The sequence below is a fragment of the Hydra vulgaris genome, chromosome 13 (genome assembly GCF_038396675.1).
Source record: "Hydra vulgaris chromosome 13, alternate assembly HydraT2T_AEP".
In the NCBI taxonomy this organism is placed as follows: domain Eukaryota; kingdom Metazoa; phylum Cnidaria; class Hydrozoa; order Anthoathecata; family Hydridae; genus Hydra; species Hydra vulgaris.
The window spans coordinates 35,616,918-35,761,096 of record NC_088932.1 but is presented as its reverse complement, the minus strand read 5'-3'; the positions used below and the strand labels follow the sequence as shown (position 1 = coordinate 35,761,096).

The 144,179-nt window shown below is 27.0% G+C and overlaps 2 protein-coding genes across 6 annotated transcripts; both read left to right on the top strand.

Annotated features, from left to right (window-relative positions):
* The first annotated feature begins 3,363 nt into the window (after positions 1-3,363).
* Positions 3,364-7,104, top strand: LOC100215248 (uncharacterized). Of its 2 annotated transcripts, XM_065817009.1 has the most exons (4): positions 3,375-3,684; positions 3,922-4,262; positions 5,606-5,806; positions 6,505-7,104. In XM_065817009.1, the coding sequence occupies exons 1-4, from the start codon at positions 3,516-3,518 to the stop codon at positions 6,835-6,837; spliced, it is 1,044 nt and encodes a 347-aa protein (XP_065673081.1). In that variant the 5' UTR covers positions 3,375-3,515; the 3' UTR covers positions 6,838-7,104. The 2 variants fall into 2 exon arrangements, with proteins under 2 accessions (XP_065673082.1, XP_065673081.1); XM_065817010.1 differs by lacking the exon at positions 5,606-5,806 and having other exon boundaries at positions 3,364-3,684.
* Positions 7,105-62,359: 55,255 nt separating this feature from the next.
* LOC100209066 (A-kinase anchor protein 13) lies at positions 62,360-139,243 on the top strand. 4 transcript variants are annotated; one of them, XM_065816719.1, is made up of 46 exons: positions 62,360-62,491; positions 66,147-66,224; positions 73,434-73,471; positions 73,950-74,100; positions 74,221-74,544; positions 74,687-74,870; positions 78,833-78,960; positions 79,322-79,375; positions 80,347-80,391; positions 81,674-81,756; positions 85,703-85,742; positions 85,860-86,945; positions 87,080-87,125; positions 88,038-88,121; positions 95,825-95,863; positions 99,336-99,411; positions 99,560-99,637; positions 99,804-99,860; positions 99,939-99,978; positions 106,082-106,143; positions 114,588-114,703; positions 116,276-116,347; positions 118,530-118,603; positions 118,982-119,001; positions 119,224-119,338; positions 120,902-120,954; positions 121,048-121,141; positions 121,230-121,315; positions 121,420-121,545; positions 123,754-123,871; positions 124,009-124,058; positions 127,080-127,130; positions 128,107-128,269; positions 128,571-128,656; positions 132,540-132,588; positions 132,708-132,795; positions 132,870-132,919; positions 133,081-133,152; positions 135,186-135,259; positions 135,643-135,681; positions 136,922-136,968; positions 137,175-137,203; positions 137,294-137,673; positions 137,872-137,916; positions 138,170-138,204; positions 138,288-139,243. In XM_065816719.1, exons 2-46 carry the CDS (start codon positions 66,161-66,163, stop codon positions 138,598-138,600), a joined length of 5,124 nt encoding a protein of 1,707 aa, XP_065672791.1. In that variant the 5' UTR covers positions 62,360-62,491; positions 66,147-66,160; the 3' UTR covers positions 138,601-139,243. The 4 variants fall into 4 exon arrangements, with proteins under 4 accessions (XP_065672791.1, XP_065672790.1, XP_065672793.1 ...); XM_065816718.1 differs by having other exon boundaries at positions 85,703-85,775; XM_065816721.1 differs by lacking the exons at positions 62,360-62,491; positions 66,147-66,224; positions 73,434-73,471; ... (2 more) ...; positions 74,687-74,870; positions 78,833-78,960 and adding an exon at positions 79,060-79,089.
* Positions 139,244-144,179: the final 4,936 nt, after the last annotated feature.

Below are 144,179 nucleotides of genomic sequence, written 5' to 3'. Positions count from 1 at the left end.
TATATTCATCAATTACAAAGTAAACAAGTTTATGTGGACTACAAGTCTATTATAAAGATGACAACACTAATCTCAGTTTCCTACAAACCCTCTATGACTACATATTAATGATTTCAATATAACTTTTTTTCTCTCTCTTTTAAAGAAATTTATATTTTGAAACAATTCGATAAATTAATATTTATATATTTATGAATTAATTTATAAATTAATATATATATATATATATATATTAATTTATAAATTAATATATAAAAGTTATACTTAATTTATAAATTAATATATATATATATATATATATATATATATATATATATATATATATATATATATATATATATATATATATATAGGTAAAGGTAAAGGTAAAAGTATGTTAAATAAACACCAGTTAACACAATTATATTATTCGTTTAAACATTATCATATAAACTACGTAGATGCAATATGAGGAAGTACTCATAGAACAAAGCTTAAATTTCTTTAAGCTCATCAGAAACACATAGCTTGCGCAATAAGTTCTAAGAATCGCTTTTCTGACATAAAAAAAAAACTTTTTAAAGAAATCATGTTTTAAATGTATATTAACTAAATGTCTTTATTATTTCATGTATAACTGTAGAGAAAATTTGCCACCAAATGTATCGCAAAATCTTTATGATTTGAAACCTAAAGTATAATATAGTTATTAAGAATCTAAATGCTTCTTATTGCGAAAAAGAAAAGACCAGTTCTTTGTTTTATATTAAGGTCTTTATCTCTGGAATAAAAACAGATTTACCAAACTTTGATTTTTCTGTGGTTGCCGATACAATTTACATTTACCGACTTTTTTTTAACAAATAACGTGGTTCGACCAGTTAAGTTTGTGCATTCGTGGCGCAGTGGTTAGAGTTCTAGCTCAACTCAAAGGTTCAACGTCGGCTCTAGCCCAATTGACGTTGGTAAGGAAGGAGGCGTGAACTTTCTAGTTAAATGCTATTCTGCGGTGATAATACCGTAAGGACTTCTGGGAGTAACTCAATAACCATAAAAAAAAAATCTTTATTAACATGCGCATAAAAACGTCAAAACTGTTAGCACACGATGTTTTGCAGCTAACCAGTTTTGCAAATACTGTTGCATGAAAACTCTTGGCTTAAACTTTGCAAGAATTTTTTTTTGGGAAAACTGACATATTCGCTACCCAACTCTCCTAAAAAAAGTTATACTTGTAATCTAACGTTCAACTCCACGCAAAATGGGTTTTGAAAAAATATATTTTTTTAAGTTTAAAAACTAATATATAATACTAAACCTTCATTACGTTTTAAAAATAATGAATTTAGCTGTGGACGCTTCCAAAAACACAATGATTGCACATTGTACTGTTTCCATTCTTTAAATTTTTATGCTTTTCTCTAAAAGACTAGCGAAACTTATCATTTTATAGATTTAATCTATTTTATCTTGTTTTACCGGTAAAATTTTTACGTGGATACACTTCTGATTTAAAAATTTACTGTACCGTGACTAGTTTTACCAACCTAAAAGGGTACCCCGTTAGATAGGAAAAACTAGTCACAATACTGCAATTTTTTAAATCAGAAGTGTATCCACGTAAAAATTAACTAATTTATTTTTTTCCACATGTTTTGAAAGGAGTACTGTTTAGTGGACTTTGATGTATAAATTATTATTATTTTTGTTTGTTTCTATTAAACACGTTTTCATTCCATAAATGCCCCTTCCTACCAAAATTACCTTAATCAGTAACGAGATGCAAGTTTCCTAGTCACTTTAACATTGTCATTTCAATCGGTGCCGGACACGGCGTTTTTTAAGAGTTTTTTTTATTTGTTACATTATTATTTTTACAAATATAAGAACAAAAAATCGCTATTTATTATTTTGATTAGACAGGTCGCGTGAACCCATAAATTTTGTGGTGTGCTGTAGAGATTAAAGAGAGAGCTTTTTTATCTTTATAGTATATCACAAAATTTATTAAAGACTAAGAAAAGAGCTTATTGGATTTATTAGTGACCAAGAAGAGAGTTTCTTGAAATTTAGAGACCAAGAACGAAGCTTTTTGGTCTCTTCAGTATACTGAAAAACAAACAAACAAAAAAGCCTTTTTTAATGTAGTTTTGTTTATCATTTTTTTAAATTATAATTGGGAAGAATCAGACGCTAAAGACCATGATTTTAGTTTTGCCACCATGTTAAAAGTGTATTTTAAGTATATAACTAATGTCTTTGATTGATATTTATTGTTTTTACCTTCTTTTTTTTTATAATCGTATTTTTTTTTAAATAATAAATTGATTTTTTTCTTGACTTCTGCGTTGATTACGATAACAATTCAATCTAAAGCAATTTCTTCACCTATAATTTTAAGGTAAAAGTATCGGCGAAGAAATTGCTAACAGCAACAAGCGCACAAACCATAAAAAGTTATCAAAATCAGCAAAATATTTAAAATTGTCTGTGAGCAAAACATTTTTTTACTTTAATGACCTAATGCTATATAATTTGTGCACTCCGACCAACGCTTCTACTTACGCTTTACTTGCCTGAAGTCTCTCTTTCTTAATGTGAAATGCAATAAAATTTACTGTAAAACGCAGTAACAAACAAAAAAAGTTGAAATATTAATTTTAATAAGCTAATTTTGTTGTTTCTTTTATTATAAAAAGCACAACTAAGTTAGATCACAATGTTTTAAAAGGAAAAAAACAACAGATGTTATATATGTTATAAAACTTTATTTATAAATAATAGAAATAGTCAAAAAAAGATGCCATAATATGGTGACATTATTACTTCCCTCAGGTTTGCAGTAAGTCATGTCATGCTATCCGTTTTGGGCAGGCGGGGTTTTTTAAATGACCTTTTTAAAGTTTCGGTAAAAATCTAATTTAAGACTAAATGGTCAGTAATATTTACTTTTTGTAGAAGACCTCCAACCCTCTAGTCACATCACTGTCACAGTGATTAAAATTAGTAAATTAAAAAAAATTCTCAGTATTTCTTCTAATATTTCTAAGTGAAAAGTAGTAAACAAGTAAAAACAATAAACGTGTATTTCCACATTCTATCGACATCTTTGCAAAGCCGTTGTACTGTGTCTAATAGAGGATATCTTGATTTATTTTTATTTTGCTTTTTAACAGATTTTTTTGTTTTATACCGATTTGGTTGATTTAAATTGTTAAGGTTAACGTTTTTGCGAAACATTTGCAAACAAGAGAGATGACGATGAGACGAGCCGCAGTGTTTAAAATATAAAAACTCGGGACATTTTTTTTAAAACGGAATTTAGTTAATTAATTTATGACGGTACTCACCTGCGTCCTTTGCGTCATAGTTTTGATTAAAGTTAAACCAAAAACCTAAATTAAACAAAAGGATGATTAACTTTACTAAATAACTTTGGCTCCAAGTACTAAGCATATTCAATCTTGTTTTGCAAAAGTTTTATATTAAAGATTTAGAAAGATTAGTTTTTTTAGTGTACGATGAAATGAAGCGGCATGTTGCTTAGGTTGAATATATTTACTTCTTTAATGATTGCAAGTGCTGTTATATTAGTGTTTATGAATTCATTAGTTGAAAGATATGGACGTCGTGTTCAACGAGTTTTAAGACTAGAAATACGAGAACCCTTCGTTTATGAAAGTTTTCAGCTAGAACGACAGACAGGTAGCAGACTAAATCTATTTTTAATCTGCTTTTAAAAATTTGTAGTTTGTTTTCAAAAATTTCAATTACGCGCGGTTGTTTATCACATGACCTTTTGCTTCTTTTTAAAAAAATTATCTTAGTGCACAGTTTAGTTATGAATAATTTATATTCTAGTTTTTTATATTCTAATTTACGATTCAAACAACCCAGTTTGTAAAATATTTGTTTAGCAAAATTATGTACTGCTGTATTTAGATTCGGAAAAAAGTACAATTCCAAAAAAAAAAGTTTTTTCTACTCCAAATTTTTCAAAACTAAAGACTTTTCTACTTTTTATTGGCTATCCTCGTAGTGGATCTACACTTACTGGTTCATTGCTTGACGCCCATCCTAGTGTGATTATTGCTAATGAGTATAACTTACTCAGTAAATGGAAAAATTTTACAGATAAACAAAAAAATAAGTACTACATTTGTAATCAGTTATGGAATAATTCAGTTGCGGAAACGAGACATCAACGTGCAGTCTCAAAAAAGTATTTTTTTCAATATTATGTACCAGGATTATGGCAAGGTCTTTATCAAGACCCAATACAAGTATGTTAATTTTTATAATTACTTAATTAAGTTTAGTGGAAAGCTTTTTTTAAGTTAATTATTCAACTTGGTAAAATTAATAAAAATGTTAATAAAGTTTATAAACTTTCTTAATATTCTTCTTTACTACTTTTGATTTTTCGTCATTATTCTTTTAATTTTTATTTATATAATTGTTTACCAGAAGAAAATATGATAACTTTAAAGAAATTTATTGAATTTAAAATAGAATTTGCATCAAGTAAAATGCTCAGTTATGAAGATGACAATGTTTCAAAACATGTTGAATAAAACAGATTTCGATACAATAATATGTTTTTAATCAAATGGTGCCATATTAATTTAGTTAAAAACAACATGATGTCAAAAAAATTGTGAAAATTTTGTAGTATGCTATTGCTATTCTTTGTTTGTTTTTTTATTTATTACAACAATTATAATGTAAACAAACAACAAAAGAAAATTATTTAATAAAAATACCTAACAGAAAAATTGCTTTAGGTAAGGGGTAAGATATAATTATTTTTATTAAAACAGAATCAGAAGGAATGTTAATAACAAACCTTTAACAACCTGTGAAATATTTAATTATAAAAAAGAATTATCTTTCACTATTGATCTCTCCCGGAACTATATATACAATTGATTGCAAAGTTAGGATCTGCTAAGATTGCCTCTTTTAATTGTGCTTGCCATTTCCTTATTACTGATTCTATTCTCAACTTCTACAAATCTGTTATTCATCCCTGTATGGAGTACTGTTGTCATATTGTGGCTAGTTTTTTTCCTTGCACATCAAAGTTTTGGAACTCACTTCCATCTTTATGTTTTCCTGACTCATAATTTACAGTTTTTAAGTCTGTTGTTAATCATTTTCTTCCTCTTTAACAGTTTGCTTCCTGATAACTCCAAGGAATATATATATATATATATATATATATATATATATATATATATATATATATATATATATATATATATATATATATATATATATATATATATATATATATATATAAATATATATATATATATATATAAATTTATATATTCATACATATATGTATATATATCACCCTTGATTACAATCTACATTCTATATATTAGTGAAATTGTTTCAGAGGAATCATGATCATACAAATCAGTTTATGACACCTTAAACTCTCCACTAAGGCACCTTGTAAATTACAATTCTTTCTCATTTAATATTTTACTATTTTATAGGGATTGGATTGGGTCATTAGGCTTATTAAATTTATTAGGCTACATTATTAGATTATTGTTACATACTTTAGTTATTTTTAAAGATTAATGGTTATAAAAAAGTTATTATTTTTTTAAAGGTTATTGGAGATAAAAAATGTAGTACAACAACAAGAGCATTGGCAAATAATAAAAATTATTATAATGAACTAAAAGCTGCACTAAAAACGCAAATCAAGTTCATACACATAATAAGAAATCCATTTGATAATGTTGCAACAATGATGCTGCGTGCCAGTCACAATGGTTTAAGAATTAAAGTTGAAAAGGAAAAAAAAAAGGTTGCTTAAACTTGAAAATAAGTTTTAATTTTGTTTAAAAACTAATTCTAATGATTTAGAAAATTGAATCTTTAAAAATTATAATTTTTTTTTTATGTGTTTTATACTCATATTATATACTTATATTAAATAAATAAATACTAAAGGGCTGATAGTTAATTCCACTTGGATCTGCACATAAAACTGTCAAATTTTAAACTTCAACTGATAAAGGAATAATAAAAACAACATGAAAATCTTTTTATTTTTATTTTTTTTATTTATTTTGAAATCCTAATAACAATTAAAATAGTGAACAAAGATTCATTATTTACATTTACATATAATTTATAAGTTATTAATTATAATAGATTTATAATAGACAATTTGTTTATAATAATTAAAACTTTTTTTAAAGCCTATTATAAATTTTTGAAGATTTTAAGAAATATAAAGTTTTATTTAATTTTAGGTTACCCAGTGGGCATAAGACGTGTTTAAGAAAAGTACGTCTTGAGCTAACTGGGTATACTGTGTTTAAATATTTTTTAAGTTTTTAATTGTTAAATTTGTTTAAAAAGAAAAAAATTTTAAAAACATAAATTATATGCTTACTGGATAAACACCGTTTAATTGTTTCTTAAGCTTCTTTAAATTATTATATTTGTTTTAAAAGAAAAAAATTTTAACAAATTATATGCTTGAATACCTTTTTTTAGATTTACAATTTGGGGGAGTTAAAAAAACAAACAAGGATTTACTTAAATCTGGTGGATATGAATGTTAAACTACGAAAACAATATACAGGACAGATTTTAGATGTGTATTATGGAAATATTATCATGGATGCGAAGAAGAGTTTGCTTAGAATTTGTGAGTTTTTAGAAATTATATGTGACAATGAGTACCTTGAAAAAGCTTCAAGTATTGTTTTCAAAAATGAAACTTTTACCAGGCGTTATGTATACTGGGATGAGCACATTAAAAGAAAAATTTTGGACAAGATCGAAAATGTTACCTTTTTAAATGGTTTTAAATTTAACGTCTCCTAACCTTAATTACTTTTCATTTTTTCCATTATTATTTACTTACCTTTTATTTTTCCAAAAAACTATTTTTCTCAGCCCATCAATTTGATGTAAAAAAAAAATATTTTAAAAGTGTATAGAACTTTATTTAATAATGCAATACGCAATAGATGTATGTACATAAACACATATATGTAACTAAACAAATGTATGTGTATAAAGACATTGTTTTTAAAATATGTATATTAAGATATAAATATTTATATAATGAGATTTACAGGTGTTTTTAAATATTTTTTGTCTTGTTCTATAAAAACTTTTAAAGCTATTTTAAGCTTTTATTTTTAACTTTTTTTAAAAATTTTTTTTGTTTAATTAAGTTTCAATATTTACTTGATATGAAAATTATTCTTTTGCAAGTTATTTTAGTAAATTAGTTTATTATTTTATTTTTTAATAATTATTTTATATTTAAGATTGATAGGCACAATCGTGCATATAAATCTATCATCTAAAATATTAATTTGAAAATTGATGAAAATAATTTGTTTGCAAAATAATTATACCAAGTCACAAAAAGTATAACATTTACAAACAGTAAATCATGTCAGACTTATAATGCAATGTAATTGTAATTTCTTTTAAGCACAAAAAACGTCAATATAAACGAGACAAACTTTTTAATTAAAACCATTTTATTAATAAAAACAATATATGTTTCGACTACCACTAGACATCTTCAGTTAAAATTAAATATTTAAGCTTTGCATAAAAACCTTTAAAAGTGATAAAAAAGCAAATACGAAACCAATACAGGTTAAAACCAATACAAGTTAGCCATGTCCAAATGACGCTTTCTGTTTTTAATTTATTTTATTCTATTAGCAATTATATTTTTAGTTAAAATAAAGATAATTACATTTTGTCTTGGTTTTTTTAATCTACATTATAGGTATTTAAGCATTATATATATATATATATATATATATACATATATATATATATATATATACATATATATATATATATATATATATATATATATATATATATATATATATATATATATATATATATATATATATATATATATATATATATAATATATATATATATATATATACACTCTTGGGTGCTTAATAAAATCTAATCAACAGGGTGGAGGTGGGGGATTTTAGTAAAAGGGTGGGTGTGAATTTTTTACAGAACACAAATAAAACAATTAGTTCGTGTTCTTTCAAAAAGTGTGGCTTTTGATAAAATGCGCATTTTTTAACAGCTGTTTCATTAAAAATTTCAATAGATTTAATATGCTTATTTAAGTTTTACAATATGGTGAGAAATTAACGAAAATTTGATTTTTGACAAATAGATTTTTTCAAGGTCGACGTTAATTTTTTGTTGATAACAAGTAAAAATTAAACAGGAGGAGAGGGGCTAATAAGCAAAAATATAATATAGGAGTAATTTGTGTAAATGATGACTTTGCGTACACCTTGTCGTGGGATATCGGTCTGGGTTGGGTTTCCTTATATGTATAGTCTATTAGGAAACATCTAACAGTCAAATTTCAACAATAAATAAAATATCTAGTTTTCCTTTTCAATATTATCTCCCTTCAGCTTGTTAGATCTATGAATTAATTTTTAAATGCCATTATAAAAGTATTTATCTTTTTCTTCTTCCTAAGCCAAAATTATACTCCTTCCTTTTTCTTTATGGTCAATGAGTAATATCCCCTCACTATCCCAAAAAACAGTAGTCATCAACTTTTCAGCCGACTCCGACACTCTGAATTTCTTGGCGGTGAAGTCCCTTTTTTTATGCCATTGCACAGTGGGACAGAGCGTGCTAAAATACCAAAAAATCAATGTCGGCATTGCACGGTGAAAATTTGTTATAATGGTGAAGACATGTTCATTAGAGGAAATATCAGTTAAAAAAACATTAAATTTTAGTTTAAGCGTTATTTTATGCGATTATTTACACGTGAATTTGACATGTGTTCCAAAACGCTATTTTGCATTTTTTATTTATCAACTTTTTTACTATTGTTTTAAATTGACTTTATTGTCTTTCATTTTAAAATATATTTTTTTAGTTAACAATGTTTATTTCGCTCAGACTTTTAAAATTAATTTAACGTAAGTGTAATCATTAGTTTTTATGCATCTAAAACAGACAATTTTCGATTTTTTTTTTGCTATTTACCTTTACTATTAGGTATAAAGATAAACTATCATCCAATATTATCCAAATATTTGATTATGTAAATCTCATGCTAAATGTATCTAAATAGTCCAGCATCATAAATATTTTGCTACTTTTTGCAATAAAAAAAGTTATAACAAAACATCGGTCTTCGGTTAATGGTCAGTTGATGAGAAATACTGAACATGTAAAAAAGATGTTTTGTACACAAAAAATACCTACAAAATCTTTCATTACTTTTATAATGTATATGTTCTGTAAATATAAATCTAAAAAAGTTATTTTATAACAAATACATGCATTGAAAAGTAATATTTTTGATGTTTACACTGATAAAAGTTGTCTTGTCCATTAAAAATATTTTGTATTTTTCACCAAAATTTACCTTTTTTATTATTTTATTTTATATTATATAATTACATGTTTATTACTTTATTTATGCGTTTTATATATAAATGTAGCTATTCTAATAAAAAATAAAATAAAAAAATAATTTTGGCACAAAAAACTCGATTTGTCACGCTGCGCATTGCACGGACTCTTGTTTGGACTCAGGTTCAAAGTGACGAACCCATGTTTCATCTCCGGTAACAATCCGCTCTAAAATCTGTGCAGGTTCGTCTCCACACAACTCCAAAAATTGTTTTTTGAGCATCAACATGCTGCTTTTTCTGAAGAGGTGTGAGCATTCTCGGTACCCATCTAGCACTTGCTTTTGTCATGTAGAATTCGTAAAATGGTGGTATCTGATACTCTAACTAATGCAGACAACTGTTTTTTCTTCAAATGAGTGTTCTCCAATACAATTTTTTCAACGATATTTTATATGGTTGCCTCAACTGGCTATCCTGAGCGGGGGTCATCTTTAATTGACACCCGACCACGTTTAAAAAGACCATGGTAAATCATTGATTTACTAGGGCACTGTTTCCCATAAACGGTTTCCCTTTCTTCAAAATGGTCTCAGCGTTCTTTCCTTGCTTGGTAATGAATTTTATCACAGCACGGTGTTCAATTTTCTCCATAGTTTCAATTTTCTTCTTTACAGTTACTCATGACCCTATATAGTTCACTCATGACCGTAGCTCATTTAAGACAATAACTATAAAGTTATGCATAAGCATACATATAAAGTTGATCATGCCCATACTATGACTAGTTCTGCAATACCTTATATATAAAAGGTATATTTATACATAATATTTATATATTTATATACTTTTGTTATTTTATCTGATTCTGCTAACTTCTATTTAATTTATAATGCATCTTTAAAACATCCACTGTTCAGCGCAGCTCTAGTAAAATGCGTAATTATTTTTGCATTAACAAAAAATAAAAATTACAAAAGTACTGTTAAACAATATCAAGTAGTGGTCAGGATTTTGGGATTCTTTGTTTAAGTTAATGTTTCTTTAAACATTTAACATTCAGTCCTACATAAGAACTATTGAAAAATTGGCAATTTTGTGAACCAAACTAATAAGGTTGCTCAACCTCCAGTTGAACATTCAAAGCACCTTACAGTTGGAGAAAATATAAAGCACATTGTTATAATTTTTAAAAAATCAGCAGAGATAGGAATTGCATTTGTTGTGTCTTTGGCTGCATACAGCACGTTTTGTACTTCAATATGTTTGTATAATACGTTTGTACTTGATAATTATTTTTGGTATAAAAATTTACAGCAACAAGTTGTTTCCATTTTTTGAGAGTTTTAAGATAAACCATTAAAGCTTTTAATCAATTAATTAGCTTTTAATTAATTTTTATTACAGTCTTTAGTTCTTAGCAAATCCTTAACAAAAGAAGGTCCTCAAAATTAATTTCTTTCAACAATGTGACAAATGCAGACTAACCGACTAAGTTCCTAAAAAAGCCAACTACTACTTTAAAATTGCCTCTTTGAGGGATGAGTTATCCTACCACCCACCCCCCGTAGAATCGCTGTAATTGCTGCTATTTGTTTTAGCAGTGCGCTATTATCATAAACTTATTTTTTATAAATTTATTCATTTTTATTTACAAAACAGTTTATACTTCAACTAGTTTATAAAAACTAAAGGTTCTGCAACGGCTATGACTATTTGAGTAACCCACGTTAAAATTATTGAAATTTTAAAATGAAAATAAAAAAGATGACTTACTAACGATTTAACAACAAAATATTTAATATATAAATTGATAATATAATATAGAAAGATCTAAAACACAAAACTGTGTTAAATAAGACACTACACTAGGTTCAGATTTTTCAATTTTTTTTTTAGACATAGCAATAGCATAATCGCTAAATAAATTCTATTTGTTTATTGATTTGGTGGTTCATTATCTTATTTTTTAAAAATTAGCATCCTATTCACTCTCGTAAACCTCAGACTATTATACCGAACAATAATTTTTGACTATACAATTGAGACAAATTCGGTGGATTGTTAATTTTAGCCACGTGTGGAATCTTTGAATCATTACCCAAGGGTCTGATACAAATATTGCAAATGCAATATTCGTATGAGACAAATGCCAAAAAAAAATCTTATCGTATCAGTCACAATTGATGAAAGATTTCTTTAAAATAGTTTTGCAATAAACCTCACTTTCACAATGGTTCCTTTAAAATAGTTTTGCAATAAACCTCACTTGTGATGCTGCTTGTTTAACTTTTAATGAAGAACACCTCCCCAGCACCATTTTCACTAACACACAACCATTCAGTTTTATTATATTAACTTTTTATTCCGTCATAATGTAACCTTATATGAAGTATTGGCTTTGTCATTGTAAAAAAACGATTATTTCCTGGCGTTAAATCTAATTCCTGGTGGAAATATGATTTGACATTAATCTCAAAGTTTGTCTCTAAAATTCATCGTCAGTTTCTTTAAATTGTGTTTTACTCTTCTTATGTGTTAATTTTTCTTTTTTTTCTTTTTGAGTATATAATGGGGGCTTTCTTGCGCGTGTAACACGTATTCCTATATTTTTTTAAAATCTTTGACACTGATGTTTTATTGATTGTTTGATTGTTTGATTTTTTAATTGCAAAGATATTACAATGATTGGTGTAACTACATTTGCAAAGTTTGCAAAAAAAAATTTTTTATAAAAAAATGATCACTTGTAGCAGTAAATAACCCACCAAGTATTTTTGGAATTAATAATCAAGGTTCCATTGCCATAGGTTTAGTTGCCTAAAATTATTCATTGATATTTCATTAGTAATTGTTTTACAAAAAGATGCGCCTCTTATCAAGCTGGTATAATTTGCCCCGACCTCTGAAAATATAATTTTATACTAATCATGGTATTAACTATCCTGAGGAGGATGACGACAAGCAGTCAGATGAACTATATGAGTCTGAGTCTGATAACGATAGTAATATGGGCTATATTATTTTTTTCTTTTTTAAAAATCACTTTTTTTTTATATTTTCTGACATTGAAACGCAAAGATAAACATTATCAGCAGTAATATAAATGAAAAATTCGGTTAATAATCAAAAATCATTTTGGGTTTAGATTGGTTTGCTTAGCTCTTCAAAATGCCTTTCTCGAAATTTAGTTACAAATGTATTTTTAGCTACATAATGCAGCCCTCCGAGCTAAGGTCGGTATTCAGCAATGCCGACCTAACTGACAAAATAAAAGCGTTTGAGGTCGACAAAAAATTGCCGAAATCATTTCTATGTTTTATGGCAAGACCTTTGTATCAAATTTTTTTGCCGACTTCTATTTTCCTAATTCCGAGGATTGCATAATGCATGTGTTTAAAGACTGCCTTATTTTTTTAAAAGCTTTTTCTGCAACAGGCGTTGACCTAAACGCAGATAACGTTTCTTGGCTTCGTTTCTTTTTTGTTTTATTTTCTTTTTTTCAATTTTTGTTTTAGGTGCACCAAGAAGACCTCATAGTCTTGTCAGAGAGCACCGCGGAAGAGTATCTAACTTGAAAGTTCAAGCCTTCCTTCTTACCGATAGCGCGAAATATGCACAGAGCTCGATTCGAACCCTTAATTTTTTGCTACTAAAGCAAACGCTCTAACCACTACACCATGCCTGCTTTGAGCAAGTCATTGAAGAACACAAAAAATTCTCTAACACGCCAATCAAAATTCTTTTTCAATATTTGACGCTATTGATAGAAAGTCAAAAGTCAGAAAATGTTGTATCGGGAAATATAAATTTAGAAATTGAATTAATTTGTAATTATTTTTTACTTTATTTAGTGTAGCAAGTTTGGTAAGATTTTATTTATTTTTAAAAACATTAAAAAGTAAAATTTTATTTATCTTTTCATTACCAATACTTGGTGATAAAACTTGCTTTCTTTTATTTGCTCCTTGCAGAATATCAAAAAAAAATTTTTTAAGTTTTGTATGAGAGTGTATTAAAACCTTTTCTTTTTGACGAAATATATAACAAACTAAACTGCCATTAAAAATGGCAACAGTGAAGTGACAAAAACCAACTTATTTAAATTAAATATTCATTTCAACACAAAGCAAGCATGAGTAGAGTTATGATATACTATAAATGTATTACGAAATAACAAATGCTCATGAAAAAAAGCGATTTTACTTTATTTTCTACCATTCTAGTATCTTGGTTTAATAAAGATATTGTTGACCAATTTTGACTTTACACTTTTTTAATAGTAAATTTTCGATTTATTAATAAAAATTATTTCAAGGAATATTTTCAAGAGGAACTCATTTGTAGTCAAATTATTTTAAAAACCGCCATCACGACGACTTGAAATTACTTTGATGTTTACCGCTTGATGAATTTTCAACTGTTTTATTGTTTCCTAATTAAAATAACTTTATTTGAATTGATTTTTGTCGGTTTGTTATGGCTTTTGTTTGTTCTATGGTTAACTTTTTTTAAAATGCAAAATAGAATTAAATTCAGTGCCGGCGTTAAATGTTTGGCGGCTCCTTTTAAAGCATTTATTGCTTAGGTCCAACTAGTTCAAAAAGATTTATAACTGATAGCAAAAGTTCTAAACTGTCTTAAAAAATCCTATATTTCTATTATTTAAAAAAAAAATGGTACTTGATTTTATACCGGAGCTTTCAGTCAAGTTTAGGACCTTTCGCATTGGATTAAATTTAGAATTTTAACGCAAGCTTTGATAATGTGACAATAATTTTATTAATAATTTTAACGTGTCGCACGTGTCGCGCATGCTTTTTAAAAAATAAAAGTAAGATAAGATGCAGTAATAAAAGGTTTCTTTAATTAATTTTAAACCTACACGCACAGTGGTTGATATGGCACTTTTGCAGATATTTGATATTTGATTGTACTTAGAAATAATGTTTTCATGTGGTATGGGAAAATATTAAAGGGTCATAATACATTTTTGAAGCTCAATTTTTGATACCGAATTCCTAAAAAAACACTCTCGATGACAAATTATATTTCTAGGACAGCAAAACAACACACTGTAAAACACACTAAAAAAAGACAGTAATTAAATTTTCTCAGATAATTATAAATGATTGCTTTTAGCCTAATATTTCAAGCTATATTCATTTAAAACACTTCTATGATCATAGTTATGATCACATTATAACTCTATGACGTCAAAAAGGGCGCTATAAAAGGATGCAGAAGGAAAATATTTTAGAATTATTATACAAGGTTATAATAAGTGTTTTAAAGCCAATTTTGAAGAGTTAAAAATATTAACAGGATTATACAAAATGTCTGAGAAAATTATATCTAAAAACAATGTCTGAAAAAAGTATATATGAAAAAATTATATCTATCGTAAATGTCTGAAAAATGTATATCTGAAAAAGACACTAAAAAAGAGAGTCTTTAATTTTTTTTTTAACAATTGCACATTGTCACAATATATGTTTAAAAATATTTTTTTACGCTTTATGAATTAAAAATACTTCCATGATCTTATATATATATATATATATATATATATATATATATATATATATATATATATATATATATATATATATATATATATATATATATATATATATATATATATATATATATATATATATATATATATATATACATGTATGCAGGGCCTTCGAGAGCGCCAATGACGCCAGTGTCAAAAATGGAAAACAGCGCCCCTATTTCAAACCAAAATGTTTAAAGTTTTGTGAACGCAGCCATTATCTATTTCTGATAGAGAACATTTTATTTCTGCGTTACAGTTAATTGTCTGGATTGAGAAACCATTAATCAAATCTAACATGCAAATCAAACTATTAGTTTTAAAACCAATAAGTTAATCAACAAAATCTTAGAGAAAGGTAAATAAGGCGACAAAAATGAATTTTTTAAGCTTTTTTTTGAGCTTAAATATTGATGACATTGTCATAGCTCACCCTTTTAGCTTTATCTTTACTAGCAAAATCTTCTTCAATCAAAATAATTAAAAGGTCAGTAATGACATCCTGACTCTTGGTCAAACGCAGAGAATTTTTAAAAGTCATCCGTTAACTAAAGATTGTTCACCTTTAGCAGCTGACACCGAAATTGTGTTGAAAATGCGAAGCATGATGCAATGTACGGAAAAAGGCGTTTATACTTCTTCTCAAAGATCTTATTGAGTAGCAAGATTGGATTTCCTTGCTTAAAAATTCTTTTGCAGGCATTGTTAAAACGGCAGACTTTTTCAATGAGACCCTCTTTATTCCCATCTCTCAGATGAAACCGTGCAATTTTGCAAGTTTTATTTTGAACGAAAAGATCATCATTACTCAACCAGATGAATGAAAATATAATGCCAACTATCTAAACCAAAAAAAAAGGTTCTTTTGTTTGGCTGTCGTTAAAATGAGCTGCTCTTAATGCCTTATCATAAAAGCGCTTTAGTTTACGCTTACTCTTAATAGCGAGTTTAGTTTCGAAAACTAGCGGTCCAGCTACAATCTCTTCGAAAATTTGTAACCAAGAGCATTTTACAGCAGCTGTCCAATCAAACATAGCTTGTCATTGATGGTATTAGCTTTAGGTTGAAGAAGACAACTAACGTTGTTACCTGTAGTAAGGGTTTTGTACCAAAACGTATTTAGCAATACAAAGTCAAAAGATGTTAATCATTTTTTAAGGCTTTAGCTTGGCTGACCTGCTCACTGATCAGATCCAGGTTTTCCATGCATATTTAAGAGCTGTCAACATTTACTCAGCCCCTTGAAAAGTAGTTTAATTGCATTGGTACGAGAGCTTCATTATGTCATAGAAAGTATATGCAGTGAAATCCCTGTTGCTTTAGTGAGGATCTTCCATCGGGCAGGACTTGCATTAAAAAATAAGTACATAAATTTGACATTTTCAATTAATACTTTGATCTTAATAGTTAATTCAACTACGTTCAACCCAGCCAAATTTAGACTGTGAGCGCTACTGGGAATGTAGAGAGCTTCCAAATAATTTTGCGTTATTAAGGCATATTGGATCCATTATGGTATCTCTGACCGTGGCAGTTTCAAATATGCAAATCTAGACTTGCAATCAAATCAGTGATAAGCTTGGCTATATCGATTCCTTTCTTCTTCTCGAAAGCTTCAAAATACAAAAAATTTTACTTTCATAGAGGAAAAAACGAATAACAAAAATTATCTGCCTAATGTGAGATGTATAGGGGGATAGCATCATCTATGATGTTGAAGTAGATACCATCCTGGATTTTTTCTACAGCTTCACTTTTAATAACACCACCACATTCTCTGATGAACCTATTTCATAACGGCTGAAAGAAGAAAGGGGCACTCATTCCGTAGCCCTCTCGTTTTTGGCGTCTTACATCTTCCAAGTGGAATGCAACGAAAGGGTTGTAACAACTAATAAACTCCATACCAATAAGAAAGTTTCCATTTTTTTTGTGTTGTTTCACCTGAAAAAGAATGTCTGTCTAGTTTTAGAACTTTTGGTGCAATACGCTGGATTGATGCTGCTTTACACAATTTATAAGTCTCCTCAATTGATCTCTAGCTCCTCCGTTCCAACAAAGAAAAGACAGTTCTTCGTTTTTAAGTACTGTTTTTCTGCCCAAAAGAGAGCAATGGAAACAATAGAGACCTTTGGTGATTGAAACTTAAAAAAATCTTTTTACTTTTTACTTATTAGACAAAGTTTGATTAAACACTTTCAAAAAAACGTTCTCTTAAAAAAATCACGGGGAAAATCTTGTTGCTTTGAGGTATGTGAAGTGGTCCCTTTAAAATAACGTCCTATAGTAATCATATGATCGTAGCAGTTTTTTAAATGGATGTGATATTATCCTATTTCTAATATATATTAGAAATAGGATAATATCACATCAGTTTTTTAAATGTATATTATGCTATTTCTAATATATATTAATGGTCTACAAAAAGCTTCTAACTTTTTAGCAACATGAACATTGAACAAGCTAAAATTTCCGAGTGGTTTAGATTAAACAAACATCATTAAATATTGATAAAACTGAATGGATTCTTTTTCATCCTTATGGTAAAAAGCACCAGCTACCTAGCAACTTACCCTTTCTTTTTATCGATAACATAATCATTTAAAAAGTTCTTGTGATAAGATTTTTAGGTGTATATATCGATGAAAATCTTAATTGGAAAAGCCACATTGCTAAATTGTGCAATAAAATTTCAAAGAGTATAGGCATTTTATACAAAATAGAAACGTTCTTGATAAACATACCTTAGTTTAATTATATTACTCGCTAATTTATTGCCATATTAACTATGCAAACATTGCTTGGGGTAGCACTTAAAAAAGTAAACTTAAACCTCTCTATCGGCAACAGAAGCATGTAGCACGCCTTATAAATTTCAAGGACCGTTTTGCTCACGCCAAGCCTTTTTTATAAGATATGAAAGCACTCAATATATATGAGTTAAATGTTTTTAATATTCTTTGTTTTATGTATAAATGCAAGACCCACATATCACCCGTTTCTTTTCGTAACTTGTATTTACAAAGAGACAGAAATAAATATATTTTAAGGAACGATAGTTTAATTCGACAACCACTTTCTCAAACTAATTTTGGAAAATTTTTTATTTCATTTCGCAGACCATTTTTATGGAACAGTATAGTTCAAATACTTCTAAGGATTTTTCTCAAGAATGTAATTTTGATTCTTTTAAATAAAATCTTAACAAACTCATTTTTTCAACTGAAAATATACTAATCTACTTTTAAATTTTTGAAGATCCCTATTTTTATATTAGTATATGTATCACTGCTTGATTCTAGGGGTTTTAGATTGAATTCAAAAGACATGAGGTTTTTCTCCAGATTGTATTAATATGTATATATACGAGCTGGAATGTGTTGAAAATAAAATCGAAAGCGTTCCTTCTTAGTCCAAAATTGATATTTTCTGAAATCCAGGAATTACCGTTTAAAAAACAATATTAATTTTATTATTTAAGCTTGCTTTCATTACAAAAAATCATAGAAAGCCACGCAACATTCCATTTTTTTGTCTTCAAAATGTGGTTTACTTAATATATAATAATACCTTAAATAGTTTCACTAATAAAAATCTTAAAGCGGTTGATGACTTGTTTAGAAGTATTGTAAAAAATTTTACAACTTTTTTATTTTATTTGGTAAAAGTTCTAACTACTTTTTATTACATTTTTAATTAATAAAAATTTATTTATATAATAATAAAAGTAGATAAATATTACATATCAAATGGCTCATCTTTCAAGGAAAAAAAGTCATAATGAGTTCAGAGATTCAGTTTGTTTTTGTTGCTGTAACAAAACAAACAACTACTCTCTTCGCAGTATGCCATCATTGGTGACACTAGTTCGAGACTATGTGCATGAAGGATTCAGTTTTTATATAAATGCATTTCCCACTGGACTTTGTTGCCGTTGCAAAAATGCTCTCTATGCCAAAAAGGTTATTATATTTTATAAATATTTTATTATATTTATTAAATTTTTTCTAAAATATTTCACTAAAAATACAAACAATCTTGTTCACAGCAGGGAAAGCCTGTAAAAATGATAGATGAGGTTCGGAAAAGTGGAAGAGAGTTACTTATAGAGGTTGGAAGGGTTGCTCCAACTGAGAATCAATGCTTATGTCCAATTTGTTGTATGGTATCAGACAAGCGCAGCCACAAGATTTTTAACTTAAGAGATTATATCATTGAGTCAAATGAAAATTTCTGCATTAAAAGATTAAACTCATTCTGTGCAGATTGTTTTCAACTTGTTGGAAAGGGCATTAGGCACTCATGCATGAGAACATCAGGTGTTCAAAATGCTAAGAATCTTATTCTTTCAAAGGATGAAAAGATGTCAGAGAAAATAACCTCAACTATTTTAAAGTTTCTAGTTAAGGATAAAAATTTGTTACAATTATCCACTGGTAGATTTTTATTCATATTCTTATTTATTTATAACGACTTTCTGCAATATTTTATTCTAATTTTTGGAGGATTGCTCCTACCTGTAATAGTAAAACCAAAGCTCCAAATAAATAAAGTAGTCTCTACTGATACATTATTTGATATCAAAAAAAATCATGATCTGCCTGAAAATGTTGTTCGTGATATTCTTAGAGATTTACAAAAAGATCTTGGTCGTCTAGTTGTCTAAATATTTTGTAACATAATTTAAACGGCAGTACATTAATCATTTTTTTCAAAAAAACTAGAATATTTAATATATCTCACTTTGTTTACGGTATGGTATTTCACGATTAGGTGATGAAAAGAATTCAATTGCTACGGTTATGATCGGTCTCATGCTCTAAATAAGTTTTACAGTTACAAAAAAAATGTTTTTTTAAATGGAAAGGAAGATGAACTTGAAAACTCAGTGTTGAAATATGTTGTATACATTGAAGATCTCACCAGAGTTGTTCAAGAAATCTGCTCTCTACGTGGATTAGATCCTATGAAAGCCGTTATTAGAGTTAGATTTGACGGGTTCACTGAAGGTTTAGTAATTTAACCTACTTTATACTACGCAAATAAAAGAAATAAAATTAAAATTATTATTCAATTTTGATTAATTTTCAGATTATAATCAATATTTTCGATGAAAAAAAGTTAGAGGAGCAAAGTAGAACCGAGACTCAGGAGTGAACAAGATGATAACTCTGGCTTTGGCTTGTAATGTCAAAGAGAATAACCATAATCTTGGAATGCGTACTAAATTAATTAATCTAAATCAGCTCAAATTTTTTGTGGTTTCTGACCTAAAGCTCATAAACGTACTTCTTGGCATATCAGTAAGAGATTTTGCTTAATTTTAGTAGCTATTAAAACATTAAATCTCAGAATAATAAAATAATTTATTATAGAGTCATGGTGGAAAACATGCATGTTGTTACTGTACTGGTACAATAAGCTCATCAGGTGACTTAAGAACTTTTGCCTCCTTAAGTTCAGATTACTATCCGTACCATAATGCAGGATATCCTTATAAGACTATGCAATTATTCAATAATGTTATTAACCCATGTTTGCTTGAGGAAGATTTTAGAAAATTCATTCTTGATACCATCCCTCCTTTCGAACTTCACATGTATGAGCATGTTGTGATAAAAATTGTTGACCTTCTTCTAGTAAACGAGGGCCTGAAATCCTTTTTGAACAAAAATACTGTAATGTTGCATGGTTATAATGGTGACGAATTGGATAGACCCAACTGTGGTAAAGTTTTCAAATTATTAGATGAAATGATGCTGGTAACACCAATTCAGTTATACCCCTGCCTTGAAACCCTGCAGAAGTTTAAAACAGGTAACAATTATATATATATATATATATATATATATATATATATATATATATATATATATATATATATTACATATATATATACATATACATATATATATATATATTAGTTTAGAATATATATATATATATATATATATATAATATATATATATATATATTCTAAACTAATATATATATATATATATATGTATATGTATATATATATGTATATATATATATATATATATATACATATATAGATATATACATATATATAAATATATATATATATATATATATATATATATATATATACATATATATATGAATATATATATATATATATATATATATATATATATATATATATATATATATATATATATATATATATATATATATATTCTAAACATATACTTAAAAATTTACAGTTGCAAATAGTTGTTTTGGCATGATGCTAAAACCATCATGTAGTAAAGATATCTTGCAGTTTATTGAATCTGCTGAATATTTAGATTACTATTGTAAAGATGTGTTTGACAAAACATTGTCACTTGGTTGGAAGTTCCATATTATTAAACTTATATATATAATTTTATATATTATATATATAAGTTCCATATTATTAAACTTATATATATAATATATATGATCTTATTGTTTAATTAAAAAAAAAAGTTTTTTATCAATTTTATTTTGCTTTGAGACCTGTAATGTATATAACAGACCCAAAAATAGTAACTCTAGTAGCACATAAGCCGTAAAGTCATCAAATCATAAAGGGTATTATTATATATTAAATTAATCACATTTTAAAGACATAGATAGTGGATGGTCATGATTTCTATGATTTTTTTAATGAGAGAGCTAAAATAATAGAAATGATATTGTTTTTTAAGCACTATTTTCTGGATTTCGGAAAATATCAATTTTGGACTAAGTAGGAACGCTTTCGATTGGATACATATGCATATTAATAGAATCTGAAAAAAACCTCATGTCTTTTGAAATTCAACCTAAAACCCTTAGAATCAAACAGTAGTATATATTTAGTTATATTCTTTTTTATTTATTTTTTTGTTTGTTTTTTTATCAACAAGCAATCATTTAACATGTTTAATTTTAGTGAATTATTTAACATGTTTTAGTTTTTAAGTTTTAGAACTCTTCTATTGTAATATTGTATGTTTATTTTTATTTTAATTTATAATATTATATTACTAACTTTATATACTTTTATTACTAAATTTAAGTTTGTAATAAAAAAAAACTGAACAAAAATAAATAAATAACAAGAATAAAACATTAAAAAATAATAATAATAATAAAAAAAAAAGTATACAAAAATATAAAAATATATATATAAGAAAAAGAAAATAAAAAATAATGAATGTATGCGTATCTGCCAATATATGTATGTTGGCTACGTTTGTAGGTGAACCATCCTTTGGTAGTGGTTTGGCGTTTTTGCCTTCAGAAGCGTTAACGTTAATTTATATATTTGGAAGTGGCTTGACGTTTTTTGTTGTCAGAAGCGTAAACGGAAATTTGGTAATTTGGCTTAACACACAGCGATAACCATCGTATGGACTATCTAGGTACTTTTGCACAACTTTTTGAACAATCTGGAAATGCATTATATTCAGTCTGGAAATGAAATTAAATTATATTGATTATATTCAGTGGTATATAGTAAATAATATATAGCGAAAATTAAGATTCAGTGATTATTTTCGGCAAATTAGATTCAGTGTGCGCAAGTGATTTATCTAGTAAATTATGGACATCATTGTTCGCATGAGTCAGCTGTTCGGAAGACATAGTAATTTGATTGATGCAAGCCGTAAACACCATAACAAAAGAAAATAACCATTTAAAAATAAAAAAAACGTTCTAATATTTTCAATAGCGGTTTCTCTGTGACAAGTCCTGATGTTCTTCTTTGAGTATCCGCGTTCTTTATATTTATTTTTATTATTTATTTCTTAACGATATCTTGACTTGTCAAGTTTTCTTTTTTTTATATATTTTTGTATCTGTATCATAAATATTGTAATACTGGGTCTATTTTAATAAAAATAAGTTTTTCAAAAGTATGTCTTGTTGGGTCTCAAATATAGTGAAGATATAAAAAAATTTCAAAAATAAAAATCATTTAATAAAAAAAAACATGATTTTAAACTTTACTGAATAGCTAAACTTTCTAACTAAAAATGAAAAAGGTGCATTTTTACACAATATTTTTATTCTCTCTCTCTCTCTCTCTCTCTCTCTCTCTCTCTCTCTCTCTCTCTCTCTCTCTCTCCTCTCTCTCTCTCTCTCTCTCTCTCTCTCTCTCTCTTTATATATATATATATATATATATATATATATATATATATATATATATATATATATATATATATATGTATATGTTTTTTATAAAATGATTAATGTTTTTTTTAATTTTTGTATTATTTTGCTTCAATTGAGACCAAAAGCTATCTTTCAAAACCCTCTTTGAAGAAGGCCACTACACGGGAATTTTCTTGACTGAAAACCGCTTTTAAATAAGCTTTTATAAAATTGTAAAATATTGGTTGTTGTTTTCAAAGAAATTTAAATTAAATAATTTATGATGCCTTTAAAATGCTGTGTACCAAACTATTGTTTAAATTATAAGTCTTCCGAATGTAAAATAACTGGTTTCAAATTTCCTCGTGAAGTATATTGAAAAAAGAATTAGTTTATGAGCATACCCCGCTCTCAATGGACTTAAACAAAATATAGTGTTGTTTTTAAATTGCATTGGCCAGATGATGGTGAGTTAACTTTATATTGTGGTAAATTCAGACCGAGGTATAGCTGCTGCTAAGTGGCCTAAAATATTGAAATATTTTTTCTTTTATTGAAATATTAAAAGAAAAAAAAAGCTGCGCTTTGCCAAACCCTCAGTCGATGTAGCAGCACACCCTCTTTTGCAACAGACTATAAGATATTTGATGTATGTACTGAAACCAATAAATATTCCAACTAAACCAATGGAAATTAATTGTGAAAAATGTTGGTTAGGGGCCGTCCATAAAGGACATCATCATTTATAAGGCCTTTTTTTGACCCCCTTCCCTTTGTCACCGATTGTCCTTTTTTCCTATACCCCTCCTCCAAAAAAACGTCATATAATTGAGCCCTCCCCTTCCCCCCTCCATATAAATATCATTCAGAACCTGATTAGGTATTTCCACGTATGTTTTTGTTCTTTTGTCTTTCTAAAACAAAAAAAAATTTAATATTACTTTAGTCTTATCCAACATATTAAATTTAATCAGAATGTATTATGGGAACTTGCCTCACTCATCATCTATCCAAGGATTTTTTAAGTGACCGTCAATTGATATGATTGGGAAAGAGCAGTCCAGTTCGTCTGAAATGGTTGAATCATTCGGAATATGAAGGCTCTCCGTTTTGATTTCTTCCTCATCGAACCATTCAGCAAAGGCCGTGTTCTCTTCTACTGCAACTACGGCCATTAACTCTCTTATGCCCTTGGCGGCAATGCGAACAGGCCTGACTTTCAAAAGAGTAATAACCATTCGGTTAATAACATTAGAATGATAAAGTTGACATTCTTTTTGAGCATGACTTGGGAGGCAAAGTAAAAGTTACAGTGCTTTGCAGATTTTCTGAGACAAATTTGATTGCACAGAGGGACAAAACAGATTGTAAGAAGGAGGTTTGAATGATTTCAATGATCGAGGAATGGTGCTCTGAATATTAGAAGCAATGAGAAAAAATACAGAAGGAAAACGATTCTTGCTGGCGACGTCTAAAATGGATACAGCTTTTAAGCCAACTTTTGACTGGCTGATTGGAATAGGTGGAGGCAGATATCGACCATGAATAACATGGAAGTAAGAGCTCTTTTTCAAAGCGCAACAACCGGGATCTTCACATTTCACAATTTGCGTGAAATATTGACTGGTACGCACATGAGAGGCAAACCAGTCCTGATTCTTTGATAAGAGATGATGGACATCGAGCTCCGTCTTTTTGTCTGGATCGATATACTCGGCCACCGTTGGAAACTGGTCAATCATCAGACCTGAAAAGACCGAGGCACAGCTCTTTCTAGCAAATTCAAAGTTCTGTTTCTCCAAAAGAAGATCCACTGTCCTGCCTTAAATATAAGTCGCAATGCAAATAATTAACTCCTTAAGCCTTGTATATATATTGTATTTTGATAAACAGTTGATATTAAAAATGAATTTGAATACCTTCAGAGTCTAGATGAGGTCCATAATGATCATGAGGTAGGATCAATCCCCAAAAAGCACATGTTCTTGGGGCCCAAAAAAGAGCAAACTTCTTCCACATGCTTTATAGTTGCCGTACAAAATGCACCAACCACGTAACTTAAATAGAGGTCATTTTGAGCTTGCAATTCCCTTTGGACAAATATTTGTAAAACTCTATTTAAAAATCATAAATGATATTAACACTAAGTCCTTGGGGACCAATTTCGCAAAAAGAATTAGCACGAAAACCCGTAGCGATCAACTAATGATATATATGATACGAGAAATTACCAAGGGTTGAGCAATATAAAATTAATTGTAATATATTCAATATATTTATATATACAAAAATAAAATTTAAATAAATATCAACACGAGTTTCTTTCCTATATTACGATAAATAAAAGCATAACATTCCCTTACGTTAACTTCATAAAAACACATGTTTACATAAAAAAAATTATATAAAGTGACGTCCTTTTCGGATGAACCCCTCCCCTTGACCATTTTTGTCCTTTTAATCTGGACCCACTCCCCCTATTTGCACGACGTCCTTTATAGATGGCCCCTTATATCAAAATGGAACTTATATTTTATATAACTATATTCATCAACTTAAGAAACAACTGGCTGACAAAAAAACTAGGTCAGTTGAAAAAAAAAAATAATTAAAGTTATCTAAGTTGACTGAAACATCAATAAATCCTAAACCAATCAAACGGCAAAAAGTAAGCACTTATTTAAAAATATTTAGACAGAGAGATTGTTGCAGTTCTGAAAACTAAAATAGACCAAGAAAGTGTCAATATTATTCTATTGGAGTTGATTATAGACTTTCAGAAAATAGTGAATATTAAATATTATTGTGCGAATCTTAGATATAGGGATAAGTCCCGTAATGTAATTAAATCTTCAGATGTCATGAAGTTGAAAAAAATTGCTTGCTATTGCAATAATGACTTAAAATATGGAACCAACACCTGGTAAAAGAGTTCGCCAGCTTACAAGAGATACAAGCAATGCAATGCAAAATTTGTTTGCCATCTTTTATTGGAGGAAAAAGTTGAGCGCGGTAGTAGCGCGATACTGCGCAGAGAAACAAGTTGAGCGCGGAGTGCGATACCAGGGATGTGGTGGGGTTCAAACTCGGAACCTCTCGCTTGTGAAGCAAGCACTCTACTGCTACACCACAACCGTATGATTGTTAATATATTATTTACAATTTAGAAAATCTGAAAGATTTTTTTAAAAATATTTTCACTTCCAACAAGCCTGCAAGCAACCACTATTAAAGTTGGAAGTTACTGGAAGAGAAAAGATGAAATCAATGGAGCAAGATAACGGTTAACAGACGACTTAAAAGATTGAAAATTATATGAGTCAGGAAAACAAGATGAAGGAAGGAACTCCAAAGGACTAATATTTGAGGAACGAAACTAGACGAATAAGAACTGTTGGAGCACTTAGAAACAGTCACAATAAAAGAATAAGACTTAATTGAATGACTAGTAACACGAGAATGAATTTTAGTAGATGGCACTAGAGACACTAGCTCTTTAGAGCAGTGCACATTATAGTATTTATAGAAAAGAGAAAGAAAAGCAACATTACGACAATATGATAAAGGTTGGAGATTGGCTGCAAAGCAGGTCCAACTATGCTTACAATGCGTTTTTGTACCTTGTTTAAAAAAGAAAGACCATCATTGGAAGATTAATGGAGTAGAGTGAGGCTTGACTTGGAATCGTCGAGAGGGAATCCGTGTTAGCCTGAATCAAAGAAGTTACATAGGAAGCACATTTGTCAGCAAGAAGACGAAAGATTTTTTCCTAATCACAAAGAAAATCATGGAAAGATTCCCAGTCAGCTTTAAGGTAGTTGTAAGAGGAGTAATAAGATAATAGTTTTAGAGAAATCAAACCGTGGTCAGAAGCACCTAAGGATGAATGTGGAAAAACTGAGCACAAACTAGGATCAGAAACAAGACACAAGTCGATTAGAGAAGGTAAATGATTCGGATTCTCTGGAAAGCGAGGTGGAAAGTTGACTATTTGTGTTCGAGATTGAGAAAGGAAAAGGTTGTGGGCCTTAACGCCTGCAGAGAAACTGACACTAAAGCCTACAGTGGGATGAGCATTAAATTACCAATAACAACAATATTGGCTGAAGGATAAAGAGAAAGGGCTCAGTCAATTTGATCAGAAATAACATCAAAAAGAGTGCAGTCTTGAGATGAAGAAGAGCATTGTGCGAATCTTTACAAATTTAGATGCCTAGGTCAAGCATATGATTATTGGAGTCTTTAAAGGAAGATAATCATCTTCTGAACTTTGCAAAGAGATAAGGTTCAACAGAAGAAATGTTACTTTGAAGGCCACGAATATTAGTAAATGATAGATTTAGAGAGCTTGGTGATGACGATGGTTTTTTAAGTTTAATAGTTTTTGGTAATTTAGTTATTTTTAAATTTTTTAAAGAATATGACTCAAAGCACAGATAGTACTCATTACACTATTTATTAAATCAAGCAATTTCCTCATTACTTTTAATAAACTCTATGCCATAACAAAAGGCTCCAAATGTGGCCTCGACAATGCACGCCAAAACTACGAACGGGGAAACCATTCATGAGCAACATGGCACTGTTGGTACTCTAACATTTTATAGCTGTTAATGAAATCAGCCTCTCTAAGAGCTACCTCAGAGTCCAGAAAACCTGACTTCAAGCCGATCTCAGAATCATAAATCTGAGTTTTGGAGCTGTACCATGATTAGGAGTTAATAGAATGAGCTGTCTAGTCATAAAACAGAGAAACAAGCAAAACACATGCATTTAGTTAAGAAAGTATAGATATAGATGTTTTATATTTTATTGTCTATATTGTTGGTTATTTTAAAAGTGTTCAACTTAAGAAATTGGAGATGATAAAACTATATATTATTAAGAATATGGGACTTACTTGAATAATTTAAATAGGGGAGGACTAACTATTCCATCTGACCTTTTATCTCAATGGTCTTTATTTTGCTACATGTTTTTTTCTTTATTAGATAAAAGTATTTGCAGAACATTTCTGATTCTATAGTTTACATTGCAGAGGTGTATAGATTTTCTATTTCAAAGAAACAATGCCAAACACAAGCAAACATTTTTTAAAGAGTTTTATTTTTTTACATTGCTTATTATTTCTTTTAAATTAAATACCTAAACTAAAAATGTTTTTATTCAACTTTACGAGCATTTTAAAAGTTATTAAAAGTTGTTAATTAACCTCAACAAACTAATTTTGCAATAATAAATTAAGAATTTTTTCAAACAGGCTGATAACTATTTGTATGCTTATTCTTAGCAAAGCTTAGGGTTGCCATTAGATGTCCCGATTTTACGAAGGAGAACTAAGTAAAAAAAATATTTTTACATACTTGGCGCAGAATTCTCCTCCGTAAAAGCCGGACGTCTGGCAGCCCTAGCAAAGCTAAATAGCTTGTACAAATACGACATTTTTTAAAATTGGTCTTTAGTCAAAAAAATTTCCGCAAGGTGCACTGTGGGGTATTTAATCGATTTAGGCGGCCAAAAATATTTTTTAATCTTTAGTTAAAAAAGGTTAATTAGGAGAGGCAAGTAGGAAAGCCAAATAAAAAAAAAGATTTTTTTTTTTTTTAAAGTATTTGTATGAAAGAATCTCCCTGTCCCCTTTTTTTTACATTTTGCTATAGCGTTAATGCATAAACATGATTAGAACAAACCTATTATACCTGGTGGAAAGCTGCACTATTCTTATCCTAACTTTTAATCTGCATTGAAATTAAAACCTTGGATTAGTGTTATTTTAAAAAATCGGAAAGCTCTCGTAATTTTAAAGAATCGGGAAGCTCTCGTAATTTTAAAGAATCGGGAAGCTCTCGTAATTACTATATAACTCTTATAAAGCTATGGGAAAAATTAAAAAGAAAAAACAAAGTGTTTATTTAGAGTATTTTATATTTTAATTCAAAATAACTACTATGAAAAAGACACTATTTAAGTAGCCGGATGATGTCGAAAGCTAAAGTTCTTCATCAGAAGACATCTCTGTTAGCTCTGAAGATTTTTCATCTGAGTCAGCAATAAATAAGGTTTAAAGCTTCAGCTGGAAGTAGCATCTCAAAGGTTTTCTTTAAAAATGGTTAAGTTTTTTTTCTGTTGTTTTCTCATGCAAACTAAAACAGGATCTGAGTTAAGTAGTAGGGGAGAACTTGCACCCTTGATCCGTAAGCACCTTTGATCGAATAGCGTTATCTCCATACTTACATAACTTATTAAAGAGGGCTGATAACCGGCGTGTTATAAATATTGTATCTTCAAAATTAATTGTGTTTTGGTTAGAGAATAGACCATTATTAAATTTATTTCTAAAGAGCTTGATTTTGATGACAAAAAGTAATTTTTTTGCTTTTACAAGGAACCTCAAATCTTTAATATTTTTCGAGTTGAATAATTTTGCTTATGTCATTTTGCAACTAAACTATTCACCTCTTGTATGGTTGCTTTTGGTAGGCTATAGAAGCATCTAATATGATAAAAAAAGAATTTTTGAAAAAATGGAGCGGGATAGCACCCTTGATTAATGCGTTTATGCACCTTTGATCCTATGATCAAAGGTCCATACACACACAAAATGTTTAACCAATAAAGTAACATGTAAAATATGTCATATTGTTTTTAAATATATTTTTTTCTTCCAAAATATAGCCTTAAAATGAATATATATATATATATATATATATATATATATATATATATATATACATATATATATATATATATATATATGTATAAACACATATATATATACATATATAAATATATGTATATATATATATGTATATGTATTTGTATATATATATATATATATATATATATACATATATATATATATATATATATATATATATATATATATATATATATATATATATATATATATATATATATATATATATATATATATATATATATATATATATATGTATGTATGTATATATAATGCGAACAGCTGTTAATGCAGTTCTTAATGATGGTACAGTTTATCGTGTATCTAAAGAGAGGGGAATCAATTTAATGACATTTAAGAGATGTGTAAGAAAATGTCAATTAAATCCAAATACAGTCTGCAAACCTAACTTCATTACCATCCAAATCTTTACCAACAAAGAAGAAACATCTTTATCAGGCTATCTTTTAAGGACTTCAAAACTTCACTTTGGATTGTCAACCAAAACAACATAAAAACTTGCCTATGAATTTCCAATAACTCTTTCTAAGCGCATTCTCGAATCGTGGAAAAGTTTACAAACTGCTGGGAAACAGTGGCTTCGTGGTTATATATTACGTAGGAATGAGCTACCTTTACAAAACCCAGAAGCTACTAGCATGGCACGAATAACTGTATTTAATTGTTATACAGTCGGAGAATTTTTCACCAATCTAAAAGATGTTCGTCTGCGACACAAATTTCAGCCACAAAATAAATAAACAGGTTTTTGAACAGCTGTGATGAGACATCACAGCTGTTCAAAAACCAGTTAAAGTAATTGCTGAAAAAAGAGATAAACAACTTGAAAGGATGACTTCAGTAGAAAAAGGGACATTGGTAACAGTTTGTTGTGCAGTTAATGCGATAGGAAACTCAATCCCTCTATTTTTTATTTTTCCAAGAGTTTATTTCAAAGGAAGTATGATAAATGGTGGTCCACCTGGATGTGTTGGGGTTGCAAACCCATCTGGTTGGATGAATGTTGCAACGTTTTTAAAGTAGATGAAACATTTTATTCAAAGTGTGAAATGTTCGCCAGCTAATTCAGTGCTTTTACACTTTGACAACTATGAGAGCCATGTTTCAATTTTGTGTTTAGATTTAGCTAAAAAAAATGACATAATTATACTATCTTTTTCACTACATTGTAGTCACAAGCTGCAGCCATTAGATTGGTCAGTTTATGGGTCATTAAAATGTTATAACAATGCAGCCTGTGATGATTGGGTTGTATCTAATCCAAGACCGATGACCATATATGATATAGCTGCAGTTATAAGGAAAGCTTATGCACAAGCTTTTATTTTGCCTAACATTTCTGCAGGATTTACTGTGACAGGAATTGAAACCTTTAATCCTAACATATTTTCTGATAATGAATTTTTGGCTTCATATGTAACAGACTGTCCAGAACCTATTACTGCTAACCCATTTCCAGGTGTTGTTGATCCAGTTTCTGCTATTTTTTATGCCCCAGCTTTTAATCAATCATTGATGTCAAGTCTGTTCTCAGGTTCAGCTTGTAGTGTATTCAGTAGCCTATTCAGTGATGTATTCAGTAGCCTATTCAGTAGTGTATTCAGTAGCCTATTCTTGTAGCCTATTCAGCCTAAATCTGACCCTGGAAATCAATTATCCAGTGTTTCTATTAATATCTCTCATCAAGCAAGTCTAGAAAAAATTAGACCTTTTCCGAAAGCTGGATCAAGGAAGTCCATTAAAGAACGTAAGCGTCAGCGTACCCGAATACTCACAGACACGACAGTTCAAAATGAACTAAATAGGCTTCAGGAAATGAAAAAAAAGTCTCAGTCAAAAAAGAAAAAACATGAAACGCAAAATAAGATCTTTATGACAAGGAAAAGAAAACTTGATCTTAAAAGTATTGAAAAAAAAAAAACGTTAAGCCTCAGTAAAAAATAACATTTTTTTCTTCGATTTTTTCTTCTTTTAAGAAAGATAAATTTGTAGTAAAATTAATAATAACTTTATTGGTATTTATTATAAACATAGTTTTGACGACTTAAAAATAATTCTTACACATTTATGGTATAAATTTGATCTCGGATCAAGTATACACACATAGGATCAAAGGTGGATATAGGTAGGATTAAGGGAGCATACTTGAATGCACCCATGATCCCAATTGAGCATTCTTAGTTTTTATAATTTTAAATTTACTTAAAATATTCTGGTAAAAAAATGATTATTGAATTATAATAAGGTATAAAATTTGCGATTATGTACTGTTACTTTAGAGATCGAAATGAAAATATATATTCAATAAATTGGCCTGATAGATTTTTAGGATCATGGGTGCATACCCTCCCCTAATCTATTAAGCTCGTCAAGAGTGCAAGACTCTCTGAAGAACTATTTTTAACTGTTTTGTCGGTAAGGACAAAAATATTTATTTCACGCATTAGTTGTTTCTTTGGATAGTTGACCAATAAGAAGCAAGGCTCTATTACAATAAAACCATGAATAAGGATTTTATGCATTGTAGGGAAACCATGGATATAACTCGACATATAAATCCGCAGTCTTTACAATACAATTCAAAAATTCTTCGACATCAATTTTATGTTCGCCTTATATTGTTTCCAATATCACTTTAAAACAATATATTAGATTATAATCAGTGCATAATATTTCAGCTGCCAACTTTAATTCGGTAAAAAAATCTTCGGCTTCATTTGAGTTACCAAATCCAGGCTTAGATACGTCTAAATTAAACCTATTTTTTTTGAAAATTCGATTGTATTTCTAGTTTTCTCTGCTTGACAATGTTTTTTTCGTTTTCTGATTTCACTTACCATTTCCTGACAGGCAATTTATAGGATAGATGCAATAAATTTTCAAATAATCAGGTTCTGACATTGATAACCCAAACCTTAGTGTATCTGGTTTGACTTCTTTTTTAATTGTCAAATAATTAAAATTTATTGATGTTGCACCACAAATGTAGCATCTCATAGTTGAAGTTGTTTGAGTGGCTTTGTTACGCACCTTAGCATCAACCGTTGTAAGCATCATATTATGTTTAACTGAAATGAAATTCCCACCGAGAGTCAATATTGTATCATGCAATGAGATAAATTTTAAATAAAGTTTATTTTTTCATTTGTTATACCATTAGATTCTTTGACAAATCTTATTCTTATAGAGCGACGATAACGTGGCGAAGAAGAAGTTGGATTTTGCCAGATCTGTAGATTTTTCAATACTTTGTCTCCAATACAAGTTCTTTTAAGCGGCTCAAAAAAGAACTCTGAAATATACTTGCATCAGAATCAGCATCATTCTAAAATTTTTGTTTAAATTGATTTTGCTGTGATCCGTCACAACCTCATTTACAATTTAATACTAACATGCTTCTTTCTTTTTTGTTTGAATTTTGTGCGTTTTCTTCTAAATACATTAACAATCGTGTAACTGTATGGTCCAATCAATCTTGTAAATTGACTACGATACAAGTTTCAGTGACAAAATAAGATTCTTTATTCGGATAACAATCCATTTTTGTCCTTTTCAGGCTACTGTAGCAATGATATTGTATTTTACAAGAATTCCTAACAATTTCATTTTGTCTTCTGGAAAATACAGCTTCGACAAACATGGCCAGTACACTTAATACCGATAGCTGCGCTTTGTCTTCCTGTAAAACGTTAGAATATGCCATCTTATATATTTTTTCCCGCTTTGGAGAGTCATTAATTTCTTTTAGAACTTTTAAAGCAGTTCTTTTTCCTTTAATACCTAATTCCACCTTAGCAGCACAAACCAATGTTTCTGAATCTGTGGCACTGAATGCCTTTTGTTATACTTCATTTGCTTCTCTTGCTTAACTCTTTAAAGCTCTTCGTTGGCCTACCATCTTGATGCAATACTGAAGGTATTGCAATAATTTCTTCAAGCCAACTACTACTTTTTATAATAAAAATTTTTTCATCCCTGTTTGCTATTAACCATCGTTGTTTCAAATCAGAGCTAAATTGCGATAAACTATGCTTTACTTCTTTTATTCGTCGTCTGAGTAATTATCTATTGCAAATACGTAATGTTCCAAGAATTTTAATTTTTCATTAATGTTTAATGTTATTTGACTCTGCATTACATCAAAAAACATTCTTCGGATCATTTCTCTGACATCTAACGACCATGAGATAAACTCTGTTTAAAATTTAATTAACTAAAAAATATTTTATATTTTATTTATAATGTTTGTTTTCATCAAAGCACAGGAAATAGAAACAAAAACAAAAAATAATGCTGAGACAACAACCCCCCTGTTACGTTCATTGTACGCTAAATAATATAAAAAGCGGTGATGGATGGTGGAGCGGCGATGTATCGTTTAATGTCGTTAAATAAGTCGATGCATTGTGTTCAATAATTCGTGTTTGATGCATTGAAACTGCTGGAATTGCCAATGTTCTCCTGGCAAAGCGAGTAAGTTTGGGATACTTAAATGATTGGTTCTTCCAATAGCGAAGTATAGCCCCATTATCGTCAATCGGTGTTGTTGTTAAATAGCTTTCTATCCCCGTCTTGATCTCCGTTATCAAAGAGGTCCTTCCTTCCGGGTTATCAACCACTTTTCCAAAAGTTTGGACCTTCAAACTTTTGCAAGACCTTCTTACATATCCAGTTGTTGTGTTTTCTTGAGGTTGTGTTTGTGTCTGTGTGATTGTGTCTTGTGTGTCATCAATGAGGGACTTTAATGTGTTGGATGAGGAGGTGTTCCAAAGTTTGGCCTTGCACATGTTAAACACAGCTTTCTTCAAGGATATCTTGGTTATGATGTACATTTGCCCAATGCCATGCAATGTTGATCTTTTGTAACGTGGATTCAACAAGTTTGCATACTCGTATTCTAAAACTGTAGCTCCACATTCGGGAAACCTGTCCTTCATTATCAACAAGTAATAATCAGCGGCCTATTTATCATGGGAATGATTGGATCATATGATATTGACTGCAATTCAACTTCCCCATCAGAGAGTTTTAGAATAAAATGAACTATTGAGACCTTGTTCTCTGAACTTGTAAGGGTGAAGAATTTTTTCAATAGTTCAAAATCATTGTCCTCAATTGTTCAATCTCCTATTCTTCTGGTATTTTGTTGACTAGTTTTTGTGAAACATCTTTTTCTGCTACAATTTTGACGGCAGGCAGTAGTTTATCGATTGATTGTAATTGAAACAGCTCACTCTTCCATCTGGTTGAGCAATTTGAACATCTTATCACTCAAATCACTCACAACTCGAGGCAGCACTTTGCACTATCAAGTTTATCTTATGATCAACACACCAGAACACATCATTTATAACACAATCTTTTCCGGCTTTCTTCCTATTTGCTCCACTATCGCATGTTATTGTTGACCGCATATTTGGTCGCAAGCCATCTAATCTTTTTGCAATTTCTCCTGATGAATTTTTGCTAGTAAAGTGTTGTAAGGTGACCAAAAAACGCTTTATTTAAAAATCCGAATCAAAGTAGTGCGTAGTCATAGCAATGTATGCTGCGTTGGTGGTCTTGTTGGTCCACAGATCAGACATGAATTATATATGATCCAGGTGAGGTATGTTTTCATTAAATTTTTTTATCAACTGCAGTCTTCATTGTATTGTATAAATCCGGAATTTTGGTACGTGAAATTGTACTTGAAGATATTGGCTTATACTGTCCTTATGTACATATTTTCACAAATTGTTTCAAATCAGCTACATCAAAAGGCAACATGGCACTTGCTATCCACTGCATCATTGCAGCGATAACTTCCGTTCGTTTGTCATTTTTCCTAGACCATTCACATTTGGTGAATACTCTTTTCTTGGCCTTTTTCTGACTGGGTTCCTGATAGTGGCTGCTTTTGATGGCCCAGCACTAGAAGTGGACTCAAGTATAAAGAAGTTATCAGAATCAAAGCATCGACATCAAAATTTGTAGCTTTTGATATTGCTTTCACCCTGGCCTCCTTGTTAATATGTAATCCTCACCACATTCAATAAAACATTCAGCTAGCTCTGTTTTCATTGATCTCGGTTAAATAATCCCAAATTAAAGAAACTTTTGGCATCTGCAAGGAAAATAAAAAATTGAATTTAGCTATATTTTGCATCGTTTATCGTACATCTAACAATCCATCCATCAATCATTCAACCAATAAATCTATCTGTCAATCATTAAATCAATAAATCTATACATATATTTATATATGTATGTATGTATGTATGTATGTATGTATGTATGTATGTATGTATGTATGTATGTATGTATGTATGTATGTATGTATGTATGTATGTATGTATGTATGTATGTATGTATGTATGTATGTATGTATGTGTGTATGTATGTATGTATGTATGTATATACAATGGCGTAGCTACCATATAGCAAGAGTAGGCAATGCCTAGGGACCCACACAGACCTTTTCCTTTAAGTTACTTAAATTGGATTTAAGTGATCAACGTCCATATCTGTAGCCACTGCATCTTGCTAAAATTAAGTTATAAATTATTGACATCCGTAATCGTAGCCACTGAATCTTGTTAATAACTTTTAATCAAAATTAACTTTTTGTACTTACATTTTAATAGTTTTTGAGTACCCTATTTGATAATTTGTAGACATACTTTAAAAAAGTAATTGTATTTAACCCCTACTTAAATATGGATGTTTTAAAAAAATCAAAAACGATGAGTGGAGCATATAAAAGAAAACTTAAAAAACAAAAAGAAGAAGAATTGAAAAAATTACCAAAACTTGATTTCTTTTGCACAGAAAGAAAAGAAAGTATTGCAAATATGTCAACGGCAGACAACAATGATGGAATGGTCTAGCGGGGGCATGATGATGACATCGAATTAGCTGATACTTTAGAAGAGAGTCAAGAGACAAATAGGAACGTATTAACAGAAGTGCAAATGAAATGATGTAATTATTACAACTGATCTTGGGCAATATCAAAATCAAAACATTTCTGATGAAAAAAAGAGATCAATAATAAATTGTTCACTCCATAGACCAAAAAGACTGTTTTCTAAAGATCCTGCCCAACAAAATAGATGTTTTAGTGAAACTTATTATTCAATGGCAAAATATGGTCCAATACCACGCATGTGGCTCTGCTAATCCACTGTTTTGGACGCTGCATTTTGTGAACCTTGCTGGGTGTTCTCAAATATTAATGGTCGATGGCGTTCTGGTACAAGAGATTGGAAAAATTTGTCCCCACGCATAAAAGCACATAGTTGTTCCAAACAACGCATTGAAGCATGCGCAGTAGGGCATCCCGTACGTTTCAAAAAACATATTTTTTCATTATAAAAACTTGACCCCAAGTATTTTTTTGCCTGAACATATATACATTTTAGTTCAGTTTAAAAAAAGTTCATTTAAAAAAGTCTTTTAGGTCAACAAAAGACCAATTTGTAAAAATTGGTCTTTTGTTGACCTAAAAATTAACTTTAGACAAAAACAGATTTTTTTGCGGAAGCAACGAAAAGCCCAAGAAACTTCTTGATAAAATATCAAACACTAAGGAATGTGTTACGGAAATATAAATTATTTTTAAATATTTTATATTCCCAAAAATATTTATTTTGAAGCATTTTTTGATATTTTATTTTACTATTCAGTCATATAGTCATATAGACGTGATATAAAATATATAATCAGTAATGAGTGGTATAAAAACAAGAAAAAAAGCAAGCACAGCTATGTCCGATCTAAAAGGGAATAAAATTTTTGTGAATATAATATTTTCTTTATATTATTGATATTATTTTAATAATATTACTACAATAATATTTGGTATGTCCAACCCCGCGTTTTGCGGAACCGATTTTTGTGCTAAAAAACTGTTCCACGTTTTTAGAACTTGGCGTTTAGGCGGTATGGTAGGATGGTGTTTTGTAGCATATTTTTTTAGAATTTTATATTAACTTAGAAGTTTTTTTAAAAGTAGAATAGTTGAACTTTTTTAAAGAGTATTTTTTTATTATATTGACGAAAGTTAAAGTGTTATTTATTGATATCAAAAAGTGTGTTGTACTTCTTGTGCTTAGTAAATGTTGAAGATATTATCTTTTTTTTTCTAACCTATTCTTTTTTCTAAGTTTATACGTTTTCTATGCACATGCCAAATTTCAAGAATTTATTTTAACTAGCAGATGCCCTATTTTTACCCTCACTTTTGGTACCTAAATTTTGTTTTTCCAACTTCTGTTTGAGGGAGAAAGGGGGGGGGGTTACTGAAGGATATTAAATATTCGTTTTTATAAGCCAATAATAATAATTATTAAAAAATTTATGTGATTTTTCTATACAATTATTTTGTGATATAAGTACTAATATTACATTTATAAAGTATCAATGTAAAAATAACATTTATTATATATATATGTATAATTATATATATATATATACATATATATACATATATAGTAGTGTAGTGGAACTTACAAAAAATATAGTGTAGTGGAACTTGAAGAAAAAGTTACACGGAGTTGTGGAACTTGCAAAAAATATGTACAGCAAGTAGTGGAACTTGCAGAAAAATTTACAGCAAGTCGTGGAACTTGCACAAAAAAAATTACAGCGAGTAGTGGAACTTGCAAAAATATAAAGTGAGTAGTGGAACTTGCAATTTTTTTGATAGACGGGTCTAGCTTACATTCACGTCGTGTCTAATGTTAACAATGATTATTATATAGTTTCATTAATGGAATTTAATATCTTAATCATTAACTAAAAGCCAAGATGTAAACTAATTAAAATAATATTATAAAACATTTTTTGTTTTTAAAATTTTTTCAGGTTAGAGGGGAACCATCTATAACTATCACTAAACATTATGTGATGTATTTTGAATTTTGATAAAAGATGTTTTTATATTAAAGTTTATTATTTTAATTACATTTAAATATTTTTTCGAATCTCATTAAAAATATAATTTTTTAATGAGATTCGAAAAAATATTTAAATGTAATTAAGAGACTTTATTTTATCTGAGCTACCAACTCTTGGTGCTGTTCTTCGTAAAGCTATACTGCTTAAAGAGTCAGAAAAGAAGATATTTCCATTGGATGATTTGATTAGGGAGACAAGATTGGAAGTTATTAATCAATGGAAAAAAACAAATTCAGATTTTTCATCTCCAGTAATATTTACAGATAAGTCCATTGGCAGAAAGATCAAAAAAAGTTATTGTGATGTTCAGGATATTTGCAGAAAAAGATTAACCAAAAAGGAAAAAATTGACAACATAATGGATTTAAATGTAAATGTGCAATTCTTTACTGTAATGAATTAAGTTGTCTGGGATGTGAACGAAAAGTTCATATTAACTGTAAATGTGAAAAATCAGTAAGGATTCCCTTGATAGAGTTAGAACTTATTCAATCACAGAGAAACAAAGAGGAGGACAAAGCTCAAGTTGTGATAGGATCAAAAGATTATAAGAGGTTGAAAGGAAGCGAAAAGAACATGATCTGAAAAAGTTCAAATAAAAGGAGATGATAAATAGTTGCTATTTGAAAAAAACATGCTGAGTTTTTGGAAAATTTTAATGACAAAGAAGAGTGGTTAAACAGTGAGTTAGAGTGTTCTTATAACACAGGAAATTCTCATGTACTAGATAAAAGCGAGGATTTTAAATTAAAGAGAAATTATATGAAGATACAAAATACAGCTATTGCTGCAATTAGGTATGAAGTTTCAAACACTGCTGCTGCTATTGCTTCTGGGTTTTTAAAAGATTTGGTGGAGGCTAAAATTGTTCCGGAATCAGCTAATTATTTGTTATTGGACAAAAACAAAGTGTATAAAGTCAAAGATAAAGTTTGTCAGAGTGTCAGAATATTGGAGAAAATAGATTTGAGTGTGAAGATATTTCTTGCATTCTTTTTGATGGAAGAAGTGACAAAACAAATGTATTGACATTTAATGGTGAAACTAAAAAGTTTTATCCTTCAGTTCAAAAGGAAGATCACTATACTTTAACTGATGAATATGTTAAATATCTTCATCATTTAACCAAAGAAGAAATACCTAAAAAATCAAAAATCAAACCTGCTGAACATATTGCAAATAAAATATTTCAGTGGTGTAATTTGCATGGGGTAGAAGATAGCTTAAAATTCATTGGTTTTGATAGGGCGGCGACAAATACTATTCATATTGGAGGTGGTATCCATTGTTTAGAAACTAGATTAAAAAGAAAATTAGGATGGCTAATATGCTCTCTTCACACAAATGAACTTTGTATTCGACATTTAATAGAAGAGCTTGATGGTAATACAACCTCAAAGTCAGGATTTTCTGGACCTATTGGGAAGTTGCTTACAAAGATTACTGAAATGAAAAGAAATTCAGTTTTAAGCCAACATCTACAAGTCTTGGCCTAATTGAACCTCGTGAAGAAATAGTAATAGAGTTATCTTCAGATCAGAAATATGCCTATAAAATATGCCAGATAGTAATTAATGGAACTCTTACCGAAGATTTGGCTAACCAAAAACCAGGAACTTTAGTTCATTCAAGGTGGCTCAATACAGGTTCTTCCTTGCTTATATTGTGGGTATGCAAGCATGGGTTAGAGGGGGACAACCTAAAAAATCTAGAACTAATTGCTAAGTTTCTTGTATCAGTTTACTTCCCTATGTGGTTCAAATTAAAGTGAAGCATAGTTGGATAGAAGGGCTACAACACATCTTGAACCAACTCACCCTAATAAAACTTCAAGATGAATATGTACAAATGATTATTGAAAAGTATGTGAGATCTTCTGCATGGAATTCTCATTCCGAAATTTTGTTGCAAACATTACTCTGCAGCGAAAATAAAATTGAAAGAGACTTTGCTTTTAATAATTCTAGAAATTAGAAAAAATTTGGTAATGGGAAATCCAGCCACCAGAATATACAAGTTTCCTTATTTAAACTTAGATTCAACCATATTAATTGAGCTTATAACGTGGGAAGAGGCTTATGAACCCATTTTAACCTGTCAAGTGAACATAAGTGAGCTAGAAATAATTGTAGATTGTCCTATGGTAGTTCCGTATTTCCCTGTTAACACACAAGGAGTTGAGAGGGCAGTTAAAGAGGTAAAGAGCTTTTCCTTATACTTAATAATATGTCAATTAATAGAAACTTTAAAAAATCTTCCTAAAATATGTTTTTTTTTTAAGATAACTGCAGCTTCTGAAACAGTGTTTGGTTTTGAGAGGCGAGATGGATTTATTCGTGCAAGAGCAGAAAAAAGAGCAATAATTCCTCGTTTTAACAGCAAACAGGACCTCATTTTAGTTTAGCATATAGTTTTTATCATTTTTAGTATCTCTAATATAATAAATTAGAAAAATAGAGACATGAGTTTCATTTTTGCCAACTTTAACTTTTTAGCTTTTATAGTGTAAAACAAGCATTTAAGAAATTTTTTATATATAGGAAAAGGAAGGGGGGCATGTGCATCACCACTAAATTTAAAAACTGTTCTCTATTTACTTTAATGAAAAAATGTTAAAACACAAAAAAAAAATTTCACCGTCTATATGGGATGTTCTTAGACATATGATTTTTGGTCCCCCTCCCCATTTCAATCAAATTTTGAAAAATTAAGGTTTGTTTTTGCAAATGATGCATTTATTCTGGTAAAAAGAATTTTGTCTTTTTTTATTGTATGTACCTAATGGCAAAAAAATCCTAAAGGCCGACATTTTTAATAAATGTTGAAAAGTACGGGATGCCCTAATGTGCAGTACACCAAATGTGGAAGAAAAAATGAAACCATTGATAAAAATGCTGAAGAACAAATACAATATAAGGCCTGTCTTTGGAAGATGATTTTGGAACGTTTAACAGGTATAACAAATATGCTAGCTAAAAATTCTCTAACATTTCGTGGCCATCGAGAAGGATTTTCGAACGACTATAATGGAAATTTTTGCAAGTTCAACTACTTGCCAATTATGATGATGTTATAAAGTAGATACTAACCATCCGGTTCAATTAGATATTTAAGTCCAACAATTCAGAATGAACTATTAAAATATTTGGGAGAAAAACTGTTAAAGGAATTGACATCTAAGATTAATGCAACAACATTTTATTCTCTGATGCTAGACACAACATAAGGCATTATAAAAGTCGATCAGTTAAGTATTACTATACGACATGTCCACATTTTTCGGAACAATAATGAACTACCAAAAAATTTCAAAATTAGTGAAACCTTTCAAGGATTTTATGTATTAAAGGACCATCCAGCAGAAAGTATGACTGATAAGGTAATGCAGATTCTGAAGGAAATGAATATTCCCATAGAAAAATTTTATGGGCAAGGTTACGATGGGGCTAATGTCATAAGTGGTGTGTAAAATGGTATACAAACAAGAATTAAAAGGATCAAACCAAATGCAGAGTATGTGCATTGTGCCAGTCACAATCTCAATTTGGTAATTAATGATTTGGTAAATAATGCGTTAATGGCTGCCGTGAAGTATCGTCGTACTTTGCCACTCTTCAGAATATATATATATATATATATATATTTTGGAAACAGCATAAAGAGGTGGGATCTTCTATCTTCATTCACTGGCGAGTCAGAGATTACCTTAAAAAAGCTGAACCTGACTCACTGGTCCGGTAGATTACAGTCTTTAATAGTTGTTAAAGTTTGCTATATTGATGTATTGAAAGCTTTGAATGAAATCAATCTGAAATCTAACAAAAAGGATAAGAGAGATGAGGCTATCCAAATACAAAAGAAGATGGCGACGTTTGAATTTATTTTTTTGAACTTGGCCTTTTTCCAGTGTTTTTAAGTACTGCAATTTCTTGTTTAATACAAGTCAAAACCTCTTGAGGGGATGAATTACTAGATAGTCTTTTATTTCTTACTGTAATTGAAGTTATATTTGATATCATTTCTGCTAATTCTTTAGCTTTAGTTTTTTTTTTATTGGTTCTACATCACAAGTAGATTTAATATCGGACTCAGGTGCTGCTTCTACTTTTTTGAGTAAAAAACAAACAAATGAAAATATCTCGAGCTAATTTAGCAATTTCAAACTCTGAATCTGATTTAAAGTCATCTAGATTATGCAAATAGCATAGTAATCCAGTAATAGCATAATTTCTTCTTTTAGTAATTCTTTCAGAGACTATATTTAATAGTTTTTGACCAATCTTAATATTTTGTTCTCTAAGATTTTGTAGTGAAAACAAAATAACTTTATTAGATTTTTTTAGATCACAGTCTCCCTTTCCTAATGCCATAACACTTAACTCTACAACATGAAGAGTCTGAACAAAATCATAAATGTGTTTTATTTCTTCTTCTGATAAAATCAAATCTGTTCTGAATATCTACAAGAGCATATTCGATAACATTTTTTAATTCCAGAAATAGTTTTATCGTACTGATTAGAGAATTCCATCTTGTTTTAGTATTCAAAATAGACATAAGCTCTTTTCCCAAATCTGATCTACAAATGTTTTGAATGGTATTATTTCAAAGTGGTGATTTTCTAAACAGCTTTACAATTTTACGAACCTTTGTTATAATAATACCACAGTCCTCATTAAATTGCAATTCCTTATCAAAAAAGCTGATACTTTCCTCATTCCAGCATTCTTCATTTTCATTTTCATCATCAGGGTCGGAAAAAGATTCTTCATTTTTATTTAGCTATTCCATAAATAGCTTTTCTCCAGTTGTTTCTGTTGCTGAACCTTTTTTCTTATAAAGATTATCACATACCGCAAGATGAATTCCACGGCAATAGCAAAGTTGGTGAGTAACTCACCAACTTGGGCGTAATTGTGCCAACTGCAATTGGGCCAACTTAAATAATGCAGCAAATAAAGAATTTTTTTAACTTTTAAATCATAAATGGATTAGCATAGCGCCATTTTTGAGAGATAATGACAGATGTTCAAAAATTACAGCAAAATTGTCTGCGAAAGTTCACAATTTTCATATCATTTTTGTAAAAACTATTCTATTTTCTTCTTGAAATACTATAATTAATGACCAAAAAACTTTGTTTCTATGTTGGCTCTTCATTGTCGGCTCTTTATTCCTTAATGTTGAATCATAATTTTTTAAATAAGACGAATTATCTTCTTTTATTATTTCGTTTTTAAAACGTTTTTAAAACGTCGTGTGTTTTAAAAACATCTTTAGTTTCCTGTCATGCTTTAGTGATTAAAGTTTTTATAATAAATTACAACTTTTAGAATATTATAAAATAATAAATAAAGATATCAATTCTATAGCGGGGTTTAGTAATAAGACTAATTGTCTTCTTTTTGCCCCAGCCATTTAAATATTTATTAAATAGTCGTATTACAGCTAGGGCTGTCGAAAATCGTGAAAATGCTGGGGTACCCGTCGAAAGAACGGGTGGTTACCAAAAGTTTATGTTTTATTCTAAGCAACTTTTATCATAAAAATAAGTTGTATAAAAACTAAATACTTTTAAAAATATTTATATTTCAGGTTTTATATTAGAAACTTTTATATTTTTATATTAGGGTATTTTTTTAACTTTGAGCATATGTTAGGGTTTTTAGATTTCTGTTAAGATAAACCGGGACACAAATAAAAAACGCCAAAATTTGAAAAACAATTATTTTTTTATTTAGTTATAAACTACTTTTCAAAGGTTTTTCTATTTAAACAAGGTTTCCGGGACGCCTAAACACCCTACCATATGAGAACAATAAAAATTGTTTTTCGTGTTCTTAAATTAGATTATTGTTTAGAGAAAATTTAGCCAGGTTGGCACGCTGCTACCTTATGATTCTAACTTTATAATCGTATCTATCGTTAAATTTTATGACTCGAGTCATAAAATTTTAAACTACTGAATGTTAGTTTACTAATTGTACAATGCGTTTACATTAATGTAGAATATAAGATTGTTTTTATAATTATTAAGATTCTAAATTGTCAGTTTTATCTTAGGAAGTGTGTTACTTGTTTGGTTTGTAACTCAGCGGGAACAAATAGAAGAGGAAAGTAATTTGAGTGAAAATGCTCTTTCTACAACAAAGTTGATAATTACTCAGCAGGGTGAGGATGTAATCAAAATTAAGTCAACCAATGCTGACGAGGTAGTTTCTACCACAGAAGTTGATGATAATACAACAATTGGGACTAAGGAAAATCTAGTTGACATCCGTTTCTTCAACTTTGAACATTTACACAAGGCTCTATCTCACTTAAAAACTATCAGTTCACTCAAAAAAATTTTATTGTGTTTACTGATAACTAACAAATTCCATCAAACCCATACAAGATACAAAGAGTACAATTGCTCATCATCATTTAATTGCATTTCTATGGTTAACAAAATTAAGATTACCAAGGTATGTTGCTTGGACATTGTTAGTGCATCACTTGCTCATTGTTTTTGGTAAATAATAGACAGATAATGAGACCTTCAGTTTCAAACCCATTGAATACATTTAAAAGATTGTTGCAAATAGCAGGTTGATCACTTTGCACAATTTATCTCAATTTCATTAGAAAAGTTAAATCATTATAAATAGGCTTCTTTGTCAACGTCGTACTAAAAATGAAATTGATTTATCTGTGAGATTACTTATAGATAAAGTAAGAGAGAAAAAAATAGAAAGACCAATTGTTTCTAGAATCCTTTATAACTACTATTCTAATTACGGCGCAAGAAAGTAGCTCTTTAAGCAGATTTTTAAATGGCGACTATGTAGCTGGTGCCAATATAAATGAAAGCGATGAAAGTTTTAACGATATATTTTAGTTGCAAATGCCTAACGGTGAAAAGGTCAGTTAATCTTACAATGGAGTTAGTGTAATGAGCAGCAAAAAAGTGGGGTTGTTGTTTATATTCCAATAATATTTATTTTTTAATGTATTGTGCTAATCTGGCTGCAAAGCAAGTTGGTTAGATTTCACTCGTGCAAAGTTTACGGCTACTAGAAAATAGACTCAGCCGGCATTTGGTCCTAAAAAGACATCTTTTAAACGTTCAAAAGATGTCGTTTTAGTACCAAATGCCGACTGTGGAGAGCAACGTTTATTCTTTGCAAAAAAGTTGAAAGGTTTTAGTGCAACTATTGAAAGACATTTCTTTGTAAATTTTTATTGAATTTTTTCCTCTGATAATGAGAGCATTGTATACGATCAGTAAATAGGAGAATCGTGAATAATCTAGCAATTCAAATGATCTGTACCAGTCTATCACTAAACCACGTTTTGTTGCTTCACTCTAAGCATTTTTTGAAGTTTTGTCTTGTTTCATCATCTACTCTTTAAACTCTTAGCTGACTCATTGTTCATGCATTACTATAGATACAAAATGTTAAATGTGCACTAAAAAAATCTCCTTTATCTTTTTGATGAACTCTGGATAAATTTATTCATATTAGTTGAAAAATTAAAAACTGAAATGAAATTATTTTATGCTCCATCAAGATGCATACTGAGAGTAAACTTTTTTTTTAAGTGCAAAAGAATATTAGCACTTAAATGTTTTAGAAGAATATACACTTTGTGGTATTTAAATATACTTGTGTACTTTTTTTTTTTTTTAGGTTATTTAGGTGCTCCCAGAAGTCCTTACGGTCTTATCACGGAGCACCGCGGGAGAGCATTTAACTAGAACTTTGCGCCTCCTTTCTTACCAATGTCGCTAATTAGGTTAGAGCCGGCGTCGAACTCCGGACCTCTGGGTTCTGAGCCAGCACTCTAACCACTGCGCCACGGCTGAAAATATATTGTATAAATATGGAATAAAATAAACGTAGTTAAATACACTTTCAATATATATTTATTGAAAGTGTATTTAACTACGTTTAATTACGTCTGTTGGAATAGTATAGAAAAGTATAGCACACAATTGACATTTCAAAAACATTTAGTATTTCAAATTATTAGATTTAAAAATTGATTTGTAAGATGAAAATGATTTGTAACATTTGAAAATGAAAATAAAAACTGACTAAATTTTATTGCTGTTTGATAAACAATTTTCATTATTTTTTGAGGTGGTACAACATCCATATATAAGTGTTTTTAATAACCTTCCAAAAGAAGTGGTTTTTAAATATGGATTACTCAAAGGATTTCAATTGAAAAAAACTACAACTTTTTTTTGACTTAAGCACTGATACTCTGGAGTTGCATTTTTAGACAACCATTGGAATTTTTGGTAGAGATATTTATGTCAAAAACATATGAAACAATACCACAAACAGTAGTTACCATCACACCATTCAATGAACAAAAAATAAATTGTTTTTCATCTAATGGCGTTAATAAGATAACGAAAACTGCAATGCTAGTGCGTAAAACTCAGTGCCGTGGCTTGTGGATTTGGGCGTCCCCCCAAAAAAAAACTAGCCATTACGGCCCCAATTTTTTTTTTTTTTTTTCTAAAAAGGTGGGTAAATTTTACAGATTACTTCAAAACAGCTGGGTACCTGACATATTTTAACGTCGCCGTTCATAAGACTAAATGCAATCCAATTAACGCTTAAATTCAATTAGATACATTTTATAATTGTTAAATTGATATAGAGTTACTAGTGAAGAGTTTAACTACTGTAAATGCATTACGCAGATAATAGAAGTATGTCGCAAACCATCAAAAAAAGGGTTTGCGACGTGTTTTCATGCTTGCAAACTCATTCATTATGCCTTCATAACTTAATGTTCTTGCAACCTCGTTCTCAATAGACAGCATTGCTAAGGAAGACAAACGTTCATCGACCATTGTTGACCTATTTAAAAATACAAAGAAATAAAGCTACACGTATTTATGTATAATGAAGCAAGATTATTTATACTAACCTATGAAATGTTTTAATTAGTTTTAACTTGCTGAAGCTACGTTCTGCACTTGCAACAGTAACTGGTAAAGTAAGAATGATTCGTAACGCAATAACTAGATTGGGATAAGTTTCTTGCAGCTCTTCTTTGTAGATGTAGTTTAGGAAGTCATATGCAGATTTTAGGAGAGCATTTTTTTGCTCCTTTATCTCTATGACAAAACGTTTTAACTCCGATTCTAAATCCTCAGAATCTATATCAGCAAGTTTTATTTGCAAATTTTTGCAATGAGCAGACAGAGAATTTTCATTACAAGCTTTGATAAGACTCTCAGATCGGTAAAGAAAGTCATAAGTCAGCTTGGGGTGATTTGCGATTTCCTCCCTGACTGCAGTTTGTTCTCTTCTCTTAGTGGCACTACTTTTCACTTTTTTCATACCAATAACTATATCGTGATATACTATCGAAATATAATTATAAATTTTTGGAAACCTTCATTGTTTTTTTTTGTTTTTTTTATACAAAAAACTAACAACGCATAATAATAATAATAATAATAATAATAATAATAATAATAATAATAATAATAATAATAATAATAATAATAATAATGACAATTATAAAACGTCATGAAGAACTTGAAATTTAAAGGATATCTGCTCAAATACTCATAACTCATTGTTTAATCTGAAATTTTTAAAATCTATTTGTTAAATGGATTAAAATGGTGTTTAAAGTAATTGTAAAAAATTTCTCTTGATAATACCTAACTCAAACTAGGTTGTTTTAAAATTTAGTCCAAAAAACCAATTTACAGACAGTTTTTTTCGCCATTTTGAATTAGTTGCTTTTTTTTTTAAGTTGTGGCTTTTTTAATTGAAATTCTTTGAGTAATTTTCTTTTTTTGGTCATATAAGAGGAAAATGTTTTCACCGACTCATGACCAGCACATATTTCACGTAATGCAATGACAGTTCTCAGGTTGATCTCGTATTGTGATTCCAGCAAAGAAAATTCATTTTTTACCAGCATCAGCAGGGCACTTTTATGTGTTTAAAGAATTACATAAATTTGGGAAAGATCTACGTTATTCAGAAAAGACACTTAACACATTTCATCTCAAGTTAAAACCCAAACGAAAATCTGCATTATCTTTTATTAACAAATTTTCAACCATACAATCTCACAAAACAGTGTATGCAGTTAATATTTTTAAAATGATTTTTCATTTCCATTCCGATTTCTGCTCTTTCTCTTAGCGCTGTTCTGTTTATTGGATATTGACATAACTTTAACTAATATAAATATACTACAAATCCACCTATGTCACACAATTTTAAAATTTGAGTTAATCTGTTTGTTTTTATGAAACGCATTTAGTGATTTAGAGCAATCACTTATAACATAATTTATATTCGAAAAACATAGGCAAGGTAATATCAGGTTTGCAAGGCATAAAAAGTGCAGTAAAATTTAATTTTTTTTTTGCAGAGGGGGGAGGAGATCTCTTGGAACATAGTTTGTTTCGTTGCTAAGGAGAATAAGATACAGACTGTCTTAATAAAATTCTCTCATCTAAAGATAGAAAAATTAACTGAAATTTTGAATAAATGTCCTTTAACAAATTTGAAACATACTTAGTTCATAAAAATTGTGTTTTTTGCTTGTTTTTTTTTTTTGTTGGTGTTTTTTAAATAGGGGTCATCCATAAATGATGTCAGTGTATTTTTTCAAATTTTCGACTCCCCTCCCCCCTTTGTCAAACTGTCAATTTTTGGCCAACCCCCCGTTATATATAATGTCAGTTTTGTGTACCCCCTCCCTCCTAAAAAACAATAAAAATGCTTAAAAACCATTGATTTTTCTTCTAACTAAATTATACATTTATATAATAGTAGATCTCATCAAATTATATTATATAATAGTCGATATCTCAAAAGGATATCGTATTCTTGAGGTACTATCAAATTCGTTGCGTAAACTTCATTTTCATCTAACTATTCAGCAGTTTCCGAACTCTTCTGCAAGGCGATGACTGCCAAAAATTCTGTCTGACGCTTGGCAGCGATACGAACAGGTTGATTAGAGGGAGTGTTTGATTAGAGGGAGTGTTATAGCAGAAAAATGAATAGAAGCATGCTTTTTCAACATAGCTTGAGAGGCAAAGTAGATATTTCACTTTTTACAGATTCTATCAGCTAGGCTAGACTGAATTGATGGACAACACGCATTAAACGGCAAATTTGGAAATCCTTTGGCAGTACGAGGAAGAATACTTTCAATGTTTGATGTGATGAGCATAAAGACGGATGATGGAAAAAATTCTTTTGCTCTTTCTGAGACATCTACTGCTTTAAGCCCATCTCTCGTTTGGTTGACAGGGGCAGGTGGCGGAAGAAATATTGCTCTAACTAGAGTAAAGTAAAAGCTTCTAATAGTCCGACAACAAGAACGATTTTCACATTTCACAATTTGAGTAAAATATTGACTTGTACGAAGATGATCGGCAATCCAACGTTGATCTTGTAATAAAAGGCTCCTTGACTCTAGCTCTGATTTGTCTGGATCAACATACTCTGCAATGGTTGGATAACCGTCAATTTGTAGATCAGACCAAATATCAGTCAAAGCCTGTCCAGCAAAACCAAAGTTCTGTTTTTCTAAATTTTCATCTATTTTCTGCCTGATTTAAAAAGATATGTTGGTTATTAAAGGTTAAAAATTATATTAATATTTTTACAAATTAACTTTTGTCAATGTAATTACCTTGAGAATCCAGATGAGTTCCTTAATGTTCGTGCGGAAGAATCACCCCGGATAATTCTTTACTGATAATTCTTAGAGGTGCCATTCGTCGCTCAGTTCTGTTGAATGCACTGCGGCCTAGAGCGTTCGTCATGATGAAAAGAGCGTCAAGGTTATTCTTCAAGAAATGGTGAATCCCGATTTCAATTACTTTCTGGTATCTGGGATTTTCGTCGGGTCCTTCATCGACGCTAAACTCAACGATAGGCTTAACCATATTATGTTAAAGAATCTCTGGTAATAGAGTCGAATTCTTTGATATCCAAGAGCCGTTGAAAGTCTAATCCATGAGCAAAAGCGGTCGAGGATGCGTGTTTTCCTGATCGAACAGCAATGTAGGTAGGTCCAGAATAAGGAACAGCATCTGTTTCTCTGAGAACATCTTTTTTGATCGTAATTCCAGCGTATAGAGATGATATAAGCTTGTGTTTAGCACCCATGACCCAGTCGTGGTCCGTGAGAGTTACCCGGTACTCCAAATGAATCAACAACGGCGTCTGTTTTTTGGCTGCTGTGATTCCAATTGGCACTCAAGCCTTGTCTTCTTGGCTAATGAAATACGCTTCATCTGGCCCTAAAATAGAACAAACTTCTTCCACATATTTTATAGTTGAACGGCAAAGGAGTCCGTCAACATGTTTTAAATGAGATTCATTCTGAGGACTTATCAGTCTAACAGGGACTGTTTTGACGAGCCTTTTGCCTTCTAATGTTCCGTAACTTCTCGGAAGTAGACGAGTATAGAGGGCGCTCTTGCTGATTGAAAATCCAATTTTGTTCATCTCGGATATCAAATCGTCGAGAGTTTTAATGCTCTAAATAATAAAGAAATATATTTGGACATAATTAACTTTTTTACAGAAAACGGGATTTATTTCGTAAATTATATTCAAATCAAATCTTGAAATTAGTTGTTAAAATTTCAAGATTATTTACAATAGTGCAAGTACTAATTAAGAGTAAAATTCTAACAAACACAATATTAACAAACATAGCTAAGCTATCATTACCTGAAGAACCTCTGACCGACGTCTTTCATTAGCGGACGAACCATGGAGAGCAATATCCATAACAGTCTTTAAAAGAAGAGGTTGATCTGCTTCTAATGACGGTCGACCAGGTTTCTTTCTGATTTTTAGTTTTTCTTTGACTTCTGGATGCTCCAAGCAGATTTCCTCCGTTATAGCTTTTTTCAGCTCTCTAGTTTTCTTCTGTTGAGCTTGATCATCCCTTTTTTTGGCCAGTTCTTTAGATAGATAAGCTAGTTTCTTCTTTTTCTTTTTCAAATCATCCTCTTCAGCTTCAGCAATGAATCCACTTCTCTTTCTAGTCTTCAGTTCAGCAACTTCACAATTTAAAGCTGCAATCTCAGAATTGAGTCAATCTTGAGCCACCGTTCTTGCATTTTTTTGATTTTTCGTGGTCAACAAACTCAAAGTTAATGCACTTTGTTGATCATCAATAACAGATCACTCATTGGTGGGCTCAACAAACTGTGAGGAATTTTTGTCAAATTCAAGTGTAGTATACGTGGGGGCAGACTGTTTTGGAGTATTGGTCCAAAATGATAATTGCTTGCTCTTGAACTTCATTGCCTTTTCATTAAATAAATTAATTAAATACATAACTCTTGATTCAAGATCCTTATGCACCAGTTTCTCTTCTTTTAATGAATTCCATATACTATGGACTTCTTTCTGGATATTAGCCTTTTTTTTATCGGGTTGAGCATTTCCATACGAGACCATCAATAAGTTAAGTAATGCGGTTTTATCCATATTTTAATATTAATTTATTAGTTTTGTTTACATCACAATCAGAATAATAATTTTGCTCATCGTTAGCGCAAGCTTTTTAAAAGAGTTTCTTCAACCCGCTAGGGATTAGCGTTTCGAATTTTCAATAGACTTTTTGTGTTTGCATTGCATCACGTTTTACAATCAACTAGAGAGCAATTAGAGATTCGTAAATACCGTTAAAATCTGCTCATTAAAACTAAAAAAATAATTTAAATTGACATCATTTTGGCCTCAACACCCCCCCTCCCCATTGTCAGTTAGTGTCAAACTTTCCAGCACTCCGCTCCCCCCCCCCCCCCTATATTTACTGACACTATTTATGGATGACACCATAGTTTTCTAAAAGTCTAACCTTTTTTAATTTTTATTTTAGCTAAAGTATAAAAACAAACATTTAGTAAAAAGTAAAACCTAAATAATAAATAAAATATATTAATAAAGAAGAATAAATTAATATAAATAAAGTGACGAAAGTAAAACAAGAACCTCAATTGTCAAATTACTTTATGATATTATAAATATTTTATCTGATTATAATATTTTAAATACTTTATCTATTTATAATTACTTTAAATACTTTATCTTATAATGAAGCAATTTGACTAAAAAGCGCTTTCCTCAAAAAACAATGGTTTTGACGCGAATAATGATAATGAGTAGTTATTCAAATAAATAGTTATAAAAATGACGCGAATAATGATAATATATAATTATACAAATAATAATAAATCGCTTTTTAAATAAATGCTTTTTTCTAGTCTTTCAACAATGGGGTAGGATCAAAATTTCTATTTTGCGCGGAATTACCGCAAGTAATTGCTTAAGAAGTAAATTCAAACTCTCACGACGAATAGTAGTTAGTTAGCAAAAATTGCAAACTATTTACTAATCATACAATTTCTATCTTCTTTACGATAAACACGCTACAGACGCAATCTACTAACGTAATCATTATATTCAAGTGTCTTTCATTTCTTAGAAATGAAATGCTTATGACGTCGATGTAGTCTTACCACAAAGATTTAAAATTGTCTTTTTTTTAATACATTTGAAGTCCAAGTTTTAAACAAATTTATTTCTATTAGTTTTCCCTTAATCTTTAAAATAAAATTAAAATTAAAATATAATTTCAAAATTTAAACGATTTAATTCTCGTTTTTTTTAAATAAAGCTTTAACAACTTTAAAATTGTTATTTCATTGAGTTAAATAGTTATAAAGTAATAACAAGCTGAAAAAAATTCTTTGTCTTTAGAAAATTCAGATGGTTGTCTCGTGCCATCGGACATTATATTTTAAAGAAATCATAGCAATAAGCAAAGGAATATATCTCAGCAGAGTCTTGAAATCGATAGTTCAAAGAAAAAGCTGTGCGAAACTTAATTCTGGTTCTTATCATTGTGACTAGTACAATATTGGTCCTAAACTTTTTCTCTAGATGTAAAGAATTTAAAGCCTAAAACATGTGGTAAGCAAATCAATTAAGATAACCACTTATGAGACCATTTTAGGCATTACATCACCTTACTGAACCATCTTATTATTGAGCTTGATTATCAAATTTTAAACAGATAACGTGGTTGTTTATATGAGCCTTTTTGCATTACATATCAGCATGTTTTCTAAAAGAGCAAAGCTTGAAAAATCAACTTTCAGGAAATTCTGTTTGTACATCACTCCGATCCTTTGGGCCCAACCTACATTCATGCTTAACTAGATTTATGAGAGTTCCTTTGGAAAAATTCATCTGATGTACAATTGTTTGTTCTTCAAATTATAAATAATATTTTCTATTTTGTGTACTTTTCATAAGCTTTGTTTTCTAAAACATTAGATAGTAGGCTATTAAATAAAAATAATGAAAGTGTGTAGAAATTCAATAAAAAAATTAATGTTAGTTAAAATAAATTAGTTACAAAAAGTATTATAACTTTTGCTGCATTATTAATATTTTTACATTACACAATTTTGCAAAGCCCATCGAAAAAAAGGAGGGTAATGATGTCTAAGCCTAGGCGATATTACAGCTTACATATCGAGTACAAATGGCTTACTAGTTGTTGCACTTCATTAAGTTAGATATGTTGTATGTCTGTCATATGAACAGAATAAGCATTGCAAATTTTGTGTCAATATTTTTTTGGAAACTTTAATTACGTTAGGCACTTAACTGGAAACTCAAATTACATTAGTTATTTTACTGGAAACTTTAATTATATTAAGTATTTTACCGGAAACTTAAATAGCATAAGTAAATTTATTAAATACATTAATTAGTCGTAACCTATTAATTTATAATTGCACATTCTAACATCTAGTGTATTATCTGTCCGCTTTCTCTAGGCTATCTTTCTAACTCGACTTCTCCTGACTTTCACTCTGCTATCCTTCGTTCTTCTTAAACTCACTTACTCTTGGTCCGTTGAAACGGGTTATGATGCTCTTTAGTGAGCTGAACTCGTCTTTGTGGGCCTTGGTAAGTGGCCTCTATATGGCAATTAACCAGAGGAGGATAAACCACAATACCATAAGTTAATTATTGAAAACTTTATCTGCATCAGGTATTTTACTAGAAAATTTAATAAAATTATGTTTTTTACTCAAAACTTTACATGGGAGACGTCCGTCGGACGTTTCACAGACGTCCAAAGGACGTCTCCCGGGCGACGCATGCCTAATGGGTAATTACATTAGGTATTTTACTGGAAAAATAAATAAAAATTATAGGAGAAAAATGAATAAAAACTAAACTAGGCATAACGTACAGCAGCTGATCAGCTCTTTAATTTATTATTTAAAGACTTGAGATTATTATTTAAAGAAAGTTGCGTCTGATGACGCATCTATGACGTAACTTTCAAACGTGTTTTGTCTAAGACAAACTAACTTATTAAACAGTTACGATTGTGACGTATTTGACAAATTTTAGCTATTCTGGAAAAAATTCTAGATCCGCCTCTGCTAAAAACGTCTACTATTATCAACAAACAACATATGTTTCCTTTAATTATCTATAGGATAGGTATTAGACGTCTTAAAGTCCGTATATTAGTTCTAGGTCCTTATTAATACGTTTAAATGTCCACTGAGTAAAAGTTTTGTGGGCTGGAAATGTATTAAAAGATCGCTAATTAATAGAGATTTCTTTATCAAAACAAACTTAATAAAAAAAATTATACTAAACAAAATGATTCTTTACTACAAACTTATTGGAAAAGAGATAATAAGATATAGACATAAAATCAGTGTTTAATGTTTAACATACATTTCAACAATTATGTTATTACTAATTTTTTATTTTATACTAATGTTCTTACAAGTGTTTCAAAACATAACTTTTACAAAAAATTATATAAAATTCCTTTCAGGAAAAAAGAGCCTCCTATTGTATAAAGATTCTGATTTTAATAATTATAATTGTGATAAATTATATGGAAATGTCAATTCTATATATTATAACTTAAAATCTGAAAACTTAACTGAAGTGTTAGATATTAATTCGTTTCCAATATTGCATATACAACGATTTTAAATTATTCAAACAGTTTTAAAATTGATATTAATTTTTAAATTATTTGTTTTATTAATACTTAGTATCACGTTGTTACTATTGAGAATGATTTAAATCTCAGTTACAAAATTAGAGTTGTTATTATTGACGGGTTTATTTTAAAGCCTTGAAAACACACGCTGTATACAAGATCCCAATCTAGAACAATAAAATTATTTGAAAACATGTTCCAATCAATTAAAGAAATCCTCGTGGGCGATTTTAACTTTAACATTCTTGAGTGCAACTCAAATTAAAAAAAAAAAATCTTTTTTAATTGCATGTTTTCGAATGATTTCATTCCAGTAAATAGTTAACCCATTCGAGTTACCTAAGAAACCAAAGTTAAAGCAAAATTACAAGTTTTTAATTCAGCTATTTCTAAGCACTTCTCGATATTTAAGTCTAGTTATTATTATTAATTAAAACAAAAGTAAAAGTTTTAAATCAGCGGTTTCTAACCACTTCTTGATATTTAAGTCTAGTAAGTACGATAATAATATAAGCGCAAAAAACGAAAAAAACGAGTAAATAAAAAAAAAAAAACAACAACAACACGAGTAAACAATAAAGCTTTTTTTGTCATATTTATATACTATTTATTAGGTATATGCTAGTTATTTCTTTTTTATATTTTATCTATTTCCAAGCAGGGGCGGATCAAGACTACCTAGTACAAAGGGTGGGGAAGGGCAATTTTTAAGGTTTTTTTTTTGCTTTGGAGGAGCCAGACCATCTAGGAAGAAAGAAAAGGGTAATATTTTGATTTTGTAGGTTTAGACTAGGGAAGCAATTTTCAGGTTTAATGATTTGTAAGCAGGCAAGCCTACTAACTATAAAATATTTTTAGTTAATTATTTTAGAATATAATATAAGTCTTACACTCCGATTTTTTTTTGCAGCATAGTTTTATTAAAAACAGCCTCCCTAATTTACGTTTTCAAACAATATACTTTGTTAGATATATAAATATACAAAATAAAATGTCTTTCCAAAACATCAAAGAAGGGGGGGGGGGGGGCAATTGGCCTCATCTTCAAACCATTTCACAAACTATTTAGCCAAAACACCACAAAGGTTAGTTACTGCTACTCAAACAGAATTCCAAAAATCATAAAAAGCTACAACAAAGAAATAAATTCAAAATGCACGACTAAAAATTTCTCTTGTAATTGCAAGCCATAAGAAATCTACTCGTTGAATAAAGATTGTAGAGTGACAAATATAAATAACAAATGCATAAAATCTTCCCCTAATAGAAATGGCAAAGCATACATTGGTTTATTAGAAAACGTGTGTAAAAATGAGATATGCGGATCATAAATTATAATCTAAAAATAAAAACTTTCAAATGCAACAATGCTTTAAAAGTAAATATCGGAAACTAAAGAAAAACACCTGAATTGACTTGGTTGATCCTCTAAAAAGTCTCTGCTTACAACAACACAGCAAAAAACTACTTACTTTAATTATATGAAAAACTAACTATTTTATTTTATACAAATGCCAAAAAGCTATTAACTTCCAAATTTCATAATAAGAATAAATTCCTATTTAGCAACCACAAATATGAGGATTAAATCCACGCGCTTGTAACAATTGTTTTATATATAAGTTTTATATTACTAGTTCCATTTGTATATAAATATTTTAAAGGAAAAAAATTATATTTCACCTGATGATTGCAATAGCATGAAACTTAAAGTCGTAGTTTATATATATATATATATATATATATATATATATATATATATATATATATATATATATATATATATATATATATATATATATATATATATATATATATATATATATATATATATATATATATATATATATATATATATATATATATATATATATATATATATATATATATATATATATATATATATATATATATATATATATATATATATATATATATATATATATATATATATATATATATATATATATATATATATATATATATATATATATATATATATATATATAGTAGCGTTCAAAAGTAACCGGACAAGAGCATAGCTCGAGATAACTTATGAATGAAAAGTCCAATTTCTTTCAAATTTTCACAGAAATGTTGAAAAATTGATTACAAATCTAAAAACAAATGGGTTTTTACTAAATCTAATCTTAAAGGTTCATTTAATTAAAATTTGCGCGTGCAAAAGTATCCGGACAGAAAAAAAAACTTGAATTAGATTTTTTTTAAACATTTTTTAAATTGAAAAATGCTTTTTATTTTAAACTAAGTTGTCTTTGAACTTCGTCGGAAAGCCCTTAGAATTGATTACTGCATGACAGTGACAAGGCATTGAGCCCACCAACTTCATAATCAAAATAATTTTAATTTTTCCCCATTCTTGTTTTAAAATATTCAATAAATCACGTTTCTTGTTGGTTTTTGACCTAAAATTTGTCGATCAATGAGCTCACATAGATATTCAATAGAATTAAGGTCAGGACTTTTGATTAATCGAAAGTCCTGACCTTAATTAACCTACTAACTCATGCTATTCGATTGTCCTGCTAAAACATCTATCCTTAAAGCATTTTGTCTTTAGCATGTGTAGCATAACATCCTTTGTACATATTTTGTCCTTTTTGCTATCAATCAAATGGATAGGACCTATACAATCTCCGTTCAAGTTAGCTCAGTTCATAACGTTTCAACCTCACTGCTTTACTATTGGTAGCTGGTATTTAGGATCGTTTTTATGACCTTTTGGTCGATCGACATATCTAATATTATCAGATCCAAATAACATAAACTTAAATTCATCACTTAAAAGTACTTTCAATTGCTGTTCTCTTGCCCAATTCAAATGTTGATTGACAAATCTTAAGCGTGCTTTTCAATACTTTATATAAATAAAAAGTTTCTTTGTAGGACGTCTTCCAAATAGATTTGCAGACCTCAAAAGACGTTTGATTGTGTCAACACTACATTTTGAATTATAAAGTTCTTTAATTTCAGCATTTACCGAGACAGCATTTTGTGTGGATCATTTTTCATGGCTCGAGGATGGATATTTCAGCAGGGTAATGACCCAAATAATACTTCAACCCTTGTAAAAGACTTTTTCAAAAATAAAAAATTCAATTAATGAAATATGTATTATAATCTATATGATTTATCATCTTCGTCAACCTTCTGAAATTTAATATACATTTATTCAATAATTTGGCATAAACTTTCAGTTTTAGTTTAATTTTAAATAGAACATCACCGGTGGGAAATCGGCTTGCGAATACCTAGCTATAATCGTAACGATAAAGACAGCGATTTGGTCACGAGTATCGCTAGCTTTTTTAAGTTAGGGAAAAGCTATCGATATTTGTAAAGCTAAAGACCCTCTGGCAATTTTAATTAGCGTCATATTGTAATAAAATCTTTGTCGTAAAAATGTTGACATGCGAATATCAACCAGCTATAGATTTGTAGATATTTTGTAGCTAGCTACAAAAACTACGATATGTAGGTAGCATTGCTACAAAATCGCAATGTTTGCAGTTCAATTATTCTCATAATTATAATAGACTCAACACTAAAAATCGAATTTTTAAAGGTGTTAAAGACGTTAGGAAAAAATAAAATAAGAAAAAAAAAAACGCGATAAAGTTAGCTAGTCGCTAGCTCATTTCCCACCGAGTCAACATTTAGATTTAACAATACATTTTAGTCTTAAGTTTTACAAAAAACGCTAAAATAAGAACCACTTTGTTGAGAAGTCTAAAACTTTTAAATAACCCAATGATTTCTTTTTGAATAATAAAAGAACCTATGTATACTAATTTTCAACTTACTGAAACAAAGTTTACATTTTGTCGAATGATTAACGGATTTTTGATTAAAATTTATGTTACATCAATTTACTTTTGATTTTACTTCCGCTTTCTATGGGTATTTCTATTTTGTACTTTGTTTATATATATGAACCAATTATTAAACGCCGGAAGCAGCCATTTTGCAAAAGATCTTAATAAAGTATATTTATATATGCTGAATCAAGTTAATGTGGTAAAAAAAAAATCAATACATTAAATGAACAGCAGCAATGTAAAAAACCAGAATATTAAAAAGTTGAAATAATGGAGAATAGAAACAACATATTTGTTTTTAAATTGAACTTATGCTCATTAAAACAACAGTTAAATTGTATTTACACGTTTACCAGAACAAATTTTATGTTAGTGAATATGAAATCAGTGTCTTTAACAACACGTGTATAAATGTTGAAATCGTTGAGAATAGAAACAACATATTTATTTTTAATTTGTATCTATGCCTATTAAAACAACAGTTAACTTTAGTGTATACATTTACAAGGGCAAATATATGTCTTTAAATATAGCATATTTAGATGTTTGAAACATTAAAAATAAATAAATCTGTTTTACTACTACCATATAGTAATTTAAATCCAAGTGTCATGTGTATTATCTATTTTATTTAACTTTTTAACATAATGATATCTCAGGATATCTGAGGTGTCAACAGGAATATTTTTGTGTCTTTCATCTTTATTAAAAATTACCAATGCTTTCAAAAATACATTAAATCAGTAGTCATTTAGATGCAAAAATATTTCTCGGCATTTATTAAATTCTAAAATCTTGAAGAAAGAAACTTTAATTTTTCACCTCTACTTTGAAAAACTTGTTAAACATCAAATTGTATTTGTATTTATTTTATATTTTAATACATTTTTATGTTTTGATTTTTGAAAAGATTTATAACTATCATTTGAATTAACTAACACTTATTTCCTATTAATAATTTTACTTATGTACTAAAGTGGTTTTACTTTACATTTCCTATTTGTCAATGTAGATTAATGAATTATCAGGTAATCAGGTATCAGTATTGATGTTTAGAGATTTTTACAATTAAGATTCTAGGATCCCTGAAACAATTCATATGTAAAGTTTTTTTTGAGCCAAAATTTAGATTTTATGTTATAAAATCTGAATTTTGAAAAATCCATAAAACCATAGATATATTGCACAGAGTTAACAAATAAATTTTAAATGTATATCATTATCATTTTCACCTTTTTTAACTTTAATGTCAATCTATTTTTATCAAAGATAAAGCTAAACTATATTGAAAAATAAAATAGTATACAGTAGAATCTGTATAAAGAGTAGAGACTATACTTTTGTATAATATTGTTATGCAATTAATAATGATATAGTAGTTTACAAATTTATTTGCCAAAATTATAGTCAACATGAACTAATTAAAAATGTATGACGTCTTAAACATTAATATACCACCCATAATTACATCCTTTACTTGCTTAAGGATATTTGCATAGCAAAAGTAAAAATACATATCCTTCCATAATTTAAAATTATGGAAGGATATGTTGATACATATCCTTCTATAATTTTAAAGTAAAGTGAGCAGTTTCTAGCCCTAAAAGTTCTAAACTGTATAACATTGTAGTTTCAGCATTTACAAATCTTGTATTTAGTTGCTAATCTTTATTTTTATATATTTAAAATTTTAATCTTTTTTCATATAGTTATATTTTTTGTATTACTATTAATACTCTAAAAAGGTTTTCGAAAATGTTTTTCTTTCCTTCTGAAATTTAATGTAATTCTGTTATACTGTTTTAATTTGTTTTTAATTATTATTATTATTATCATTACTTTTATTGTTATTATAGTTTTACTATCATCTTTTTTAACAAATTTACAAAAATAAATCTTTTCAAATAAATTTAATGTAAAACATAAGATCGAAAAATTGAGAAAGAAAAATCTTTTCAATTATATTTAAAACAATTGCTTTTTACAAATTTCTTTAACATTTATTTAAAATTAGGAAATTAAACAGTATAAAAATACCTTTAGTTTCAAATTTTTCTTTATTTTGTTAAAATAATACTACATTACTGGTGCCCAGTAACTTCTGTACAACCGTTTTTGTAATTTTCTTGCTAATAGTTGACCGTGCTTTCAGCAAATCTTGTACTGAATAAAAGTCTTGCCTTTTTTTTGCTACTATCCTTTGTCAATGGCCTAATATTTTTTTAATTGGATGGAATTGTGGGCTATTTGGTAGATTGAGTTTTTTGGTACAAAGTTAGCCTTTCACAATTTATACCACTCCAAAGTTTTTAAAATGTATTGGCATGCCCAAGTCAAGCCCAGACAAACAAGTTTATTTTTAATTTTGTCAAAACTTAGGTGTAAAGTTTTCATGCTCATGTTTCGACAGTGGAATTTTGTCATAATAATTTTATTGTTTGAAAAGATTAATTGTTTTCATATATATGCAATTTTTTTTTTGATTTTCAATTTACTTTGATGGCATTTTAATGAATCAATAAATTATAATTTGAATTTCTTTTTTTTATATTTACTATTAATTACTTGATTAATTTTTTTAAATGTGTTAGTAATTTATTTTGAAAGTGGTTTCTGCTTCTAATTTTTTTTATCTTTTGCTTAATTGAAAAAAAGGTATTTAAAATCTTTATTAAAATTCACTTTATTAAAATAGTTTTTTGTTTTGTTTGAAAATTCTAACTTTTATATATTATTGTATTAGCAGGTTAAGTTAGCTAAAATAAATTTTGTAATGCAGCATGTGAAGTTTGTTGAAAAGTTGGCCTTACTACTCAGGGCTAGTATGCATTAAATTAAGAACAGTTGTTACATGGTATTTTTTTAATTTTTTTAAATTTGTTATTTTTGATATATATATATATATATATATATATATATATATATATATATATATATATATATATATATATATATATATATATATATATATGCATATACAAACACATTCATGCATCAGAAGTTGAAATAGCTACCAATATTGGTGGCCCCTTTGCTATTATTAAAACTCAGTAAAAGCTGGGGCAGCCAACTATTGGTCTGCGGGCACTTATATCCAGATTGAAATTGCGGTTAGTATTCTGTAGTGTTTTCTTCAAAAAAGTCAGTATTCTGCACCAATTGCTTCAAAAAAGTTAGTACTCTGCAGTGTTGGCTTTACAATTTAGATGTACAAGCGTCAACATTAATCTTTAAAAGTGTTGATATTCTGAGCTCAACATTTAAATGGTGTTGTAAAAATTTATTGATTAATATAAATGTTTTTTATATATATGTGTGTGTGTGTGTGTGTGTGTGTGTGTGTGTGTGTGTGTGTGTGTGTGTGTGTGTGTGTGTGTGTGTGTGTATAATATATATGTATATATATGTATATATATATGTATATATATATATATATATATATATATATATATATATATATATATATATATATATATATATATATAGATATGTATATATATATATAGATATGTATATATATATATAATATATATATATATATATATATATATATATATATATATATAGATATGTATATATATATATATATATATATATATATATATATATATATGTATATATATATATATATATATATATATATGTATATATATATATATATATATATATATATATATATATATATATATATATATATATATATATATATATATATATATATATATATATAGATATGTATATATATATATATCAGCCCTCTGAATTAAGGTTGTATATATATATATACAGGGCTCAATTTAACACAAAAAAATCTAATTGCAAAAAAAAATCCTCCCCCCCCTATAGCTCGCGCTGCTTTGCGGTAATAGGGGGAGGGGTTGCATTAGTATAAAATTGTATCTTTTGTTCGTAATTGTTATTTTTTAACATATTATCTCTCATAATTATATATTATTTTATAATTTTCTTGAGTCTAAAATAACGTAAGTTACTGTTATAATTTGCAACTTAATTTAAAGTTTAAGTTGCAGTTACAGTGTAATGAGCAAGTAACATTTAATACTATTAATTAATTGTTTTTACTTAAAAAATACTTAAAAAAGTAAAAAACTAAGAGTAAAAATCAAACATTACAATATTTAAACCACTTTAATTAGTCATAGAAAACTATTTAATATGTTCATGCTGACGAAAAAACACGTGTTATTTTTTAAGAGTATTTAATTCTTATTGCAAAAAGCTATAAAACAAAAATAAAACAAACTGCAAAGTTGTTTTAAAAATAAAATTAACTTGTAAAACAACTTTGTGATGCTGGTTTGTTGCTGCTTTATACAGTTTATATAATAGCATAAAATAATAAATAATATAAAACATAAACCTTAATAACATAAAATGCAATTAAAATAAAATGAAACAAATAAATGAAATTGTTCTAATTATTAAATTAAAAAATTATTGTCATAAAACATAATAAACCTAAAATTATTGTCAAAAACTTAATAAAAAATTATATGCCACATTTTTTATAATTTATTGTTTCTTGTCTTGAGGACTAAAAAAGACTGAGAGGACTAATTAAAGTTTAAGTATAATTAAGTTTTTCATTCAAATGGTTTTTAAGTTGATGTTTTCATTCAATTTTTTATTTTAATTGTTTTCCAATAAAAAGTAAAACAAAAAAGTGTGGTTTAATAAATCGAATTATATTTCCTTAAGTTTAAGAATATGCTTAAAAATGTTGAAGCAAAAAAGTTGCTGGTTTCTTTTAGCTTTAGTTAACTATAAGAAAAAAAATAATTAATAAAAACAAATTAATATATATTTTAATATACTTAAGGTGGCTCATTTAGAAAAAAAAAATTTCCTCATAGAATAAATTGCAACGGTTCATAAATATTTTATTGTATTTTTGGTGATATAAGAAACTCAAATTTCATTAAAAAAACTGTAAATGAATTAGGCAACTTTCAACAAAATAAGAGGTAAAAAACGCAAATTTGAAAAAATTCTAAACAATGTTTCTTGATTAATTTTGGTTTAAACTCAAAAACCTTTTGGTTATAGCTTCATTACATTATTTTCATTTATTTCTACTAAAAGAATAAAAAAATAATAGAAATATCAAAAACGAGACACAATACTTTAAAAAATCACAAATTTTTACGTAATAAAAAACGGGTGTTGTGTTATAAAAATTGATAAAACTATTCTTAGTTGATCATTTTAGTACATCTGAAATTTTAATGCTTAAGGAACATACACTAAAAATTTCAGCCAAAAAGCTTTTCTTAATCTCGAGATATCATGTTTTGAAGTTCAAAAAAAGAATAAAATTGAAAAGCTATAAAAACCATGACAAAAGTTTTCCGATAAATAGAAATTATTTGCAAAAAAATGAAACTGACCAATAAAAAAGTTTAAGTAAGGTAATATTAGTAAGTATTTTATGCAAAATGTATATATTTTCTGAAAGGATTATAAATTTCGAATCAAATGGTATATTAAAAAAAAATTAGAATTTTTTTTTTTAATTGAGTATTTTTTCTATATGAGCCACCTTAAAGTAGAAAAATTAATAATATAAAATTGTTGATAAAATAATTTAAATTGTTATAATTTAAATAATTTAAGATAATTTAAATTGTTATAATTTAAGATAATTTAAATTGTTAATAATAATTTAAGTTGTTATAATAATTTAAGTTGTTAATAATAATTTAAGTTGTTATAATAATTTAAGTTGTTAATAATAATTTAAGTTGTTATAATTTAAGATAATTTAAATTGTTAATAATAAGTTAATTTGGTGCAATGTTTTGAAAAACAAAGATAAAAACCAGGCGGTTTTGTGAGAGAAAAAAAAGAATTAAAAAAAAATTCTCTTTAACATCTTTTCCCTTTTTAGCTTTTCGCTTTAACAACCTTTTAAATTTTATTGGCTTCCACGCAGAGATTTAAAGTAATTTAAATTCAAAAGTGTTTTACGTTGAATGAAAATCTCCACGTAAAAGAGCAAATGATCGTCAATTCAGAAGTTAATTTATGTACTTTATGACAAAAACAATACTTTTAAGAATTGCCAAAAAAAAGTGCTAAGCTAGAAAAAAAGTAAATAAACAACCAAAAAAAACAAATCGCAAAAATATTTTTTTTAAGAAAAAACTGATTGCGAAGGTGTGAAAAGCAATCTCGATTGCGATACACTTAATTCGATTTATATATATTCATTTTCATTCCCCAATGGACAGAGTAAAATAATTGCTTAAAATATTTGAATGCAGAATAAAACAAATAGGTTATTTTTTCCTATCCTAATTCACATGTTACCATCTATACAGAAATTTTTAACACCCAAAAAAGTTATATCACAAAATGTGTACTTGTCTATGTCTTTTATGAATATATAGTTGCGTATATGAGATGAAAATGCACTTTCACTATTATTATTAATTAATATTTTAAGGCAACATTTTATATTGCTTTATTTTATTTTTGTTTTACCGTAGGTTTAAATAAAAAGATGACGATTTCACCTTTTGATGCTGACAGTGAATTCGGTAGTAGTAATTTTAAAAAAGAGAGTGGTAAGAGTTTTTAATAATCAATGTTTTTATATATTTATAAATAATTTATTCATATTAACATATATATATATATATATACACACACACACACACACACACACACACACACACACACACACACACACACACACACACACACACAGTAATTATATTTTAATAATTAATTAAATCTTTTTTTTTTTGTGGGTATTGACAGACCAGAAGTTGTATGATAAAGTTGTATAAATTTTTTAACGAAACAAAAGCTACTTTTTATTTTACTAAAATCAGTAATAATTTGTAATAAATTTTTGGCATTTTTACAATTACTGTACATAATATATTTTACTTTAATTTTACAAAATAATCAGTGAAATTTACCAACTTTGAAACAAACCAAACTAATTATTACATTTTGTCTTATTGGATTATACGTAGATATATTTGAGCAAGACAATACGCTACTACAATACGCAGTTTTTGCTTGTTAAATAATTTAGAAAATTTTATCATAAATCTTTTGGACTTAAATATATAAAATATATTTGTATATTTCAGTATAATCCAATAGACTAAGTTAAGTATATTTATATTTAAACTTGGTAACATTGGTAAATTTTTGCACAGTAAATATTTTGCATAGTAAATATTTTGATTTCCAAAATGATTTTTTTTTTTAATTAAACTTAAGATATTATTTTTGATAGTTTGTTGTATTTTTTTTTTTGATTTGAAATCATTCACTAAAATTGTGTCTCATTGAGAACAAAAATGTAGTAACTAATAAAATTGAATAAGTAATAATAAAATGGAATAGTTATGTATAAATTGAGAACTTGAGTCTGAGTTTTTGGTAAAGCATAAGATTATCTTAAAAATTAATTTTTAGATTTTATTACTAATATATATTATTATTATTATTGTTATTCACCTCTTCAAGGCCGATAAAGCCACTACAGACGAGGAGGCTACTTAATAGTGGTTATAACCCTCTCTCAACTCTATAACTCCGAAACACGAACCTTGACGAACAAGGCCGCTGCGCGGAGAAACAAGTTTAGCGCGGTACTACCAGGGATGTGGTGGGGATCAAACTCGGAACCTTTTGCTTATGAAGTGAGCGCTTTACCACTACACCACTACCGCATAATATATATATATATATATATATATATATATATATATATATATATATATATATAAATATATATATATATAAATATATATATATATATATAATATATATATATATATATATATATTATATATATATATATAAATATATATATATAAATATATATATATATATATATATATATATATATATATATATATATATATATATATATATATATATATATATATATATATATATATATATATATATATATATATATGGCCAATTCCATAGTTCAGTGACGCATCATGCGGAGAGATTTTTTTTATTAGAAATTTTTCTATAACTCAAAAATAATTTTTTATTACTCTAAATCAATTTTGAATTAAAATTTTATAATATAAACTAAACACAATTGTATTAACATAACACTGCTACATAGCAAAAATTAAAACATGAGTTCAGTGACGCAATGCAGAAAAAAGTGTTTTTTTATCAGCATACTTTTAAATGGAGTTTTCGCTGAAATTTTAATTCGTGCTTGACTTATTAGATTTTTTTGTTGTAATTTATTCATTTAGCAATAAGGTAGTCATAAAAAAAGCCACAAACAATAAAGTTTTCATATCGTTTTATTTTACAGAAAAAAAACTATCAGTTCAGTGACACAATGTTCAGTGACAAAACAAAAAGACGAAATTAAAATCATTTTAAAAAGTTTTGTTATTTTGTAATAAATTTTAATTATACTCAGGTTAAAATAGCATCGGAACAACGTTATCATTCTGAACATAAAAATAATGTGATTTTGATATACCTTTGATTTTTCTTGAATAACTTAAAATTGAACTGAATCCAAATTCATTTTTTTGTTGTCTTGTATCGTTTTCTGACATGTGATATACAGATATTTGCAAATCTTGTAATGCTAACGCAAAATCTGCTGCTGACCTGATTTTGTATTGACTAGTTTTAACTCTCAGGGCTGCGATTCGCTTAACAGTAGCTCCTATTCTGTCAACCACTCCTTTGCCGTGCATCGCTGCAAAGAAATACCAGAAGAATTTTTTATGAAAACGTTTTTCAAAAACAACCATTGCAGCCATAATGCTTTTGTTTTTGAACTGAGAAGTGGCATTATCGCTTTACATGTGTACTTCTTTGACTTTATCAGGAATAAAGTGAAGGATTTTGTCAATGTACGGTATAACGGAAGACTTAGTATGATCAGTTGAATCTGAAACTATGGCAAATGTTTTTAACTCAATGTTCCAGACTGCTAGGGTCATGATAGAAACTTGATTTTGACCAAAATGAGCCGCTTGTGGCTCATTTTGATAGAAACACCTAGTGTTTTCAGCCCAGTCAACTTGGATTACCGCAATTTCAGAATTAACACTCATCGAAACCTCCTTCAGCTTATTAAAAATTGTTGATTGGTTTTTCTTTACAAATGCGTGTTTAACGAACTTATCACGCATCGCTGATATGTGTTGGATGAGTTCTGTTACAGTAGACTTTTTTGAAATTTTTTCAATGTTTGCATATGTTTTAGTTTCAGGCTTTCTCCACTCGTCCAAGGATACTACGAAACCAAATGTATTAACAGTTTGCAAGTGCTTATCGAACTGTTTCATTCCTTCGCATGCAACGCATTTGTCATAGGCGCAATCGTATGTGTACGGTTCACAAACAAAGTTATTTATCATTTCAGATCCAACTTTGATTGAAGGCGCTTGAATTGATTTTGTTAATGCATTTAAGGCAAATCTCATATTTTCATGCAAACTACAAACACAAACATTATGCGGAAATTTTGTAATTAATTTTACATTGCGTGGACGAAGGTCGCAAAATTTGCTGACTCCAATTTTTATGTGCAGATGCTTTTCCTTGAATAACTTGAAAGCTTCTTTTAGCGTATAATATAAATGACGTATCTGAATATTGTTTGCTTTTCCGTCAGATAATTGAATTCGAGTGACATCTTTTTTGTTTGGTGATATTTGGGAAACTTCATCTTCATTATAAAAGTTTACAACTGCTAAAACATCGCTTTCAGAAAGACCATACAGCTTTGAACATGCTGGAGGTAGACCCGAATTATCTTTACAAGCAGAGCTATTTGAAAGAATAGAAAGAATTTCAGATTGTTTCTCCTTTGAAGTTGGTAGTGCTTTTTAAACTTTTTTCAATGCTTTTCCTCTTGTTGAATGTTTTTAAAAGATGAGCTTGGTCTTTGATATTGATTTAAAAGTTTTCTTTTTAAAGCCCGACTTTTTAAAACTCTTAATTTTGCTTTATCAGCATAAGCTGCTTTTTTATTAGGATTAGCTTTCAGTTTTTCTCAATAACTCTTAGATCTAACTCTGGAAATTTCTTTCTTTTTATCAGCATTCCGAGAAACATAATTAGCTTGGTATTCTGCATAACGTTTTTTTTTTACTTCTAATTTTGATTCCATTTCTTAAAAATTTACAACTTTATAAGAAAATGTTAACATAAATCCAAAAGTTTGCTAATATTTACTAATAGCCCTTCACAATACTAAAATGCAAAAATTTATTCGAATTTGAAAAATTTGAAAACCCACAACGAAATCTGAACTTTTGGATGATATTTTGACTTCCTTACCGCGCTATTTTATAAAACGCTAATTATCCCGTCAATGGGTTCAGTGACGCAACAGCTTTTAAACTATAACTATATGTTAATACAATGCTTTTTTGACCAATTTTTTTTTAGTAATGAATAAAAGTTTACATTAAAATATATAATTTCTAAAAAAACCTCGCCATAAAGCATAATTTCATTGCAATAATTAAACTTTTTTAGCTTTTAGTTCAGTGACGCAACGTAATTTTTGCAGATGTGTATGTGACAAAAAAACACTTGAATCATTTTTAAAGAGTAAAAGTTTTTTTACTCAAGAAATATATGTAATCTCAAAGATTCTTTCTAAACAAAAATATGGATATGTTTTGTTTAAAATATTGCAATAACTCGCCCTCAAATTTTACTCACTTTTTCGAATAATAAAAAGAACAAACAGTTGCTAACATTCATCAAATTTATCTACTCAGTTCAAACATTTTCTACTCAAAATTTATTTTAACAATAATTTTAATGTGTTTAAACTATAATTAAAGAAATAAAACCTTTAGAAAAAAGAAATTTTTAAACACAAAATTTATCTCTTCCATCGTGGAAATAGCCATATATATATATATATATATATATATATATATATATATATATATATATATATATATATATATATATATATATATATATATATATATATATATATATATATATATAAACATTTATCTAATTTTTTTCTTCAACAACTTGTTTTACCATCAGTAGGTTCATCAGAAAGATGGTAAAACAAGTTGTTGAAGATAAAAATTAAAAAAATGTTTATACTAATTTATTATTGCTCTGTTCTTTAAGAACATTGAGCACTCTATTTGTAGAATACACTAACATAATTTATATATATATATATATATATATATATATATATATATATATATATATATATATATATATATATATATATATATATATATCAGGCCTTGTTAAGAAGCCTTACACAGCTCGCATTTTGCCTGCAAAAAGGCGATTTGCCTACGCGTTCAGCAGTTTTGCGCTATGCAAAAACTTTTATCTTTTAGAATATTTAAATTATCTTTTGATGTCGTTAACATGATGTTTATTCAGAATATAAATGATGTTTATTCAGAAATAAAGTCGTAAGTAAAAGCATTTAACTGCAATTGTAAACTAATAGATTTTTTATTAAAAAGACGGTTTGTTTAATAATTTTTTTGTTGTTGTTAAAAATTGGTTAAAAAAAATAAAGTGTTTTAAGTTTTATCTTAGGGAATTAAATATATAAATTCCTTTTAGATATAAAAATTATTTTTTGTCATAATAGGATAAAAAATGCACAATTTATTTTGATGTAAATATTTTATTAATAAGATATTTTGTTTATTGTTAATTCAATAACGTAAAGTTTTAATGACATTCGTTTAATTTGTGAAAATAAATTATGATCACTAATATGTTATCGGTAACTGATAAATAATAAAAAAAACTCTTTATTGTTTAAAAACATTATTAAAAAGAGTTCACAAAATAAATAAGAAAAAATTTATTAACAGTTAATAAAATATCCAAAAACCAACTGTAAAATGATAAGAAAATAAACAAATATTATTTTACATTTTATGAAAAAAATATTTTTTTCAAAATAAAATTTAGTTCATATTTGAAAAAAATAATAAAAATGATTTTTCAAATAGGAACTTAGATTTTATTTGTAACTTTTGTTATAGTGAGAAAAAAAAAACTGTTTGTATGATTTTTAACGCGTTAATAAAATAACTTTAATTACAGTACTTGAAAAGACGCTAGTGACGCGATATAACTTCTAACAATACAAAACTAAGAAATGTTACTGAGAAATGCGTTACGCGTTTTCGTTACGCAGCAAAATCTCGTAACAAGGTCTGATATATAAATATATATATATATATATATATATATATATATATATATATATATATATATATATATATATATATATATCGATCCCCACCATGTCCCTGGTAGTACCGCGCTTAACTTGTTTTTCTGCGCAGTGGCCTTGTTCGTCAAGTTTCGTGTTTCGGAGTTATAGAGTTGAGAGAGGGTTATAAGCACAATTAAGTAGCCTTCTCATCTGTAGTGGCTTTCTGGGCTTTGGGGTGGTGAATTAACAAAAAATATATATATATATATAAAAATTACATTAAAGAGAACACAGTATAAACCTTTATTTTTATGGGCACTGTATTCTTTAACTTAAAAGCCGAACATCTACAGGCATCTCCCTAGTCTAAAACGGATTTGATGGTCAACACTAGCCACCCACCAAATCTGTATATATATATATATATATATATATATATATATATATATATATATATATATATATATATATATATATATATATATATGTATGTATATATACATATATCAGCAGTGTACCCTCCAGTTTTTTCCTAGTCTCCCTGTGGGTGACTGAAACAGTTTTTATTTCTTATTTGAGTTGTTCACTATGATAACCGGTAGTCCGGTGTTTTTTTTTTATTTTTAATTTTTTTTTGGGTGAAAATATTGAAGAAAAAAAATTTAAACATCTGACTACTAAAATATGTCTAAAAAAAAACAGTTTACTTTAAAGTAAATTAAAATGTGTTGTCATTTTTGTAGTATTTGATATCTGCATCATATTGTTTGTTTCTGTCAATCTTAACAAAGGTTTCATTATGTGAAGCAAAATTGTTGAAAGCCAAAACTGTAAAGAAACATTTTATATAACAAAAAATATTCTATTATTCTCTCTAAATCTTCAATCAAATTTAATTTAGTTGATTGTTTAAAACACTCTTCATTCTACTAAGACTTTTTTTTTTAGAAAAAAAGAATTTTCACTTGCATCATTAATTGCGTTCTAATAATGATTTTTCATGTACATCTTAATAATGTTTTTTATTTTGTTAATTTTTTTAAGTTAAAAAAATTATTTTACTAATGAAAAAAATTTGTTTAACGTTATTAATGATTCAACTTCACATGATTCAAAATGCAACTATAAGGTTTAAAAAATACAATAGCATTTTGAAATAAAAGAAAATTTAATTTTAAAACTCATTTTAAATTGAGAAGAAGCGTGCTTCAAAATGCAACAACAATGTTTAAAGATTCAGTAGAGTTGCACATAAATAGCGTGTTGGCTTCTTTTTATTAAGTTTGGTAAAATTATATAACGTGCCTTAGTGTACTCATTGTTTAAAAAAGTGTATACTTTTAATGCTTTTTAAAAATTTCTTTTAAATAATCGTGAGGAAAAAAATCTTCATGTGTCAAAATATAGTTTTACTAAAAAACACACTTTTGTAAGTAACAAACTGTCTGCTTGTCCTGCCGGGCTACCCTTGATAATGCAAGGTCAAAAATGTTTTGGTATGAACTTAAATGAAATTTTTATTAATATTCTCAAGCATATATAACATATACTTGTATAAGTAATCTCAAGCCAATATATATTTTTATTTTAGATTTGTTTTCCTTAAATCCCCAAGAATCTCATATATTCGTAAGTTTTTCCATAATATTGTTATTAAATTTTGTTTATTTTCAGAAAAAAATAGCTTCACTATTATTAAGGGAGGTTACAGAAGATGACATTTTTGTTTTTGAAAATATTTTATATATAGTATACATAATTTGTATTATTAGAATAAATTAAAAATAACTTAACATAAATTGCTGAAATTTATTCTTCAATCAAGTTTGCTGTAATGTTGCATTTCTGCTTGACAACAAAGAAATAATTTTATTTGTCTTTTTTCAAAAACTTTGTATATATTACCTAACATTACACAGGTATTTTAAAGTATTTTGACGAGTTTAATTTGTTTGAAAGTAAAAAAACAGAAGAAAAATTAAAAAACTTGAAGCAAATTTATAAAAATTTAACAATCATCAGTGTTTATATATTATAAAAATATATACATAATAAATATATGTTTTTTATTTTAATAATGTATATTTTATTTATATCTCTTTACTAGGGTGGTGATTCAATAGCTATTTCTCTTTTTGGAAATAAGGAAATTTTTGATGACGACTCTCAATTTTTTGTAGTCTTTAAAGGCTCCAATCTTTATCACATTACTTCTTCAAAAGTGTATTCTCATGCAATATTGCAAGCAATCATACCATGTATGTTTTAAATATGTATTTGATTTTTTGTTTATTTAGTAAATGACAATTGTAATAACGTGTTTATTTTATAATTATTATATGATTTTTTTTACTGTTATTTAAAAAATATTTACATAGATCATGATTGTGCTGAAGTTGTTGAGGTTTCAGTTCTTCATTTAAAGGTTTCAGAAAACATAACATCTGAAATCTTTAAAAAAACTTTCACTTTTCACGAAGACTCTGTTAATATAATGGCAAAAGAGCTTATTGAAAATGCATTTAATAGTGATGGTCTATTTAAGTTGCAAGGAACTTATTCTAAAGAACTAAAAATGTTAGGCAGGGATAAAAATATTCTTGATTCCAAGCTTGTTGATTCATTAATGAAGTTATCTTTTCCAACATTATGGGGAACAGGTGATACAGGGAGAACATATGATACAGGGAGAACAGAGAATAGTATGTGATTTAATCAGTTCATTTTTTGAATCTATTTTATTGTTCTTTTTTTGTTTTGTTTATTTTATTATTTTTCTACTCTCAACACAATTATTCTCTTGTATTAAACTAACTTTTTATTTAATATTTTATTGAAATTTAGCCAATCAAAGTCAGTGGACACTTCTTCACTTTTGTGCAAAATATAGACTTCCTCTTATGGCTGAGTATTTGTTAACAAAAAATGGTGCCAATAAAGTTTTAAAAGTAACAGATTCCAAAGGAAGAACACCACTTGATATTGCCTGTAAAATTAAACATAGCAAATTGATAGAATTATTTTCAAGGTATACTATTAACTACAGGTTTACAAGAGTTACAAAAAACCACACAGTAAATAATATTTTTGCAATGCATATAGTTTTTATTTTCATTGATCTTCAGTTGTTTCCCTTTTAAATGATTATGTAAAAGAAATTAGGGTCGCATTTTACAAACATTATTAAATGGTTAATTGTTTTTCTTTTGGTACTTGATTATGTTAAGTTGTTAAACTTTCTTTGAATCGGGTGATTTCTTTGTCATGGTTTATTTTGTATTTCCATTCTTACAAGTTTCATAAGTGGTTATTTAAACACTGATGATTAAGGTTATTTAAACATTGATGATTTACTAATTGAAAAATTAGAGTATTTGTTTTTGAATATTTAAATTGCAAAAAAGTTAATTACCAAAAGTAATAAACAATCTCTTTGATGCCAGAGACAGACAAACTGATGGGATATATTGTTTCTTTCAAAAATATTTATAACATTTATTTCATTATCAGTTACCAGCTAGCATACCTGGCTATTTTAAATTGAATTGCAAGTTTAACAGCTTTTATACGAGAAGTTGGGAGAGAAATTGGGAGAGCACATTGAGATTATCAAGAATTATATTGTATGAGCAATATTTTTAAATTAAAATAAGTTTTTTCATTTTGTCCTTTAGAAGTGTAAGTTTAACATTAGTATTTTTTCTTTTGTGGTTTCTCAGCCATTTTTTTTATTTTTTATTAAAGACCATTACATTTTTTTGAAGTTATCTTTATACTTTTTCTAGCAGTCATCGTCGTCTTATGCAATATATTTATAATTGTTTTTTTTTTTGTTTATAAATTTTTTATGTTTATAAATTTGATATTCTATGAATAAGAAAAACAATAGTTTTGTAAAGGTTTCTTTTTATTTTATGAGATTTATGTAAATAATAAGCTTCAATGTTAATGATACATCTTTTGATTCATTTTATGAGATTTATGTAAATAATAAGCTTCAATGTTAATGATACATCTTTTGATACATTTTATGAGATTTATGTAAATAATAAGCTTCAGAATGACTTCAGTGTTAGCACCACAAAATAAAAAATAAAAATTTATGTACACATTTCTACTAACCAACACTGGTGTTGGTTTGTAGAAATGTGTACATAAAATACACAAAATAAAAGTAACTAAGGTGTTATTGGTTTTATAACTTATCTGCAAACAAAATATAACCTAATAAAAGTTTTTTACAACAGGAAGTTTTACAACATTAGGTGGTAACAAAACAATAATTTTGTACGATTCTTTTTTATTGCCTTTATTTATTTCAGATTAGTAATCTGTAAATATATTTTTTAAGTGAATCTATTTTATTAAGCTAGATTAAAAAATGTTACTAATTGTGTTGTGACAATATCTCAATAAAGTTGTTGACTAAGCACAAGTTTATTCCTAACCTATTATTACCCTAACTGATAGAAGGTAAAATGCGGATGGAAAATGTTTTCTCCTATTCAGGTTGCTTTGTCAGTTTAAAAATTTTTTTCTTTTTTTTTAGTATAAGTTGTAGTATATATTTTTATTATAATAGTTTGAAAAAAATATAAACAATAGGTAAATAGTATTTATGAATTACCAAAAGTTAGTTCATATATTTCCTAAAAAAAATTCTTAATTCACTGAAGTTTTAATGTAAAAATTTTTGTATTTTATGTTTAATAAAAATAATAATAATAATAACAGTAATATTAATAATAATATTTATATATATAATAAATATACTGTATATAATTTTTGGTTTTTACTTGTTTGTTTTTCTTAGATTTAGTTGTTTTTTTTTAAAAGTTTTTATTTTTTAAATAAAATTTCAATAAAAAAATAACGAATACAGAGAACAAAATTCTAATGTTAATCTTATGATTTTCATTTAATTTCACTAAAATGATCTTTATTGTTTTTCATAACATCAAAAAAATGTGTTATATCAGTGTGGAATTCAAAGGTTTTTTGTTGTTAATTAAAATGAAATTTTATATAACAAAGTTTAATTTTTGTTTTCATAGCAAACAAAAGAAGAAATTTATAATCATAAGAAACTGCTTGGTTAAAAAATTTTGTTTTGTTTTAATCTTAGTTTAACATGTTTTATTAGCAACTTTTTAATATATATGCAAAAGAAAACTCTATAAAATCTATGAATATGTTGTAAAGAAACACTGTATAAAAACTTTTTAGTTGTATTAAAGGATTTGTAACAGTGATCTTTACCTAACTATTAATTATGTCAATGAAGGAAAAGTAAATATTAGAATTGCTTAACACATATTGTATACATAATAGTAGTATAACGAAACCTCATGGCTTTTTTTGAATGTTGCAAACAATTTAATTTTGATTAAAATTAAAAAGAAAAAATTTTTAAATTTGTGGTTTATATATTATTGGTCTCATTATTTATTAATTTTGTTTTTAACAAAAAAGAAATGAATTCCTTTTTATTAATGAACATAATTTTTTTTATGTGAAGTGTTTGTTACAGCTTTTGAAGTGTTCAAGAAAGTTTTTTTTTTTTGAAAATTGTTTTTTATACATAATATTTGTTATTTAACTATCTATATATATGCATATATATGTATATGTATTTATATGCATGTACTATATATATGCTTATATACATTTATGTGTATGTAAAATATATATGCATATATATATATATGTGTATGTATATATATATATATATATATATATATATATATATATATATATATATATATATATATATATATATATATATGTATATATATATACATGTATATATATGTGTATATATATATCAAGTTCTAAATTTATTTTATGAATAAAAATTTGATCAGTATCTAAGTTTTGTTTTCATTGATTTTTTTTCTCATATTGTTTTAATTTAAGTTTTTTATTTTTTTAGCTTTTTAAATTATTAGCAGTTTTTTAATCAGTTTTTGTTTATTTTGTTTTTGTTACGCATAAACAGATTTAATTTTTGTTTTTATTGGCTAAGTTAGCTTAGGATATTATGTTGTTTATTTAAAAAAAAGAAGTATAGAATGTTTGAAGCTTTGTAAATATTTGTAGTACTTTAAACATAATAATTTTTGTTCAGACCTTTGTTTTTTTTAAATGTATTATAGTTTCTAAAATATTATGGTGTTTAGTATCTTAAATTATAAAGATATGGTACAAAATGTAAAAATAACGTATTTTCACAATTAAAATAATAAACTTTAAATAATAAATATAGTTTAAATTAAAAAACATTATTTACTTAAAGATTACCATTATGTTTGTGTTTCTTATCTGGAACACTAACATAATAGTAACTTTTATTTGTTAAAAGTATCAAAATAATAATCATGGTAGTGTTTCAGTTGTGGAAGAATTTCACATGGTCCAACAATTTACATGGATCTTCACCTCATAAAAAAATTAAAATTTTTAGAGTTCAAACTTAAAAAAATTTTTTTTTAAGTTTGAACTCTAAAAATTAATTTTTTTTGATAATCATTAGATCTTTATACATAAGTTGTAAATTGTTAATAATAGTTTTTGTTAAAAGTTGAACTTTAATCACCTCTGATGCTGGTAATTTTAATAGATTACAATATGTCAAATTAATGTTTTGTTAATCCAATTATTTTATCTTTTCTATTGATACTTTAAATTACTAATACATCTTTGAACGGAATTACGTATACCTGATATTGTCTTAATAAATTATCTTTTTAACTAAATTATATTTTTTTGTTTTTTTTTCATCCAGTATATTAAACTGTTTACTATTCTCTGCATCTTTATTATTATGCAAGTTCTGTTGTTTTTTATGAGAGTTTTTTTTACTACAAATTTTTCAACGATAACATTTTTAATGTTATATATTTTTTATTATATATATATATATATATATATATATATATATATATATATATATATATATATATATATATATATATATATATATATATTTAGAAAGCCATGTGAATCAGATTATATTGATAAAGTAGAATTAAATGTAAACAGACCTGTTGTCAAAAGACACAAGATTGGAACTATAACAATTACTAATAAAATTCCAGAAAGCAAGGAGATTGATATAGGTATGCATAAAAGTAATGACATCAATAATAACAATACTATTTGTGTAATCTAATTATATTCTTAAATTTAACAACTGATAATCTTTTTTCATTTAAAAGGAAATGGAATATTGTTTCATGTTGTTTGATGTAGTTTTTTTTTGTTATAACTTTTTTTTTGTCAAGATAAAATAAATTTTTATCTTATTGTTAACTAGCAGCTTTTTTTGTTTATATTTGTTGTATGTAAAATGATAAAAAGATTTTTTTTTCTTTAATTGGCTGATTTTTATTTGACACAATAATCAATTCTGCTAATATCATTTTTGTTTTGTTTTTGAAGATCAATTTTTATATTCTGTTATGAAATTATAATTTTTAGATAGAGGTCTCATGCTTTTGAAAGAATTGGATTTATTGTCTGCTAATGCAAGTGGTATAATTACTTTATTTTGCTTTAAATAGCAATTGTTGAATAAAACTTATATGCTATTAATTAAAAAAGAAAGTTAAAAAAAAATAAAATTTTCATCAACTCTATTGATAATTTATTGCTGCTAAAATTTGTTGGTAAAAATATGAAACATCATTACATTCATTAAATATTTTAAAAATTAGGGTGCATCAATTGTTCCCTAATTAAAAAAAAAGATATTTCCTTGTTCCTAAATTTTTCTATTGGTGCAATTCTGTCAAATTATTTTCAAAATGTTATTGGATTTGTTGGATTATTTATTGGATTAGTCCGAATTTTGCAACAAGACCCTAAAAATTGAAAAAAATTTTCATAATAATGTCATGTTGAGTCTCAAAATAAGCAAAATTTCATAAAAATTTCAAAAATAATCTTTTTATTATAACACACAATTTAAGAAAGTTCACAAAAAACTTTTTTTAACAACTTAAACTCTTAGAGCTCTCTTGCATGTTCTACCTAGATAGTTACCTACCTATATAGTCAATGTATGTACTGAAGCCCTCATAGCTACCTTTACAGTATCAGGTGTTATTGCTTAGCTGAATACGTAGTATTATATATATATGAATACACAGTATATGAACACAGCTGAATACTTAGTATTATATATACTTTTAATAACTTTATTATAAATTTTTAACTTTTTACAGTGGACTATGATTGTTTTCGAAATTTTTATAAATATATGCTTCTTTGGACTAATTATTTTTTAATTTTTTTAAATTTATATAATAAAACAGGCTAATGCCATAAAATGCATCCATATATACTTATAAATAATATATATAAATATATATATATATATATATATATATATATATATATATATATATATATATATATATATATATATATATATATATACATATACATATATAATTCTTAGTTTGTGCAAAGAATAGATTTTATTTTCACTCTTTTTTTTTTAGAGAATTTGCAAAAGTTTGATGATTCTGACGAAAAGTCTCCATTAGGTTAAGAATACTTTAATTTAAAATATTTTTTTTAATGTTCAGCATTTTTATATTTTCTAGTTATTCATCTGTTTATATTTAAAAATCAAACTTTTATGAGTTTTGCATCTGGTATCTTTTTTATTTTTTTGGTATGTTTTTTCTATTTTAAAATTACCTTTTAAAAAAAAATTTAAAGTCTGTTGTGTTAAAATCTAATTAAAGTAAGATTCTTTTAGAATCTGTCTTATATTTCTCTAGTTAACAGTGTTCTTTATTGAACCTTTTAATTAAATTTTTCTATAAAAAAGGTCCTCGATATTCATATCGATAAGAACTTATTTTTAAATTAATTTTCGGAACAATAAAGTTATTCTAATTCTTATTATGTCTAAAACATAAAAAAGTAAAGGATGCACATTCAAAGGATGAAATTTAAATCTGGTCATTAAGATAATAACCAATAAACAGTTATAAATAAAAATAAATAGGTAAATAAACAAATTACTAGTTTCATAAATAAAATTAAAAAAATTACATACATAAATTTTGAGGACATGTAATTATTAAAGTAGTTATAAATGAAGCAAGATTAGTTTCAAATTGTGAAACTTCCTCAAAAATTGTATATTGGTTTAATGAAGTATATATTCTTAAAGCAGTAAAATTTCTATTTAAATGTGTTTATGATTTTAGGAGACTGGGACTAACCAATTAATAGGTTGTTTAAAAGTATACAATATTTAATCATGTAAATTTTTTTCTCAAAAATGTATGTAAAAATGTGTAGAGTTATTTATGGATTGGACCTTGCTGGAATCAAACCTGGTAAAAAATACTTGGACTCAAACCAGATTTGAACATTTAATTTTAAAGAAAAAACATTTATAATCAGAGATCCTTAATTATATTTTTATTTTAAAATAATAATTATATAAAAAATTAAATAAATAAGTTTTAATTATAAAGATTAAAAAAAAAAAGACTATCATTGTTATTATTTCTATATGATGATGTAAATATGATGATAAATGATGTTGAGTTTTTGAAATTTTAAAGATAACACTAGTAGCAGGTAAGTTTAGAGTGTTAAGTATTTGAAATTGTAAACATGCAAATTGTAAAATTTAAACATAAGCATTTTCTCAATCCTCACTAATATATAGAGTTTCATTTAAGTAACATTTGTTTCCATAGTGCAGCATGAAAGTTTTTTAAAAAGGCAAATTGTTATAAAATTGGAAAGATGGAGGTAAAAAAATCCTGACTTAATTAGATTTTCAGAATTGTTTATTTATTATAGCTGAAAGCTTAATGAAACTTCAGGAGATTAATGCTGAAATTCGAAGATTAAGAAGTTTAAGTTATAAAGAAATTGAAGATGAGGTTAAATTTTTGTTTTGTTTTTATATTTATAATACCCAGTAATAATGAAGTTATAGCTTTACTATAAATTATAAAACCAAATAGTAATGTCTGTATTGTATATTCTGTATAAATACAAAATATAAAAATAAAAAAATTATGATTTTTGTCATAAAAGATCTGTTTTATACCAAGTGCTTAAACTCTACCCTCAGTTAATGTATGTACTTAACCTCCCTCTCCCCTCTACCTCTAATCTCTATTTCAGTATAATATCATCCTTGATATTTTAGGTGTATCTTAATCCAGTGTAAAAAGTGTGTGTGTATATATATATATATATATATATATATATATATATATATATATATATATATATATATAAATATATATATACACATAATGCTACATATTCAGCTAAGCAATAACACTTCATACTATAAAGGTAGCTGTGAGGGCTTCTGTACATACATCGACTGACTATCTAGGTAGAACATGCAAGAGAAAGCACTGACTAAAAATTTGAGTTGTTAACCAAAATTAAACTGAATATTTAAAATATTGAATATTTTTGATTGGTGGATTGAAAATTGTTTTGAATCTCAATTTGTGTGAATTAAAATAGTTTTTGTTTTAAAAGCTTGTTAGAAATTATTACAAAAAAATAAAAAATAAAAATAGTAACATCAAAAAAATAAAATAGTAAAAATCAAAGTTTACTGTAAAGTTTAACATATTTGTTTTTAGTAATTTAGTTATTCAAATAATTATGTAAAGATGGTCAATCTACATTGATCAGTTGTAATAAAACAATTAAAAAGTAGACAATCAAATTATATTTAGAAAAGTGCAGGAATTTAAAACCACAAAAATGTTCGACCCCAAACTTAATACTTGATAGTATGGCTTTAGTCCATTACATGCTTGGATATGATTTTTTGAATGCATCACCTATTATATAGATATGATTTGTGTAAGTCGCAATTTCATGGTACTAATAACAAAAAAAATTTGTTTTGTAAAAAAAGGACATACAAAAACAGGTTTTTTAAAACTTACATCTTCACATCGATAAACTGAAATTAGAAAGTTTATAATATTGATACATAGTTAAATATTGTGTAACCATGTATAATATATAACTATTTATCAATATTATATTTTAATCATATAAAATTTAGTTATAACATGCTTAGCATAAATTATATCAAATAAAAATTATTAGTTATATTGTGTTTAAAAAAAGTTATTAAATTACGCCAAAAAATTGTATACAAGTGCAGTGGTAGAGTATTTACTTTGTAAATAAGAGGTAGTTTAAACTTCTCTAGTACTGCTACTCTCCTTTGTGCAGCAACCTTTGCACATTAAAACAATAAAATGGAAAAAATAAATTTTTTAGGTGCTACTCATAATTAGACATAATTGGCACTATTTTTATTCTGCAGATTAACACTACTGTGCCATCAATCAGCTTAATAACACATTTATCTATTTGCTATGTAATTTATATTACTATTATATTGTAAAAGCTTAAAATAAATAGTTTTATATAATTTGATTTTAAACGAATGTCTTATGTTATAGATTTTGAAAAGTTCAACATTTAGCTTTTAGTTATCTCAGCTTATAATTTATATATTTTGATTTTAAAGGTTATTTGCATAGATTCTGGTTAAAACCTCCAATTTTAAAGGTTATTTTTTTAGATTCTGGTTAAAAAATCTCCACTTACACACTATAGATATAGCAATATTCTTACTCCACATACAGTGCGTTTCATAATTATAGCCGCATCCCCCATTTCTCTTAGTCCATGTTTTCCACAACGAATAAACAAATAGTATTAATGCTACTTCTTATGGATAAGTAAGAGTAGAAAAAGTACATGTGTTATAATCATTTTTGTTTTACTTACAGCCAGCTATGGCCTAAAATCGATTTTACGTGCGTTTCATAATTATAACAGCTGTACGACCTATAACCATAAAGAAGGAAAACTAAGGCGCAGGTTTTTTTTCAAATAACGGATATAGCCACCACTGTTCTTGATAACCTCAAAAATGCGATTCGGCATGCTTCTGATCAGATTCTCAAGCAACTGGACTTCAATTTCATACCAAGCTTTCAAAATCGCCATTTTTAGTTCGGGCACGGTCTGAAACTGACGATTATTCGCATACACACAGGTGAACACGCGGGCCACTGTAAAAGTGGAATATTTTTCTCAATCAACTACGCTGTAGTGCTTTTGCTGGCATGAACACTTGCATTGTCTTGTTGAAAAGTCAAACGACGGCGTGGAAAAAGTTGGATGAAAGGTAGAAGATTGTTTTGAAGTACCCGTTGGTATTCTTCACTGTTCATTTTTGTCGAAGGAAATGCCAGTTGCAGTTTAGAGTGAACACAGAAAGCCTCCCATACCATTAGACTAGCACTACCAAAATTTCGTTTCGAGAAGAAATGTGGCTCTTTACGGAGGTCTCTCCAGTAGTGAGTTGTTCCATCTGGTCCATCCAGATTGAACTTTTTTTCATCACTAAAGATGACCTGATGTAGAAAAGTGAAAATAAAAACACCTTAATTCTTTAAATATAATTATTACTACCAAATTTAAAAATTCACTACCTTGGTCCAGTTAAGAGACATATTGTTCCGACCAAAATCCAATCTCGCCTCTTTATGGCGTGGCAGCAGACGTGGCACAGGTAGCATTTTTTCTCGAACAATGTGTGGAGCATGTTGTATGGTCCTCCAAATTGTACATTTTGACACATTCAGGTCTAATTCTCGTTTAACCTCGAGACAACTCTTGTTAGAATTCGAAACAGCTTGAATAATTTTGCGCTGGGTACGGTCACTGAGTCTTTTTGGACGTCCAGTGTGCTCCTTTTGGCAGTAAGTACGCCATCTGAACGTCCAATTAGTCGAGCAATTTCATTTTTGGGTTCTCCCTTTTTATGTAGAATTTGTATTTGGGCCTTTTCAGCTTCAGTTAATGTTTTCCCGCGAGGCATATTGCTACAATGAGCAAATAAATAAATGAATTAGGTAAGGAATAGTAATATATAATAAAAAAGTCATTACAGCATTAATAACACACATATTTAAAGTTAACTTACATTTTAAATAAAAGTAATCACAAGTGCGGTTATAATTATGAAATGCCCGCAAAATTGATTTTGCGCTATTGCGTCCACTAACTAAAACAAAAATAATTATTGCACCTACATTTTAATTTCTTTTACCTACATATTTAAAATAAGATGAGTAGTATTTATTTAATTATTGTATTATATATAGATCTCAAGAAATTATGTGTGCGGCTATAATTATGAAATGCACTGTATTTTAATAATAAAGTTAATTTATCAAAATCAAGTTCATTTCAGATATTAAAACAATTTTTTAGACATTGCACTGTTTCTAAAATATAAAAAAGAATTTTGAGTTGTTAGTTAGCCACTTTAAATATTTTTAAACAGAACTGTTAATATTTGGAACTCACTATTAACTAGTTAATATTTGTAACTATTAACTTATTAATTTATCACTATTTATCACTATTTATCACTATTTATCACTGAGTTAATGCTCATCATTTTTATAGCTGTTTTTGCTTGCTGAAACAAAATCTGCCACAATAAATTTTGCTGTTATAGTAAGACTTGAGACTGTATCAGAATAATTTAATAATTACAATATTATTATTATGGTTATTATTATTATTATTATTATTATTCATATTAACAAATAAAATGACTTTATGTGTTATGAAATAACAAAATGATATTTTTGTTTTATGTGAAAATTTGTTGACTATATATTGTTTATATTAAATGTATCTTGTATTGTTATTTATATCTTTCTCCAAGGCAAAATGTTCTCTAAAGGATTATGGTCTCAAATTATTTATGAAATAATAAAATTGTCAGAGATTTTCATTTTTTTTTTAATTATTTTTTAGAGTGAAGGTGTTATATCAGATTCAGATGAAGATATAAACGGTAAAAGTGTACTAGATAGCAATAAAGCACTTGGTATAATATTTTTAAATTATTTTTTAGCCATTGTATTGATATTTTCAGTAAATTTTTTAAAATTAACTTTAATTTTTATTGTAGATACTGACATCTCAATTAAAGAAGATTCAAAAATTGTATTAAGTGACATTGAAGATGAAATTGAAAAAAATTATTTGCCAAAAAGGCGGTTGAGCAATGTTATTGTAGGATTCATTGAGCAACCACATATTACTGAGGTTGCAGAGGTTGTACCTACTCTGTTTAAAGAGATAGAAGTGTTGCCATGTGCAATGGAAGAAGTTATAAATAAAAATTTAACTAATGACAATAGTAATAGTAAAAATTCAGATAACCAATTAAATTCAGAAGATTTAACTGCTAAAACTAAGAGTTTTTTGCCACCAGAGAATAATATATTATCAGATGAATCTGAATCTTTATCTTCTGGTAGTTCGGAAAATCTTTCTGATGTAAAAACTGACGATCTAAACAATTTACAAGAATTAAATTTTAAACTCGAGTCTGTTTTAGAAGAAACAGAGGATGATCTTAATGATGACATTTTACATAAACAATTAAAAAGTACCATGCATTTACCTAAAAATGGTAGCGATTCATCACTAGACACATCTAATCAAATATTGCTTAAAAAGATGCCTGCCATTCGCAGACATTATACAGAAAGTAAAAATGACAGACCACTATCTGATAGCTTTGAAAACCTACGGAAGGTAGAAAAGGAAGGCTTATTTGAACTTTTTCAGCAAGATCCTAATTTGGACAAAAAAGAAATTGTAAAACGGGTTCTTAGCTTAGATCAACTCACAAACAATAATGCAAAATCTAATGCAGATGATTTTGTTGATCGGCAAAGTCATACAAGTCTTAACAAGGAAAGTCAAAACAGCTTGAACACTAATGATAGCGAAAGTTCGCTTGTATCGGATGCTGAACAACAAGCTTATAGACAGCGTTCAGATAGCAATAAAAGCACAACTGTTATGGGAAGTTTTCTTAGTACTTCTACTTACTCGTTAAATGACGCTCAGTTGTACGGAGCAAGTCTGGGTCATGACTTGAACAATGGTAAATTTCCAAAAAAACCAAGTCTTCTTAGTAAAATCTCATTTAAAAAAGCAAAGTCAATGACATCTCTTAGTGAAGATAATAGTACTGGAGCTGATGGTAATGCAATGACCATAAACTCTTTAAAGAATTTTATATATAATATTTTACATATAATTTCTTATTATTATCTTTATCATTATTACTGTTCTGTTTTAGTTACGTATAGTAATTTAATATACTTGTTTTTTTAGTTAAAAAATCTGAATTAGATGTAGTTAGACCCAACAAAGCAGCAAGGTTTTGTTTTTTGAACTTTTATGTAGGGTAGAGCGGGGCATATCAGGATAGTTATGCATGTCTTATATCTCAGTTAAAAAAAAATTTTTTCAAAGTTTTTTTTTCGATAAAACATTTTAAATTATTGTGCTTCATTATTGTGGAAAAAAATTTAATTTTAGAAATACCAAAATATATTAAAAATACATCATCAAAAATGTTGCCAAATTGTTTCAGGATATTTTTTGTGTGATCTATGTGATCCATAATTTTTTTTCTACAATTTTAAATTTAGTAGTAATTACCAATTTAATAATGTATAGGAGGTTAAGGTAGTGTGGAGGTATTTTATAATAAAACACAAAAAGTTTTTCTTCTTTTAGTTGTTATTTCATTTGTGTGGTGTATGGGTGTGTAGTTTATATGGGTATGTTACATTTTTGAGAGTTGTCTGAATGTTTAAATGTTTTGAATGTTGAAATGTCTGAACATGTTTAAATGATATTTTTTAGCATTTTTAAAGCTTTACAACTATCAACTGCTGCTTTTTAACTGTCCCATTTTGCAACCCACTAGCAAAATGTAAAAGTTTTTTTTTCCCCTATCCTCTTGCAAAATGTAAAAGTTTTGCTAGTCTAGAGTTTGTTTACTTTGGTTGTCATAGCTTATTCAAAAAAAATTTTTTTTTTTTTTTTAATAACAATAAATTTAAGGAAATTTATAAAAAACAGTGTTAACTATGATTAGTTTATCTGCAACTTGCATTTGTTTCTGAAGTGTCCCTATATGTCCTGCTCTACCCTACTTTGTAATTTGTTTAATAGTTGCAAATACTTTGTTATAGTAATTAGTCTGTAATTTGTATTAATTTAATAAATGAAGGCAACTTGATATTGGTTTTACATTTACTATAAATTTAAGTTTATTTTTTAGTTTTATTTTGAATGAAAAAGATCTCAAAAAGTCACAATCAACTGTGTCTATAAATAGTGTAATGAAGGAACCTCTAAATAAAAGGTAGTAAATATTAATAATACATTCAAAATTATAAATATTATAAATACATTCAAAATAGTATGTAGTAAAGCATGTAATGACTGCGATAAATTTAAATTGAGATTAATTGCACAGATTGTCTCCTCCTGAGATTAATAGAATAAAATAGTCCTCTAAAAAAGAGGTCCTTAAATTAAGAATCCTTTATCTTATTTCTGAAAATATTGTTTAATGAAGCATTATTAAAGTATTCAAATAATAAATATATATATATATATATATATATATATATATATATATATATATATATATATATATAAACTAATATGTAAAATGATACTATATATGTATATATATAATAATATGAAAAAAAACTATATATGTATACATATATATAAATATTATATGAAAATAATGAAAAAAAGTTTGATAAATTTTTGACTAATTTATTATTGCTCTAATATTGCTCAACATTTGAAGAACATTGAGCACTATACTTTGTAAAATACATTTAAAATTATTTGTATATATATATATATATATATATATATATATATATATATATATATATATATATATATATATATATATATATATATATATATATATATATATATATATATATGTATGTATATCAATTTTTTTGTAATTTTACACTCTTTCATCTATAAACATTTTTTGATGAGTCTTTATAGATAAAACTCAGTGTAAAGTAAAAAAACTTGATTAGTCATTTTTTATTAATTCTAATTTGTAAAATTTTGTGATGTCGACCAAATGATATGCTCTTGATTTAGAGTTTAGAAGATATGTAAGTGGCAAAACCTCTCCAGATTTTTTGTGTTCATCAGATCAACAGATAAAAAACTAATTGTAGTAAGAGGTTCCACCTCAACTTGACATACTTGTACTAGGTCATTACAACATTTACGATCTTCATAATTGATTTAGGTTTAATCTTAGGGATAAATTTTCATTTTCTTTATCTATCTTTTTATTTTCTTGATCTATTTATTTTTGACTTGGCTAGGGTATAAGATCCCTCATACCTGATGAGACAATGAATTTTCAACAAGCTGTTGGTTTTTGGTTGTAGATGTCATAAGTACTCTGTTTTGAGGCGCAAATTTTTTCAATATCATAATTGGCTCGTTCAACTTAAAAAATCACAATCAACTTTGATTTATTAATTGTCACAAGTCATTAGGTTGAGTCACAATTACCTCTTTTATAGCATAACCATTATCTTCAAAAGCATGTGCATTGTAATTGTTTTCTTGTTCCAATGAGAGAACTCAATGATTTATAGACCTAATTAACATATACGTGTGTGTGTATATATATATATACCGTATATACTCGCGTATAAGTCAATCCGCGTATAAGTCGAAGTGGGAATTTAGGTGAAAAATTGGTCCAAAATTGGAAACCCGCGTATAAGTCGAAGTGGGAATTCAGAGTGAAAGTTTTGTCAAAAATTAAAAACTAGCGTATTCAAAATAAAAATTCGCGGTCAAAAATATTATTTAAAACATTTATTGTAAATATAAGGACATAAACACAATTAAAAAATTATGTAAATTGAAAACATTTTGTATTAGTACAGACATAGAAAATTGAAATTATCTGATCAATCATCAAAAAGTTCATTGTAGATTTCCTCTAAAACATCTCTAATGTGATCATCTGTGTGATCATTATCTTCCGAGTAAGCTTCAACATCTGCCAGATCCTCAGCCTCATCATCAAAGCATCGTCTTCAGTTCCATCCATAGCATTGCTGATGCCACATTTCAGGAATGAATGTTTGATCATTTCTTCGGGGATTGATTTCCAAGCCTCATCGACCCAAGCTGCAATAAGTGTAATGTCTGGTTTTTGCAAGTTGCCTCCTTTTGTTAGAGTTGCTGAACCGGAACTCATCCACTCGGTCCACATCTTGCGAAGTCGATCTTTAAAGGGTTTTTTGAGACAGACATCCAATGGCTGGAGAACAGATGTAAGATCTCCTGGAATTACAGCAAGGTCAGTCTTAAGAGCGACTGCAGTTTTCTTACAACCATCTGTAAGATGAGCCCTAAACATGTCCCAAACCAACAATGATCTATTGATCTGCATGGCTCCAGATCTTTTTTTCCAAACATTGCTTATCCAGGATTGTGTGCCTTGCTCATCCATCCAACCTTTAGGATGTGCTTGAACAATGACTCCAGTTGGGAATCTGGCACCTTTAGGTAGAGTTTTTCATTTGAAAATGATGACAGGCTTTAATTTTGCTCCATCTGCCATGCAAGCCAACACAACAGTGAAATGAGTTCTTTCATGTCCAGTTGTTTTGATCATAATTGTTTTTGAGCCAATCATGTCCACTGTTTGGTTTCCTGGCAAATCAAATGTCGTTGGAGTCTCATCCATATTTCCGATTTGTGAAAGGTCGTAGTCACGTTTTTTCCGTAGATTAATGACAAAAGAATAAAATGAATAAACTTTATCTTCCAAAACGGTAGGAAGTTTCTGTGCAATCTTTGCTCTTTGCCTTAGTGTTAATGAGTTTCGATTCATAAATCTACTACACCATCCTGCTGATGCTTTAAATGTGGTAATATTTGATTTATTTTGGTATTTTTCACTTTTTTTTAACTGAAGGGAGCGAAGCGAATTTTGTCGCTGGTCCAAAACCCATTCATTATTCTCATTTTCTAATTCAGGAAACGATGGAATATCTCCTCTTTTTGCACGTTTGGTTTTTGACATTTCAGAAAGATTTTTTTTATTTTTTCGCCAGTCACTCACAAGCTTTTCATCAATGTTATTTTCTCTGGCAACATATTTGTAATGTAATTAATAAAACACATTTTAATTTAATAATTTAATAAAAAACATTCTTAATACAAAATTGCTGTTTTAGAGTAAATATTTCGTCCAAAATTTCTTGACTTATACGCGAGCATATACGGTGTGTGTGTGTGTATATATATATATATATATATATATATATATATATATATATATATATCAGGATCTAGTCTAGACGGTTTTGACAGGATTGACTGTATTTGAGCGCTGCCCAAATTAAAATTTGAGGGCTTTTTTTTTTTTTAATGGCAGATATTGGTTTTTTAGTGAAAAAAAATGCTGATTCTCCTCTAAGTTTGCCGGAATGAGGGGGTACAGCCACCCAAAAATTTTTAAAATATATATAAATATATATATATATATATATATATATATATATATATATATATATCACTATTAATAAAATTTAACCAATAAAATAATAAATGTATATCAAGCAAAATAACAACTTCAAATAAGTTTTTTATTTCTAAAAAGATTTGTAACAAAATATTAGAGGATATATTATAAATATATATACTCTATTATATATACTATATTATATATATATATATACAAAATATTAGAGGATATATTTAGCACTAAATAGTATATAAGTATAGTGCTAAAAATATTTTGTATATTTCTTAAAAAAAAATTATATTTCTTTTCAGAAATAAATTTTTTTTTTGAAGTTGTTATTTTGCTTGACATATATTGTGTATATATATATACATATATATATATAAATATATATATATATATACATATATATATATGTATATATATATATATATATATATATATATATATATATATATATATATATATATATATATATATATATATATATATATACTACTGTGATCAAAAAGTAAGGTGAATTTTTTTATAAAATGAAAAATCTTTATTTATTCTTCCAAATCTGTATCGTCCCCCTCAAAATAATCCCCCCCCCCCGGCCCCAATGCACTTTTGCCAACGTTTTTTCCAGTCTTCGAAGCATGCCAAAAAGTCCTCGGTAAGGATAGCCTTCAATGCGCGTGCCGATTCACGTTGGATCTCTTTGGGAACAGCCAGAAGTCACACGGTGCTAAGTCGGGCGAATACGGTGGTTGTGGACAACATGGGTAGAGTTTTTGGCGAAAAACTCACGAAGAACCAGTGCTGTGTGCGAAGGCGCATTATCGTGGTGCAAAATCTAAGAGTTATTGGCCCATAATTCCGGTCTCTTTTTGCGAATAGCTTCACGCAAACGTCGCATAACGCTTAAATAATATTCCTTGTTGACAGTTTGGCCAGTTGGAAGGAATTCGTAGTGCACGACACCACAGTAATCAAAGAAAACAGTCAACATGACCTTGATTTTTGAGCGACTTTGACGTGGTTGCTTCGGTCTCGGCTCGCCTTTTTCACGGTATTCACTCGATTGGTCGGTTGTTTCAGGGTCGTATGCGTAGACCCAAGTCTCATCGCCAGTAATAATTTGTTTGTAGACGTCTTGATAGTCAGAAAGCATTGCTTCACACGTTTTAACGCGACCCTCTTTTTCAAAGAAATTGAGAAATTTCGGCACCAAACGTGATTTGAGTCTTCTGAGGCCCAAATGATCCTTCAAAATCGCTTGCACCGACCCAAATGATATTCCAACCATGTCAACAAGGTCTCGAATGGTTAACCGACGATTTGCAAGCACCAGTTCTTTGATTTTGTTGATGTGGCGATCATCAATTGAAGTCGATGGTCGTCCGGAGCGTTCCAAGTCATCAACACGTTCTCGGCCTTCTTTGAAGTCTTTGTACCACTTGTAAACATTTTTTTGAGACATAGTCTCTTCACCGAAGGCCTTTTGCAACATTCGATACGTTTCAGCAGCAGAAATATCATTCCGCAAACAAAATTTAATAGCACTTCTTTGCTCAACAAAATTAGACATCGTGAAAATCGCCAAATGCACTTTTGGTACTTCAGAAACAAGCGTAAACAAAAAAAAATAATTATGAGTTTGACATGTAATTTGGCGCAAATGTTAATGACATTCCTACCAACTTAAAAATAAAAAAGATTGGACGATTCGAATAAGGCGGGAAGTTTAAATTAAAAATTCACCTTACTTTTTGATCACAGTAGTATATATACAGAGCCGGCTTGTGAAACATATTTTATGTGTGCGATTTAAATTCCAAGCAAGCTTGCTTGCGAAAAATGTATTTTTTTTTAATCATAAAACAATATATACTACAAATAAAATAACTTTCTACACAATTTTATTGATTCTAAACATATTTTTAGTTAGAAAACAGAACACATCTAACTTTAGATTTAGCAAAATTTAATCTTAAAGTATCAAATCTACAGATTCAGCAATTTTGTTTTCAATGGAAATTATTGATAAACCTTTTAAACATTCCTGGCCAATTGTTAATTGTAAATAGTTTTTTATTAATTTTAATTTGGAAAAACTACGTTCTCCTGTACTCACTGTTAACGGTAGTGTTAATAATATTCGTAGGGAAATACAAACATTAGGAAACAGTTCTTTAAGCTGACTATCATAGATCCATTTAAGCACAGGTTTTTGTGATTTTTCCCATCTAATTTCCGTGATAACAAATTAAGTTGCAGAAACAAATCCTCTAAATACACATCTTTTGATTCATCATGAGTCAATATTTTTTCCAGTAATCTGCATTTATTAATTATGTCTTCTTCTCCTATTTTATCAATATCTTTGATATCATACAAAAACTTGAACGGTTATATTGTACTTGAAAAGCTTTCAAATCATTCATTTATCGATTCTTTAGCTATTTTAAAGAGAACATCAAAAAACTGCTTTTTGAATTTTTGGTGTGGTTGTGCATCACCATCTTCTTCAAAAGGTTCATCATCAAAAAAATTTTCTTTTTCTTGCTCTTTCATGTGAAATAAAACTGAATTAGTCAGTCAAATTTGCATCATTCGCTAGAATTTTGGCTTTTGAAATATATATTTTGTAAGAATCTTCAGTGTGTTTAGTAACAAAAAAATTTATAGTTTTCTTTAATGCATTTGCAGCAGTCTTCATGTATGCAGTTTGAGATAGTAATAGTTTGCTAGTACAATTAATTTCAGTTAATACATTGTGCCAAACCACTACACCACATATGAATTCAAAACCGTCTAGTTTTGATGCAAGTGATTCAGCAGTTAATCTAGCAATAGAATCTTTTTCAACGTTAACAACTACTTTCAATGCACAATAAATTTCTTTTGATCCAAATTTTAGAGCACGAACAGCATTCACATGACTTTCCCATCTGGTAGTACTTAATGACTTTACTGTTAATTTGCAACATTTTGATGAACCTACTGATGGAGAAACATTGTGTTGAAAATAAAAATTAGATAAGTGTTTTTACTAATTTATTATTGCTCTGTTCTTTAAGAACATTGAGCACTCTATTTGTAGAATACACTGACATAATTTATATATATGTATATATATATATATATATATATATATATATATATATATATATATATATATATATATGTGTATATATATATATATATATATATATACATATATATATATATACATATATATGTATGTATGTATGAATAATATTCAAATGAATATTAACATTTTTATATCAAAGTATAAAATCAACAGAACAGTGACCTAAGAGTTGAGACTATGAAGATTAGTCAAAAAAAATTTTTTTTTGTTAAGACCTGCCCGCAAAATTTTGGTAATAGTTAAAGTTAAATTTACTATTTCTAATAATGATTGTATTTACCAGATTAGTGACTACAATATTTTTCCATGATTAAAGAAATTCCTTTCTGAAAATTTACTTAAATGGACAAAAACCTGTATGTTCTTTTGACTGGAAACAATATTTACTCAGTTAGAATTAAAAAAGTCAACAGAATACAGCCATAATCATATTTTAAGGTTTTTAAAGTTTATCCAATTTTTTCGATGCCAGTTATATAAGCAAACTTGTATATATTGAATAGATTATTTTTATTACTTACAGCTTTTAATTTTAATTTTGCCTAACTGTATGGACAGGGGATAAATTGTTTATCTGATTGCTATAACCCGATCAAAAGAATTTTTCCCAACTGTTTACCTTTAAAGGCAATAGACAAACATAAATAAACAAAATTTGCCAAATCCTTGAAAATATGTGTAATAAAGTGAGAAAAAAAAGAGCACAAAACATCGAAAAACAACGTTATTTCAATTCAGTTTAAATATTTAACTCAAATTTGTAAACAAATTTGAGTTAAATATTCTACTATAGACAGGCTGCGAATAATATTTTGATTTTAATTTGCTCGAGTGAATATTTTATATAAAGTATCATTTCTTTTTCAAAGTTTCAAGACCTTTTTCCTACTATTACAAACTCTCCAATCAGTGAGTTTTTGCTATTGGGTCTATCCCTTTAACTGCTTGACCCCTAAAGGCAGGCGATGAAAAGAGTGACAAATAATATTTTTATTTTGTGTTTGTTTCTTATAATATGGTAGTGTTTATGTAGCTATGTAACATTGCTCATTGTTAAATAAATTTATGTATATATTCTACATTTACATCAATGAATACAAAAATTCTTGTTGATAAGAAATGTATTTTTACTGTGGTCTTGACAACAAATTTTACTTAAGTTGGAGTTTTTCTCATTTTTATTGGTGAAAAAAAGAATACCCTTGATTAAAATTTGCGCCCTAATCACTCAAATCTAATGGTTGAACCAAAAAATCAAAATTGTTGTGACATTTCATTGAGTAAATCTGTTTTAGTGTTTTATTTATTTTTTAAAGTTATTTTTTTTTAAATTGTTTTTAAATTACCAAGGAAATAAAGGCATCAATATTATTTAATTTTATTGCAGAGATAGTCGCAGACTTTCAACAACAGATATTCCAATAAGGTTAGATTTTTTTATTTTCTAATATAAGTTCACTTAAAGATTTGAGAATGAAATGAATGCATGATGTATGTATGTATGTATGTATGTATGTATGTATGTATGTATGTATGTATGTATGTATGTATGTATGTACGTATGTATGTATGTATGTATGTATGTATGTATGTATGTATGTATGTATGTATGTATGTATGTATGTATGTATGTATGTATGTATGTATGTATGTATGTATGTATGTATGTATGTGTATATATATATGTGTGTGTGTATATATATATGTATATATATGTGTATATATATATATAAATTTGGTTTTAAAAAAAAAAATTGTAATAATCATTTAGTAAACAACTGCTAAATTTTTTATAAAAAGCATATTTTAATTATATTGTACACCAATAGTAACGTTTTATTGAACAAAAAACTATTTATGTTTGTATTTGGATATATTGAGATATATCAAAATACAAACATAAAAATTGTTTTTTCTTGATCACTAGAATTCTGAGAGTTAGCAGCAGTTTAAATATTTAATTTTAGTCAATAAAAAAAAAGATTTTAAGTTAGGTAAACTTTCTTTGGACTCACATTGTAATACATACTAACTTTGAGATTTATTCTTTTTTGAACTTGGGAAGTGAGTTCTGTGAGTTTTATCTGCTTGATTTTTATGCTGTACCTGTGTAGCCCTTTATCTTTTACTTGTAGCCTTCATCTTTTACTTGTAGCCTTTATCTTTTACTTGTATAGCTTTTATGTTAAGCCTCTGGCTTGGTGTAAACTCACTGGTAAGTTGCGCATTCTAATATCTAGTGCAATTATCTGTCCGCTTTCTCTATGCTATCTTTCCAACTCAACTTCTTCTGACTTTCACTCTAATTCCTTCGTTCTTCCTAAACTCACTTACTCTTGGTCAGCGAAGCGGGTGATGATGCTCTTTAGTGAGCTGAACTTGTCTTTGCTGGACCAGGTATGTGGCCTCTATATGGCAATTACCCGGAGGAGGTTAAACTACAATACCAAGTTATTGTCTAAATGAATCAAAATATGCTAATATTAATTTTTGTTTATTCCTTGAATATATATCCACCATTTTACAAATAACAATTATTTTGTATTTTTAAAAAGTCAGCGAGTAATGAACTTTTTTTTTTTTACAAAATGATGGATACCACTTGGTTTATTAATTTTCACTTTTTATTAAAGGTACGCTTTGTGCACATTTTTGTTGTTTACAAGGAATTTTATTTTTAGTAAAATAAAATAAAAAGGTGGAATAAAATAAAATGTTGGAATAAAATAAAGACTTTATAGGATTTAACAAAAGATATTTCCGGCGAATAAAATAAAATTTTCTTGTTGAACAATATATTATAGTAATAGTCGCGATACAATTCAAAATCAATCACGTTAAGCTTGTGCATTACATAGCTAAGTATGAGCAATAGTTATATTTATTTTATACTCTGTATTTTTATTTATAATAAAATCATATAGTATATGTATATAATTATATATTATATTAAAATCATATAGTATATTATAATAAAATTTTTTTAAAGTTAACTTGTACGAAATATTCTGTGTACTTATTGTATACCGCGCAATCCGTTAACTATTTTAACCTGGTGTTTAAAAAATAAATTTTTGTAAAATACTTGCTAGCTTAGATTTAAACATTTAAAAAAAAATTATTATTTTTAAATATTTCGTTCATTTACGTCGTATTAAAACAATTGTTTTAATACGAGTTTTTTCAACAATTATTTATGAGTTTTTCTTCTGTTGCTGAATATTTCTATTAAGAAATTATTAAGAAAAGTTTTATAAAAGTTTAAACTCTATTATTTATTTTTATCTGAATTTATTATTTATAAATAATGAGAATATTTTATGTATTCTCTGTAACGATGGTTTTCGGTTTTTAAAACCTTAATTACTTTATTAAGATACCGTTAAAATAAACCTGAATTACTTCATTAAAATACCGCCTAAAAATATATTTAGAGTTATTTATTTCCAAACAAAACAGTTTTTAGCTTAAATTAAGTGTAAATAAGTGTAGCCTTAAGTAAAGTCGACTTCGCGCAAAATGCGTGAAATTTTCGTACGTGAAATGCGCTACGCCTAATGCTTTATCACAATCGCAATAGATTTAGGGTTTTTTGAAATTCAGAAAGGCAAATAATTTTAACTTAAGTACCAGCGGAATTAGTGGTGCTAAAGCCAAGTTATTCAGTGTGATACGTAGTAAAGTCAACATAAGATCAATATTGGTTGAAGAATAGATTTAACAGAAATATCGTTAAAAAGGACTATTAGAATTAAGGAGAACAATAAAAATACATGTATCTCAGAGAATTATTTCCTGCTTTGGACTTTTGAACCTATTAATAATGTACTTGATGCCATCATATTATAAAATTAAGAACAGAACTTAGGGATCACAAAACAGCTTCTGAACCGAATAATATTGATTAAAAGCAGACACTCTAAAACTTTTATGATCCTGGTAAAATTACTGTTTTTAATGCCAAATTAAAAGCAACTGTACTTTTAGTTGATTTATACCACATGACCAAGAATTTGTGTGTTATTTATTCCCAGATCTGGCATCAGTACAAACCAAGTACACGTTTATTTCATGGGCAGTTTTACTCTTTTAACGCATTTAACGCGTTCTCAGTTTAACGCGTTTTTTTTGAGGTTTTAAAGTCAAATTTAATTGTTGCGTGCTTTTATCGCTGGTTTCACATTCTTTACGGAAATTTAGTATGCTACGTTTCTGTAACTTTTTAGAATACTACGTTTCTGTAACTTTGAAACCAATAATAATTTAACGGTTGCTTTTGGTATATAGTAATAATAATTTCATGGAATGAAAACCATTGACCATTGTTGCACGTGTGATTCTTTTTGATTTAGAAGGTTTTAAACACGCAACGGAAATCAAGCGTAACTTTTTTCCGAGTTGCCGATGCCGGCTGGGATGAGTCTCTGTCTATTATATGTATACATCATCAAAAATATAATAATAGGCATAATAATATATATATATTTTTTATTTCTTAGTCGGCAAAAAAAAATTTTCTATGCTTTAGTGGGCAAAAAACAGATATGTCACCCCACCAAAAAACAGATGTCACCCCACCACCACCACCCTTCCTTTAAGATCTCTTCGGTTCGACCCTATATATACCACAACATTTTTTGTATGTATATATATGTGTGTGTGTATGTATATATATATATATATACATACATACATACATACATACATACATACATATATATTATATATATTCTTTATATATGTATGTATATATGTATGTATATAGATACCGTTTTTTTTTTTTTTTACAACTATACATGAATGACCATGACTGTATTTTTTGTATTTTTTCTTATTTCATTTTCTTCTAAAACTTCTTAACTAAATTTCTTAATTCAGTGTTTATGATTTCTATATAGTCGAATAAAATTAAGTGAAGATACAGATGAAGATACTGATGAAGGAACCAGTATTAGAATTGAAAATGATGGGAAGGTAGCTAAAATCAAATTTACCTTTTAATACCAATAGGATTAACTAAAATCAAGATTTTTTTAAAAAAAAAATCTTAAAAAACTTTTTTTTAGAATTTTTTTTTTTTCTTAACTTATTAAAAGATTTTATTTTTTGCTTCTAATTTTAGCGCAAAACAAGTGACGATAGAAGTAAACGTATATTTGGTATCATATCTACAAACAGAAAAATCGAAAAAGATAAAAAGGTCTTTTTTAATTTCTAATTAAATTATATATATATAATAAAAATATATATATAAAAAAAAAAATTAGTAAAAAAATATTTTTTAATAATTATTTGTTTTTATATATATATTTATATTAATAAATATTTGTTCAACCTCTCTTAATTATTTTACTTTATTTTTGCAGGTTTTAAAAGAAAAAAAAATCAAAAATCAAAAAGACAGAAAAGATTCTGATCCAAAAGTAAGTTCTTATATTAAGTAAACTTTAAATAATTTTTAAGACAAAATAAAAAGTAAAAATTTTTTTTTTCACCTTTAGGTAAAAGGATTGCCTATTAAACTGCCTATTAAATTAGAAAGTAAGTAATTTTATTTATTAAATTAAAAAGTAAGTAATTTTATTAAATTAAAAAGTAATTTTATTTATTAAATTAAAAAGTGTTAGAATATATTAGAAAACGTATATTAATTATATTTGTATATAACAACTATATTTCAATAAAATTAGAAAGTATTTTATTTATCAAATAGAAAGTAAGTAATTTTTTGTTTATTAATTTTACAGTTTCGGTAGGTAAAAAATGAAATTAAAATACGAAATATCAAGCTTTAATTGTTAAAATGCTGACCATTGATGATTTTACAGCAAAAAAAAATTTTCTGTCTACGGATCCATCTAAATTTTTTTTCCGAAGATAATGTCAATAAACATTTTGTTCAACTAAACATTTGTTGTGATATATGCATAATGCAATACATTTAGTATTAGGTCATTAAGACATGAATCATACTGACCTAATACTAAAAATGAGGTAACTTCTTTTCGTATGAAGGTTTTTGGATTCTTATGCTTGGTTTCGATGAAAGAACGGCGCTGCTTTAAAATTTAGAAGCAAATGAGCAAACAAAAGATATTAAACGATTTCAAAAAACTCTTTACGTTTATAATAAACATTGTAATAAAATACGCTGGAAGACTCAGAAGACCCAAGATCAAGACTAGATTTTTTTTACAATGTTTATTATAATAAACATTGTAACACTTTAATTACGTTTATAAACCTAATTAAAGTGTTTTTAAAATCGTTTGATATCTTTTGTTTGCAATTACACACTATTATTTTAACTTAAAATTAAAAGAAAAAAAACTTTAATTAGTTTGTCTCGATTGTTCATTTTTTAACGGGTTCACCCTTCAACCTTTAGCGGCCAAACCGCAGTCGGTTTAAAAGCGAGAGATCTAGGGTTCGAAGCGAACTCTGGACATATTTCGCACCATCGGTAAGGAAGGAGGCGTGAACTTCTAAGTTAAATGCTCTTCTGCGGTGCTCCGTGAAAAGACCATTAGGTTTTCTTGGAGCACCAAAAACAATTAACAAAACAAAAACCTTTAAGTTTAAATTCTTTTATTAAAGTTTAGATCGTATTTAGTTATGCATAGACCTGTTATTTAGCGTTTGAAAATTGAAGCTTTTAAAAATTTTGTTAAAGAAATATATCAACTTGCTTTTTTTCAAAACATGCACTTGGATTAAATTTTAAGATAAATAATTAAATGTCCATTCAATCAATAAAATTTATGTTTTTATAATTTATATGTATATATATATACATACATATATGTGTGTGTGTGTGTGTGTGTGTGTGTGTGTGTGTGTGTGTGTGTGTGTGTGTGTGTGTGTGTGTGTGTGGCAGATAAAAACGAATCTCAAAATTACACATAAAACTAAGGTTTACGCCCTTTAAAATAAGAAAATCACAAGTTTTTTAGACCGTATTTATATATAGTTTCCCCCGTATAAATCTAGGATCGTGCCAATTAACACTAAATAATTATTCCTAAATAACAAATTATTTAGGAATAATTATTTAGTGTTAATTGGCATATTCAAATTTTGAAGTTCTTTAATAAGCTCAAAAAAAACTTAATACAACGTTTAATAATACGTTTTCGTTTTTCTTCCGTTTGCAATTCTTTTACAATTGCTTCCGCAATATTGTTTAACGGAGATTATATTTTCATATCGAAACGCCGCTCAAAATGAGCTTAAATGAAACTTAACTTTCAAGTCGACAGTAAATATTGAAAATAAAATATTGCAAACATCTATGAAACTGTTAATAACTGATGTTAACACTGTTTCGTAGATGTTTTCAATCTTTTAGTTTCAACTTAAAGATAGCATTTTTAAATGCTATCTTATTAACTTTAAAATTAACTCTTAAGATATGTTTGAAATAAAGGCTTCAAAAGTATTTAACTTCAGTAACAAAAAAATATGTTCAAAAATTTAGTATTTAGCTTTGCAAAAATTGCAATGAATTTTTTTTTAAATATTTTTAGTTGTTCATAATGAAGTGAAATATAAATTTTATGAATTTCTCAAATTATATTTTCTGATTTAAATATTTAAAATTATTAACTCTTAAATTTGATTTGAAAATATAGTCGAATTAAAAATTATTTAATAATTGTAGAAACAGTCACTTAACGCAAATGAGTTGTTTGTTTTTATTTCGTTTTTATCGATAAAACGACGTAAGCAAAGAAATGCGCAATAATTTTTGCTGCTAGTTATTTAAAAAATTGTTTAAAATCCTAACAATATTCGTTCAACGATCGTTTGTTTTTATTCGAAAGTAGTAAAAGAAACTAAAAGCGTTTTTACCCTAAGCTTCTTGTTAAGTAGTTTCAAAAACGATTCTTAAAAAAATATAGTTTACTTGAATAACAATAACTTGTTTATATGAACGTTGCTTGTTTAACAAGTCACTTTAATCGACCCATTGTGATAATGGTGTTTGACATTTTTCAACGGAGGAGTGCATTAATAACGTGAAGCCACTCCAAATACTTTAATGCTTATTGTTCTCGTTATTTTTAACGTAATGGAAAATATATATTTTGCGGCGGTAGTGATCTTAAAATGTAGAGTCATTACGCTAAATAACTTTTGTTTGTTTATTCTAGTAAAGTAAAAGTTTATATGCGAAAATAGAAGAATCTTTAGTTATGGCATTTTTTTTTGAGAAGACTCGTTCTGCAAAATATTAGTTACTTAATAAAATGAAAGAGAAATCGGTTTAATAAATATGGCTACTATTTATACTAGTCCATTCTCTATGATAATGTCATTTCATTAAATAAAAAAGAGATAATTTACTAAAAACAGAGTTTGAAAAATTACTTTTAAAGTTTTACTGTTAATTCCAATGATAAATTAAAGCACTAATGTTTTAAAATAAAGTTTATATACTTTTCATTACCTCAGACAAAGTAATTAGACTAAAAGTATTACCTTGAGCAAAGATAATGTTTAGGCTTATTATTGACTAAACAAAACAACAATAGTCACATCTTCTTGCTAATCTCTATTATTAAGTATTGATATATATGTAGTGTTAAAGTTAATTTATATATTGAATAAAGTCTAGTTTTTACTTGATTATTGTTAATAAGTTTTTATTAATAACTAATGCTTTCTTGTATAATTTCCAAGGCTCTCAAATGTTTAATTAATCTTAAAAGAACTTTTTTTTTTATAAAAAAAAAGTAAAGATTTTTCTGACTTGTATAAATTAGAGAAACTATCAATTCTACCTTGATGCTTTCATTTTATTTCTTTAGGTATTTTTCTAATACATTTTAAATTATATTTACAACTTGCCCAAATTGAGAATACTCCTAAATTTTTTTAATTTTAGCAAGTAAATAATATGATATAAGTATAGAGTTTAAATTTTTAACATCACTTTAATCAAATAGTTCTAATTGTACTGATGTAGTATTAGATATATCTAACTGTACTTTAATTCAACCATATTTCTATAATTTACTTTTATTAAACAACTTCTTTAATTTATTTTACTCAACTTATTTATGTTAGGTTACATTCAAAGTTTACAACATTGAATACAAAAGCCTGCATACATAATTATATTATTAATTTAGTTATAGTTAATCTCTGAATTAAGTTAAATTATATTTATTATATAAATAAACTATTTAATTTTTGTTAATTCATATTATTATTTTAGTGTATAAAACATAAAAAAACATGTGTTGTGATCATCTGTATATATCTACACACAGTAGTGTGCTAAAGTTTGTGAACAATTTCTTTTGGGGATAAAAATTATTTGGAGCTGAGATTTGAAGTTTACATTGCTTTTTCAGGTAGAATAAACAATATTTGTTGTCCTCAAATATTTTAATAGAATAATAAAAAGTATACTGCTAACATGGAGTAGAAAATTAAGAAGTGCTTTTGTAGATACTATTGGTCTGATTCATCTTATAAAAGATATAATGGATCTCTATAAAAGCAATATATATATATATATATATATATATATATATGTGTGTATGTGTATGTATATATATATATATATATATATATATATATATATATATATATATATATATATATATATATATATATATATATATGTGTGTATGTATATATATATATATATATATATATATATATATATATATATATATATATATATTAACTAATGATCCTAAATAGCTAATCAGTTATAAGACTTTTTAACTTTAAAAATTCAGTGTTTACAGCTGGCTCTCGTAAGTTTGTTGCATAAATCTTTTAAAACACCTTTAAAGGGTTTGTAAGTTAATAGATCAAATCAAAAAGATAGACAGGAAAAAAGAAAAACTGAAAAAGACACTTGTCAAACTTTTGGATTTTATGCATTAAAAATGCCAGATGTTATTTTTATAATGGTCTATCAATTTTGCTTAATATTTTGTTTAAAATATTTTGTTCCTTTAGTATATTAAATATGATATAATATGAGTATAAACCTGAATTGCAAGTCTAAATTGTTCTCAAACTTTTGCACATTGATATTTACAACTTCCTTTACATTTTGAAATAGATGTTTAAATAAAATGTTTTTTGTAAATGGTATTTATAATGCAAGGAGAATTAAGTGATGCATCAAAATGGTTTATAATTTATGCATATTCTGTCCATCCCCATTTCAGCACGACGTCAGTAATGTTTTTTTTTTTTGCCTCTAAGAACACACCATATGGCACTAATACACACACACACATACACATATATATATATATATATATATATATATATATATATATATATATATATATATATATATATATATATATATATATATATATATATATATATATCAGGGCCTATTCTAGCAAAAAAATTTGGACGGCAGTACCCCCTTCATTTTGATGAACTTTAGCAGAAAGTTGGTGTTTTTTTCAAAAAAAAAAAAAACAATATTTGCCTTTAAAATGTCAAAAGAACATTAAAAAAAAAGTCCTCAAATTTTTATTTGGACGGCACCCAAACACGGTCGATGCTATCGAAAATGGTCTAGAATAGCCCCTGTATCTCTCTCTCTCTCTCTCTCTCTCTCTCTCTCTATATATATATATATATATATATATATATATATATATATATATATATATATATATATATATATATATATATATATATATATATATCTTCCTATTTTATCAATGTGTTTGAACATATTGATAAAATAAAAGTATGTACTAATTGATATGTATGGGTAAAAAAGCGATTATGCATAAATAGAGACTTAGTACTGTTGCTTTCTTATTAAATATGCCAGTGACAAGCTTAAGATAATCAGTATTATTAAATGATAACCTAATAACTGGTTATCTTTAGTTGTTGTTTATATAATTATTAAATGACCTTTTTAATGTTACTACTGATATGTTTGAAAAATATGAAAGCTTTCAAACATCTAGTGCTAATTCTTTTCAATTTTTCTAAAATAGCAAATTCGGTTGTTGTTTTTTTTTAATTTGAAAATTTTATTAGTGTTGAAGAAAAAGGGCATACAGTTTGAATAACACATTTATGACATTAGTTTTTGTTGTATTTAATCATCCAATAAACATTTGGTAAATTAAAAAAAAAATTAGATTGTGTTTTGAGAAAGCAGATAAAGCTGTTATTTTAAAAACAAATGTTTAAAAATTGTTTTTTTTTTTACTGAGAAGATAATATAGTTTTTATTGACAAGAGCTATTTTTATTACTTTCAATAACTTTTATTTTTTTAATTTATAATTATTGTTGTTATAATTTAATTATTGTCATTATAACTTTTCAAAAAATTTTGTTATTTTATAATATATTTTATTTTTAAATTGTTTTTACAACCTCTTTACCCTTTAATTTTGAAACCTTGACTAAAAAGGCTTCATAAAGAAACAGGTTAAGTTAAAGAAGTTATTTTAAAAATTTGTTTGGCTAAAATTGTTGTAAATGTTGTGAGTATTTATAGATATTTGTTATTTATTATTATAAATACTTTAGAAATAAATAGTATTTAATTTTTGCTTATTGTATTTAAAATTTAGTTGAACATAATAATTATGTCAAGTATATATTTTGTTGTTAATTTTAATTTTTAAATTCAATAGCAAAGTCTGATAAGTTATCTGGTAGCTTCTTACGAGGAAATTCATTTCGAACTACAAAAGCGGTAAGTATTTTTTCAAATAATTTTTTTTGATAACATTTAATTTTTTTAATGTTTTTATTCTTGGCTAACAATTTTTAATTTTTAAAAAATTAAATTTATTGCATATTATTTAATTTTTTAATAATTTTAATTGTCAATTTTTGACAATAATTTTGAATGAGACAAAAATGTTTAGTGTGATGCAAAATTTTATTAAAAATGTTCTGTTACCAATACTCTTTTTGTTGTTTTCTATGATTAAAAAAAATATATATATTAAAATGATGTCTTTTGATTGGAGATTTATATTGTTTCTTTCATGTTGGCTGTGTAAATATGACTCAGCTCTGGTTCATCTACAGCTGAATTATGTTTACATAATTCAGCCATTTCTGATAGATTACAACTCCACATATTTGCTTACTTCTCGCTTTTTTTTATCTTGATCATTCAAAATAAACAACATTATTCATAATAACCTATCTATACAGTGGCATATCATACTGTTATCAGGTATGTCAATACCAAAAATGCTTTTGATACCAGTTTTTCTGCTTATAAAGTATTATTTAATAGATTTAATAATATTAGGCTGATTGTTTGCTTAAAAAGTATTAAATTTAAATAAATTTTTTAAAATATTGGCAATTTTGTAATCATGTAGAAATCAATTAATCGTATATATTATTGACTAACTCAATAATGCTGGTAGTAGTAGTAGTAGTAGTAGTAGTAGTAGTAGTAGTAGTAGTAGTAGTAGTAGTAGTAGTAGTAGTAGTAGTGCCCTTTCAAGCATGTTTGACACAAAACTCTTGGCAGGCATTAAAGCCAAGATAATAATGAGAAAGAGTTGCAGCACTTTTTTTTATAAGAAAACATGAACGTTAACGTTTACAGTTTTAATTTCACTTGAAAATTGCATTGTGGCAGCATCTCCTTAATTTTGATCTTTAGCATTTATTTCCGTTTTATAAAGTCTTTTATTTGTTAAACAGTTTAAAAATTTTTGTCAGACAATAGCCTGTGTGGTCGAGTGGTTAGTTCACAGAGTTTCTGAAGCAAGTTGCTGTGGTTCGAATTCAACTGCTGGAACTTTTTTTTTTTAATTTTTTTTGATTTTTTTCAAATACAAAATAAACACTTCTGAAGTTTTATAGATATTATATTCATAACATGTAAAGATATTATACACTATAACAAGAAAAAGAAAGAATTTTTAATAAAGCTTAAAATTTCTATATACATCAAAGCACATAGAAAATTTTGTAGCACATATATCATGATAGAGATACTTATTTTATTAAAGTGCTCAGGTAATTAGCTGTTAATAAGCTGTGGATGGTCTGAAACTTAATAAAGAAAGACAGTCCTACTACTCCAGAAGGTGCTGCTGTGGAAAAAAAAAGAAAAGCTCATAGCTAGAAAAAAACTTCAAATTTTCTTTTAACAATTAAAAGTCTTTTTTGCTATATTTATTTTTTTGCTATAAATATACCGCCAGAAAAAATGAAAAATATATTGTGTTAAGGGGCAGATTTGAACCCTCGCAAAATGGTATCAATGACATTTAACCACTGATATTGAATTTATGCATTTAATTGAAAAACAAACCATATTATAAACTCTTATACCGATTGCAATTAATCAACACTTATCAAGCAGACTCTCTTAATAAGCGCAGGTTTACTGCATAGCATCTAATATAACATAATATAACAGTAAAAAAATATGTTATATCAGGCCTTGGCGGGAAGCGAGAGCATTAGCTCTCCCTAAAAATGGTTTGCGGGAGCAATTTACAGCTCTTGCAAAAGTATAAATTTTTCTCTCAATAGTAAAATTATCATTGTAAAATGAGAAGCAATGAAATGAAAATTGAAAAACACTAAGTCATTAAAAAAAAAGTAAATTAATTGCATAATAAACTGCAATGCATTTTAAAAGGCATCATTGTTGCAAAAAAAAAGTTGAAAAAAATGCAGATTGGAATGCAAATTTTTTTGATTAAATGGGTCTAACTAATTAAAATAAAATAATTACACTAAATTATATTGATAAAGTAATTCAATGATTAATGTAAAAGATTGCAATAAGAAAATATAAACAAATTTTATAACCAATAAAAAGTTTTGTAGCTCTTTATCAAATAAGTGTTGTTAATAAATAAATGGATAGTGTAAAAACCCAATAGCTCTTGTAAGAAGCTATTTAGAGGAGCATGCATGGCTCGCCATGTTCGTTTTAGGAGAGTTTTTCTCTCCTAAAACGAACATGGCGAACTGAGGCCTGTTATATGCAAATGTAAAAAATCCACTTATGTAACGTTTTATACAGAATCATGTGTACTGTAAGCAAATCTTTCTAATAATGAAATCTGTTTTGCTTAAACTGTTTTGTTTTTTGTTTATGTTACTGTATTTAAAAAATTGACAAGATTAAAAAAACACGAAACATAGTCTCATCTAAGTGGAAAGTTCTGCCATTTTATATAGTGTTATGTATAAATGTCTGTAAATGTAAACGTATTTAACATATGTTGAGTTTGCAGGTGAATATGGAACAATTGTATATAATACATGCATAATATAAAAAAGCTTTAAAATTTTATTTTAACAATTAGAAGTCTTTTTTGTTATATATATATATATATATATATATATATATATATATATATATATATATATATATATATATATATATATATATATATATATATATGTATATATATATATATATTATACTACTACTGATTAAGGTATATATATATATATATATATATATATATATATATATATATATATATATATATATATATATATATATATATATATATATATATGTATATATATATATATATATATATATATATATATATATATATATATATATATATTATACTACTACTGATTAAGGTAAGCAATGTGACATCATACTGAAGTAGCCTGCTGCCAGGGGCTTAAGTACATACATCGACTGACAAATAGCCTGACTCGTAGCGGAGTGCTGCTACATCGACTGAGGGTTTGGCATGGGGCAGCGATCTTTTCATTCGTTATTCTCCTTTTTTCTCTTCTTTTTCTAAAAAAGCTGTACCAATTAAGATAAGCGAAAAAAGTTAGCAAATGCTTATATAAATGCGCTATAGTGTGTGTATATATACATATATACATATATATATATATATATATATATATATATATATATATATATATATATATATATATATATATATTTTATAAATCTATAGATAAGATTGAAAAAATTTCTTAATTTATTGCGCTAAGGGAAGGTCTTTAACCCTCAAAAAACACTGATAACAGCATACTAAACCACTGAGCTATCGATGCAGATTCTTGTAACAAGTAGATGTTGGTTATGTTTCACCAGTGGGTTACATCCAGGAATCTTTTAAAGGATTCGGTCATTATAACAGACAATGCTTCATGTTATGCTCATTTGAAAAGGGTGTTTAAAAATTCTCCAGCTCAATTGTTATGTTTAGGGACCCTACGGTCCAATGTTAAACCTGGTGGAAACAACCTGGTCTAAAATTAAAAGTATCTAAAAAAATGCAATTTGCATTCCATCTGTATTCGGTGCTGGGATTGTGGAACAACAAATGCAGTATTTGAAAATAATTGGTACTGCAACAAAAAATACAATAATAGAAGGTAATTGTGTACGTGCTGCTCAACATACTACAGAGCATTATGTGACAATTTTAAATATAGAAGATGTCCAAGTTGGTGTGAATATTGCAATGATTTTTAATGACATTGTTTAAATTCAATTTAAGTTTTTATTTATTTTTTGTATATAAATTGTGCTTTATTTATTATTTATATGATTTCTTAAATGAATTTGTCACAAACAAAAAATGAAAGTTCTAACTAACACCCTATAGGATTTTTCCAGTTACCGCCAAAACCCGCAAATGCTTTTTTTATTGCTTTTTTATTTTATTGATAGTATATTGTTATTTCTTGAAAACCAACTCATATTGCCACCTTGGCCAAAATAGAAACCAACCTTTAATTATAAGGTAAATTAAAGCAATAGAATTAAAAATACAAAGGTTTTTGTTCTGAGAATCTATATTATAAACTTTTCTTAATTACAACTATTATGTTCTCAATTACATCTTATGATTTCTTATTTATAACTTTCATGTTTTAAATTACATCTTGCGTTTCTTAATTACAACTTTCGTGTTCTAATTACATCTTACATTTCTCAATAACAACTTTTATCTTCTCAATTACATCTTAGGTTTCTTAATTAGAACTTTCAAGTTCTCAATTACATCTTGAAAAGGTGTAGTTTATTTAATTAAAATTTGATATTTCGTTACAATTTTGTTTTATTTTTTAAGCATTGTTATTTTTTCTTAGTAGATTAGCTTTTTGTCACAAATGAGTTTAGCTTTTTGCAGCGAGTTATTAAAACGCTTTAAAAGTTAAAAGATGCGAACTGCTGTGGTCAGTGTGTCTAAAATAATTATTTTAAACATGGACAAACAAGGCGCGCAACCACACACGCTTCCTGGGAAGACTTGATATATATTTTTTTATTTATTATTAAGTAAATAAAATAAAAATTTTTTAATTTAATAAAATAGTTAAATTACAAACCGTAACAAAATAAAAAATATGGGAAAATAGTTATTGAAAATGGAAAAATGAAAATGAAACTTTCCTTTTAATGTTGCAAACTTCAATTGTAATTCAGTTATTTTAGCTCATGGATAACAATAAATATTATTTAATTTATATTATTTATTTAACTTAATTATTTTAAGTTTCATAAAATATTTTTCAGAATTTGCAATTGTGGTAGGCAATATAAGCATAATTCTTAATGGGATTGATGTGTTTATGTGAATTTTATTTAAATTATTTTATAAAGGAAATTTAAACATTTTTCTGGATTATTGAGCCAGGGTGCAAAGGGTTTTAATATCACCTGCTATGCTTTCCTCTAAATATCTTTTCGTTTCATCTGTTAATTTTTTTCTAAATTTTTATTTGCAAAAAAAATTGAGATTTTTTTAAATCTTCATCTAACATATAAAGAATTTTTTTTTATGTTAAATAAAAAATTGCTCAAAAAATCAGTTGTTCAATTCCAGTTTGAAATACCTTTAATAGATTTTATCCATAGTATTCACACGCTGCTATTTTATCAAAAACTTTTGTTTCGTTCTTCTGTATATAGTTTCCTTTTTCTTCCATTTTTTTTTTCCGGATCTTTTTCTTTGCTGCCTGCAATGATTCTGCAAGAAAATGATTTTCAACAAAATCATTTACAAATTTTCATTCTTCTGTGATGATTGAATCAAACTTGATTTGTTTACAGGTTTGTTGGAAAAAAGTGATTAATGTTTTATGCTACTGCAAACTTTTAGAAATGTTTGTTAAAAGTATTTGAAGATGTTTGCTGGTAAAATAATTTCAAATTACATTTTACGCCAAATTAACTTTGAAGATAAAAAATCAAAGTTTATAATTATTGCTGCAATGGATTCCATTGTCCACTTTGTGGTTCATCCAATTTGAGTATTCAAATACTTGATAATATTTGAATATATTTGGATGTCTTGTGCTTATTTGATATTTAATTTTTTTCTTTTGAAATAATTGAATAATTTTAAAAATAAAAATGTTAAAGGGATTCTGAACCTTCGATACATTGTGTTCAAATTAAAGAGAATAATTTTTAAAAAATGTTTGTGCTAAATTTTTTTATTAAAACATAAATGCATTTTTTTATTAAAGCATAAATGCATACCAAGAAAAACTAACTTTTTTAATTTTGTCGAAGCTCGCATTTTCCATTTTGTTGCAGGCCAAAAAGTCAGCATAGTAACGCCGCTATCTACAAACTTGATAATTTATTCAAGCGCGTTTTATTCTTAAGAGTTTCAGTACATGGCGCTATTGATTTTTTTTGTTTGTGTAAAAGATCAATTATGTAAATTTGAGATCACTTAATTGATATTTGTCAGTGCAATTCCTGATAAACCTTTTTACAAATGGAACCCAAAAAAAAACTTTGATTGATAAGAATTTTATTGATAGTGCTTACACCAACATATCCTATTATCATTGACATTTGTTCCTGGTGGTTGATGTCTGGTATACAGCTAACAATTGTTCCTGGTAGCTGGTGTATAATCGATAATTAATGAATATTAGTTTGATTTCTGCATCTTACTATAACTTTGCTTCTGATGCAATTGCCAATTAAAGCCATAAATTCATTATGCATATCTTTTCTAAGATTGTGAACTAACTTCTTGTATTTCTTTATAAACTTTATCCAAAGAACCTCTGATATGCTTTGGTTTAACATCATCATAGTTAAAAAAATTATTCTTCTCAACACCTTGAACTAACTTCTTGTATTTCTTTATAAAGTTTATCCAAAGAACCTCTGATATGCTTTAGTTTAACATCATCATAGTTAAAAAAATTAATCTTCTCAACACCTTGTTCGAATGCTTTATTTTGTTTGCAGGCTTTTGTCTATTATAGTATTCATTGGCTCTCCTATCTGTAGTTAATTTTTCAGTTTCATTCATTTGCAGGAGCATTTAAAACGTTAACAACTTCTTTTGTATCTTTTTAAAGTTTGTGAAATTTGTTATCAATTGTTAAAATGACCATTTCAAGTCAATATAATAAGAGTCAAACTAAATATTCTGCAACAAAGACAGGGACACGGAGTCCCAAAAGAACTTCGGCTTTATATCTTTATTTTTTCCTGGTCTCTGGTGTCCAGAAGCTCCAAACATGTTGGATAACATGAATTCATGAGATTTAATGATTTGAAGCTAATTGTTTTTAAGCACAGAGTTTTACAGTCCTTGCCGCCATTATACCTAAGGACTCCGACATCAAAAATTGATTGTTCCCCTCACCACAAGCTTTTTTATATTTTTAGAGCTTCTGGATACCAAAAACTAGAAAGAAGTAATTTTTTTGTGACTTTTAAATCCGGAGTCATTTTTGGTACTCTGCATCCCTGAACAAAAATAATAAACTCTCAGACTTCTTTAAATAAATTAACTATGATCCTAGAATTCTTTTAAACATTATCTATAATTTACTTAAAATAATGATTTAAATTGCTTAAGTTTTTAGATAATCTTTAAAATTGTAATCTTTTGACAATTTGGTAAGTATAATTTTTGTTTCTGCTTGTGGCTAATTACTAATAAAAATATCATTATAACAATACACTTTTGCAATTAATTCAATTGCTGGTTTCATTGTTGAACTAATTTCAATATGATCAACAGAGTCATTTAAAGCACAACACTTTTAAATTGTGGTTTAACAATTGTTTCAATTGTTTTCCTATCTATCTATTGTCTGATTTTTCTTCTTTTTATTTATATCACCAGCCAAAAAGTTTTCTTTTTTCCATTAATTGTTAAAAAGTAATAAATAAAATATATATATATAAGGTTATAAAGCGAAATGTTGCAATCAAAAAGAAAGGGATAATCTTTATAGTTAAAAAGATATTCAAAATAAAAAAACAAAATAAAATAAAAATATTTTTTTATTAATCTTATGACACCATACCTTTGATTACTCTTTTAACTTTTAAAATATCAGTTTCTATTTTAATTAGTTTTATGTTGTTTTATTCAGACATTTTACCTGTACATGTCTAATAAATTATAAGTAAAAAAAATATCAAAAAACTGTCCTATTAAACATAAAAAAATATTTACATATGTGCTAAAACAAAATTTTGAAAATATATAAAATAAATCATTATTATAATATATGCTATTTTTTTAAAGAAAATTTATATAGTACTATTTAAAAACAATTTCAGTACTTACCAGTTTTACCAGAGTGCAATCTTTAGTGATCTTTTGTTCAGAGATGCCGAGTCCCAAAAGGGCTTCGGCTTTTTATCTCTATTTTTTGCAAGTCTTTGATGTCCAGAAGCTCTAAACATGTTTGTTGTCTTAAGATCTGCTATAAGAAAAAAATCCATGAAATTTAATGACTTGGAACTTATTGATTTTAACCCTAAAGTCCTGGAGTTCTTGCCACCATTAAACCTCAGAACTCTGGGTTAAAAAATTGATTGCTCCTCTAATCCAAAAGTAGTCCATAAGCTTCTTTACATATTTTGAGCTTCTGAATACCAAACACCAGAAAGAAAAGTTTTTTTTTAATATTGTTTTAAAAAAATACAATATTAAAAAAAACTGAAAATTTTTTTCTCATAAATATTATGGTTTATGAGAAAAATTAGACTAGAATATGAAAATAAAAAAAAGCGGCAGAAAATCTTCTTGCATTTTTGCTGCTTAACGCCTGCTTGATGGACATAATATCCATCTTCCGCTGACCATTGTTGTATGTATTTCATAAGTATGTAATCAAGCACATAACTTTAAGTTGATTATTTAATAAATTGAATGATTTATATTTGTTGAACAGGTTACCCTAGACTCTAAAACCAATGCAGAAAATCATAAAGCGATGTTCATGAGGAATCCTAAAGATGGATCAAACAAACTTAGAGGTTCTGATAGAAAGCCAGTTGTTCCGCAAAAGTAATGTTTTCAATTTTTACTTTTTTTCTATTTGTATGTTATTATTTAGTTTCAGTCTTTTTTATGAGTTTTCTTTGTTTAATATTACAGCACAATATTCCTTTATTGAAAAGGAAATAAAAAAGGTTTTACAAAGATAAAAGTATGGTCTTTAGGCTTCATTGTTGTACATATCACAGACCTTTTTATGAGCTTTCATTATGTTGAATAGTGCAACACATGGCATGAAATTAGTTAAACTTGGTTTTAGTTCATTATACATGATATATTTATGTTGTATTTGTTTATATATATTCATTGTCACTAGCATCTAAATCAAGGTTTACCATAATATTTACCATGTTTTTAATACACTATTTTATGGTATGACATAATGTTATAAAACTCCTTATATAACTATGCCATAAATTTAATTAAATTTGGTTTTCAAAGGCTGATTTTAGAGTTAAATAGTTTTAAAGTTAATATTTAGATTTAAAGTTAATATTTTTTTCTTCTTTTTCTGAAATATATTTTATTAGGATATTTTTTGTACGGTTTTAACTTTAATAGTGTTTCTGTTTAAATTTTGTGCAGTTTATTAATCGGAAGGAAATCATTGTTTACTAGTTTTTAAAAGTTTAACTATTCTTATATTTGATAAAGTATTTTTGCTTTATCAAAATATTTTTGCTGTGTTATGTTGAACTAAGTTATGTTTTTGTTCTATTTTTCTTTTTCATTATTTTCTTTTTAAAATTTTAAAAAGGCATTTTTTTTTATGTACATTTTTATAAATGCCTTTAGAGGCATTAAAAATGTTTTTATTAAAGAATACAAATCTAGCCTATCATTAATTGAAATGGGAGGGTTTTTTTGCATCAATTCATTACTAGATTTTTAATAGAGCTTATAAGAATTTTCTAAACAGCTAAATTTGATATCAAGAACATTCTCTATTTTTAATTTATGTTCATTTCAATTTAAAAGCTAATGTTAAAATTTGTACAGCTTTTCTGATTTAGTGGAGTTGAGACCCTAAATTTTGTGCATAATAACATAAATCGTTATTGCCATACAGACATAATTCATTAAAATAAGCATCATTTAACTTTGCCAATCAAATTTTAATAAACTTTAATACTGAATATTCATTAAACTTTGGTTATGAAGTTGACAGTATATTCTGTTGTCATAAAACTTCAATAAATATTTATTATTTGTTTTACTATATATCAAAAGACTTGTTCCTCTATCCAGTTCAAAGTTCAATAAATGTTCACTATCCGGTTTGAAGTTCAAAAATCTGGTTTTAACTTTTTTGTTTAAAACATAAATTTATAAAATAAATGATTTTAACAAAAATTAAAAAAGTTGTCTTATTAGAATATTTACTCATTTTGTGCTGAAGAGAAACTTTAGAAATATATATATATATATATATATATATATATATATATATATATATATATATATATATATATATATATATATATATATATATATATTGTATATATATATATATAGTATATATATATATAGAATATTACAAACATGAATTAATTTACTATATTTTTGTGTGTGCATATTTAGAAGTAGCTCTGTTGAATCAGAAATTGATGTAAACATCGAAAATACCAATGATATACCCTCTATCTTATCTCAGTAAGTTGTTATAAAATTTGTATGTTAAACTAATAATTGTCAATTAAATGCAACATGAAATTATCATTGATTTTGCTTGAATTGGAATAGATCGAGCAAGCATATGTATATATGCTTATATACATATATAGATATATGTGTGTGTGTCTATATATACATATATATATATATATATATATATATATATATATATATATATATATATATATATATATATATATATATATATATATATATATATATATATATATATAATATGGGTGGTCTAAATTTTACATGTTATCTAAAATGCAGACTCCACAACCCTAAATGTGTTCTATATATTAAAACAATATTGGAATTAAAAAAAATTTTGAAAAAAAAGTTGTGTATGTTATGTAAAAGTAGTAAAGTATCATAGAAATTTTTTTCAAATGAAACTTCAAAGAGCCAGTTAAGCCAGATAAACCACACACTTGTATCTGTAAAAACAAGAAATAGTACTATAGTCAAAATTAGTCCAAACAAAATTAATTTTTAAAAACCAGTCTTGGGTTTAAATAATAAATGAACTTAAAGCTTTTAATATTGTGACTGAAAAAACTTATTCTTTATGTTGTCTAAAAAGTGCTAAAGTTGACAATGTTAGTTGTATTATTAAATACTACTTATATAATTATACATTTTTGGTTAATGATAATTTAGATTCCTTTTTTAAACAAAGTTTAGTTATACATTTTTTAAAGTATATTACTTTTGTTATGTTTGTTTCTTATATTATGTTTATTTTTGATTAATTTTGTTTTTGATTAAAAAAAGATTATTTTTATAATCTTAAGTTTTAATTTTCTAACTGTTGTTTGTTTTACTCCTGTTGAGCTTCAATTTTTACCCCTGTAGAGTAATTATTGGCTTGATTAAACTAAAACTTTGTAAATGTTTATTAAATACTGCTTATTGTGATGTCTTTTTCACAAGTTTTTATTTATGTCAGATGATTTTTTATACAAGTGGTGCTTGAAATTTTTTTTTTTTTTTTACTTTTTTTTGTTGGTTTAATTCAAAAGTTAATTAATCACATCTAACAATGAGGATTGAAGGAAATCATATATTTATTTTTCTGATGGTGTCTGCCATCATTACAAGCATTTATGTAATTACTGTTAAGAATTATTTCTACTCTCATTTAAAACATGTCAATGTTTCACAACTAGATAAAGGAAATGTTATTGCTAAAAAATTACCAACATGTTTTGGAAAGTTCTTTTTACACTCCAAGAATGCATGTTATTGAAGAGAGGCCAGCTATAACTAGGACCTTCAGTGTTAATATTGATAATTCACCAGAAAAACCTCTGATGAGGCGCACTCGAAGTGCTAGTTTTGCATTAGAGACCTTAAATATAGCTGTCGTAGCCAAAAACAAATTTGTACGTCGTATTTCATTGTAAGTTGTAAAATATTGAATTTTTTTTTTTTTTAGTTATAATAAAAAAAAGTAATTTAATTGCAACAGGTGAAATAAATTCTGGTCTTTAATTTATATATTTGTTATTAATTCTATTTGCTTCACTTTTTTGAGTTTATTATTTTGAACAAATGAGAGCCAATTTTGCATCACTATTATGAAATATAATTAGATTTTATAATGCTCAATGTTTGAAATATATTTTTGTTTTGTTTTTTATCATTTTTTATTTATTTAAGTTTTCAATTTTGTTGTTTAGAATTAATTCAAAATATTAGGATATTTGTACAGTATTATAAAGAAAAACTATTTTTATTAGATGAATGAAACATATTAAGCACTTTGTTTGTTGTGACTGTGCTTGTTTATACAAATTTATAAACAAATCTAAACAAATGCTTATTGTTAATGTGTAATATTAGCATTGAATAATATCAAAAAATTAAATGAAATTAATGCAGTACATTAAATTTTAGTTTATTGTGAAAACTTTCATCAGAGAGTTAAAAGCAAATGTAATTTGATACCATTAATAATCATATTTTTTTATTTTATTATTTTTATTTACTACCAATAAATAGTACAAACTCTTAGTTTTTCATCAAAATTTGAATAGTTTTTTTAAATAATTTTTAAGGATTTTTTTGTTATTTTATGGTTTTCCATGATTTTTCATGATTTTTTTCTTTTCTTTTTAATTCCTAATTAATTTTTTTCAAATTGTTATGCTTTTAGAAATTTGAGTCGTTCGAGGTCTCCTAGTGAATCCGATGAATCAAGTATTCATGACGACACAGATTTTAATGCATGTAAGTGTTTCAAGTTGTTTTTCTTTTTAATTTAATGTCCAGAGTTTTACACTTGTGTGGTTTGAACTGGTTTTTCTTATTTAAATATGACATAATGGAAGAGCTAAACTATTTTTTTAAAAACAGGCATTAACTTGCTTTGCAGTTTTTTTAGTGGTATTACCACTAGTTAAACTTTGAGTTTGATACTTCTTAAACTTATTGTTAAGTAACTGTTTATGAATAAAAGTTTTTGAATTTATTTTTCTTTAGTTTAGATTTAAGTTCAAAAATCAGTTGATTTGAAATAGAAACTTTTGCAAATAACCTTACATTTAAATTTATATTAATTTATGTAATTTTAATCATGAATTTATTTTTAACAAATTTTTTTTGTAGCTAGCTGTCAAGAAAATGCAGTAAGCTTGTTTATATTTTTTATTAAGTTATATGTTGCATATATATATATATATATATATATAAATATATATATGTGTGTGTGTGTTTGTGTGTGTGTTGCATTTACTGTAGCATATTGCTTAAAAAGTTGCCATAATATGTTTATCAGATATTGCTTTGGGTTAAATTAACTGATTCATTTAAAACAATTATTTTATTTGAAATTGTTTTTTGACTCTTAGTATGACTCTGATTTGGATGCTAAAGATGAACCTGAAACGTGGAGTGAGCTTGTGGATAAAAAAGTCCAACGCAAAATGCAAGCCAAAGATATCAAGCGACAAGATGTTATATATGGTAATTTTTTATTATTTAGAAATTTTTCATGTATTATGTATTCTGTTTTAGTTGTTTTTTTGTGTGTGTATATTTATAAAAGAGTTTATTTTCTGGGGTAATCTATATAAACCTACATTAATCTCTTCCCTAGTGACAAACTGAGACTTGATTTCGATTATGTTTACATATATGTATGTATGTATATGTGTGTGTGTGTGTGTGTGTGTGTGTGTGTGTATTATGGTGCACTGTTTCATAAGTTCCATTAAGTGTTATTTACTATTGTATGCATATACTAACAATAGTGAAACAATATTTTAAAGTATACCTACTCTTACTAAGTAACTATGCATGTACTCTTAAGTTACTACTTATTTGCATACTAAAAAAGTTGCACAGGTATTTAATGTAATTCCCACAATAAAATTATGCTTAATGCTCAGTTTATAAAATGATTTAAAATCTTTTTCATAGTTTGACTATGATTTATTAAATATGACAAAATCAACATTAAAATAAACTATTGAACACAGTTTGTAATAAAAAAAATCTTGAATTTAAGTTAATAAAAATTATTTTTTTAATAAATAAAAAGAATTTCACTGTTATAACATCATAAGAAATAGTTTATTATATTAGTTTATCTTTTTCTGGGTATGTCTGAAATTCCGGATATTTCTTTCAACTTTTAGTTTTTCCAGATTTCCAAAAAGTCCTCCATAAATACAAGTTTAAATATATATTTTTGTATTATATATGTTTTTAAACTTTTTAAGTCATTACTTATACAAAAAAGAAAAAAATTTCAAAAAAAATTGAGAAAGCCGTTAGTTTAAAGTTCAATTAAGGCAAATTTGAGGAAAATTTTTTTTTTTTTTGTGAATTTTTTAAGTATGATCTAGATGATCTTTGTTTATTACTTAAATCTCATAATAAAAAAATTAAAAATCATAGTTCTATAAAACTTCTACAAATGATTAGTTGATTATTTTAAGTTTTAAAACACACAGGGGGTAAAATTATAAACACAACTGTTGTTTGTTTTTTTAACTGTTTTTAAAACTTTTATTTTTTGTGCAAATCTTAATAAAAGCCAGTTTAATATGTCTTCATATACTAATTGGAATAACTTTTCCTAAATGTGTTTGTTGTTTTAGAAATTTTTTTTTAAGGATTTAACTTGGTTTTGTCTTGAAATGTTTCATATTTTTGAATTTGACTTTTGATACAATAAATTAAGATGAAAAAGGATTCTTTAAAAGTAATGCTGAACATTTTTCAATTTGATGAAGAAGATAATATTTTATATAACGTTTGATAATTTTAATGTTACTTTTAAATTTTAAAAATTGTTTTAATTTTTTTAACCTGACTTGTGGCAATGGAAGTATACGTTAAAACTTACTTTAAAAAAATCTTTATGTAACAACAGCACTATTTAAAAGAATTTTTGTTTTACTTTGTTCACTCAAAAACATAATGAAATTCCCTCTAAAGAAAATTAGTGGGAATTACAATAAACAAAATGTAATTAGCGCATTATTTGATAAATTATGTATATATGTAATTTTATTGATTTAGAGCTAATTCAAACAGAAGCTGTTTATGTTCGTGTACTTTACATCATGAGAAAGGTTGCTTTAATAAATTGTTGGGTTTCTTTTGTTGTATTTTTATTTGTTTCAATGATCATTACATTTTTTAATAATTTTAATTGTTTGACATAGATTTATGCTCATGGAATGACAGAGGTATTAAGGATGGATCATAGTGTTGTTGACTCAATTTTCCCTGGTCTTAATGAACTCATCGAATTAAATGGTGCACCTATAGATATCTTAACATTTATGCTTTATGAAATCATATTCATATCCTGTTATTTAAAAACTCTGTTTTATATCTTTTTCAGGAAGTTTCTTGAACAAGTTAAAAGAGAGGCAACAAAGTAGTCCAAATTACTGCATTGAGAACATAGGAGATATTCTCATTGATTTTGTGAGACTTTAATATCTTTGTTTGATTTTGTTTAATTTTTAGTACAGGATTTATTTTATTTCCAAAGTAATAATTTATTGTAATTTTAACTTGTATTTACTTAGTTTGGTGAAGAAAACAGTGAAATGCTAAAAAAGACCTATGGTTATTTTTGCAGCCATCATGCTGAAGCATTGTCAACATATAAGGAAATACTTAAAAATGATAGAATTTTTGCAGCATATATGAGGGTGAGCATTTCATTACATATTTATACATTGCACAGTGGGACAGAATAACTTTAAAGCTAGACAAACTTATTTTTGTTTTGCTTTGTTTTGGATTTTCAAGTTAAATAATTATTTTAAGGGCAATTGTTAGGCTTAAGAAAAGTTACTCCATAGTTTTTTAAACATTTATTTACAATTGTCAGATGTTTTTAATATATTTTCGAGTAATTTTGAGTAAAGTTTTTTTTTAAAAAGCCAATAAGTGATAATTAAAAAAGAGAAAAATTAAAAGCTTGTATGAATAAAAAATATTAAAACGTATTCACGAAATTAATGTAAAAGTCGCTCAAAAAAAGTTACTCAAAAACTTGATAAGTTTTATTCGTTTAAATTTGCTCAAAACAAATCTTACAAAAAAAAAAAAAAAATAGCATTAGTTCAAGCGTTCATGACCTGGTTTTGTTACCTGGTTTCTACTGATGTAATTGACACATTTCCACTAATACACACAAATGATACAAGTAAATGCAAAAAAAAAAATGGTTTTACAATCTGTTATCATCAGCAATTTCTTAAAAAAAAAAATTTGAAGCTCTATTAAAGTGTGGATATAAACAAATAGCGCATTTAAAAAAATAATAATAATTAAGTAAAATATTTTAAATGCACTTTTTTTAAAGACCTATTAATGTATATTTTAAGCACTTTTAAATGATTTTTTCACTATCAAAAAATAGCGGCAAACCTAAAATTGAAGAATTTCTGAAAAAAATATGGAATTTTTAACAAACTTCTGATTTAACACTATAAAAACAAGCAAGTTATTTTTTAAACAAAAGAATTAAGCTAAATTTAGGAGTTCTACGGGGTTAAAGGTCAGCCCTACCCTAAAAAAAACAGATGGATAAGATAGACCAGAGACTTTTATACATTACCATCAAAAAATGTTTCATAAAGCTTTTTTTCATTTTTGTCAAATGTCCAGTTTTGAAGCATTTCTGCCCAACTGTGCATTGTTTAATTTATTTAAATACATAATTACACATTCGTGTTTACTTGTTGTTATTGTGTTCATATTAATTTCTCATATAACACATTCCTATTGGTAACTAATCATTTGATCTTAAAAATTGATTTCAACTTTTTTTAAAGATAAATGCTACAAGACTTCAAGAAACTACTACATTTTTAAAGACCAAGAATTAAAAATGAATTTTAACAGTTAAGAAATATAAAAAGGATAGTTGTAGAGTGATGGTAAAGAGAGTAGATGTAGAGTGGCAGACAAAAAAAATTAATTATACTTATGATGGAGAGTTTGAGGTAACTGTGCCATCTTTGAAGAAATTTACGAAGCAACACATATCAAAATTTGATGGGTGGAACTATAGAGGAAACCATGGTGAAAACCATGTTTATCATTGAGTATTTTTTCCAAAAACAGTTTTTGTTTTTAAAAAAAATAGGAATTGATATCATAATTAAGGTTTTTGATTGGATAGAACTTAACAATATTAACATAATGCATTGAAAAAAAAGATTAGTAGAGGCAATAATTCCATATAAAGGCAGAAAAGTAGTGTATAGATAAAATATTGATAAAAATGGTTTTTTAAAGAAAAATCGCTATTAAAAACAAAAGTAATTTAAGAAAACATAAGTGAAAGCATCGAAGAAAATATAAGATAATAAGTGGAAGATTTTTAAAGTTTCATAGATCAATATCAAGACTTTTAGCAAAAAATCTTGGTATTACTATCTATAAAATCTAATTGGTTTTAAAGATTTTCGAAAGAAAGTATTTAGTCGCATTTTACTTGGTATCCTGGATACAAAGCATTTTTATTAAGGTGTCATCTTTAGCCTTCTTTAGCTAAAATTTTAATTCATTCCAGCTGGATTTTAGTTAATTCCAGCAGAATTTTGGTTTGAAATATGTAGAACTCTGTTTCAGCTAGAGATGGAAAAAATAGCTGCAATACATCCTTTTTTGGCACAACTACATCTAATTGTTGAAAGTTATAATTCAATAATTGTCAGATCTCAGTTTTTATTTTGTTTGTAACTAATGCCGAAGTTTTATTATTACACATTATTATCATTTATATAATATAAATTGATGTAATTTACATAAAATTAAAATTTATTTTTATATTTTATCAAAGCAACATACAACCATTTTATTATAAACCAGCAATTTTATTGTTTTGAATGACTATTTATTCTTAGAACTGCATGCTTAATAAAAGAACACGCCGGTTGTCTATTCCAGAATGTATTACATATGTGACGATACGCATAACAAAGTATCCTCTTCTCATTGAAGCAATCATGAAAGCAACAAAAGGTTTATTAAATAATATTTATAAATATAATCATACTTTTTTGTGTGTGCGTATTTTTGAAATTATTGGTGTCTTTTTTTTGGTGTCTTTTTATTGCTTTATTTTAGTTTTTTTATTTTCATTTTTTCATTTTGTTTAGAATCAAAACCTGGTTATGATACTTTAAAAATTGCGCTTAATTTATCAAAGGTTGGTTTTATATAAATATATATATATATTTTTTTTTATTGTTTTATTTTTTTCCTATTACTATGTGTGTGTGTGTGTGTATATATATATATACATGCGTATATATATATATATATATATATATACATGTGTATATATATACATGCGTGTATATATATACATGCGTGTATATATATATATATATATATATATATATATATATATATATATATATATGCGTATATATATATACATACATATATATATATATACATGCGTATATATATACATGTGTATATGTATACATGTATACACTTAATTCAATTTAATAACTTTTACTTTTTTATCAGGACCTTACTTATTATACAAGTTTGAAAGTGTTTTTTTTTTTTGTTTTTTTTTTAATAATAAGTTTTTTTTAATAAATTTAAAAAAATGCAAAAACAACCCCCTGTGTTTAATCACATTTTCTTATTCAATCATCCTGCTAATCTTTTGGAAATCATGAAAATGATTGTAAATTGTTGTTTTATTAAAACAATTTATCACAATACTATTGTTTAATTTTATTTTTAATTATACTTCTTTAATTTGTTGAAGGAAAAAAAAAATTGTTCATTTTATCTTTCTTTTAATTCATTCGTTTTGTTCTTTGTGTTTTCATATTTGATAAAAATGTTATGAAAAAAATCCAGTTTTATTTTATAACAGAGGTACCATTTGATAACAGAGGTACCATTTGATAACAGAGGTACCATTGATACTACCATTTATTCTTGTCGTGATAAGAAACCAACACCCTCTGATTGCCTGGAGGGGGCATTTGAGCTTGAAAAGGATCTCACTTCTGCTACAGCATGGGGCTCACAGTGGCTGGTGAACTTTAATTCAGATAAAACTCAATTTTTTTCAGCCAATCGTTATCGCAATAATTTAGATCTTCCTATATTTATGAACGGTGATGTACTCGATGAGTCACCTACTCTTCATCTTCTAGGATTAACTCTTACTTCCAATCTTTCTTGGAAACCATATATCAAATCGGTTGCAAAATTAGCATCTGCTAAGGTTGCATCTCTTTATCGAGCTCGCCACTTTCTTACTCTGGATTCTATTCTCTACCTCTATAAATCTCAAATCCGGCCTTGTATGGAATACTGTTGCCATATCTGGGGCGGATCTTCTAATGATGCCCTTTCTCTTTTAGACAAGGTGCAAAAACGCATTGTAAACATAGTTGGACCTGCTCTTGCAGCCAACCTTCAACCATTATCACATCGTCGTAATGTTGCTTCTCTTTCTCTTTTCTACAAATACTATAATGGGCACTGCTCGAAAGAGCTAGCGTCTCTTGTGCCATCTACTAAAATTCATTCTCGTGTTACTCGTCATTCAATTAAGTGTCATCCTTTTTCTGTGACTGTTCCTAAGTGCTCCAAAAACGCTTATTCGTCTAGTTTTTTTCCTCGAACATCAGCTCTTTGGAATTCGCTTCCTTCATCTTGCTTTCCTGATTCATATAATTTGCAATCTTTTAAATCGTCCGTCAATCGTTATCTTGCTCTACAATCTTCATCTTTTCTCTTACAGTAACTTCCAACTTTAATTAGTGGCTGCTTGCAGCCTTGTTGGAAGCAAAGATGTTTAAAAAAAAAAAAAAAAAAAAAAAAAAAAAAGTTATTGTTGTCAAATGTATCAAATATATGAAAAATTGAGGTAATTAAAAAAAAAATCCAACAACTAAAATGAAATATACAAAAAAAATATGTTTTAGTAATGAGAACAGTAGTAGTCAGGTTAATTTTTCCATTTGAAAAACCGTTTAATTTATTACATTATTATAAATTATAAAATTATTACTAATTTTATTATATTAAACATTGCACATTCAGTATTTAATTCAAGTATGTAATAAATAAATAATATAAATGTAAATTTAAAAAAAAAAAGTTCTTCATAGAAAAAATATAAAGTATTATAATTGCACTCTATAACAAGATTTGTTTCAAGCTCAAAGTTTTCTATCCATGCACAATAAGCTTTGAAAGGGGATTTAAGAGTTGGTTGAAAATCAAAATAAATCAAGTTCTTATTTTTTACACAATTTTACTTTAGATTATTATAAGAGTTATATGAGGGTTATTAAAAGGTGGTTGTAGGTTGTCAAAAATGTAACTTGCAGTATTTGCTTGAACTTTAGATCTATTAAGTTATGAACTATATGATTTTCAAATTTTTTTTGCAGGAGTTATCATGGAAGTTTCAAGCTGAGCATGAGCTTCCGATTGAGCTTAAATGCAGTTGTCATGCTATATGATTTATCTTATCAGCTCAATGCATAAAATTTTTTTCCAAAAGTTGTTTAACAATATTTTTAGTAAATTTAAAATATTTTTTATAATCAATGTGCAAAGTTTCAAACTGCTTGATTATTATTGCTAGTTATTGCTTGTGCATTTGAAATGATGTTTCCAGCAACTTTGATAAAGTTTTAATATCTAAATAAAAAAACAATGTATTTAGCTTTTTTATTTAAGAAAAGTTTATATTTTGCAAGGACTACTTTTTGCCCACCTAAACTGACTTAAACAGGTATTAAGATAGACACAGGCATTAGCCTTGTAAAGACAAATTTTTTTTTATTTTTTATTAGCAAGTAATAAACATGATAAAAGTACAGATGTTCACAGGTGAACTAAAAATATCAAAGGTTGCTTTTATTAGTCTAAATTTTTATGTATTTTTTTATGTATTGGGGGCAAAAATGTCTTCTAAATTGGATAAAGTCATTCTATTATACTTAACTAAATCTTTTCATATAAGGCATGCATTTAGACAATTGCTAAGCATAATTCTATCAAATGAAGAAGCCAATTAAGAAACTTGAGCTTATCAAATAAACTAGGCTATCAATCAGTATACCACTAAGTTATCAAATGAACCAGCCAAATGAATAACAGACATAGTAATACTGATAAAATAAATGATCGAGAAACATTTTTAACAGATTATTAAAAACATTTCGTTTCTTTCTTTTTGAAGGAGTTTCTTGTTGCAGTTGATGAAAGTGTTAATGCATATGAACAGCAAAAGGTACGTTTTTTTTTTTTTATATAAAAATCTTTTAACATATGAGATAGTATATACAAACTTTTTTAAATGTGAAGATGTATATCTTTATTTGTATATGTGAGAAATATAGTTAAGTATGTATGATATAATAGGAGAAACTTTATTTTTATTGAATTAATAATTTTCATAAGTTTCATTGAATTAATTAATTTAGGATGCTATGAGCTACAAAATTTAACAAATTCTTTTTTCTGCCAGACAGTTTGTATAACCACATACTGTAGGATTTGCTTTGAAGAAACTAGCACTAGTTAAAAAAAATCTTTACATTTTTTCTGTTTTGGTGTGAATATTGACTTCATTTTAGGTTAATTTTATAATTAATTTATGATATAAGTTCATTTACAAAAATATTTTCAAAAAGTTTCTGTTAATAAGTTAAAGCACATACACATTCAAAAACCATTTATTTGTTAAGAGAAAAAAAACACTATTTTACCCGAATTTCATTATATCCAAATTCCCCTCCCCGCTCAACAAGTAAATTTACTTTGACATGTATAGTTAAATTTAAGGAGTTGAAGTGTTGAAAAATCAATTAAAATCAGAAACACTATTGCTCCAAAAAATTAAAAAACAATCTTGGGTTATGTATTTCATTATATTTAAGTTCCTTTCCCCTCTTTACAAGAAAACTTTGACATGTATAGTTGAATATAAAGAGTATTGGTGTTGAAAAATCACAAACACTATTGTTCCAGATAATTATAGAACAATCCAGGGATACTTTAAGGAACAAACTAGGAATATGTTTACTTTTAGGAATAATCCAGGGATATGTATACTTTATAGAATAATCCGGAGATATGTATACTTTAAGGAACAAGCCAGGAATATGTATATTTTAAGGAACAACTCAGGGATATGCATACTCTAAAGAGTGTTGTATAAAACTAAAATGTTCCACCAAACTTTAAATTGGTTTAATGTTTTTCAGGTTTTAGAAGTTCTTAGGAAAAGTGTTGACAAAAGAAGTGTAGTTGAAATTAAAAAAATGGATGGGGGAAAGTCAACTTTTTATGCAAATAAGTTATTTACAAGGCGCAGTAGACTTATGTATGACAAAAAGTGTGTGTTACGAGGCAAAAGCAAAAATTATGGTGAGTGAAAAAAATTCTAAGTTTAATTTTACATTTTTATAATGATTTATTTTTATCTGATGTGGCAGTAGTGTAGTGGTAGAGCACTTGCCTTATAAGCAAGAAGCTCCAAGTTCAAACCCTGCCACATCCATGGTAGTATTGCGCTCAACTTGTTTTACCGCACAGCAGCCTTGTTTATCAAGGTTTGTGGCCTTGGAGGAGGAGGGGGGGGGATTGATTTTTTTTTTTTTTTTTTAATCATTATATATGAAGATAATATTTAAATAAGTTATGACTATAATAGTTAGGTATTTTTTAGATACTCGAATGGTTGTTTTGGCAGACAAGTTGATTTTTTTAACAGATAATGGTGGCAAATTGCAGCTGTTGTCTATTGATAATAGGGTATATGTTTATATTTAATGATTTTATATTTAAAATTTAAATTAAATATTAAATAAAAGTTAAATGTTTTAAAATTTCTTTATAAAATGTTGCTTTTATTTATTATTATTATAAGTTATTTTATTTATATATATATATATATATATATATATATATATATATATATATATATAGTATATATATAGTATAAGTTATTTTATATATATATGTAGAGTGAGAGAGAGAGAGAGAGGCCTCGGCAGGAAGAAATAAATGTGTGTGAGCGGCAAAAAGCTCTCCTAAAACAAACATGGCTCCTCTAAACAACTTCTTAGGAGAGCTTTTGGTTTTTGCAAGAGCTATCTGTTTATTCATTAAAAATTGCTTATTAATTACAAAATTTTGGTTTTATTCTTGTTACAAGCCCAAGGTGCAACATATCTTTTTTTTTTAATGAACGTTGATGTTCGTATCTTTATTTAATGACAAACATCTAAGTTAAGAGATATGTCATATATGGAATTTTTATTTTCAAATAATTTTTATTCAAGTTAATAAGTTATTTTGATATATCAATCAATCTTATTAAATTTAATTAATTTTTATTTCTTCAAAACAATTTTTTACGCATTTGCAAAGTGCGCGTAAATTAATGATAATTAATATGCAATGACCTAACAATTATAAATTGTTATCCATTGATACTAATAATTAATTTTTCTCTATTTAGTTTGCTAAATTTATTTACAAATAAAAAAAAAGTACTAACTCGAAGGAAAAAAAATCGTACAAACTCGAAGAAATTAAAATAAAAGAAGCTAAAAGTAAAAGAAAAGTTGCTTTCACATTTCTTTTTAAAAACTTTCAAAAATAATATCATTTAAAGTATTTAATAATAAGTTAATAAAATTTTTTTTAGTTGCAATGATAATTATACTTTTGAAAGAAAAAATTATACTTTTGCGAGAGCCATAAATTGCTCTCGTAAAGAGAGCAATTTATGGCTCTCTTTACGAGAGCCATAAATTGCTCTCTTTACAATTTATGGCTCTCTTTAAGAGCAAGAGCTTTAGCTCTTTCTCCTGCCAAGGCCTATATTTTTTAAATTTTTTTTTTTTTTATAATTCACCTCCCCAAGGCCGAGAAGGCCACTACAGATGAGGAGGCTACTTGTGGTTATAACCCTCTCTCAACTCTTTAACTCCAAAACACGAACCTTGACAAACAAGGCCGCTGCGCGGAGAAACAAGTTGGGCGCGGTACTACCAGGGACGTGGCGGGAATTCGGAACCTCTCGCATATGAAGCGAGCGCTCTACCACTACACCACTACCGCATATAAATATATATATATACATATATATATATATATATATATATATATATATATATATATATATATAATATATATATATATATATTAGGGTATGTCACTTAAAATAAAAATGAGCAAAGAAACTTCTAGCATCAATATTACAGTGCTAATATATATATATAATAAATAAAAATTCAGTAAAAAAATTTTTAAAAAGTTTTTTTTACCTACCGGGTAACTGGTTTTTTTGTCATCGTAAAATGTCAGATCATGAAATTTCCGGATTAAAAAAATTTATATCTCAGTGAATTTCAGTCCAATTTTAATGTCATTTGTGTATATAACACATGAAAAAAACTGATTTATCTTCTTTGTCCCAGTGGATCAGTTCTTGTATGGGTATAGCTCCCAGATTAAGTTAGACCTTCTTTGGCCTGAATCAAGTGTCTCCATTCAAGCCAAAGAAAAAGGTCTAACTCAATCCATTTTTGTATCTCTTTGACGGTTTTAATGGCAAACCTCCTAGATTCCTTATCTGAGCATGCTTTAAGGAAAAGGATCAAAGATTCAGAAATAAGCTCCATATTTTATGTACGGAGTAACAGTTTCTTTTATCTCATCCTCCTATTTTCTCAACAATCTTAACAGTGTTACTATCTGTTCCCGAGCCTCAGCAATACTGTGTTTCACTTTGATTTTACACCACATTTGAAAATACACTTAAACTACCCATTTTAAAGTAAAATCTTCTCAGCACATCATCAGTAAAGCCATGATTGGTCAGTCAGATAAAGAAAAATAATAGTTTCTCCAGTAGTAAGCCATCTGCTATGGGCAAGATTGCCACACTTATCCTTTTTAAGATTTGGGTCCATCTTGCCTGTAGTCAAACATGTAATCAGTTTATAACAGAGATGAATCTGTTGACATTGAACTTGGAATTTTTTTAGGGATCAGGATTAATGGTTCCAACTGCACAATAGGTTCAAAAGTATCAAGTTTTTCCATACTGTTCACTTTTAAAAGAGCTTTCTAATTGGTCTAGTGAAACCAACATTTGAATTAGTGGGTCCATCTAGAGTGGCAATAATGTGCCTCAAAGGACCATTAAATACAAATTGACCAGAAACACTTTGTACCCAACATTTGTTCAAGGTTTGTCAACAAACCTCCATCTTTCCCTGAACCAGTTACAGTGTTTGTTGAATCTCCTCCTATTACTTCTATAGATTTATGTACTCTCGATTTATGTTCTGTATTTTAAACTCATGAAGGCAATACCTGCTTATTGGCAGGTATTGCCTTCATGAGTGTAAAATGTGTAGTATAGCGACCATCAGGTTCAGTTGTAACACTAATGTGTTCTTCTTTTACAACTTGTTTCTTGACTTTCTTTTCAGCTTCCTCTTTTCTAAAGAAACCTGTCTAGCTGTTTCTTTAGTATCTTTACAAGTTATGATTGGCAAAACCTTTTTCCATTAACCCTCAGTTAAGCCAATATTTTGTTTATCAGGTACATTCTTAGAGGAAACAACACATTTGTATACAACGTTTTTTGATAAACAATTTCCACTCATTAGACATTGTTTTTTTGTTTAGAATTACAATTTTCTGTCGTTTTTTCATTTAAGATTTCTTTTTTGTTTAACTAAGCATTATTGTGACCTTTTGTAATTCTTTTCATATTTTTTGTGCAACTGTAGCTAAATTTAATTGTATTTTGATTAAAAATCTTATGTAATTTATTAGAGGGCAGGAAGTGTTTATCGACCAATTTTAAAAACACTTTTCCTATGTTAGTGGAAACATTTTTGCTATATGAGGGGGTTGAACCAAATTACATTTCTAGTTCTATTTCGCTTTTTTAGAAACTACTTTTTCAAGACTATCTTCAAAAGTTCATTTAGAGGAATTGAATACATTTCAATTCAATAAAGGAGTTTTGGTTTTGCCTGCTTTTAATTAAAATTGGGATATGTTTTAGAATTTGGGATGGATGATTTAAGTTAATAATAATATACAATAATTCATCATTTGGTTTTTGAAAAGCTTATATGAATTTTCAGAGAGGTTAAATGTGACATCAAGAAAATTCACAATTTTTAAATTTATGCCTATTTCGATTTGAAAGCCAACATTTTAAAAAATTTTTACATCTTTTCTAATTTTATCGAGCTGTGGACCAGATTTTTTACACGTTACTATTAAACCATCGTCACTATAAAGGCCTAAATCATTAATATTGATTTTTTTACCTAATAAATCTAAAATATATATTCCAACAAATTCACAAATTTCTGCTCCGTCGTAACTGCCCATTGTTACATCAAAGCAGTCATGTATGTTTTTCTTTTTCCAAATTTTTTTATTAAAGTAAAGTAAAGTTTTTCTGCAATGTTTTATTATACGGATTGTCTCTTTTGGAATAACTGTGTGGTTATATATATATATATATATATATATATATATATATATATATATATATATATATATATATATATATATATATATATATATATATGAAAATATTGTCTATTCTTTGATATTGTTACTTTCACTATTTTAAAATTTTAAAATTTTTTTATTTAAGCCACCTTGTCTTTCATTAAAAAGTCTAATGGTTCGAGAAGTTGCCACAGGTACATCTATTTTGTTCTTTTTTTTTTTTATGAAAATATAATTTTTCTATATTTTACATATGTACATAGTATTTTAGTACTTGAGGTAAAAAATATAAAAACAACTAAATTGTCTGTAGATAACAAAGCTTTATTTTTGGTGAGTAACGGTGAACACGGTGCTCAAATGTATGAAGTCGTTTGCGACAGTTACAAAGACAAAAAAGAGTGCGTATATTTTTTACTTTGTTTAAATAAAATTATAAGTTTTAAATATATGTGTTAATTTTTTTATTTGACAGATTTATGCCAAAGCTTCAAAGCTATATTAAAAACTGCCCTGATGAGGGTGGTAAGTTTTATTTGATTGTTCTCTTAAAGGTGCTTATCCTCTATTTTCATATTTTATTTATTTTTTTTCATTTTTATATAATTAGTTTTTATATATGTATATTTAAAATATGAGCAGTAATTGTATTTTTGAATAATCTTATTTAAAATTGTTTTTAAAAGATAATACAACAGATGAAGAAGAAATAAAAAAAGAAGAAGCTGAGAGAATGGAAAAACTCCTTGAATATATTGGTTATTTTTTATATTATAAATACTGTTTTTTTATCTATTATTTTGTGTTTCTCAACCTTATTGTTATTGTGTGTGACCTGCCTAGAATAAGTATTGGTATCATAATCAACCAAAGTATTGGTATCATAATCAACCAAAAATGTTTAAAAGAATTTCATTTTAATCAATAACTTTGCTATTTTCACTTTAAATCATAAGAAAATTTTAGTTCATATAATCATTCTATATAGCAATTATGTACCAAGTATTTTACTCAAGAAGGATAAACGATGTTGTTACTATTTTGGACGATAGGGCTATTCTTAAGTTTATGCTATATAACTAGATTCTGTTTAATAAAGTATTTTAACAAATAGAGTAGTATGGTAAAAATAACAAATAACAATATAATTTATAAGCAAAATAATACTATTTATAAAAAATACCCTTGCGTAATTTTTTAAAATATACAGATATGATTTAGAGTAATCATTTCCCCATCTCTGATAAAAAATTGTTTCTTTTTTTTTTTAAACCTGACAATTTATATTAAAAATACAGGTATAAATATATAAGTATAAATATAAGTTAAGTATAAAAGCACAAATAAAAAGTGATAAAAAAATTATAAAATTAAAAATTAGTCATTAAAATAAAAGTAACAAATAATTAAAATAAGATGCATAGAATCGCAAAATTAAAAAAAATAACGATATTAATAAAAAGAAAATCCAAATAGCTTATTCTATTGTAAACAGTTTTATTCAGTAGTTATTAGTAATAACTTATTACTAAATTTTTTTTGTGCGTTACCAAATTGATGGTGTTGCTATTGGTCCTATTTATGGGAAAACTTAAGGATATATGAATCAAGTTGTATAATTGCATTAAACCAGCTTTTTACATGCATATAAATTTTTTTTTTACGTTTTCAAACACAATGTACTCTAGGGTGGTGACCATTTAAACAACTTTTTTTTTAATGTCTGCTCTCACCCTCTAAATGTGTTCTATGTAAAAGTATATCATGTTGGGTCTCAAAAGAAGCGAAATTATTTATATTTTATAAATACTCATCATTTTATCAAAAAACATTAAGGAAAAAAATAAAAAAAATTTTTTTTGTAAAAATGCATATTTTTAGTTTTAAAATGTAATTTCTAGGCAGTGAAATTTAAAATAATAGTTTTTTTTATAAAATGATTTTTGTTTTTATATATTTTCGCCTCTTTTGAGACCCAACATAATATACTTTCGAAGAACTACTTTTTTGATAGTTACAGGGACTGGTCTGGTGTTTAAGGGTCTTGAGCTACCCCTAAAAAAAAAATTGTTTTCAGAAATTTTTTTATTCTAGTATTATTTTATTATATATAGAAAAGATTTAGAGGGTGAGAGCAGACATTTAAAAAAAAAAGTTGTTTTGAAGACCACTCTAATGTACTTGTCACACATTTACAAAATCTTCACTCAAATGAAAGTCATTTTGATAAATTTAATTTTTTGTTTTCGGATTCTACCTTCAACAAATTTGTAATAAAACTCAAGGATAGTATATAGAGTAAAATTGTGCATAGAGTGAAAAAAATGTAAACTGAGGATGAACATATTAAAACATGCGTCAAAAATAAATTAAATGTTTTTAACCAATTTTTAAAAAGGTTGCTTTTTTGTTAAAAAAACTTGTTTTTTATTTTTTGCTAAAAAGAAACATTGAATAATGATATATTTTGTTATGATAACTTTTTATATTTATATTTTTGTCTTGTTTATTAGTGTGATATATATATATATATATATATATATATATATATATATATATATATATATATAGTTGTATTACATATTTAACTTTCTTTCAAATTCTCGGCTTATGAATGTTTTGAATGAACTTATGTTACTTTCAGTGTATATTTTGTGTATAATGAAGCCTTCATAATAGCTTTTTACAGACTGAACATGATCAAGATAATTTTAAATGTTATTTTTCTAATAAAAACAAAAACACATTTAGACATGAATAATTTTGTAATTTTGAGAATTTATTTTTTTAGAACAATTACAATCAGCAGATGAAAAAATTAATAAAATATTTTCTGAAAAAAATAAATTTTTAAGCAACCTTAGAGTAAGTTGTTGTTGTTTTTTTGTGCTTTTTATTATTTAAAAATAAAAAAGGTTTTTAATAAATTTTATTAAACTAAATATTGTTTATTACCCATAGTTTCATTATCTCACAAATCCTATATATAGTTTATTACCCGTAATTTCATTATCTCACAAATCCAAAGTTCACATAAATGTGAATTTTGGATTTGTGAGATGATGAATCAAGTGGTTAAACTTGTTTTCAAATATTTATGTTAAAATATTAATAGATTTGCTTTAAATCTTTTTAAATTTTTTATTATATAATTGTTTAATTTTTTTTTTCGAAGTTATTTATATAAAAGATTATATTTATATTATATTGCTATAAAATTAAATAATTCTGTTATATTTTTATTGCAGGAACTTTTAGAAACAATGGATGAATCAGGAGTATTAAAGGTTGTTTATACATATATTAGGGTTGTTTATTCATATATACAGGTTGTTTATACAACTTATGTGAGCTTTTATAGTAAAAAAAAAAGTGTTAAGCAAGATAACTATTAATGTAACACAATGTAACTTACATTGTCTTAAATTGATAATAAAAAACATGTGGGTATATACAACTATAAATGTGCGTTTAGGTAAGCAATGTAATGTAAAATATCCTGCTGAAATAACCTGCTGCCAGGGGCTTCAGTGCATACATCAACTATCTTATTGCCTGCTGCCGCAAAGGAGTGTTGCTACATCAACTGAAGGTTTGGGTTGGGGCAGCAATCTTTTCTTTCATTATTCTTAGCTTTTTCTTTTTTTAAAAAAGCTGTATGCTATAAAGATAAGCAAAAAACAATTATATATCACTGTGGAATGCGCTCACTGCACAAAATTTGTTTTGATTTAATGACCAAGTCTGTCTTTTTTAAACCCTTTTAATAAAGTACTCAATAGCAGCCACTATCAAAAAGTAATCTTAACTAATCTCACTTGTAGCCTTGTGAACTTTACAAAATGCTTCAAATACGCTTTCAAATTCTTGTGACATCCATCCAGCTTTTTGAAGCAATTGTATTTACTTTGAAAAAGCATCACCTTCAAGTCTTAATAAAAATTAGGTGCTGCGCTCTTCTCCATAAAAAACTGGATTTCAACAACCCTAAATGGGCTATATTGTTTGAAAACATTTTCTAAAGCATAGTGTGACTCTTTGTGTGCTTGCAGAAAATACCGGCATGTTAGACTTTAAAAAATAGGTGAAAATTACTTTTACTTTCATAATTAAATGGTTTATAGTTTCAGCTCCAATTAAATTGCTTACAGTTACCTACGGAATTATAAATAAAAGCACATCATATTTTTTTCACCTATATTTACAATTTAAAGGTTTTGTATAACAAGGACTGTGAAGGGTTTTGAAGTTCAATATTTTTAACAGAAGTTCACATCATACGCTAAGTAGAATTTTATGAATATCAATTATAGCTGATGTTTTTAACATTGTCTAAAATTTAATTGATTCAAATGGACCAATGATGTTTAAACAAGTCGATGGTGTTTTACTTTTTTGAAAATAAAACAATTAAGTAAAATATTAACGCGGTGTTTGTGGTGTGTGTTTTTTAAGTCTTGCTTTTTATATAACGTATAAGAAATAAAACATTTTATATCTTAATAATATTGAAGTTTTTATTTACAGGGTCCACCATGTATTTCTGTTAAACGTGTAGATATTGAAAACGCTAGGTTTGTTTTTGTTTTCATTATTTTTGTTGCTTTAAGTATTTTCAAATAATGCATCACAAATGTGTTAAACAAATGTGATGGGAAAAACAAATGAATGCTCACAGAAAATGTGTTAATACTACTGATGCTTTGAAGCAATTCTGTTTATTTTTTGTTTTTTATATAATGAAGTATAACAAGTAAAATTCTTTGATCTTTTTTTTTAGAGAAACTCTAGAAAACTGTCTTTCAGAAGGTTTATTTTTGTTATAAATGCAAATTGCATATATTATTTTCTACATAACAATAAGCTTTTAAAAGTAAATAATCTAATTTTTTTTTTAAGTGAATGCTCTTGCTTCAATGATCTGTTCTTACAATGTTGATTTAACAGTTACAAGTCCATCACCCTCTCCTATAAATAACTCAACAAACTCTCTCAATAACTCTACTCATTTACCTCGAAGCGAAACCTTTACCGCCGCTGAGCGTGTAAAATCGGTTTCTACTTCAAGTAATATTAATCGAATATACTCATTAAAACCACATAATCGAACTGTAAACTCAGTTGTGGAAGATTCAAAACCAAGGCGACAAAGTCAACTTTTATCAGCTTTGAGTCGTGGAACAAACCAAAAGGTTATGGGTTCTAGTGAAGATTTAACCTCGGTAGCATCTTCTGTGTCATTGTCGAGTTTATCGACTGTAACATCAGCGTTGTCGCAGGTATTTAGAAAATTTTTGTATCACGTTTAGTAAGTTCTACATTTATGACTTTTAAAATATATTACGTCATTTATTTTATTTATTTATTAACTTATAGGTATATTGTTATTTTATAAATGTTATAGTTTTCATCAGACTCGCTCTCAGGCTCTCACTATATTCAATTAGTAGCATTTATTTTAAAAATGTTTAATTTAGGTTTCGTTATTCCAATCGCTAAAAGATCACTTGAATTCATTAGTTGTAAGCTTTCTTTTATATATATAAATATATAGTAAATATTGTTAATAAATATCTTAAAAAAATATTTTTTAACGTCTTTTGATAACAATCACTTTAAATTATTAAGTATTAAACTTATTATGAAATAGATTAACGTTTTTGATGTTATTTTTTTAATGGTAATGTGTTTCATCAAATACGTTAACGTTGTTAAAGTATTTGATATTCATCTTAAAGCAGAATATTTTATTGATTTTAACGTTTTTAATTTTAGGATGTAACTACCAAACAGGATTTGGAAGTTGCCAAGTAAGAATTGGATTTTTTATTTTTTAATGTTACTAAAATGTTTATCCTTATACATTTAAAAACTGATGTAAATAATTTTCTAGAATGCGTTTCGATCTTCAAGAATCACGTTCAGAAAACGTGCGGTTAGTTGAGGAGCGGAAGCAACTGGAAGAAAAACTAACTCAGCAACAAAAAGACTCAGAGCGTCAGTTACGTTACGAAAACGAAAAATATTTGAAATTAACTCGTGAATTTAAGCGTAATAATGACAGACTTAATAAACAAATGGAAGAGAAAAAAAATCAGTATCAACAGCTACTCGATGCCTATAACGCCCTTAACAAACATTCAGGCGAACTTTCTCATCAAGCAGATGACAATCAAAAAGCTTCTGACGATGTATTATATTTTTGATACTGTTGCCGTTTTTGATAAAGCAGCTCATTCGTTTAGTAATTATCAAATATATTGTAGAAAGTGGACCTTTCTGCAGTTTTTATATTTTTTTTAGTGTTAATTTTTTAGCTCTTTCAAATTTTTACTCATAGCAAGCCTAATTTTCGATTATTTTTTATATATATATATATATCAATAAGTTCGACAGGAAAGATTTGGATTATTTTGCGAATTTGTTTAAAAAAGTAAAAACTAGCAAATCTTTTAAACCTTCCAGAGAAGACCCTCAGGAGCTTGTAAATTTTTAGTATCGTTTGTTTGTATATAAGACAATTGCGGTAGAGAGCTCATATATTTATCAAAATGACTTTATAAATTCCTTAATGTAAAGTTTCAAACATGTGCTAAATGGTATGTTATATATTTTCAGGTGATTTTTTTAGTGTTTAGTCTGTTTATTTGTTTTGTGAATGTCTGTGCTTGCTGTTTGTTTTTGTTTTGTTAGTAATTTATTAGTAAGTTCTGCTATAAATATACATAGACTTCATACTTTTCATGTGTGTGTATCGCTATATAAGTAGAACAATTTTTCTCTAACAAAAATCACACACTTATAATTAACATTTTAAAGTTTTTATTTAATATTAGTTAAATACACGCAGCTGTCAATGGTTTTATCTTCCATAAAATACTTTAATACCGCGCAACTGTCAATAAAGATTTTACTTGAAAAAGTATTTATTTTAGGGAAAATACATTTTTTTTCGTTACAGAAACGGAATAAAATACTTTATATATTTTTTGAATCTAATTTTACTTCCATAAATCATTTTTCAACTTCCATAAATCATTTAAAATGGTGTTAAATGGGGCTCTGTTATTTTAACCTCTTTTTTTTTGGCAATTGTATTTTAGTTTTATTCTAAAAGCATTTCCTTTTTTAAGCAAATAATAAAATTAGTTAAAGGTTAAAACAATAATAACAACAATGGTCCAATGAAACGATTGCAAATTATAGTCTGAGAGGATAATATTTATACTTTCGTACTAACGTTTTATATAATTTAGTTTAAATTTGTTAAGCAACGTGCAGTGATTCAGAAACACGTAAAATTTGGCTAAAATACAAATACAGAGTAGCGCAATTTAAATAATGTTATTAACTAACTCTTTTCTGCAGTTTCTGATTCAAACGGTATAAAAAAATAAGTACTGAAATAATAGATTTAAGCAATAATATGTTTGAAAGTGACCGAAAGTAGCTTTTTTTTATTATTAAAATGTTATCATTATTAGAAATTAATTTTCTCCCTAAATACAAAACCTTTTATTTTAATATTTATTACAAAAAGATAAATAATTCTATTATAATTTATAAAAAATATTGTTGTAAAAAATGCAATTTTAACAAGTTTAAACTGATTTTTATGGAGCTAGGATTTTATGCCTTCAACTTCCTTATTGAAGCCGATTCCTTTTTTAAACAGAATTTGTAACATTCTTTAAAAAACCAAAAAAGTTAACTGTCCCATTAAATGAAATAATGTGATTTTTAAAAATTCATTTAATAGAAAAAATTGGCGACGTAAATTAACTTCAATTTTTATGTTTTTCCAGACGCGTCTAAACAAAATTTTTTTTACTGTGAATATAAATGTGTACAAAAGGTGATATTCTTTTTCTTTTACTTAAGTATAAAATAAATATAAAGTTTACCAAACATCAGCTTTATTTAGTTATTAAAGGCAGAATTTTAATTGATGAAAATGAGTTACTTCAAATTTAATTTTTGATTACATTTCTTTTTTTTACAAAAAAAATCAATCCTTTATCCCCCTCCTCCCTCCTAAAGAATTTACAACTTGATTTATATATATTTATATTTCGATTTTTATTGATGTATCCGTATTTTTGTTTTCTTCTTTTTGTTAACCCCCTGTTATTTATTTAATGTCTATTTAGTCAACTGATTTAATGAAGCCGACTTTTTTTTAATAGGTTGTTTTTCTTTTGGAGCTCAAACTTGTGCAAAGGTTATTTGTTCTTATTCAGGTTTTGGGCAGTGTATGTCTTGCCCATTTTCAGAAATTCTTTGCCAGATATTGTTTATTTTATGCGCTGTAAAAAACGTCCCCCCAGGATTTAACTTTTTTCATAAATCGACTGATAAATAGGTAGAACATGCAAGGAGTGCCGTTACATTGACTGAGGGTTTTAGTTTGGGCAGGCAATCTATCCATTTCAAAAAAAAAAAATTTTTCTAGGGGATTTTTTCCTAAAACTGTCGGTCATTACTATTTGTATCTACTATTTTTCTACCTCACATTTTCTATTTTTTTTTTTCTATTTTTCGCGAAGAATATACAAAAGCAAAGAGAGTCAAAGTAAAATAACTGATTTGATCATCTGTTGTCCTAAAGATGGTGTTTTTTCTTTTTTGTCGCCCGCATTAATACACAAAGAATATCTATTTGTTTTGTATGATAACAGAGCTCGAGCAAAACAAAAGTGAAAAAAGTATGTCTAAATAAATGCAAAAGTTTAGAAACCTTAAACCATTTATTAACAGGAAAATCTTTTTCTGTAAACAAATTACTCAGGTTTCTGAACGTTTTTTAATAACTAATAACTTTCAAGTAAATAAATTTGCTTTTTTTATCTTTTGGCGAGCACAAAGCAGTTTTAAGAACTGTTATTTAATAAAGTCAAGGCTAGTATATTTGATTGTCCGCAAATTTTTGACAGCTCATCAAAGATTAATAGTTCACTTGGACTAATGTCAGACCTTTAATTAAAAATACGCCAAATTATCATTCAAAAATGTTATTGATGATTACATTATTGAAGATGACATTAGTCCAAAAACTTACTCGGAATTGCGCAAAAAATTACACAAAATTAGTTACGAAACTGTTAAAAAGATATTTAAAAAACTTAGCAATATAAGTTTCACACTCCAAAAAGATATGTAAATAAATGAACAAGTATATAAATGTAAATTTTACTTAACTTAACTACTTGCTTATACTTATAATTACAGTAGCCATATAAAAAAAATAAAAAAATAAAACATAAAAAGAAATACAAAATTGTAATAATCATAATCTTTTATATACTCTGTTATAATTTGGTTGTTCATAATACCACGTCTTTATAAAAATAATATAATATATAACTTTATAAAAATAATATTAGTGTTGTAAGTTAATTAAAATATTTTTTTCTTAACGACTTAAAAATATTTGTAAGTGGTTTGACAAACAAATATTAGTGTTTTAGTAATCCTGATAAAATAAAATTTTTGGGAAAATGAAAAAATAAATAAAGTATTAAATTTTGTTCCATTTGCTTCCTTCGCATTTTTGTTTTCTTCTTTTCTTCAACCCCTCCCCCCTCCCCCTCCCTGTTATTAATTTGATGTCTATTTAGTAAACTGATTTAAAAAAACAACTTTTTTCAACTGTAAGTTGTCTTTTGGAGCTCAAACTAATGCAAAGGTTATCCGTTGTTATTCAGGTTTTCAGCAGAGTATGTCTTAGCCATTTTTAGGAACTTTTAAAATGATAATGTAACTTAATAGCGATACAACTAGCTTCTTTTCCGGTGAGTACGTTTTCTAGCATAAGATAGTTGTAATGCGTCTTGTTTAATTTATTTGTTGTTCTAAATAATCCAAACTTAATACTTTTTATGCTAAATGCATCTTGTTTTGCTATTATGTGATGCAAGTTTTCGTTTTGTCGTTGAGATATTTTATTTCTTATTTTTTTAGTTTTTAGAAAATTTGTTATGAGATTGTGGGACACGATGTTCCATATATTTTTTGTACTTGTGTATTCTTTAGAAGATGTATTACTCTTTTAATAAACTTTAATCCAACCTTGAACGGTACCAAGAAGTATATCAATTCAGAATTTAAAAGAAAACATGCTGGGCATGTTGGAGTTAAAAGAGAGATGTACAGTTGACTTTTTTCGCATAATTTTATGCATAATTTTTTGCATAATAATTTTGGTATAATAGATACAAGGTATAAAGATCAAGGTATAAAGAGAGATAATGCTGAATCAAACTTAAGAATTGCAAAATTTTATATATTTATTAACTTACTCTAGCATCGTCGTCAAGATTTGATTTATTTGATAACCGTAAAGTATTTTGGTGACAAATATAATAGAATCAATTTTTTATTTTATTAAATTTGGATTTAATAGTAATTGCTATACAGTTAGAGTTTTTATTGATTTATCCAAAGCTTTTGACACAGTATATCATGAGATACTTTTGCAAAAACTAGAAACATATGGTGGTAAAAACAAAAGTTTACTTTGATTTAAATCATATCTAACAAACAGAAAGCAATTTATACTTAAAGAATCAAAAGATTAAAAAAAGAAACCATTATTATTTTTATTTTATATAAATGACTTATATTTACAATCAAAAATATTAAAATCTTATTTGCAGATGACACTATTTTATTCTCACAAAGATATTTTTGTTCTTTTTAAAATAATTAATGATTTTTCGTTTAAATTAAATACGTTATATGTTTATAAGTAACCGGCTTTCATTAAATGTAGATAAAACAAATCTTATCATATTTCATACAGGGCCACCGAGAGGGAGGGGCAAAATGGGCATACGTGCCCCGGGCGCCAAGATAATAGGGGCGCCAGATAATGCAATACAAAAAAAAAATCGTAATGAGATTTTAATTACAAAAAAGTAAGTAAATTGTTTTTATTGATGAGGTAAAAAATAAATTTATGCATAGCAATTAACTTTGCTTTATTTATATTGCCAAAGAAATGTAGTTTAAAATATTTTTTTTTTTGGTTGGTGGGAACCAAACAAAAGGAAAAAAATATAATCGTTTTTATATCGACGGCATTGAAGTAGATCTAGTTTAATCTAGGTCTAATCACTAGGTCTAATCTAAACAAAACATTTTATTTTTAAAGATAAACTTTGTCAGGTTATTTCCGACAAAAATAAATATATCTCATAAACACTTTTGTAAGTATTCTGAAAATAAATTTTAAAATACCGATTTTAAATGGTAAAATTAAAAAATAAACTTTATTTGCCAAGCTTCAACAACTTCCTAGTAGTGTTAAAGTCGCAAGTAAATATCACGCCTACCCTCAAAAAAGGAAACAAAGCCAAGACTTACAACTACAAGCTTGTGTCTCTCACTTTTACCGTGAAAGGTGACGAAGAGAATTATTATATATATGATTATAAAACACTGTGCGCAATCTATTATTAAAGTCTCAACATGGATTTGTACATCTTAAAGGGTGCCTTACAAAACCTGATTGAGTTCAGTAACATTTTAATGGATGCTGTTTACCGTAGAAACCTAGTTAAAAAAATGTTACCAAATTTGTCAAAGCATTCAAAGCACATAGTCGCACAACAATTTCTTAATAAGATTCATGCTTATGGTATTTGAGGCCAGCTAATAAACCGAATAATATGCAACTGGATCATAAGTTAGCTAGCTAATAGAAATCGAGGATCAGTTTTTGCATCACTGCTGTTTGTGTTCTTCATGAATGACTTACCAGACTGCATTTAAAACTATACCATAT

Excerpts from the sequence above, each read along its gene's own strand:
- LOC100215248 (XM_065817009.1), top strand. The coding sequence starts at position 3,516 with ATGTTGCTTAGGTTGAATATATTTACTTCTTTAATGATTGCAAGTGCT. Across the intron at positions 3,685-3,921 it reads TCAGCTAGAACGACAGACAG|ATTCGGAAAAAAGTACAATT; the intron begins GTAGCAGACTAA and ends TGCTGTATTTAG. Across the intron at positions 5,807-6,504 it reads TTGAAAAGGAAAAAAAAAAG|ATTTACAATTTGGGGGAGTT; the intron begins GTTGCTTAAACT and ends ACCTTTTTTTAG.
- LOC100209066 (XM_065816718.1), top strand. The coding sequence starts at position 66,161 with ATGACGATTTCACCTTTTGATGCTGACAGTGAATTCGGTAGTAGTAAT. Across the intron at positions 79,376-80,346 it reads ATTGTCTGCTAATGCAAGTG|AGAATTTGCAAAAGTTTGAT; the intron begins GTATAATTACTT and ends TTTTTTTTTTAG. Across the intron at positions 119,339-120,901 it reads GCGACAAGATGTTATATATG|AGCTAATTCAAACAGAAGCT; the intron begins GTAATTTTTTAT and ends TTATTGATTTAG.